Raw genomic sequence first — 115,763 nt, 5'->3', positions numbered from 1 at the left:
TGCTCCTCTTGAAACCCAACTTGCCTCCGTTCTTTAAGACACTATAAGTTCCTTTATTAGGCGAAGAGCACTGGATTTAAAGGCAAGAGTGTCTCTGTGCATGGGCAGAGTGCGCTTCATTCACGCCAGACATTGCAAGCATTTCCCTCATACTACTCTCATCAGGAAACAATCCTTTTTCAAGTGTTTTTAAATTAAATTAAAATTAATTAATTAAAAACCACACTCTCTCAGCCTCAGGGGAAGATAATAGCCAATCTCTGAACCAATCTTGTCAAGAAAATGACATGAAGGCACACAACACACAGCAGAAACAATCCACTTTAAGACTGCTTTAGCAGCCCTGGCTCAATGCTAGGGAATTCTGGGAAATGTAGTTTTTGAGACATTTAGCCTTCTCTGTCAGAGAGAGCTCTGGTGCCACAATAAACTACAGTTCCCAGGATTCCCTAGCACCGAGCCAGGGCAGTTAAAGCGGGCTCAAACTGGGTTATTCCTGCAGTGTGTCTTGGAACCCATATCAAAGGCATTTCTGAGGGGAAAAGGAAGGCACAGCTTCGGAAGCCCCGCTTCGGCTCTCTTCGGGAAGCCTCGGGAATCTTCGCCTCGGCGCTGACGAGAGTGCTTAGGTGGGTTGTTCGGGTGCTTTCGGCCATTTCCGTGAGCATCCCTGGAGTAGTTTATTTTTCGCCCATTCTCGTTTTGACTCCTCGGCTATTTCCGGTTCCGTTCGGGCAATTCCGGCTCCGCTCGGCCTCCGGGAAGCCGTCACAGCTGCAATCGGCAGGGAAGCCTTGGCAGTTGGCGCGGAATGGAAGGTAGGCGCGAACGCCCCCTCCCCTCTCCGCGGCGGCAGGAGGAGGGGCGGGGGCAGAGGAAGCCACGCCCCCGAGGCTCTGAGGGAGGGGGCTCTTGATGATGTCACGTAGGCTGGGCAAAGGTCAGAGGTCACGGCAAGGGTTAGGGTCTGGGTTGGAGTTCCATGACTGGGGTTTAGTGCTGGGAATCAGTCCATTGGGTGACCCTGGGCAAGAAGTCACACTCTCTCAGCCTCAGAGGGAGGCCATGGCAACCTCCTCTGAGCCACTCTTGCCAAGGAAAGCCCAGGATGTGCCCCATTGGAGGCACACAGCAACAGCAAGCATCGCCAGGGGTTACTCAGTGGAGGTTGAGCGGGTGGCAAGGGAGAGCTGAGCCGGTCCTGAGTTCAAATCTAGCTTCGTTCTGATTTAATGTCTTTGTTTTTCCACTCTTCCCAGAACTTGAGAAGGCGCTGTGTGTGTCCTGAATTCAAACCCAGTTTCATTCTGAGTCCTAGTCTTGATTATCCCGTTCTTCCCAGAACCAGAGAAGGCGCTGGGCATGAGTCCTGAGTTCAAATCCAGTTTCATTCTGAGTCTCTCTTTATTTATATTTTACTCTTCCCCAGAAGCGGAGAAGACGCTGGGTGAGGATCCAGAACTCCCCGCAAATGCAGACCCTGAAGAGACAATCCAAAGCCTGCGGGAGCAGTTGGCGGCTGCGTTGGCCGAGGTAGAGACGGTTCGAACTGTGGCCACCGTGAGCGAAGGCACGAAACACGAGGCTGTGGAGGCTGTCCAGCGCCAGTGGCAGGAGGAGGTGGCCTCTCTTCAGGCCATCTTAAAAGGTATGGCGGGGCCTGGCTCTCAGGCTGGAAACAGCCTGTGTAGAACTGCGATTTTAGGATAACAATGGAAGTATAGTATCTAGATCAAGGGAAGTGATAGTGCCACTCGATACTGCCTTAGTCAGGCCTTGCCTGAATACTGTGTCCAGTTCTGGGCACCACAATTCAAAAAGGATGTTGAGAAGCTGGAGCAGGTCCAAAGGAGGGCAAACAAAATGGTGAAGGGTCTGAAAAGAGGAACGACTCAGGAAGCTGGGTATGTTTAGCCTTGAGAAGAGAAGGTTAAGAGGTGATATGATAGCACTCTTTAAGTATTTGAAAAGATGTCATATTGAGGATGAAGCAAGCTTGTTTTCTGCTGCTCCAGAGAATAGGACCCAGAACAATGAATGCAAACTACAGGAAAAGAGATCCCCCCTAAATTTTAGGAGGAACTTCCTGACAATAAGAGCTGTTAAACAGTGGAACAAGTTGCCTATGAGTATGGTGGAGTCTCCTTCTTTGAAGGTTTCTAAGCAGAGGCTGGATGGCCATCTGTCGGGGGGGGGGGGGGGGGCTTTGATTGTGAGTTCTTGCATGGCAGGGTGTTGGACAGGATGGCCCTTGCGGTCTCTTCCAACTCTATGTTTCTATGTAGTTCCTAGAATTGGGAATTTCTAGGCTGGTCTCTTGTATGTGTTTCCTCAAGCCTTGACTTCCTCCACAGACACCATCTCCAGCTATGAGGCTCGCCTCTCAGCATTGGAGCGTAGCAGCCGGGAGAATGCTTGGAGCCGCCTGTTGCCAAGATCCAACCCCCTGGATTCCTTGGAGAAGCAGATGGAAAAGGTAACTGGTGGTGGTGGACAGCAAGTATCTTTTGGGAAGTGCCGAGTTCAGGTTTGCATCAAGACTCTTGTATTTTTTCCATAGGCCCAAGAGGACACTCAGCGGCTCCGGGCCATTGTGCTTCCAATGGAGCAGGAAATTGCTGAGCTAAAAGCAAAGCTAGCCCATGCTGAAGGGCTGGTTCAGGAGCTTCAGGGTGAGCAGGTAAGATGGGGAGAAGTGGAAAGGTGAGAGAAGAAGCTGAGGGAAAGTGATGGGCAGCTTAAAGCAGCTCAGAACAGAGTGAGAATGCAGGCTGCAGAACAAAAGGGAGGAATAGAAGAATCTCCCACAAAATGTGCCAGAGGGACATTTGGAGAAAAGAAATGAGACAGACTTGCTGTTTGTGACAGCAGCAATGTAGGGCTGCAAGTCTGTATCTGGTTGCATCAGGAGTCTTTCTGTGCCAGTAGATGGCTAGCACTGCAAATTTACAAATGAGACAAAGTTGAGTGACTGGGCTGGTAAGTGCCATTGAGCAAAGGCAAGATAAGCTAGATTTTACTGGATTGCTACATATCTTGCATGAGACACTGAAGGAAAGCAGTCGTCAGTTGCAAATTAGATGTTTTCTCTTAGCAAACTCAAAATTACATGGCCCAGACACCAACAGGTCTTTCCCTTAATTCTTGGTAACACCCGCCCATCCAACCCAGATGCCACATTTCCATCTGGTATAGGGTTTTGTCTCTGCAGTAGGTATTTTGCAGAACTTGGGAACATGAACTGCAGCTCCCAGAATTCCCCAGAATGGCTAGGCTAGCTTTAGAGATTCTGAGAGCTGTATTTCAAATAAGGAGTGGCCAAATAAGCTCTGCTGCTTGAGGACATCTTAACTCTGTAGGTTCATCCTTACACCTCCCTTCCTCTTCCTTCAGCATTCCTTACGTAGCTCATCTGAATCTCTGCTTGCTGATGCCGATGCTGCACCTTCTGATGCAACTGGAGATGACCATGTTACCTTGGAGGAAGGAGGAGTGGCTGAGAAATTTGCACGTAGCCTTGATAGTGTCTCTATCGCCTCTTTTTCTTCCTTGGCACCGAGCCCAGGGCCTCTAGTTCGACGCAGGCGTGCCCCCAGCCCTGAGACTACATCAATCGCTTCCTCCACTGGGACCCTGGTGCCAGAGACCATCTATCTGCCACCAGTTGGGTACCAGCTGGTGCCTGTGGCAGAATGGACACAACTGCATGAGCAGGTGTGTATGTTCATATGTGCAGGAATGGAGTGTACTGAATAGTGTGGCAAATGGTGCTTTAGCACATGAGAAGTGAGTCCCAGATTTTTGACCACTAATCAACCATTGATACATGACCTTCCTTCCAATTATTAGCTATTATCCTATGGGCCTTCACCAAGCAAAATGTGATAACATCTTTCTGCTGTAAAGATTTATTATTGTAAATAAACAGAGGGGATATTAAAAGACACCTACAGCTGTTCACTTTTTACTTCATGATGGCTGTGATTTGATCCAGTATTTGAGATCAGAAGTTATAAAGGGTTGGATATTCTAGCCACATTTGCAAATAGATGCCTAATTCACCAACAGTTAGTGCAACATTTTTAACCATTCTGACTAACATAAGATGAAGAATTCAAAGATATAGCCTTGTTAGAGATCTTGTAGCACCTTTGAGACTAACTGTAAGAAAGAAGTTGGCAGCATGAGCTTTCATAGACTTCAGTCTACTTTGTCAGATGCATATAGTGGAGTCACTCCACTGTATCATAGATTCATAGAATCATAGCGTTGGAAGATACCCCAAGGGCCATCCAGTCCAACCCCATTCTGCCATGCAGGAACTCTCAATCAAAGCATCCCCGACAGATGGCCATCCAGCCTCTGTTTGAAGACCTCCAAGGGAGGAGACTCCACCACTCTCCATTGAGGGTGTGTGTTCCACTGTGGAACAGCCCTTACTGTCAGGAACTTCCTCCTAATGTTGAGGTGGAATCTCTTTTCCTGTAGCTTGCATCTGAGGAAGTAGACTGAAGTCTATAAAAGCTCATGCTGCCAACTTCTTTATTACAGTTTGTCTCAAAGGTGCTACAAGATCTCTCTACATACTAACATAAGAGGAGTGAGATACCATTTATGATTAAGTTTAAGGATATTTTCCTTAGTAAAAGCAGGTCTTGGTCAAAAAGAGGAGAAAGACCAGATGTGAAACCAGCCAGCATCTGAAATTTTAATCTTGAAATCTGCTCCCCATCCCCTTTTAACACCAACACCATTCCCATATAGTGTATTAGTCAACTAACTATACATTTTTGCTGCATGTCTGGTAAACCCCAATCCACTCTATCAAAACCCTTCAACACATTGAGGGAAATGAAAGAAAGTGGGAGGTGAGATAGGGTGGGATGGTGTATGATGAATGGAGTTGGAGAGGCACCTGCCTGGCATAAAGCCAATCTAAACAGCCTAACTATAATTTCTAATGAAACTATTTATGTGAGTAGCAAAAATGGAAGTTAACTTTATGTCTTGATTGATTAAGGCTATTAGACAACATGGTGAAGTTTCTTGTATGTTGTCACCAAGTTTGGGAATAGCTACAGTCTGAGATGTTTTCCAGCTAAGCGGTGGAGTTTTACCATGCAACATTTCACTGTAAAGACTAATAAGATGTGGGAAGGCACACAACAACAGCAAATCAGATCTAATAACACAGACACCAGGGAGCTTTCTGGTTAGGAAATTCCAGATTTTGTCTCTTTTTTGAGTCTTTACATCGGGCTTTGCTACCATAAAAGTCTGCCCTTCTCTAAGACCTCTAACATGGAGTGCCCCTCACTTTGGACAGCTTCTGAAATTAGTGTTCTGTTGAATCACACATTCCAAGGTTTGGATAAGTCCAGTCCAGCTGTTCCTTTGCACCCCAGGCTAGAGGACCTTGGCTTTTTTGGGCTGGTGCCTGTTTGGCTGGCATGATGTGACAATTTTGCTGACTAAAGGTTTGGCTAGTCTTGGTGTCTCATCTTTTTGCAGTGTCTTGGGTGCTTTGATTTTGTTCTGAGACTTCTCTCTATGCCTTTATATCTGTGTCAGGGTCACCAACAAGTCTTGTGTTCAGCATCTGGTAAATTTGGCTAAACTACATTTTACCTTTGCACTATTTTGCCAGCTTCCTGATATAGCATTTCCCTTCACTTTAACTGTAGGACTCTCACTTCAGCATTTCTTTGAAGTATACGTATAGTAGGTTTTAGATACCTAATTTTTTTAGTTGCAGAGTTAGTTACCCATAGAATTGGAAGAGACTTCAAGGGCCACCCAGTCCAACCCCCTGCACTCTAACTCATTGGTTGCCAACCTCTGGCTCTCCATTTGGTTTGGATTTCAGCTTCCAGAAGCCCCAACCAACTTGGCTAATAGTAAGGAATTATGGGAGCTAAAGTTCTAATCAGTTGGAAGATCAAAGGTAGGGAACCACTGCACTGTGCTCCACTTCCCCTTCCCAATATTTTTTGACTGTACTTTTGGAATTATAGATAAAAAAGTACTGTATTTTCTGGCGTATCAGACTACTTTTTAACCCAAGAAAATCTTCTCAAAAGTCGGGGGTCGTCTTATAGGGCAGGTGCTGAAACCTCTGAGCTGGACTGGAGAATCTGCACTACCGTTCTGATAGTCTTGGAGACAGGAAGGGCTGGGCAGGCAGGGAGAGCTGACCAATCCAAGCAGGCTTTGTATACAACAAGTTTTTCTGCTAAGTAAGTGCATGTCATAAGCATTTGAATTAAAATTACCATATTGAAATCAAATCTGATGTTTTTAAAATGTTTATGTGGTGTGCGTTGAAAGAGGGGTAGTCTTATACGTCGGAAAAGGTAACTTTTCCAAGCTCCAGGATACCAGGGGGCTTCCAGCCTTCACTGTGTCCTTGGCTCTCTTCTCCCAGGTGCAGCAGCAACGTGAGGCTTTGGAAGCAGCAAGACGGGAAAAGACCAGTGTGGAGGAGGCCCTGAGACGTAGCAATGATGAATGTAGCAAGCAGGTGTGTTTTCTGTCTTTTCTGTGACCTGTGCTGGTTGGTGTTAGTAGAACAATAATATTAAGTTGTCTCTCCACCCCCTTTTATACTTGCAATGACTTTGGGAGATAAGTTAAGCTAAGACCACAAAGAGCAGCTAGTGGCCCTCCAGATGAGGTTGGACTACATCTTCTGTCAGCTGTATCCAAAGCAGTAAGACCTAACATCTGGAGGGCCACTTACTGCTCATTCCTGGGCTGAGAAAAAGAGAGAGCTACTGAACAAAGACTACCTATGAATTTCCATAACAGTGAGCAGGTATAAATGTCTCGCCACAGCTTTCTCACTCTGTGGACATGATCATGTAGACTGAATTTATGAAAGCTAATGCAACAATTGTTTTTCAGATAGTCTGAAATGTTCCATAAGATGCTGTTGTATACTGATACAGACGAACGGCTATTTCTTTGAAAATGAGTAGGGAGTTCAGTTTGGGTCTCTCTACTTTGTGGCTGTATCTGCACTGCAGAAATAATGCAGTTTGACACTACTTTAACTGCCATGGCTCAGTACTGTGGAATTCTGGGATTTGTAGTTTTGTGAAATATTTATCAGAGAGCTCTTGTGCCACAAAAAACTACAAATTCCAGTATTCCATAGGATGGAGCCATGAAAGTTAAAGTGGTGTCAAACTGCATTAATTCTGCAGTGTGCCAGCAGTATTCTGACTGGAATGGTGTTCTCCATTATCCACTATATGTTTGCTATGTGGTCTCTAGCGCCTCTCTTCCTTTCCAGAATTCAGCTTGGATCTCTGGGATTTCTGGATACACACACACACGTCCAGTCAGAACACTGTTGCCACACTGCAGAATTAATGGAGCTTGACACTGCTTTAACTGTCATGGCTCCATCATTATGGAATCTTTGGATTTGTAGTTTGTTGTGTTACCAGAGGTCTCTTGACAGAGACGGTTAAATATCTCACAAAACTAAAAATCCCAGAATTCCATAGGATGGAGCCATGACAGTTAAAGAAGTGGCAAACTGCATTAATTCTGTAGTGTGGCAGCAGTTTAGGTCTATGCTAGAACTAGGTATAGTTCCAGGCCTCCCCAAGAGTTCTTTGGTTGCTGAACACTGACATACATTACTGCTATAGTATAAGCTTTATTGGTGGTAAATGATACAGCAGATGGTACACAGGAGAGAAGCTGATAAGGTCCAGCAGACCTTTACTGCCAATGGTAGAACTGGGCTCCCAAACTAATTCTACCCAGGTCAACAATCAGATTCTCCAGCATTGGCTATATGGGGCACCTGGGTGTCTCAAGGAGTATAGAGCACAAACAGTGAAAACCAAAGCATGTATGGGTGACCCATTTTCTCCTTCATAGCTATGAGAACTGTACACAAAAGTGTCCAGTAAAGGAAAATTCACTCCCCCATTTCCTTCGCAGCCTCACATTGCCAAGCTAATGTAAAAAGTATCTTAGAAGGTTACTAATACAAATGAACTCTCTCTACACTGAACAGATGTAAACATTTGGCCATCATGCTAACAAGAGCTCCAAAACCCATCTACCTAGTGGCAGAGGCCTCACTCTCTATAGCCTAAAATCTTAATTGCTACACCAGGGGTAGGCGCAGTCCTCTTCAGCTCCTCTGGTCCCTCAGTGAGTTGTGCTGGACCACTCAGAGGTAACTAGAATGTATGTTTCAGCTGTTCAGTTTAGTGTTGATCACTTTCTGACGTGTATGTTTTACTGTTGGTGGGGGGGATACATATGGGGGCTAAAACGGTTTCTGTAGAGTTGGTTTTGCTTACACGCACACACACACACACCAATGAAAATATTTTCTGGAGAAAAATGAGTTTGATATGGTGATTCTGAATGGTGGGCAAGGGCTGTACAGGAACGCAACCAATTGCCTGATTCTCACCCCTGCACTTCACCATGTTCACTCTCATATAAAATATGACTTTCACCTTCTCTGAATCATTCATCCTTTCCCTGGTTTTTTTTAACAGGTTCAGGTTCTTTTAACTCAGGTCCAAAGCTCAGAGCATCTTCTCCAAGCCCTCCAAACTACGGTGAGCGAAACTCAACGCCAGACTCAGGAGCAGATGGTGAGTTGAGCTTATGCATGGCAGTATTAATGATCAGCCACAATGTAGCAAGAAGATGAGGCCACTTTCTCATTATACTCTTAATAGCAATTTGGTACCGCTTTAACATATATGACTTCAATCTATTGAATCTGTGGGTTTGTTGTTTTGTGAAGTATTTAGAATTCTCTGCCAGAGACTTCTAGTGCCTCACAAAATTGCAAAACTGTAAATTCCATAGGATGCAGTCACTGGATGCAGCCATTTTAATATTTTAAAATGGAATTTAAATTAATTGTGTAGCAAGAAAGTGATCCTGGAAGATCAGGAGCAGATTTCCTGGAAATTGGAAGTTAGCTTGGAAATGTGTCTTTTTCCCCAATTACATCACATTCTTCAACAGGCAGTGACATGCCTATCCAGACTGGAGGATTCTGGGAGCTGAAGTCCAAAAAAGGCACATTTCCAAAACATGCAGTAGAGTGAGTCTCAAATAAGGTTGGCCCACTATTGAAGATGGTTGCAGAGCCCATCCCAGGGGTGCAGGACTGTAGTTTAGAAAGGAGAAGTCAAGGTTGTAAGATGAAGGACAGTTTAAATCTTATAGCCCTAGTGTGGGAGTTGTTGGGAAACAGCTCTCTAAAGCAGCACTCAAATGTTACACTGATGGAAGACCTCTTATGTTATGCTTGGGCCAAATGAAGGTTCTTTGTGTCAATACTGAAGCATATCACTGAGGATGTAGTGGCCTTGGCTGTGTGGGACAAATGGTGCTCTGTGTTATTATATTGCAATCAGTTCCAACCCCATGTGCTGCGGATTATATATTATATTTTCTTACCACCATTGTGGAATGCTGGCTTGGAGACCTTGTAGTGCACATAGGGACAAAACACATCCCTCAATTATTGTTTTACATCCCCAACCAGCCTATCCAATGGGAAGTCATGCTGGCACTTGCAGTCTGACAACATCTGGAGCCTTGCTTTGCCCAGTCCTCTTGTCATGCAATTATATTGATGACTGGACTGGAAGCTTATTTGTTTTTTACTGATTACATTTAAATCCTATTTCTCAGCCAAGTTGGATTTCCCATGTTTTTTTAACCTGTCCAGCCCATGAAAAATATAGTATAAGTAGGGATAACTTGCTGTTGCAAGATTCAGAAACTTCCACGCAAAGGTATATGTATAAATTATCCTTTAAAACCATTGTTAGTAACCCCAATTAAAGGGTGAAAATATTCATTTTTCTCACATTCCACCTTCCTGCACACACAATCTCACCTTCCTCCCTGTCTTCCAGGCTGATCTGGCTGCATCTCACAAGCGCCTGAGCTATGAAGTGCAGCGTCTCAGTGCAGAGAATGAAGGACTACGTGGTGCTTGTTCTCAGGATCCCTGCCCGACTAAGGATGATGTTAGCAGTAGCTTGCCTAGTACTGTTCCGGTAATTCTGATCTGCCTTTTCCTTGTGTGGGGATGAGCTGTGAGACCAATGGATGTTGGGGTGAGGCTGGCCAAAATCATATCATTATACATACATAGGGCTGTTTCTCCCATGTTCCTTCAGGAGCTTCAGGCTTTGGTGCATCAGTTGAGGCAAGAGTCTGCTTCCCAGCTCCGGGCTGCAGAGCATCAGGCTGAGCGCCTGCGAATCGAGATTGTGTCCCTGAGAGAGCGGTTGGATGAAGAAGCAGCATCTCAGTCAAGACTGCAGGGGGCACTTGAAAAAGAGCAAGAGGACAGAGGTGGGCAGGAGAACAGTGGCCTTGTCTGTTGGGAGGGAAGGGAATAAACAGGAATTGGAACAGGCTGCCCTCCAATTGCCCTCCGAACCCTAGTAGTCTGTGCTTTTAGAACAAAGGTGGGGAGCCTCAACCTGTGGACTACATTCATTGTTAGAGAAGTTCTCAGCAGCTGTATTCCAGTGATGAACAGGACCAATGGCAAAGGAATGGGACCAAACACACCTTTTGAGCACCAACCCCTGCTATCAGTAACTAAACCTTAGAAGAGTCCTTTCAGAAGGGGAGAAAAGCCATACAGAAGTTGTGAGTCATGGCCTGGCTATCAGCGGAACCTGATGGCTAGATCGGGGCTCTAGCAATTCAGCTCTGGGGCCTGAGATTTCCCACAGTTGATTTAGAACAGTTATTCCCAACCTTTTATGCTCCAGGCGCTTTGGACTTCAACTGTCACAAGCCTTACCCATCTTGGCCAGCAGTCAGGAATACTGGGAGCTGAAGCCCCAAACATCTTAAGGAACAAAGTTTGGGAATCATCAGTTTAGAAGCTTGATATTGGAGATAAAAGATTTGAAATATCTTTCTAGTGTGTGAATGTAAATAATTTTATTTCTGTCTCTCTTTTTGTCTCTCCTTTCTCTCCTGCTTGTGGCTGGAAGAGCTTTTGCAGGGTAAGTTGTTCTCTGCTGTCCTGTTGGTGTATATTTTTACATTTGGAGGCTGAACACCACCATCAAAGACTGAGCCTCTTCTCCTTCTCAATTTCCAGCCTCCCTGAATAGTATCCAGAGTGAGATGGAGAGACTGCAGCAAAGCCAGGAAGGGACAGATAGAACCCAGGTTTGTTTGAGTTCCTCTTTGCTCCCCTCCACAGTGGCATCGCAGCAGGTTGCAGGGGGTGTGGAACGCACCAGGTGACACCCCAGAGGAGGGGTAACACCCAGTTGGACCTTCTCCCCCTTTGGAGCAGGCAGGGAAACACTCTCCCTTCCCAGCTGCTCCAACACCAGGCTTTCTCCCTGGGAAGGAAAAAGTTGCACTGTATGCTTTTTAACAAGTGAGTATACAAGCATTTCCCCAACATGGCACCCTCCAGATGTTTTTGACTGCCATTCCCATCAGTCACAGTCATCTTAGCCAATGGTCAGGGATGATGGGAGTTCAAAATATCCATAGGGCATCATATCAGGGGAAAATGAACTCTGTTGCCTCAGGAAAGGCCTGCTTTACAATTTGAGCTGTGCTTTGAGCAAGAGACATTTGGGGACTCTAGAATGACTCCCAAGAGATGGAGCTGAGTGGAAGATGGGAAGGAGGAATCATGCTGAATAAGAAAGTTCATATTTAGCTCAAGGAAGAGGTAAAGAGAAATGCCTCTAACTCAAACATTTTCAGAACCTGCAAAGATTTTTGGGTAACTTTGTCCAGCCTGTCAACACAAGACAGCTATACTGTTACCCTCAACTGTGGTTAGCAAAATTTGTCCTCAAGTGACCACAGCACATGTTCCTTAATCGCCTGAGTTCCTTAATTGCCTGGGCTATAATTCCACTGAAAACTGAAAAATCTGTATTACATTGTATGCTGCTCTGACTATAAAAGGGTTGTGTGTATTTGCTATTGCAATGAGGTATACAGAATCTAGCATCCTCAGAAACTCAGTTTAAAGTTTTTTAAAATTTCTTGCCCGTAAGTACAAGAAGCTGAGTTTGAAAGGGTGCAGGCAATGCCACTGAAATATGAATGCGTAATGACTTGGTGTAGGTCTACATCTCCTCAAAGCACCTCATTCTACCATGTAGTCCTACAACTATAGTCCTATATGGCTCACTGAAGTGGGAGAGGCACATCTTATTAATTCTGGTAATAAACATGATTGAAAGCATATAAGAGTTTAAAAGAATGGACAAAAGCCTGAGGGTTTTTTTGTTTTTGTTTTCTATAGGACAAGAGCAATGCTGTGATGTGATGCTTGTAACCCACTGTGGTGGGAGTTAGAAAGATGGGGATGGATTGGACTTTCTTGCTGTGGCTGAGGAGGGCGTGTGCTGCTCTTTCTAGATATGTGTTTTTGGTAGAGATTAATAAAGTTCCTTGGAGGTGGGTAATGTCTGGTCATGCTGGTTGGGGTTTTCTGGAAATTGTAGCCCACAAAGGAATTCTGCTAGTCTCTGGGATGTAGAAAAGAAAGATGATTTTATTCTTGAAAACAGCCCAGTGTGTTTTGCTCTGAAAATATTACGGCCTTTTTCAGGAGATTACAAATTTAAAATTAATCTTGAGGTATTCTAAAAAGAGTGTAGCCAACGCTTATGTGTGGCAACTCATAGGCATAAACTTTGGAGACACTCTCATTAAAATCTCTGCAGGTTGATTTTAAAATTGTAATCTGAAGAAGATAGTTAAAATATATATATTTTCAGGTTGAAATGCTTTCTCAATAATAAAATTATCTTTCTTTTCCACATCCTGAGACTTTTTCTGTTTTCTACACCACATCCATTGGATGTTTCCAATCCTTTTTGCACTCATGGGGGCTTAGAGATCACTGTAGACTCACTGTCCTTTGCCTCCTTCTTTGTACTACAGGCACAGACTGATGCTCCCTCTCTGGGAGAATGCAGCAACCTTCAGGAGAGGTCAGAAGCTTAGACTGAGAATGGGGAGGCTTGGCCTCTTTCCTCCCCACCCCAGCACTGTGGGAATCTCAGGGAAACTCTGGTCCGCCAGGCACCAAATGGGGTCATCTCTGTCCTGCAGGAGCCTCTACAGGCCCATCTACTCTGCTTGAGTTAGGAGAGCAATAAACTCTGGAGGTAGGATAACTGGACTCTCCCATTCCTCCTTCTTTTCTGTATACTGACTGACACTGGAGCTTCCAGAGCACAATAAAGGACATTTTTGTATTTTCTCTGTCTGTGTCTCCTTCTTTCTTGGGTTGAATAAATAGATGGCAAAGTGGTGTAGTAATTTTAGCATAAAGCTTCATTTCCTTGGTAAAAAAACCTTTCAAAGTGGTTATCAAGTTTAATTTTCTGCTTGTTTCCTGGATCGTAAAGAGATATCCCAGAGTTAGACTCATAAAAATGCTCATAAAACCACAGAGTTCTGGGTTGGTCTCCTTTCATATAGGTAAATAGAAAGGAGTGGGTGTGGGTGGGATACTTGAACTGATAAAAACAGAAAGCTGCTAATGGCTATGATATGTGCTGGGAGGCAATGGGTTTTGCTGTATTCCTTGGTTTATCTGTGGTGCACACTTTACACAGTGCAGTGGAAATCAGCAGTGGAGAATTGCTTAAAAAGAACAGCACAACTTGATGATTGCCACTGTCTTCTATTGGGGTAGCTGTGTTTGCAGCAAAAAGGACAAACAGCCCTGTAGCTGTTCCCTCTAGCTAAACAGGGATTTGAACCCTGGTCTCCAGAGTTGTAATCGAATGTCCAAACCACAACACCACACTGGCTCTCCCCAACTTGCTATATCATTCTTAAAATGATGCACACAGAACTGAACACAGTACTCAGATGAGGCCTGACTGGCACAGAATATAATGGGACTATTCCTTCCTTTGACATGGAAACTATGGATCTTTTAATGCAGGCTAAAATCCTGTTTGCATCCTTTCCTGCAGCATCACACGACTGGGTCACGTTCAGCAATAATCCCAAAGTCCTTTTCATGTGCATTACTGCTAAACCAGGTATTTCCTATCCTATTCATGTGCATTTTGCTTTTGTGTCCTAAATGTAAAATGCTGTCTTTGTTTCTGTTGAATTTCATTCTATCGTTTCAGCCCAATTTTCTAGTTTATCAAGATCCTTTTGAATCCTTAATCCTGTTCCTAATTGTCCAGTGTGTTAGCTATCCCTGCAAACTTGATAAGGATTTCCTTACCCCACCGTTTAAGTCACTGATAAAAATATGTAAGAATAATGACCCTAGGAAAGAACCAAGTGGCACTCTGCTTGAGACTTCATGTTTGAAGTGCAGCCATTGAACCGTCTTTTCAAATAATTATGGATCCATCTATAGTGTTTTCATTTATTCCACATTTCATCAACTTACTAATCACAATATCATGGGAGACTTCATCAAATGTTTCAAATGTTTTGTTGAAATCCAGACAAATGACATTTACATCATTCCCGCCATCTATTAAACTACTAAAAAAGATGTAAGATTATTTGGCAGGATTGTCCTTGACGAACTCAAGGTGGCTTTTTGTCAGGCAGATACTTGCAAATAGACCTCTATTTTAATATTTTCTCCTGGTATTGAGGTCAGGGTGATTGATCTGCAGTTCCCAGATTTTATTTTTTGTCCTTTTTGAAGAGAGGGACAGTGTTTGCTCTGCTACAATCATCACCTCAACCATTTCACATACTGTACTGTCTCTTTAAAAAAATGACAAGTAGCTCAGAGTAAATCAACATCTTCCTTCAGTATTTCAAGTCTGGCACTGCAGGTTTGAATGCCTTTACTATAGCTAGGTGTTTGCTAACTATCTCCTTATCAGCCTTGATTTGCAGTTCAGATCCCTCATCCAGGTCTCTGCAGGTGCATGGATGCACATAGTCCTCTTTTGGGAACTGAAGTAAAACAGGTATTGAGGAATTCTGCTTGTTTTTCTGATGTGTTGGCATTTTGCTATCCTTACTCAGCAGCAACCCATTTCTTTGATCATTCTCTTGCTTCAAAGTTCCTCCTCTGTTGCAATGCAAAAAACGCTTTTATTAAAGTGGGGGAACATTTCGGCTTCTCAGAACAGTCTTGTCAGTGACCTCAAAGTAGTCTCTTGTGGAGCAAATAGATTAGAATGAGTTACAGTATGTTAGCAAATTCCTGCTTTATCACCAAAAATTTGCATCCAGACAATAGATACGGCATAGTATTTTGTGGGTTTTTTGGGCTACGTGGCCCAAAATAAGAGCTTATTCCTGATGTTTCGCCAGCATCTGTGGCTGGCATCTTCAGAGAGATACAACATTGGTTGATTGGCGTATTTCATCATGCCAAGACGGCGATGTAATGACTGTTGGCACTGTGCCTCTGGGGACCAGGGTTCGATTCCCAGCTTGGCCAGGAAACCTTTTGGGTGCCCTTGGGCAAGAAGCCACTCTCTCTCAGCCTCAAGAGAAGGCAATGGCAAAAAACCTCCTCTGAGCAACTCTTGCCAAGAAAACCCCATGGAAGGTTTGCCTTAGAGTTGCTGTAAGTTGGAAACAACTAGGGCTGCATCCACACTGGAGAGATAACCTGGTTTGGTACCGCTTTAACTGCCCTAGCTCAAGGCTATGGAATTCTGGGAGTTAAAGTGGTCTCAAACTGGATTATTTCTGCAGTGTGTTTTGTTTTGGGCCGTGGTAGTTTGGTGAAAGACAGCTAGCAGGGTGCAGTTGTGGCTTAAGACAGCCTTGGCACATAGCAGCAGCCGCCATGTTGAGACAACAAGGCCCCAAACCAAAGGTGGCGCCTATTTCGAAGTTGACCGGAAGTCCGCTCTAGCCCGCCCCCTCCACTCTCTATGGCGGATATGGCCCGGAGGAGGGGGCATGGCGGCGTGAGGTCACTTCCGGGAGGAGCTAAGATGGCGAGCCGCGCGGTGCTGGTGGCCCGAGGCGGGCTGTACGGTGTCGTCGGTGGGTGATAGCGGCTGGGAGGGAGGCAGGGGCAGGGCGAGAGTGAGGGCAGGACGGGAGGCCAAAGAAAGCCCCAAGGCTTCTTCCTCCCAGCCTTTATGGCAGGCTCTGCACCTTGGAAGACTCTGCCCTTGACCCCTTTTGCGCTTCTATTCGGTTCATTACGGCGCTTTGTATGGGGAGGGCAAGAAGGAGCCCTTCACGGGGGGAGAGGGGGACCGAACCTGTGCGCATGCGCACTCTTTCTATCTCTCTGGCACGTGCTTCTCTGCAAGCCAGGAGACCTTTGCATCATCATCATCATCATCATCATCATCATCATCATCATCATCATCCCTCCAGTTCCATTGCAGTCTTGGGGCAGGGCACAATTTGTTGGTTAATTGGTTACACAGACACAGACACACACCTTGACCTCTTCCTGTTTCACACCACACAGCAGACCTGCACACAACTTGGCAATAGGAAGGGGCCAACATTAAAGCAGGTTAACTTATTTGGGCCATTGCAGGTAGGTCTTGATTAAATATTAATTAATAATTATTAATTAATATTTAATTAAAGCCTACCTGTGGCCCAAAGAAGTTGGGCCAGTCAGAGGGGGAGGAGGACGGAATTAGTATCAATAACGTTAACCATCATTAATTAATAACGGTTAACATGATTGACACTAATCCCGCCCTCCTCTCCCTCTGACTGGCCTTTTCCTCAAGAGAGAGTCAGGCAGCTGAGGGGCATTGCAAGGGTTCGCCCATCTTCATCCTCCACCTGGCTTTCATTTTTATTATAATGTGTTTTTACTGTTGTAACCCATCCGGATTCCTAGTGGTTGGGCTGGCTATAAATGGACGGGTTGCTTACCTGTAACAGTATACATTATTTATTATTATTAGCAGCAGAGGACCCTCGCAGGGCAAATATTTGCCCCTCTTCCTCCGCTGCTGCCACCCGGCCTCCTCCTCAGGAGAAAGCCAGATGGTGGAGGAGCCTTGCTTGCCCATCCCCCTTCCCTGATCCATGGCCTTCTTCTCAGGAGAAGGCTAAGCAGCAGAGGAGCCTCGAAGTCGTTCTACATCCTCATGGGCCACCCAAGAGCCTTTGGGGGGCTGCATGCGGCCCCTGGACCATGTTTTGTGCAGGGCTGCCATACAGAATAGCAATGCTTTTTTTTTGCACTACACTCATCCCTCCATATTTGTAGCTTTGATGTTTGCAGCTTTATTCACGGATTTGATTAATATATTCTCTCTAGGGATATCTAGGTCCTCCAGCGCAACTCTATGGTCAACTTTAACTAAAAGTTGCACCGAAAAACCTAGAGATTCCTAGACCCTTTACAGACAGGCCAAAATAAAGCTGCTTCAGGTCACTTTGGAGGTGTGATGTTTTAATGATGCATGTGTCCTAAGAGTCTGGAAGCTGCACCAAAGCTGCACTCCAGTCCTTAGGACTGGAGCGTGGTTTTGGTGCAGCTTCTGGATTCTTAGGACGCATGCATCATTGAAACACCATACCTCCAAAGTGACTCGAAGCAGCTTTATTTTGGCCTGTCTGTATAAGGCCCTAGAGACAATACTGTACCAGGCATTTGTAGCTCTTCCAGTGCAATTCTGTGGTCAGTGTCTGTTGGACATTGACCACAGAGTTGCACTGGAGGACCTAGAGATCCCTAGAGAGGTGTCCTCTCAGGTAAAAACATGGTGTTTTTGTTATTTGCAGTTTTTCCATATTCACGGGGGTCTGGTGCCCTAACCCTAGCAAATACAGAGGGACAAGTGTAATTAAAGAGATCTTGTAGCACCTTTGAGGCTCCCTTAAAGAAAGAAGTTGGCAGCATGAGCTTTCATAGACTTCAGGCTGCATCCACACTGAAGAGATAACCCGGTTTGAGAGCGTTTTAATTACCCTGGCTCAGTGCCAGGGAATTCTGGAAACTGCAGTTTTATCAGACATTGTCTGAAAGGTTTGGTGCCACAATAAACTACAGCTAAAGTGATCTCAAACAGTATGTTGCTTGTTGCTTTAATTGTTGCTTGCTTATTTTAACCAGTTCTATTTTATATTATTACCTGTTGTTTTATACGTATTTTTAGATTGTACGCCATTGGCAGGTTTTATTTTTATTCATTTGATCATTTGTATAACAGCGCTGTGTACATTTACAGCGCTTTAGAAATAAATAAATAAATAATATGTAGATCTCTCTACATACTAACATAAGAGGAGTGAGGTACCATTTATGATTAAGGATATTTTTCTTAGTAAAAGCAGCTCTGGATCGAAAAAGGGGGAAGACCAGATGTGAAACCAGCCAGCATCTGAAATTTTAATATTGAAATCTGCTTCCCCTTTTAACACCAACACCATCCCCATATAGTGTACTAGTCAACTAACTATAACTGCTGCATGTCTGGTAAATGAGTTACAAGTTTCTACACATAGTGTTGGAAATAGTGCCAGAGAACAAAGTGGATGAAATAGTGTCTTTATACAGTGAACTTTAGATATTAGATTTTTTTTAGCAAAAGTAATAACTTGTTCCAACAGAAGCCAATCTATACTTATCCCTTCAAGTTGTTTTTAATTACTTATCCCGAAGGTTAAAACACAGATAAGAGAGAGAAAGTGATAGAGGGCAGAAAGGGAGACTTGAATGTCCAAAAATAATGCACTTATTGCAAAGCACTGCACTTAACAAGTACAACATTGCAATGACAGAAGATTTCTGTCATGATGGTGATGGTCCATTTTGTTTGTGTGTTGCAGGCTTGCGTGGTTGTCGGTCTCGTCTGCTGCAAGGTGTTGTAGCCACGGTAAGAAGAACTCTGGTATGGAGTCTAGTATGGGATTAAAAGTTGTATTTTTGAAACAACCTGACAGACCCTAATGTCTCTGTTCTGTCTTCTGCAGCTGTCTCTGCCTTATTCAGCCTTCTATGGGCAAACTTTCTTAGTGCGAAGTTTTGCAGTTGAAGCAAAGAAGATATATGTACGGGACAAACCACATGTCAACGTTGGGACGATTGGGCACGTGGACCATGGCAAGACCACATTAACAGCAGCTATCACTAAAAGTGAGAGCTGGGGACAGTCTGGAATTTTACTTTGTTGTTTGGTTATTTGGGTAATAGAAGAAAACCAGAAGGAAAGAGGTAGAGAACTGATGTAGCTTTCTAACCACTCCCTGGTTTGATTCTCTAGGGCAGGGTTAGATAACTTTTCTTCCTATTATGGGCCTTGACCCAGATGGGAAAATGCAAAGTGGTTGGAGTTGCTAGTGGGTGGAATCCGGTTCAGATGTTAGTGGTGTTTGTTGCAGGTTTAAACATTGGCATTGAACATAGTTGCCATAACTTCTCACATCCTGGAGGTTGGGTTGTCCCATTACATGCTGTCAGTGGGACCCAAGGGCTCAAATCTCCTGTGCCTGGGTTTGGTGTCAGTCTGAGGACTCCAGCTTTCCCAGAACCAAGAGTTTTGACTTCCACCATCTTCACCGCCATTCAAAACTTCCAGACTATGGATAGGCAACTGGAGGCTGGGGCTCAAAAGGATCTCCATCTACATCACACCAATCTCTGACTCTACAGATGCTTTTCCTGCCTTTTCCTAAACTGGACACAGGCGAAGGATTCCTGAGTCCCACCCTTTTTAGTAGTTCGAACGGTAGAGGAGCTTTGGCAGTTCTCTTCTTGTGTCTTGCATCTCACCCTGAACCCTCTCTGCCTTACACAAGCCATAAGGAAATCATTTTAGGTGTCTAAACTATACAGCTTGGAAGAATTAGGTTTTTAAGAGTTCCCAGAATCTTTCCACCAGCTTGGATGATTATGTACCTATTCCAGGCTTGGTTAGGGAGGATTCTCTCAATGTCCTTGTTCAGATGGGTGAAAAGGTGTCCAGCAGTTGGTCCCTCAGCCCTTGCTCAGTCAAAAGTATGGCCACTGTTGCTTTTGATCATTGGTGCCAGATGAGGAGACATTAGAGCCAGCTTTCTTTCTTGAATACTCAAGAATTCTCCCTCCCCCTCTCTTCTTCTGTTCCTTCTAGTTCTCTCTGAAGCTGGAGGTGCCCGATTTAAGAAATATGAAGAAATTGATAATGCACCAGAAGAGAAGACACGTGGTATCACAATCAATGCCTCCCATGTTGAATATTCAACAGCCAATCGCCATTATGCCCACACAGATTGCCCTGGGCATGCTGATTATGTCAAGGTACGTATGAGATGGTGGGATCCCATAATATCCTTGAAAATCCTATATTCGTCATCTAAAATGCTTTTCAGAAGGGGTATGCTGAAAATACTTCCATATTGCATTTGAACCCATGCTGTTGCTGCCTCTTTCATGTTGCATATCAGTTGATCGAGAAATGTTGCAAAGCCTTTTTAAACACTTTCTTGTACTTGACATTTTCATGCAAGCCACTTCAAGTTAAGGAGCTGATTTTTCAAAGGAGTTCACATTTGCATGAAACCACAACCTGACATGTTCCTTTTGTGTTCTCCTTAGAACATGATTACAGGGACAGCACCACTGGATGGCTGTATCCTAGTGGTGGCAGCAACAGATGGCCAGATGCCACAGACAAGGGAGCACCTTCTGCTTGCTAAACAGGTGATGTGGGGCTGGGGTGAAGATTTATAGCATGTTTGAGACCTCATTCTGAGAACATAGGGATTATCTCTTTCAAGTACGGGAGTGGTAACTTGGAGAAAGGGATAGTGTAGAGGTAGGTCTCATCTTTCTTTTTTGCTGCACCAGATAGGAGTGAAGCACGTTGTGGTGTACATCAACAAAGCCGATGCAGTTGATGATTCAGAGATGTTGGAGTTGGTAGAGCTGGAGATTCGTGAGCTTCTCACAGAATTTGGCTACGATGGGGAGAAGACTCCTGTTATTGTAGGCTCTGCTCTGTGTGCTTTGGAGGTTAGTGGTGGATATAGTGTCTTGAACTTTGTTTTATGTGAAATCTTTCCTTTTTTTAATATGTTGTGTCATCTCTCTCCTTCCTGTTGTTCACAGCAACGAAATCCAGAGTTGGGCTTGAATTCTGTCATGAAGCTACTGGATGCAGTAGATACATACATCCCTCTGCCACAGCGTGAGCTTGACAAACCCTTCCTGCTTCCCATAGAGCACGTTTACTCTATACCAGGTACTAAGCCTCATAAGACAGTCACTCTATATACACAGTGTGCCAGTAGTTAGGGATCCAGAGTAGTTGGTGGATATTCTGTATCCGTTGCTTATTTTGGAAGCCACTCTGATTGCACGGTCAGTGTTACATGGGGATTTTGGAAATATCAGTTCTATTCTGCGCTGCATGAGATTTACTAAGTAACCATGGGCTAGTCACACAGAGCTTGCTATCTCATAAGGTGGTTGCAAGAAGAAGTGTGTGTGTGGATGTTCATAGAAGAAAGGTGGGATATGAATCAGGATGAAAGCTTGCATCCTCACACATAAGTGCAATGATGGGGTTCCTTCTTCATTACGTCTGACAGAGCTGCCTGTGATCTTGTAACTGCTGTACTCAACATATCCCTTGACCAGGAGAATGCTGAAGAATTCATTTTCCAGCTCATGATCTGCAACACTTTGGGAGACTAAGGTGTTGCAGAGCATGTGTTGGGAAATGAATTCTGCAATGTTCTCCTGGCTATCAGATGTGTTGGGAACAGGCAGCTGGAGAGACTATCAGGGTTCTGCTAATATTTCCTTGTCTCAATACCCTACCATCCCCTGGGAGAGCGCTGCAGCCATCATTTCCCAGTACCCTGATCTGAGTCACTTTAGAAACCCTTTCTTTGGACTGCTACCAGGCTCAAACGTTAGGTGTTTGGGGTCATGGTCAGTCAGTAACATAAATGTAAATCCCCAGCAGTTCCAAAATTAGAGATCCATTTTACAATCTCAGAACAACTGAACAGAATACCAGCGATAATTTAAAAATAGATACAGTAGCATCATTTAACTTGCCTGTTTTAGGGCGGGGAACTGTGGTAACAGGTACTCTTGAACGTGGCATTGTCAAGAAAGGAGAAGAATGTGAATTTTTGGGACATAATCGGAACGTGCGCTCTGTGGTGACTGGTAAGTCTTGTCCGTTTTCTGCAAGCCATCTTAACCTCCTTCTTCATTTCTCCATGATGTGAGTGGACCAATTATCTCAGAACCACTGTGGTGGTCCTTAAGTAAAAACATAACTGTAGCAAAAGCCAGAGCTGTGGCTTTTGTGGGCTGGGAGGGATGCAGCACTTTGTAGAGGGTAACAGCACTCTATTGACTTCAGGTGTAGAGATGTTCCACAAACAACTGGATCGGGCAGAGGCTGGTGACAATTTGGGTGCTTTGGTGCGAGGGCTAAAGCGAGAGGATATCCGGCGTGGGATGGTTATGTGCAAGCCAGGTTCTATCCAGCCACACCAGAAAGTTGAGGCTCAGGTAAGCAGATGTAGATGAATTGAGTAACTTACAAATTTTTTGCTGCAGAGGAATGGGGGGCAGAGAGCGGGTCACATAGTAGTGCATCATGGCAATTATTCATGTCTTACAGAGGAATATGGGTTATCTGACATGTGCAAGAGCTAGAGATTGTCCTGAAGGCTTTCTTGGGAGCACACAAGGACATTCATAGGCTTTTCTAATGCTGCTAGGCTGGCAGCATAAAAAGCATTGCTTTTCTCTGCTGTACTGTTTCAACCAAAGCAAACATGTCACTTTCTTTTCCTAGGTTTATGTCTTGAGTAAGGAGGAAGGGGGTCGTCACAAGCCTTTTGTGTCTAACTTCACGCCTGTCATGTTTTCTCTGACCTGGGACATGGCCTGTCGTATAGAATTGCCCACAGGGAAGGTGTGTACATATCTGTCTCTTTTCTTTTACCAACTCTTGCTTTCTACAGGCATTATGGAAGGGCTGTATTTACGGCAGGAGTGGGCAAAATATGGGCCCTCAGTTGTTTTTGCCACTCCCTGAAATCACTAAAATTCCATGTCCTTCGTCTACACCATACAGTAAAAATGTTGCATTGAAGTTAGCTTGCCCACCATTACTGACTCTACATGCTCTTATTTTTCTCTCCCCCACCCCAAGACATAGAATCATAGAATCTTGGGGTTGGAAGAGACTGCAAGGGCCATCCAGTCCAACCCCCTGCCATGCAGGAAATCTAAATCAAAGCATCCCTGACAGATGGCCATGCAGCCTCTGTTTGAAGACCTCCAAAGGAGACTGCACTACACTCCGAGGGAGTGTGTTCCACTGTTGAACGGCCCTTACTGTCAGGAGGTTCCTCCTAATGTTGAGGTGGGATCTCTTTTCCTGGAGCTTGCATCCATTGCTCCGGGTCCTAGTCTCTGCAGCAGCAGCAGAAAACAAGCTAGCTCCCTGAAATGATCACATTTAGTGAAGTGATTTTCCAATAAAACCCCATGATAAGTCTGAAATGACTTGAAGGCGCACCACAACTGAGAGCTTTGATTATTGGAGTAACAATCTGGAGACCAGGATTTATTCCCCACTCAGCCACGACAACCCACTGCGTGATCTTGGGCAAGTTGTACTGTCAAGGCAAACTCCCTGTCTTTGCCAAGAAAACCCCAATAAAGTGTGCCTTAGGGTAATCCTAAATCATACATGACTTCAAGGCACACAAGAGTACCCACCTTGTGTTAGCAGACTGCTGCTTCTGGAAACTTCCAACCAGTGAATACTTGTTTGGAATAGCATTTTTAATGAGTCCTACAAAAAAGGCAGGGACATCACGCATGCACATTCCTCCCAATGATACTTTAAAATTAGGATAGGAATTGTGCAGCCCTCCAGATTTCTTCATTCGTGCGATATTTCTTATAATTGTGAGTAGGCGTGATCCTGATTCTCATCTTTCCCTTCAGGAATTGGTGATGCCAGGTGAGGACACCTCTCTTATTCTGGTATTACGGCAGCCCATGGTGTTAGAGGAGGGACAGCGATTCACACTGAGAGATGGAAGCAAAACAATTGGCACTGGTGTGGTTACAAAAACACTTCCCCTAGCTCCAGGTGATGAAGAAAAGTGGGCAAATTAAAGCGTGTTGTGTTTGTGGCAGTTTCCATCAATCTGCCAGGTGGACTTTCAAAGTTGAGATTAAAAACTGTTGTGCAAAATACTGCAGCTTTGTCATGAACACCACTGCCCTTCTGAAATGGGATCTTTGCAAATGGTCAGCAATTCAGTGTTGCCACAAAGGAGAGAAGGCACTGCACGATGTAAAATGTGCTTCATTTGGTGGGTGGGGTAGGGTTTATTAAATAAAAGTCTGTAAAGCTGATTAGGAGTAATGTTATTTAAGGGGTAAGTAATAGCACATCACCACATATGGATGAGGGTTGGGCTGTAAAAAAAAGTGGAATAGAAAAAAATTGAGATACGGTGCTGGAGAAGAGTGCTGAGGATACTGTGGACAGCCAACAAGACAAACAAATGGGTCTAGCAGATGAAACTGTAACTCCCTGGAAGCCAAGATAATTATGCTGAGGCTCTTGCACTTTGTCTACATCATGAGAAGACATGTCTCACTTGAAAACCATGATGCCAGGAAAGGTGGAGGGTACTAGAAAGAGGGAAGACTGCACACCAGATGGCTAGATCTGGTTATGGGAAGGTCATGGACATGAACCTACAAGATTTAAGGAGAGCAGTGGAGAATAAGGGGGCCTGGAGAGGTCTCATCTGCAGGGATGCCAGGTGTCAGGGCCCACTCACAATAACGCTTTTTTCACATTTTCCCTCCAGAAAAGTCAAGGTTACACAATACAGTGTAGTGAGCAGATGCAGACTAGCTGACAGTGGTACTGGAGAGCCTTGCAGTTACTGTCATAGCTAAAAATTAAAGCCTTATAAGCAAGCCTAAACATGACACTAGACACCTCAGATGTTGAACAGCCCTGTGGATCTTGACTGATTAGAGGTGCACAGTAACAATGGAGGGCAAAATAAGTTACATCACTCCCAGAAGTGTTTCTCTAAAGAGTGCATTATGGGAACTGAAGCTAACATTTTGCTTTCTTTGTACATAGTGGTTTCATTTCTTGCTTCTGCACTGCCATGCTGATTTTGGAAGTGAGCAAAGTTTTGGCACAGTTGTATAAACATTAGCAATGTCTCTTCTTGCAGGAGCGTGTGGATCCTCATGCACTCCATCCTGAACTGCCAAGTGTAACTCTCAGTTTGACAACTAACATTTTAACGGTACAAGATTTTGTGGGCTACTGCTTCTGCACTGGTCCAAAGAAAATGAGTAGGAAAGGGAGGGGGCCTGTGGAAATGCGTAGAAAATAGTATCTCTGCAGACCCCAGCTGTAAGGATGAGCAACTGGTTTGTCTCAAAACATCATTTCTTGTGCCATGTGACAAATGGCAGTAAACAATAGTTTGGCCACATTTTTTAAAGAGAGGCTCTTACTAAAATGTGAGAACATTAATAAAGGAGTACTGCTGTTTACAAGTAGAGTCTGCTAGCACTGGTGCAACTCAGAATCTTGAAATTACTCCATTTCTTTTCAGTAAACTTCCTAGGCTTCCCACTCCAATAAAAGTCAGTAGTATTACACCTATATGCTTGTTGCACTCTGAATACTGCTAAATCAGCTTTATGGTATGAGGGCAGATGCTATTTAATTAGCCATTTTTAGATTCCAGTAGCCACCCCCCATCAAACTAAACACTTGCCATATTGCCTTCTTTGGAAAGATAAACATCCTGTCAACAAAAAAATTTAGTGCCAACCACTAGGGACAAAAGTGACAACAATCCAGAGGATGCAGATATATAGCACTTTACGGATATATTTGTCACTGCCACGCAGCTGTTTGAAACACATCCCAGAGTATCCTGGACATTGCAGACAAGACCTACTGGTATATCATGTCACATGTTCTGTCCCCCCATCCCCAATAGGTGCAAATGCTTTTTTATACTAAAGCTCATGTTTTGCACTGAGGGGACAAAAAAATTCTTAACTGTTCTTTCTATGCTGAAGAAACTATGCAGGCTGTGAACTCAACCAGAAATCTTACTAAATCCTCTCCAAGAGACTTCGGCATGTACTTTGAATACAAAGACAACTGTTATAAGCAAAGATTCCCTTGATGTTGATGTTTTAACCCTGTTAAAACTTTGGTTACAGAATACATTAATCTGACACTGGTTTTTGACCAAGGCCAACGCGTTCAGCCTAATTTTGCATGCCAGCCCGCTTCACAAATATGGTTGGTGGAGACAGAAGAGAAAAATGCTATCTTTATTTCAGTTCCCAAGAAGGTGTACACCTTGATTCTTTACTTTGCATTTTCATTTGAAACAGGACAGGAAGAACTGGTTCTCATGCTGTTTCCTTATCTGTGAGACTGAGTCCAAACTGCTTTTAGGCCTATTGGTTCTTGCACATCAGTGATAGATGCAGATTATGGCCATGGGGCTCTTATTGAAAAATCTCCTATGACATGTGTTAAAGGGTGAACTGCTGAACTTCAAGCAGCCTGCCACAATCAAGGTGAACTCCAGTTGAGTCCCAAGGCAGCTAAGAAAACCTCATGACTCATGTCATAAAATTGAACCTGCACTCTTTGTAAATCCTCACAGAAACCAACTGGTTAGATTCAAAAGTGGGATTTAATTGGCACAGTCTACAGCAAACAAGAAAAAATGCAGGGTTGTGTTTTTTTTAAACCAGGAATGTAAATTTTGTTCTCACAGGCAAGAATGAGCTGTTTACCACCTCACTGCTCAATGCAAGGAAGTAATTGAATACTGCAGTTTTTGAATATTTCAGTTTGGGATTTGTCCTATGCAAAAATAAATAAATAAATAAAATGAACATGGATTTTCAACACAGAAAACATCCTTTCTGTGTAGAAATATTATCCACACAGAAAATGCAGTTTTCAGTATAAAAAAACCACATGCATTCTTTACATAGAATAAATCCCAAATGGCAAAGATTCTAGCCTGCCTAGGATTCTCCTCTTTAGGGTTTACATTTGATAAAGCAATTTAAAAATATTTTCCCCAAGTCATTTTCTACATTTTCCTCCTTAACCACCTTTGCAAAAATAAAAGTGGAAACAGAGCCTCCAGCCAAGACTGTCCTGGGCAGAAGGGATTCAATATCACTGATGATAGTCAAAGTCCTTCCAACATAATAATTTGAATTGCAAAAATCAGTAGCCAACCTTCTATATCCACGGAGTCCTCATCCATGGACTCAACCACCTACAGTTTGAAAATATTCAAAAAATATAAATTCCAAAAACCCAATGTTGATTTTGTCAAATCCAAGAATTTTGGTATCCAGTGAGTGGGTGGTAGTGGTACTGGAACCAAACCTCAGTGAATATCAAGGGTCCACTATAATTAAAAATCTACTGTGCAGTTTAGAAAAAAACACTTCTGACCATGGGGTGCACCGATTTCAATTAAGTGGCTCCAGTACTTAGAACAACTGCTTTTAGGCTTCGTTACCCCAACTTGTACCTCACCTGGTGATTACTGTATATACTCGACCGCAAGTCGAGAGATTTTGGCAAAAATAAATTACCCTAAAAATCTGGGTTGACTTATCCATGGGTCAATGCTGGCCTGCCCATCTTAGGAGAAGAGGATCTGAGGCTGCCAATAAGGCCCTAGAGCTGCTTCTGCACACCTCAAGTTGAGAGTAGTCTGCAGTTGCTTTCTGGTGATTTGCTCCACCCCCCCACAAAGCAGCATGGACTCTCATCTAGAAAGATTGCTCCAGATCAGGCCTTGGGAGGTATGTGCACTCTCTACTTCTCAGTACTATAGAAGCACTAAGCCCATTTCCCAGGTTATAACAACTGCAGCATGGTTAGTTCTTAAACATAAAAACTAAATGGAAACTCCATGGGCAACAGCAGTATAGCAGTTAGTATTCAGACACAGGTACATATGACACAGAAGGATTGTTGCCATCTGTTCTGGCTTGTGAGCTTTCCAGGAGCATCTTTTGTTTCTCATGAAAACAAGGTGATAGACTGTTGTTCTGAGAAAGTGATGACTAGCTGGTCTTAAGACTTGCAGAACCAGTCAGCAAGTGAAAGACAGTGATGGAATGTACCAAACTCTGGGAAACAATGCGCATTTTCACTTGATGGTGAAAAGGAACCACTATTGCAGGTGAACATGAGAAAAGTGAAGCAAGGGGAGTATTTGAAATATACCTGCTTCCTACTAAGGAATCAGGGCAATTGAATAAGACATTTGTGCATGTTTGTCAACATTTCCAAGATTTTGATTAAAAACAGGCAAAATTATCTAATTAAATTTAAAGGCTGGAATAATTGATAATGCTGTTGCCATTTTCTTTGCTTCGTCCATTACATCCATGGCCCTACGTTTTACCCTTGACTTATTCACAAGTCATAGCAAATTCAGTAAAATTGGACCCAAAACCTGCCCTTGACTTAGAGTTGAGTATACACGGTAGCTAATTTCAGAAGGGTATGTATGAAGTGTCAAGCTCTAAATAGAGGATTTCAATTGCCCATCTGTGCAGAGTCTCTTGTATCTGGATGAGCTAACTCTGGGGAATGCTCAGAGCCTCCTGACCCAATAGAATTCTGCAAAATCACCAACAAAAATAAAACAAAATGTTGCCTATTAGAAACTGGCCCTCTTCCACACAGTCATCCCAAGCCCAACATTAGTTAGTTTAAAATTTTATTGGTTTTTTTTTTTTAACTTTTTAAATATTTTTACTTAATAAAAAGTCAAGGTTTGTCCATCTGGTCATGTCCTTGTCAAGTTAATGTGGGAAAGTGGCATTTGCTCTAAGAGCCCGAATGGAGTCATAAATAACAGAAAAGAAACCCTGCCTTTCTCCAGGCAAGGGGGAGGGGCCCTGCTCCGTCCCGCTGGCTGACAGCATCCCAAGTGGGCTTCACTAAACCAACGGAAAGGAAGGTGCTTGGCGAGGGGGGGCGGGCCAGGCCAGACTGCACCCCTCCAGGGGCCTCTACCATGGGCATGAGGGCTGGCCCAGGCTTTGGGCCAGCAACAGAGCCAAAGGCTGGCTGGGATCTCAGGTCACAGGGAGAAGCGTGGACATCAGTTCCCAGGGGTGTGGAACGGAAGCTGCTGGGAAGGATGAGACTGAACTGGAAAGAGAAGAAGAGAAAGGCAGTGAGGATAACAAAGGCACAGTCCAGGACCACCAAGCCACCCCTCATCTCACAAAGAAAAAAGGCCCAGCAAATTCGACAACTTGACCATCCTTGCTTGAGGCAACATGTCCTCAATCTCCCCCATGCTCTACATAGCACAGACTGCCTATCAGCAGTCCACTCTCCCATATTCCTGACTCACCTTGGTGGTGCCCTATATAAGTGTATGGGGAGGGTGTGGAAGCTGAGAGGGTGGGCACACCACTCTGGGGCACACCTCCTTGCGGGGGTCCACCATGGGTCTGCGAGGGATGCAGCAGCATGACCTGTGGAGCTCCAGGGTGAGGTGGTGGGGCAGCTGCAATTCCAGTCTGGACATGGGCCTGCGGATAAGACAGCAAGGATTTCAGCTCATTCACAACATGGCTTTTAAGAATGGATAATGTGGCATTTTACCAACTGATTTTTAAGACAGTATAGAAGCAGCTCGAAGTGTATGGAAACAAAATACATTTGTGCAACTGCTGCGATCTGGAGCAACAAACTACATTTGTGCAACTGCTCCAACCTGGAGTCTTCAGGAATTACTAGGTTGCTTTTACCAAATATGTGAAACGATTTCAGTATGAAAAGTTAATTAAAACCAAAAGAACCCAATAAGGAAAGTATTACATATGGGAAGACAGCAGCTACTATTGCTGTATAGAACTACAAGTGTCAGAACAAGGTTTAACAGATAATTATTTCTGAGGATTGGCAAGTAATCTATACTGCATCAGACAACATAATTTAACTGTTCGCAGGTGCTCAGTCCTGCACTTTCAAGAATATGTAAAAATAAGAAGGGCAAAAAAGGTATGTAGAGGACTAATAAATGTCATTCCTAAAACCTCAAGCTTTTAAGATTCTAACCTTTTAAAAAATCCAGTTACTAACAATGATAATGTGGGGCAACCCCTCTTCTCCTCAAAGGCAGAAAACGTTCTGCAAGTACTTGAAAAATACGAAAGTAGCATTCATGCAGCATCCAGTAATTTGAGACAGTACCAACTGTGGACTGTCAGAAATAAAGAACACTGTCCAAGTGTCACTCGGCAAGTTTCTGTAGGTTTACATCTCAATTGTATTTCCACCTCACATCACTGCGGGACTGTTTTTCCCACTGGATCTCCCTAGTAACCAAGCCATCAGCATAAGTTTCAGGTTATTTTTTTCGGGGGGGGGGGGGGAGAGGGGGGATAGACAGCAACAGCCTTGGCATCCAATCAGCTACTCACACAAGCAAAAAAACAAACAAATAGAACAGCCCCCCCCCCAAAAAAAAATCCCCCCAAAACTGCAGTCACTCCTAGTGTCAGACAGGTTATTCTTACTATGGTGACTAGAGTGCACATGCAACAAAAATGTTCTTGGTTCCTCATTCATTTCGGCCACCAGAAGAGTGGCGGAGGGAGTCAAAATGACTATATCTCTCTCTTGAAAAACCCTCCAAAGGAAGGATAAGACTTCACAGTAATTTGTTCCCAACAGATTGTTCACACCTGAGGGCTTGCCCATTCTGCTTAGAAATGTATACCAAGACTAAAGAAAGAGCTAGGCTGATGTTTCTAGGGCTGTATTAGCACAGTTAAAATGATTTTTATTCCTTACTTTCAATGTGACAGGTGATCTTTTACTGATGACCCTGAAACAACCCTTTTCTCAGGGACTTTTCTCGCTAGAGATGGAGCTTCTGCTCCAGCTTTCAGAACAGCATCTGTTACTACAGCATGCCTGCGCCATATGCGGTTTCTGGTTTACGTGGAAGCCGTGCTGCTATTAATTGAATGGTGCGCGGTGCTTTTGAACGGGGCTTGAGCTTATGCGGTATTTGCCTTACATGGGGCAAATTGAAATGAATGACTTCTGGAGGACGTTGACCATAGACAGTCTCATGCTCAAGGATCTAGATATTCCTCAAGACACCCTACAAGCTGAAGTAATAACTACTAAAAATAGAACTGTCCATACTAGAAATTTAAGATCTATAGAACACAATAATTCAGGGGGTGATTTCAATAATGCCAGCCAAACAATGTGCAATTCCCAAATAGGGAATACGTGAACTGGTAGCAGCCTTAACAAAGCCACTCCCTTCAATAGTCACATTACAGCATAACACCTGCATCTGTGGGACTGGTACCCATGATTTTGCTTACCCATGTCTGAAAAAATATGTTCTCTCTAGCTGTTTTCTAGGTCTTCCAGCAAGATTCTATGATATACTTCCAGCAAAAGTTGAACATAGAAACACACTGAAGGACCTAGAAATGCCTAGAGAGGTGTTCCTTCTAGGAATGGACTCTTGAGGAATAGCTAGATCCTTGAGCATGACTCTATCTATGGTCAACGTCATTTTCACCATTCTCAGACTGTTACCTTGACATCCTTCTGTATTGATCCTAAGTCACAAAAAGAAAGAGACTGGCATACATTGGTTTGTACAGCATCCCTCTATAGACTTAATTTTTTGTTTCCTTTTAGTTATCAACCCTGGGGAGGCACGTTTCCACATCATTCTTTTCTAGGAGGCATTGGCAGTGTACTGACACTTCCTATACAGCTCAGGCTCTGCTGTTGTTGTGGAGGAACGACATTTGACTAGGAGCGCAGCTATTTCAACCATGTTTAGAATAGCAACCCCCTTGACTGTGATTTGTAGGGTTACTTCTTGGGCACTGCCTGTCCTCTTCTTTTCTCCATCATTAGAAAATGATGTTTATTTCTACTAACGTAGACTCCGATAGCTGTTCTTCACAGTGTGGTGCATTCATAAAAGAGTTCAGGCAATTTTCCTTCCTGCTGTGACTGCTTTGGTAGTTAAAACCCTGTCTCTTGTGTGAGAGGGAGGAGCAAGACCTGGGATACACTCCCCATTACCGGAACCTTTCTGCTTCGATTCCAAGGCAGCACTCTACCAGTTCCCTAACAGAAAAGGTATCAAAATGCAGTGGCATCCTCATCCCTGGTGTCACCTGGTGCAGGGGGCTGCTGCAGCCAAAAGGGCATGTTCAGTCCTCTCCTTTGCCACAGTGGTGGAGGTCTCATTGTGAAGAGGCCTCCACCGCCACAGCAAAACTGGGAGGGGCACAGTAAGAGGAGGGCCCAACTGGGTGTCACCCCTCTTCTAGGGTATCACCCGGTGTGGCCCACACCCTCCACACACCTCTAGTGATGTAAAAATGATTGATATCATGGTCCTGCCTTCTAGAACAGTGAGAGTAACCCATATTATATTAATCTCCTCCATCACTGGAAAAGCTGGATTTTGGAGTTGCCAGTTTTAAACCAACTGATGCCCCACTAGACATCTGTTTACATCAGAGGTGAGCAATTTGTCATTTGGGTTTTACTGCTACATCTCTAACTGATTGCTCTGGAAGGAAGCAGAAGGTCCAGATACCAAAACATATTCCAGAATGAAGGTGTCTTATCTAGTAAGTTAAAATGCTTCTCAGCATAGTTTTGAAGAATATGGTCACAAAAGACACCATTGATCATAACATGCATTTTGGAGCAAATCCATGCACAATGCTATTGTACAATATGTTACACCTGCAGAAGGGGTTGCTCTGGACTTTAGTTCTGCTGAAGTACAGCTAATTCTTGTTTTTAACACTGATTAGCAAGAGGAGCAATCACACTTCCATCTGCCACATTGTTCATAATTTAATCCAAATACAAATCATGATTTAACACAGGTTGAGTAACAAATGTTAAAAGCCACAGTGGCTCCCCAAGGAACTCACCCAATTTTTTTGTTTGTTTGTTTGTTTTTTTGGAAAAACATTTCTCACCTCCATATCCTCTCCAATATCCTCTAAGAGACACGGGGAACAAAGTTAACACACTCTTTGGCGCTGTACAGACTGGTGAAAGCGCCAGCCAGCATACGTACTAGGGCTGTCTCTGGGCGCTGCTTATATATGCCCCGCAACCCTAGTATGTAATCTGTATGTCAAAATGGCGGCGCCCAGTACACATGGGTGCCGCCATTTTGACGTGGCGGACGCTTAGTGTCTGCATGTCTCGGCGCCATTGGGACGCTGCAAGTGCACCATTGGAGCATTGCAGCGTCACATAAAGAACCTGATTTTTAAAGGTTCTTTTTGCTCCACGGGGAAGCCTCAGCCTCCAGACTAGGGCGGTGGGAGACCGTCCGCTTTGGGCAGTCTGTATCCCACCAAAGAGAACATTCAGACCAAACAGGACCTAACAGGAAATGACCTGGATGTCAACTACTAGGTAATTTATTTTTGAATAAAAGGTTTCCTCTGGGTCTAAAACAGCTGAAGAAAAACAGGGCAGGGGAAAATATATCAAAATTGCCTCACATTGCTACCTAAGAGACTTTGGGGCAAAGAAAGAGGGGGGGGGGGAAGAGGAGGCGTTTTCCAAGCCACAAAGTTCTGAGGGCTGTAAGCAATCCATGGTGACCCATTTTCTACCCTTCCTTAACATGACATGCACACATGCCCTTTTGGCACTCTAAGGCAAATAACAAATTTATTATGGCATAAACGTTTTTACACTAGAGTCTACTTCATTAGGCACTGTCCCAAACTGGAAAGTACAAACATCTGCATACCAAAAATGTATATGTAAAGTACATTAAATTTAAAAAAATGCATTTGGTGACAATTACTATATATACTCACGTCTAGAAATTTTAGTCAAAAAATTGACCCAAAAAATCTGAGTTGACTTATCCAGGGGTCAAAAGAAGTATTGAACCTTAACTCTCATAAAAATAGAAACCATCCTCTGGTGAAACGCAAGTGACACTCCCTAGTGTTTTTCTAAACTACCTTCATTTCAACTTTGACTTTCCTTCCATTCCAATCACCCCAAAATTAGATTGCCTTAAGAACCTAACTGGGTACATTCATTTCCAGTTTTAAACGTTAATGTAAAACTGGGACACTTGTGAACAGTTACTCTGAAGTTGCTGACACAATGCATACCACAGCCTACCTCTTTACACAAGTGAGCACTCACCTGGGTGACATGGGCCATGTTGGTGTAGCCGTGCTGAAGTTGTTGGTGGGCATGAATGGCATAGACTGCCTGCTGGGGGAAACTGCTCTGTGGAGACTGAGCGCTGGGCCCTGGAGTTATGGATGGTGGTGTAGCTGTCAGAGTGGCTGTGTGGTACAGGTTCTGCTGCTGCTGGGCACTGGCCAAATGAGGTGGCTGTCCAGCTTGGTGCTGTGGCAGAAAGAAGAAAAGTCACCACAGAACATCCAGAACTTTGAATAACCTCTGCCCTTAAAGTCATGTTCTTTTTCCTTTTTTGGTACTGCCCCAGCACAAAGTTAAGACAGTCTCTGGAGATACAGACTAAAACTTTTGTAGTGTCTCTGTTCAACATGTTTGGCAGGAACAGGAATTGTTCTGCCTAAATAAATGAAACTGTAATTCTCACGTTACTGCTCTCTTTAAACTTTCTCACATATATTAGGTTTTATAGAGACTTCTTAATTATCTGTCTAATTGATTCATCACTTAAGAGAAGAACAGATTGCTCAGACTTTTAGCACCAAGTGCAGATTCTGTAAAATAAACAAATCTTGTTGGATATTGATTAACCAGAAGGCCATACCAAGATAACCAGAGCTAAAGCAGTTATGGATCCCATCTCATTCTCTTACAGCTACATCACCCTGCCTCTACTGTTCCTTCTCAGCCACAAAGACACTACTCGTGAACACATTGGTGCTTTTGTAGAAACTGCCTCCTGTATCAAGAGCCAAGTCAAAAATAACTGTAGGTACCATCTTGCCCCTCTGCTGTAAGATTTAATTCTCAAACAGATGGAACAGCAAGCAAGCATGCAGTCTATGCCTGACACTTCATTCTACAGACAGTAGCTCCAACAGGCAAGAGCAAAGGTGACAGCTAACATCATAAGTGGGATCCTGGAAGTCTCAAAAAGAAACACTTTTAAACTCTCCTCTCTCAACACCTTAACCAGATTCCCAGATCAGAGTCTGAAGGATCACATTAGCAACAGGGCCAATATCAAAACACACAACCAAACTGTGAAAGGTGCAAGAGCCAGTCAAGCATTAAGTGCACCCCTCAATAGTAGCCCACACCCTGTGCTCCCCCTTCCCCCATGGTACCTGCACAGGGCTGGGGGCGGCATGTTGCGCTTGCTGTTGGTTGCCCGTGGGTGTGGTAGCTGGTTGAGGCTGATGCGGATGTAGCTGTGTAGCATGGTGGGGATACGACTGATGCACTGTGGCTGGGGAGAGAAGCAGCAAGCAGCAGTCAACAATGCAAAGGAGGAGAGGGAAAGCTTAGGGTGGGTATGTTTTCTAACCAAATACAAACTCACCATAAAGAGTCTGAGGCGTAGGTTGTTCTGCTGGTTGATACTGGGGAGTAGATGATGAAACTATGGCCTGGGGGTGACTGCCAGACGTCATCATACGTGGGTTGCTCTGCAGCATAGGGGCGAAGACAGGCTGGAGAGAAGAACACAAGTGAGAAAATTGGGTACGCGTGCACCCATCCACCCACATATTCATCAGTGTGCACACTTCCTTCTCCTACTGAAGCAAATTTCAGACACACCTGCGAGGGGTAGTGTGCCATAGGTTGCATCATGGTGGGTTGTCCTGTGAACTGCTGGGGATTGTAGGAAATATATGAAGAATATGGAGTGGCAGCCACAAGAGGGGGCCCAGCAGCTGCTGCTGCCTGCATAATAGGAGGAGCTGAGGTTGGCTGGTGCTGGTCTGAACGCTGTGGGGGCAGAGAACCTGGAAAAGAAGAGAATGCAGTTAGGAAAAGTTGGTAGTGCACACACTTCCCTTTTCAGCGTTCCCTTTTCAAAGTTCCCAATGGCTCCTTCATCCTCCATCCACTAACCTTTAGCTCCTCGATATTTGCCTTGCTGTCCAGGCACAGAATTAGAAACAGGGTAAGGGTACATCTGGGGAGCCTGTAGAAAATGGGGACATGTCCATTACCTCTAGCACTACCCTGCCTCCACCAAAATTTGGAAGAATTATGGAGGTTATCATTGTGCCTAAAACCAGGACTATCCACATATACCCCACCACCACATTACTCACCTGCACAGCTGGGCTCATGTGAATCTGTGGGATATAAGAGATGTACTGCGTGCTATACATGCCACTTTGCCCTGGTGTAATTACTGGGATGGAGGGCGTAGAGTGAGTACGTGGTCCTGGTGATGTGGGCGTACTTGTTGACTTGTTCTAGACACAGAGAAGAAAAAGATATTGATTATTGAAGAAGCCACTGTAAAAATGACTATAGGGATTTCCAAAACTACTCTACTCTCCTGCAGAAGAACAGATATTGCACAAAGGCACATCTTGTTAGGCAGCCCCATTAACCCTTAACTCTCACTCTGGGGAAAAAGTGGCGTTTAAGTGAAATAAATAATAAAACTACAGACCTAGCATTGTGAAATAAATAAAACCAGAGAGTTAATCTCTCCCACACAATTACGCACCACAGACAGCAGGGTTTTTGAGGGGTTGAATTCCTTTGCATTAGGATTCAGTGTTGATTTTTTCACCTGCCTAGAGAAGAGTAAAATTGGAAAGAGATAAATACAAAAGATACATACACCAACAACTCCTCTTCTGCAGTCCCTGCTATAGACTCACTCTGAGACAGGGCCGTCCTCCTTTTCATCTGTGTCCCCTTTGCCCAGAGGGCTAGAGGTTTGAGTCTGGCGTTCCATGCCTTCACAGGATCCTTTCTCTTCCTTGCTGCTGCCTTCAGAGAGCTCTAGGCTGGGTTTGGGAGATTCATCAGGCACCTCACAAGTACCCCCTGCCCCAACCAATGCCTCTGGGGGCTTGTCCTTCACCTTCCCTTCGAGAGGCTCCTTGGCCCGGAAAGCATCAAGTGTGGCCTCTGGGGAGGAACTGGGCTGCAGCTTGGAGAAAACAAACAAACAAAAAGGATAAGCAACTGTAGCCAGGAACAAATGATGCCCATAATCCCCTTCCATATATGAAATGCACTAAGGAGAGATAAGAACAACCTCACCTTAAACTGGGCTCCAAATTTGCGCAGTTCCTCTAGCTGATTCCTCTTCTGCTCATTCTGAAGACCTAGAATAGTGTCAGGACAATTCTATAACCAAAGCCTTTGGGATCCTAACCCCATCTTGAAAACCACTTGCAGAATTAGCCAAAGTTCAAGCTTCACTGAGTAATTCCCATAAAATATTTCTTTTCTTACTAAGATTTAGATTGGTCTTGCTGAAAATAGCAAAGCAATCAGAAAGTGCATGCAGAATTTACACAAATAAAGGCTAGTTAAAGAGAATATGGAACTTTATTTTGGAAGGTCTGAAAAGGCAGAAAGTGCTGTGCTCCCCCACCCACCAAAATCACAGAAGGCACAAACCTTTGTTTGCCTGTTTGACCAAGTCTGAAGGTCCCATAACCTCCGAGGTCCTGCTGGGTTCTTTGGTGGCAGAGCTAGGCACCTCTTTAACTTAATATAGAAAGAAAGGAAAAATAACCTGTTACATCCCACGCCCAAGAAAAAAGGACAGAAATTAGTCTGAAGAATATGGTCTCCTCATAATAATTATGGATATTTACTCCACGTCTCAACCAAAGCTAATAGATTTTAGAAAGTGATCAAATCTAATATAGATTTTAGAAAGTGGCCTGCTTAATTAATGGAAGACCAATCCTCTAGAAAAGATCAATAATATGAAGATTTCAGTACCAAGTTCACTTTCTTCACACTGGTTAGTGAACCATACTACCTTTACCTTGTGTGAATTCTTACCCTCAACAGCAGCTACAGGAGCAGATGCTGGGACCTTGGGAGAAGGCGGGGTTGGGGAAGCACTAGATTCCATGGCAGGCCTTGACTCAGAGGGAGATGCAGGAGCAGCAGGGACAGCTGATCCAACTGGGGGATCCTGGGAACAGACTGGCACAGCTGAGGCAGATTTTGGAGAACGCGGAGTATATACACGGCCCACTGTGTGACAAAAGTACAGCCGTTAGATTTAAACACAGTAACACATAGCATAGTCCTTTGGAGAAGATCTGGGGAATGACATGTTAACTTAATTGCCTGCTGTACCTGTTGGAGAAGCAGCTGAAACTTCCATGGGGCGACTAGAAGGGGAAGACATACTCTTGGCCCCCCGAATAGGTCGCTGCGACTTTGGAGACATTCTGGATGGACCTAGAAAAAAACAGCCACAGACGCAAATAAATGAATGAAGGGTACATTAAATGTTGCTTTGTTATCTCCAGCTTTTACCTGAAAGAAAGCACCAGGAAAATCCATTATTAACCACAACCTAGGATCACTTTTGGAAATTCCAAAGTAGAAAGGTATAGTCAAAATTTTAAGAAGCCACTTTTTCTTCCTGAAAATCAACAAGGTAAGAAATGGCTGAGGCAGCTTAATTCAATTACTTATATAAAAGCATTTTGTCCCATGAAGTGAAAGCACCAGCCTAGTCAAATGCTTCAGTTTACAGGCCTCAAATGTTCAGACTCACTCACCTCCATTGATGCCTCGTTGTTCTGGAATAGAGCCAGAGTTGCTTTCTGAATGATGTGCACTTCCACGGGGTGGTAAGGAGCTCATGCCGGGCCTCCCGCCCCGAGAGCTGCTGCATCGTACCCCACCGCGTGAACCTTCTCTGACACGTTGGGGAAGTGGTATGTATTTGCCCTCTCTATAAAGACAGAAAAATTCAGTGTCCTCCTTAAGGTCAGAGCATTAAGGAAAATGTTATCAAGGGTTTTAACAACAGAATCAAGGGCATTTTTACTGTCAACTTATTGGTATGCAGCAGCAGTAAGGGATGAGCAAATTTTCAAGCACTGGTTTGCAAGGTGGATTTTGTCACTGTTCTTTTCTCCCCAAACAGGCACAATTAAACAAACAATAAGTGGAAGCTTGCCCTGCCTTAAGCTAGTGAAGGCCTATTGCTGCTTCACCAAAAGAAGTCTATATTGACAATCATACTGATGAACAGTGAACAAACAAACCATAAATACAACCATTAGAGAAAACAAATGTGAACCAGCACAAACATGCAAAAGCATAAAAGCAGTCACTGAGAACTAAAAATACTATCCGTCTGAAATAAACAGGCCTACATATGGTTACTGATATTAGAAAGCATTTTCCTGGTATGAAAAGACATCAATGTGGGCCTAGGCTAGCTACTCAAGTGTTTTATAACTGGAAGCTCACTCAGAAAAGAATCTCTATTAGCAATCTGAAGTTGTAGGTGGATGCATTTTTATCCTGCTCACCAATGCTACCAGCTCACCTGGATGCCAGACTAGGGCTGTCTCTTCCTGACACCTGTCTCTGCACAGAGCTGTGCTTCTCCTCTTCTGTGCGCCCATCATCATTTTCCATAGCAATACGTAATCGATATTGTGGGCTTGATTCAATCTCCCGAGCCAACTGCGCAGCCCTGGCCTCTCGCTGCCGGAATTCCTCTGAGTTGTCTTTCTCAAGAGGGACTCTGTCATGCAGATGGGACAGGAGAGAGGAATAAGGATGCAAGGCAATCACACAATACCAGCCCTCAGAGAAATGAACCTGTTGTACACATATGCGCATACACACATTCATAAAAATCCAACACCCTTCCACCCTCCACTCTGGAGAAAGACATTCTTCCTTCCAGCAGTCTGTGCCTCTGTCTGGTATACTAAGGAGGGTTTGTAAGCATGAAATACTACTAACCTAGCCTTGAACAACTATTTTCTGCATAATAAGCATGCATAACGAAATTAAATTAATCCATGAGGAGAAATTTTCTTCAACAAAAAGTGCTAGGAACACTACAAATGAAAGCAGTTATAACTTTCCTGGTTATGCTGGGATATCAACAAAGATTGAACTACTGCACAGCTGTCTGCATTTTAGAGACCAGGCTCCAAGCAACACAGCCCAAGACCATGACAGCTGTAAGTTTTGTTTGTGGTTTGATATGGAAAAAAGTCATTAAATATGTGACTGCTATCTATGTAATCCACAATCTACAGCATACAAACTGGGTAGTCAAAAGGAAGAGGACTTGGCACTTCTGTATAAGATGGTATAGGACTTGGAACAAACTAGATACCATCTGGTATAGCAGTCTTCCGGCCCAAGTTGCACAATACCGTGAATAGAGTAGGGACCAAAGAAAATCAACTCATTTGAGATGTGATGCTGGAGAAGAGTTCTGAGGATACAGTGGACAAGATGATCCAACTGAGGGTGTTATATTTTGGACACAGCATAAGAAGCCACGACTCATTAGAAAAGACAATAATGCTGGGAATGGTTGCAGGGAGTAGAGAGAGAGGAAAACCACACGTCAGATGGCTAGAAGCAATTAGGGAGGTCATGTGCATGAGTCTCCAGAATGTATGCAGAGCAGTGGAACACAAGGAATCTTGATGTCTCACCCACAGGGTCACTATGAGTTGAGGTTGGCTTGAGGACAGTTAACAACAACAAAAATCTCTCGAGTGATCACACCATGACATCCACAATATCCTGGAGCCTTGCCTTCAAATGCAGATATAAAAAGACCAGCAACTCTACTTCTCAGCGTGAAAGTCACATTTTAGCCAACCTCACCACTCTAGGGAGGGTGGCAACATTTTCAATTTATGTTAAGGACATTTAGGCATTTTACCCCGCCATGGTAAACAAAGATATGAAGTTTTATTATAGCTTCTGATTGATCCTCAGACCTTGTTAAATCTACAGACCAGCCATCAAGACCATTGTATGGTATTACCCACTGGGTGCACTCTAAATTCAGTCCACTATTTTTCTCCTGTCCCTTATGCATCACCTGCTCAATGCCTTGTATGAACCAGCAATGACTGTTCTCTCAGTGATGAAATGAAGAAAAGGACTAACTAGTTATTTTCACTTATTGTGAATTACTACTCTGCAACTTCCATTGTTTCCCATGCAGCCACATTATCATCATCATTTGATAAATAAAATCATTTGCACCCTGAAACAGACACAACTAAACTTTTAACTTACGTATATGAAGAAAGGCTGCTATCATAGGTGGTCTTCACACCATATGTTTCTTCATTGAATTTGAACATCTCATTTGGGTCCCAGCCATTAGACTGAAATAATAAATACATAGTCTTGTAACTGCAACATGCAAGCAATCCTCCCTCTGTGGCCTCAATAAAGATCAGGACACTTACCATGTCAGATTCTAAATCATAATCATCGCTGTTGCTATCTCCCCCTTCCCAGCGTTGTAGCACCTTCTCTTTGTGCTCTCCGTTCACCTTGGAATTCATGGCAATAGCAGAATCTGTGAATTTATCTAGAAAACAAAGCAAAGTAACAGTTCAGGGTGGAAAACATCTAGTCTCTACTCTAGTCCAGAACACACCACAGTTCACATCTGGTATCTTGAAACTGCATTACCTTTGGTGGCGTAATTAAAGTCAACATTGCGGAAGTGCACCAGCATGACATCAGCAGGCTTGAAAACCATAGTGTCCACAATATCCTCCCTCCTGGGTCCTACTGGTTGGTCAGGTACCTTCTTGTGCACAGCATCCACAGCTAGCTCAAACTATAAATAAATACAACCCTGTTAATATATACCAAATCTCCCTACCCATATAAAGCAGTCAAGAAGAGGAAGCACTGTCCTATATTACATCCCCTTCCTGATCAGGGTACTGAACAGGCATCTCTTTTGGGGAATCAACCTCTATCTAGTGTGGCAGATTTCATTTTAAATTTAAACCAGCAGACCAAAAATTTAAACAGAAAGCTTTCTATTCAGACGAGCAACTCCAAAACTCACCTTGGAGCTCAGGGTTTTAAAAATCCCCTCAAAGGTGTTTCCATTTTTTACTTTCACATCACATGTAGATCCCTGGAAGGGAATAAGAAGTAAATAACACTGAGAACGCATTTCAAATTCAAATTTGAACATCACATCCCTGCATCAGAGAGTAGTTTTTTTCTCTCTAGCTGCAGTACCAAAAAGAATGGGAAGAATATATATCAACAATGCATGAAGAGCAGAAATTCTAACCATCAATTTGAACTGTACGATCAAATTTGGACTAACAAACTGTGGGGTCTACATAGATTCTGCATTTTGTAAGTCATCCAGTCCCCACAACCACAAAAACATTGACCAGGAAGTGACCTTCATCCCCATGCATTTTAGTCTCTCAGAGCCAGATTTTCCTGAAGAATGCACAATATTGACATTATGATGTAGTGCCACCTTGTTGTTGCAGTGTGTCCTCAAGTTCTTTCTAAATTATAGTGGCCTAAGGTGACCCTATTATGAGGATTTCTTAGAAAGATTTGTTCAGAAAGTTTGCCTTTTCTCTGAGGCTAACTGAGTGACTTGCCCAAAATCACCTAGTAGATTTCAATGGCTGAGCTGGCATTTAAACCCTAATTTCCCAGAGTGCTAGCACTCAGACCATTACATCACACTGGCTCTTCACTGTCCCCTGAACAATGTAATGTCATCACATTTCAGTAAGTGTACATTAAAAAAAAGTGCTGGATAAAAGATGTCACAATGAATCTATTGCTTTTTACCACTAGATATTCTTTTTCTCCAAACCAATGTAATGAACAAGGACAAATAAAGTCTGTTCCAAGCTGCTTTCTGGCTGCATATGCAGAGAATCTGAATTTATGTACTCTAGAAATTAGCAGATTGAGCCAACTGGGGCAGAGGCAAACTTTCTGGAGTGTACTTATGAAAGTGTACATGAAAGCCTAACAAATGTTAATAATTGACCTCAATAAATTGCAATTCTCATCAGGATCAGAAAATACTCCACAGTTCATTCTGTGCAAGTTCTTTTTTTAAGCTGGTACATGACAGTTAAGCAAAACTAAGTAAAAGCAATGGAAAAGAAACACACAGTCAGCACTACACAATAACAATATAGCTGTCCAGATACTAATCCTGCCATAGGTGTTTATATACTCAAGAATTTATCCTGCAAGATGTCCTACATGTGACAAGACAGAAAGAAACTACAGCAGTACCACCCTGCAGTGCATATGCACCTGTCCTTCTTATCTATGGGAGACTCACCACAACTGCTGTCAGGAAATGCAGCATACGTGAATTGTTATAGACACCCTCAAAGACCTGGTGACAAATACAGAGGGGTAAAAAAGACAAGACCCATCAGAAAGTTTCTCAACATCTGCTGACTTTTACCACTCTTCTTGATCCAGAGAGGATGCTTTAGTGCTCAGAGTCTTAGCACTGTTATTAGTAGTCAGGAAAGCACTGTAGGGAATGAGATGCGAGACTGCTATTTTTATATCCATGTTGGTCAGAAATCATAAAGACAACACCAACTAGTCCCAACAAAAGTTGACTGAGTGAAACAAGTTCTGAACACTAAGTCAACATGTATGTAAATGCTACTGATTCAATAGGCCTTCTCTTCTTCAATTGGATTTAGGCCTCTTTCATAATGGGACAGAAATCACATATTTCATCAGTTTCTTTTTACTGTTGTTTCAGTTTCTATTTCAAAATCAAACTTGTCCTTTCCAGTAACATGACTGTAACAGCTATCTGTTGCTACCAAGTTATGAGCAGTTGCCTTTGCACCCAGATGATGATAATCCAGCATTTCTCAACAGCAATACAGCCGGACTAAAGAAAATGTGGCCTTCCTGATGCTGTTGAAACACAACTCCTATTAGCTGCAGCCAACATGGCTGATGGTAAAGCATGATGGGAGAGGGAGACCAAAAGTATCTGGTGAGTGAAAAAAGTTCAAATGCCAATTAAATAAGTCACGCAAGTCGTATATAATTCATATTTAAACACAAAAAAAATGGTGTTGAAGCTTAAGTTGGTGGTACTTACAGGAGACTGTGGTGGTCCTTTGCCTGTGCTCTGGCCCCTGAAAATGAATCAGGTGCAAGGAATAACTCACATGAAAGTAGTATTATCCCTCCACTGCATAATGTAAGCATTCTTTAAAACAAGCCATCTCTAAAACATTATATCATCACTGGAATTTACTTGTGTAGATTCTAACCACAAATGACCCTAAGCAGAATCCAGTTTTTAATATGCAGAGAATAAAGTAGGGTTTCTTTGATAAGCTAAGAAAACAGAAGTTTGTCCACAAAATAGGATGAGAAAAACTTCTAACCAGTATATTACCAAAAGTATAATCTCTGTTGGGTCTTTTTGTTTTAAATGTGCAGAGGACATACAAGAGTTCCTGATGGCTTTTACCAAACTCCTAGTCCGTAATATAGACCAAAAACTGCACATAATTTCAAAAACATCTTTCATGCCCACCAGCCCCGTGCTGACTAACTAAGGGCAAAACAGACAGCTTTAAAGGTGTGGCATGACGCCGCTCCTTTGAGCACTGGATCAGGACCATGGCAAACGCACACCGTAGCCCCACGCCGGCTATTTGATGGCTCAAAAGGGGGCGGCAAAATGCCACACCTTTTTGAGCTAGCAAAAGCACGCCCTTTCCACTACTGCAGCTTTGTGATGCTCTTGCAGCATGCAGTGTCAGAACACCGCCCGCCTTCTGGGCGGGTGGGTGGCATGATGCTGGCTAAGGGGCAGCATCGGGGCATGTGTCATCTACACACCACGCCCCCACGCTGCCTCCAAGCTGGCTCTTACTGCCGGTCTGTTCCAGCCCTTAAACAGAAAACATTGTGCCTGAAATAAGCAGAATAGGAGCACTCCATTCACCTTTAAATTTTCTCAAACCATTATCTGAAGCAAGGCCTCCATTTCAAGGTATATTTTAAAGAACTATAGGCTGCATCCATACTGTAGAAATAATCCAGTTTGACCTCACTTTAACTGCTATGGCTCCAGCCCATGGAATCCTGGGATTTATGGTTTGTTGTGACATCAGAACTGACAGAAAAGGCTAAATATCTCACAAAACTACAATTCTCAGAATTTCATAGCATTGAGCTATGGCACTTAAATTGGTATCAAATTGGATTATTTCTGCAGTGCAGATGAAGCCCTATAAAGCATACTTCCAAGTCAACAATCAATTTAATGGGATTTATTTCTGATAAAATACAGTGCAAATGCCCAGTTAAGAGTGGCACCCAATTGGGTATAAGCCCCCACTGGGTTTAATGCATGCAAGGAACTGCAACTTCGCCCACTGAGCAAGAAGGGGCCCAAAAGAGAGCAGCAGCATTTCGTGTTGTTGCTGTGCACACCTTCATGTCGTTTTCAACTTATGGAGACTTTAACATGAAGATATTTTAGGATTTTCCTGGTAAGTTTCTTCAGAGGGGGGCTGCCATTGCTATCCATTGCAGTTGAGAGAGGCTGACAATGGAGGGACTTGGAAGCTTCTCATACATAGGGTTGTCATGAGTAGAAGTTGACTTGACAGCAGTTAACAGCAAGAAGACCAATTATTTCTGAGAATTCCAGTTGCATCTGGTTTCTTTTTTAAAGAGGATACACCTTTACTTTCTTGTTGCTGTGTGCCTTCAAGCTGTTTCCAAATTATGGCAAACCTATGATGACCCTATCATAGGGTTTCCTTGTCAAGATTTGTCCATGCTCAAGGTCACCCAGTGGGATTTCAATGGCTGAGCCAGGATTCGTGCCCTGGTCTCTAGAGTCACAGGAGAATCTGAAAATCAATTCTATTTTAGTGGGAGAAGAGCCTGATGGGTTAAAGCCTAGAGTGTGTGGAGTTTCCATTGCCTAGCTGGGATTTGAACCCTGGTCTCCAGATTCATAGGAGATTCTGAGAATCAATGCAATTTTAGCAGGAGGAGAAGTGTGTGATAAACCCTAGGGAGAGCGAGACCTGCCCAAGGTGTCCCAGTGGGTTTTCCATGGCTGAGCGGGGATTTGAACCCTGGTCTCCAGAGTCCTAGCCCAATGCTCAAACCACACCATGCTAGCTCTTTATCATTTCTTCCATACCCCTACAAACCTATGCCATCCATCCCTCTTCTGAGAATCAATGCTATTTTAGCAGGCTATTTTAGCCTTTTTGAGAGGGTGACTGGCCCAGTGGGTTTCCATGGCTGAGTGGAGATTCAAACCCTGGTCTCCAGAGTCGCAGTCCAATGCTCAAACCATGACACTGTCTCTCGCTACCATTTCTTCCATCCCCATATAAACGTATCCTATCCATCCCTCTTCTGAGATTCTGAGTGGAAAACACTCCCTGGGTGTTTTCAAGTGGTAAGAGTCTTGTTTGGGGGTGTTTAAACAGAGGCTGGATATCAGGGGTGCCTTGATTGTGTATTTTTGCATGGCAGGGAGTTGGAGTGGATGGGACTTGGGGTCTCTTCCAACTCTATCACTAACTCCATAGATGAATAATTCCATCTACAGTCACCCCTCCTAACTCACGACCTCAAATATCTGCGGAGGGGTGACCTGCACTATTTCCAATGGCACGTTTACCTGGCACCCTGTTTAAGCCTATGAGGCTTGAATATGTGCAAGCCTCCATTTTCGCAGGGGTGGGTGGGCCCAGAAAGGATCCCCCATAAAAACGGAGGGCTAACTTGTATTCTCTAACAATAGATGAATAACTCCATCTATTCTATGAACGCTATTTTTGTCTTTTTGAGTGTGTGATAAAATTTATCGAGAGCGACCTGCCTATGGTCTCCTAGGAGTTTATCACACTGGGGCTAATTTCAGCATTAAATAGAGATTAAAGCACATTTAAAGCATCCTGCAAATAAAATGAATATGGCAAGTAATTACATAAATGATTATCACACACAATTGCGCAAATAAAGTGATATCGAAAATGCATTCTCACCGAAATCCCAAAAGTAAAAAGATGCACATTAATGCTTCTTTGGCCGGTTACACACCGGCACTTTAGTGCGTGACGAGCACGCACTAGGGTTACAAAAGGGCGGAGCTTCTGCACCGCCCTAACCCTAGTGCATGCTCGTCACGCACTAAACGGCGGCGGCCCTTCAATACGGCCGCCGTCGTGAGGACGTCACGGCCGCGCCGCCTCTAGACGGGGCGGTGCGGACGTGACGTCCTCAATCCGCGGCAGGGCGCCTAGGGTGCCCTTTCCGCAGACCAGGAAGGAGCTCCACCGCCGCGGGGTGTCCTTGGGGCTTGAAGCCCCAAGGACACCCCTTTTCAGGCTGCGGGGAAGCGGCGTTTTGCTGCTTCCCTGCAGCCTGAAAAGCAGCGGATCGGGGCCTCAGCGGCTGCCGGTGTGGCCACTGAAGCCCCGATACTCCGGGGAAAGGGGCGGGTCCAGACCGCCCCAAATAGGCGGTCTATAACCCGCCCTAGTGACCATTTTAATGGCGGGTTTTGTGCTACATCTTGTGAAATTGTTTCGCGTAATTACGTTATTTTTCTGGAATATTCAAGGGATAAACTTCTGATTTCCTTTGTGAGATAAACTGCCTAGTGGGGTTTCTATGGCTGAACGGGGGATTTGAATCATAGGCGGGTTACAGACCGCCATTAGGGACATCCTGAGGATGTCCCAGTTTGAAAAAGGGGCGTCTCTTCCAGACGCCCCTAACCCTATCACGGACAGAGTTTGTGACAAATGGCGGTGGCCGTTCCACATGGCCACCGCCATATTGACGTAGCAGATGCTGTGCGTCCGCACATCGTGCCCCGGAAGTGACGCCGCACGTGTGCGACTAGCACCTCGCGGCGTCTCTTCCAGGGCCCAGGAAGGAGCGCGATTTCCGCGCTCCTTCTTCAGAGCTTCCGGGAGCCGCACGGTTTGGCTGCTGCGGCTCCCAGACGCTGAAAGCAGAGGCGGAACCAGACCGCCGCAATCCGGCGGCCTGTAACGCGCCATAGTCTCCAGAGTGGCCGTCCAAACTTCAAACCATTACGCCATGCTGGCTCTTTACTATTTCTTCCATCCCCACAAAGGCCTATCCCATCCATCCATCCCTCTTCTGCGGTCCAAAACACACTGCAGAAATCGCCCAGTTTGACACCACTTTAACTGCTCTAGCTCAGTGCTAGGGAATCCTGGGAATTGTAGTTTATTGTGGCACCAGGGCTCTCTGACAGAGGCTAAATTTCTCACAAAAGTAGTTCCCAGAATTCCCTAGGATTGAGCCAGGGCAGTTAAAACAATCTCAAACTAGATTATTTCTGCAGCATGTTTTGGACCCGAGATTCTGAGAATTAATATTATTTTAGCAGGCTATTTTTGCCTCTTCAAGACTGTGACTTACCCAATGAGGTTTCTATGCCTGAGCGGGGGATTCGAACCCTGGTCTCCATAGTCTTAATCCAACACCCAAACAATGTTTCCATGGTGGCTCTTTACCATTTCTTCCATCCCCACACAAGCCTATCCCATTCAACCCTCTTCTGAGATTCTGCAAATCAATGCTATTTCAGCAGGAGAAGAGTCTGGTGGGATAAAGCCCAGGGAGAGTGTCACCTGCCCAAGGTCTCCTATTGGGGTTTCCATGGCTTGGGGGTCCAGAGTCCCAATCCAACATGCAGACCATTACACCAAACTGACTCTATCATACCCCCCCCCCCCAATCTTGACAGAAACTTATCCCATCCAGCCCTCTTCTGAGATTCTGAATAGAACACACTTCCTGGATATCAAGGGGGTGGGGTGGGGTTCTTTGACTGTGTATTCTTGCATGGAAGGGGATTGGCTTGGGTGGCTCTTGAGGTCTCTTCCAACAATCCTACGAAAGCTATTTTAGCAAGCTATCTTCATCTTTTTGAGTGTGTGACCTGCCCAAGGTCTCCTCTCAGTGGGGAGTTTCCACAGCTGGACCCTGGTCTCCAGAGTCCTAACCCCAACCCTCAAACCATGACTCTACGCTGGCTTCTTTACCATTTTAGCAGGCTATTCTTCGTCTTTTTGAGCGTGTAATAAACCTTAGCAAGAGAGTGACCTCCCCTCAGTGGTGAGTTTCCATGGCTGGACCCTGGTTTCCAGAGTCCTAACCCCAACCCTCAAACCACGACTCCAGGCTGGGTTCTTTACCATTTCTTCCATCCCCACTCAAACCTATCCCAACCATGGGATTCTGAGTGGAACGCACTCCCTGAGAGTGTGAGAGTCTCTTCCTTTGGAGGTGTTTAAACTTTAAATAGAGGCTGGATATCAGGGTGGGGGTGTTCTTTGACTGTATATTCTTGCACGGCAGGGGGTTGGTCTGGGTGGCTCTTGAAGTCTCTCCCAATGATCCTACGAATGCTATTTTAGCAGGCTCTCTTTGTCTTTATGAGTGCGGGACAAACCTTAGCGAGAGTGACCTTCCCTCAGTGGGGAGTTTCCACAGCTCAATCCTGATCTCCAGAGTCCTAAACCCAACCCTTAAACTACCATCTCCACGCTGGCTCTTTTCTTCCATTCCCGCTCAAACCTATCCCAACCATGAGATTCTGAACAGAACACGTTCTGTGAGTGTGTGGCAGTCTCTCCTTCTTTGGAAGTGTTTAAACGTAGGCTGGATATTTTTTTTTTTGGGGGGGGGGGTCTTTGACTGTGTATTCTTGTATGGCAGGCTGTTGGTCTGGGTGGCTCTTGAGGTCTCTTCCAACGATCCTACGAATGCTATTTTTCGTCTTTTTGAGTGTGTGACAAACCTTAACTAGTGAGTGTCCTGCCCAAGGTCTCCTCTCAGTGGGGAGTTTCCATGGCTCAAAGCTGGTATTCTGGAGTATCCTAACCCCAACCCTCAAACCATGACTCCACGCCGGCTTCTTAAGCAGTTTAGCAGGCTATTGCTTTTCGTAACCCACCTTGATCTGTAGGGAGAGGCGGGATACAAATACATTTTTTCCACAGCTGGAGCCTGGTCTTCCAGAGAGTCCTAACCCCCAGCCCTCAAACCACAACTCCACGCTGGCTTCTTTAGCAGGCTATTTGATCCATAGGGAGAGGCGGGATACAAATCAAAATTATTATTATTATTATTAGTCTTTTTGGAGTGTGTGATATAAACCTTAGGAAGTGACCTCCTCTCAGTGGGGAATTTCCACTGCTGGACCTTAGAATCATAGAATTGGAAGAGACCTCAAGGGCCATCCAGCCCAACCCTCTGCCATGCAGGAACCCAAAAGATGGGCATCCAGCCTCTGTCTGAAGACCTCTAAGGAGGGAGACTCCACCACTCTCCAAGGAAGGAGTGTGTTCCACTGTTGAACAGCCCTCACTGTCAGGAAGTTCCTCCTAATGTTGAGGTGGACTCTCTTTTCCTGCAGCTTGCCTCCATTGCTCCGGGTCCTAGTCTCTGGAGCAGCAGAAAACAAGCTTGCTCCATCCTCAACATGACATCCCTTCAACAGGGCTATCGTATCACCTCTTACCCTTCTCTTCTCCAGGCTGAACATCCCCAGCTCAATGAGTCGTTCCTCACAGCGCATGGTTTCCAGACCTTTCACCATTTTAGTCGCCCTCCTTTGGACGCATGGCTCCAGCTTCTCAATCTCCCTTTTGAGTCCTGGTGCCCAGAACTGGACTTCCAGAGAGCCCTAACCCCCACGGCTCCATGCCTCCCATCCCCACCCCAACCCTCCCTCTCTGTCCATCCATTTCCATACACCAGCATTGCATGCCTCCGACCCAAAGGCGAGCTGCGCCTCTCTTCCTCCCCCCCCGCCCTTCCTTCCCCATTTCCAAAGAAGCCACCCCATTGGCCAGAGCGGCGGCCAATCAGCGTCCGAGAAGCTTATCAGAGCCTCACTCGCTTTCGCCCTAGTGCCGAGTCCTCTTTTCAACCCCTCGCCGCGGGGGCGCGCACGGCGGGCGCGCTCACGTAACCCGCTTCTCCCTCACCCCCTTAATTCCCCGGATGTTCGCTTTTAAATATTGGAGGAATAATGTGGTTTCAGTGCCTTGGCTCAAGGCGGGGGAATTGTGGGAATTGTAGTTTGTTGTGGGGCCCCGAGCGGAGCTACAATTCCCACACTTCCCCCGCCTTGAGCCAAGGCACTGAAACCACATTATGTCTCCAAGTGTGGATACATCTATATTATATACCTGGTGCCGCTTCCTCCTGGAGTGCCTCCTCCTCCTCCGCCGCCGCCGCTCCCGGGAGGCGCCACCGTCGCGACTCTGGCTCCTCCAGCCGCCGCCCCGGGGCTCAAGCTGCCGTTGGGGCTGGCTGGCGGAGGGTTGGCTTTCCGCGAAGAGGAGGAGGAAGCCGCAGTGGCCGAGAGGGGTGTCGCCGCCGCCGCCGGGGTGGAGGCCGCCGCAACCGTCGCGGGTCCCGAAGCCGGAGAGCCTGGCTGAGGGGAGGGCGGCGGCAAGGGCTGCTTCAACATGGCGAAGGGGGCAAAAGGGGAGCCCTTCCGCCTCGTTTGCCTCAGAAGGCCGTTGAAGGGAGGGAAAAGAAGAAAGGAACGCGCCTTCTCTCTCTCTCTCTCTGACGCCTAAAATGGAGGCCGAGGGCACAAACCGAGCGCGGAGGGACTCGCGAGAGTAATGCCGCCTCTGGCCCGGAAGGGGAAGCTGCTCGGCAAAGCCGGCCGGCGGTCGCCGCGGAAATAACGATTGGTTTAAAAAAGCAGAAACGGAAAGGGCTTGAAAATGAGGGAGGGATCGAAGACCTCCGTCCCGGCCCTTCGAGCCTCGTTAGCCTCGGCCTCCCGCTCTCACTGTGCCTCTTTCCCGAGAGGCCTAAAGCCTCCTCTTCTTCCTCCTCGAGGCCCAGGAAGGGACGGTTCTCCCTCCTGTGGGCTGCCTGGCCCTCCTTTTCCCCTCTCGCAAAACGAAGGGGGGCAGTCTCAAGGCCCTCTCTCTCTCTCTCTTCCTCTCGGGCGCTTAAGCCAATCAAGAGGCGCCGCCGCCGCCGCCGGAGAGAGCGCCAGGAGGACACTCCGGATCCAGGAGGAGGAGGAGGAGGAGCAGGGCGCGAGAGCCCTGTGGCCGCGCCTGCGCAGTCGCGCGCGAAGAGAAAAGGGGAGGGGGCAGTGGTGATGTTGGCGTTGCGAAGAAGGCCTCCCCTTCCTCAAACGCGAACCCTGCCTTTTTTTCCGCCGCAGGACCCTTATCTTTTCCTTTCCCTCTCTTATCTGGAGCGTGCGGCGGAGAGAGAGAGAGAGGAATGCTGGGGGGAAAAAGGGAAGTAGGGATCGCGATGGCCCTGTCGCGCGCGGTCGAGAAGGAGTCAATCCGGTTGCTGCACAATGAGTCGCCCCCTCCTCCTCCTCGGTGGAAGGCGGGGCTTCGTAGTGCGCATGCGCAGAGGGCGTGCGCGCGCGCCCTCTCTCTATCCCTCTCTCCTCTCTTTCCCCCCTCCCTCCTGCTGCTGCCGTTCCCGGCCTCCGCGCGCATGCGCTCTGCGTGACCGCTCTCTCTCTCACCCTCACTCTTTCGACCAATGGGGAAACGAAAGAGGAGGAAGGGGAAGGCGTGTCTCCGGTAAGGGCCCCCAGTGCACATGCGTAAGAGGAAACAAAGACCTGGGCCTGCCTTGTTTTCACCCGGTCTTAGTGCGCATGTGCGAGAGGAGGAGAGCTAGAACGGGGGAATGTCGCGCATGCGCGTTGCAAAGCTGTGGCGGTGGGGAAGTCGAGTGTTCGTGTGGCTCACAGTGCGCATGGCGAAGGGGGCGTGGCCTCCCGCGAAGGAAACGCAAGGCCCCGGATGTCGCTTGGAGACGGTTGACCCCGAATGACCCCAGTTCCTCAATGTCAGGCAGGACTAGCCTTGGATGCCCTTTTGACACCTGCCTCTCCTTCTTAATTACAATTACAGTTATTAATTGCTATTTCAGATCCTGCCTGCCTCCTCCTCGCGTCTAGGAACTCCAGGCAGAGATAATAATTTAAATCATTTTTAGGTCTATAAATTAAAAACAAAACACAGAACGTTAACAATCCAGAGTTCAAAAAGCAGTTCATTTTGGAAGCTTGAAACGTCGTACGTTAAAATTTTAAATCAATATATTAAATGTTAATGTAGGCTTTTTTATTTTTAAGCAAACCTCCGTACCTCACACAGAAGCAGTTTCGCCGATAGAAAGATAAAACCCATAAGATACTATATTATTATTATTTTCTTAAGGAGTAAGATATTGTAAAATACAAGGAAATATCACAGCAGGACTGTATACGGAAGAAGGGAGAGAAGGGAGGATGGAGAAGGTCTTCGTGGGAATCGGACCCTGGTCTCCGGAGCCATAATCCAAGGCTCAAACCATAAGGTTTCCCTCACTTCAGATAAATCTATTGATCAGAACAGAGACTGCAGTCAAGAACTCAGAAGCGATGGAAAAACTAGGAAAGGTCCTAAGGAGTAAAGATATACAACTCAGCACTAAAGTCAGACCTGCCCAAGCCATGGTAGTCTTCCACATGGCCATGCGCAGAAGTGAGAGCTGGACAGAGAGGAAAGCAGATAGGAAGAAAATCAACTCATGTGAGCCGCGGTGCTGGAAAAGAGTGGTAAGGACACCATGGACAGCCAGAAAGACAAACAAATGGGTCCTTGGATAGATCAAGCCTGGGCTCCCCCTGGAAGACAAGGCGACCAAACTGAGCCATGCTTTCGCCACATCATAAGAAGGCATCGCTCACTAGAAAAGGCAATTTGAGACTTTATCACACGGGAGGAATTTCTCTTACTTTCCATTGAAAAGTGGAGCCAGAACACATTCATGTGAATTCACTAGTTCAGCAAATTTACGTGAATTCGAATTGCGTTTGAACTGGCTTCCCATTGTCCAAAAATAGCTTGCCATTGCCTGAATTTGTGTGTGGTAGTCTCTCACGCAATAAAGTGAAACCCCATGATTGTGTTCGGATTGCCATTGGATTATACTTCCAATTTCCCTTGCCTGATAAACGCCAATGCTAGGAAAGGTAGAAGGCAGTAGAAAGAGAGTAGACCCCGCACCGGATGGACAGACTCCATCAGAGAAGCCACAGGCCTAAGCCTGCAGAGACACTGAGAATAGGGAGATCTGGAAATGTCTCATCCACAGGGCAAGCATGAGTTGGGGTCAACTCGAATGAAGTTAACAACAAGAAAAGAAAGGGAAACCCTATTACCAATTAATATAATGACCACAGACCAGGGTGGCCAGATGTCATAATGGCAAAGGAGGAGAAGGCACTGCAAAATGTAAGGCATTCAGGAATAATGTAGGATATTACAACATAAAAAATAAAACACTAATATAAATTTATTTAATATAGTTTATTTACAACTACATTAAATATACTGTATCTTATTATCCATTTATTATTTTTATTATGTTTTATTTTTCCGTTCCCACTGCAAATAGGGGGGAATAGGCTAGACCCTTCTAAAGTTTTATCCCTCAGGAGCAGCAGCAAAGACTTGTTCCCAGAGCTTGGGGCACATTTGTTTCTCAGAGGGGGAAAAGGCACAAACATAGTATTACTCAATGGGTTTCTTAGTCATGCTCAAAATGGAGGACATTTTGGAACACTACTTGTACAGAAGGTTGAAATGTAGGACATGTCCTGGAAAAGGAGGAAATCTGCTCACTCTGACCACAGAGCTACTGAGTTGTGGTTATTTGAACATTGGACTAGGACTCTTGAGACCAAGGTTGGATGCCCTGTTTGGCCATAGAAACTCACTAGGTGACCTTGGGCAAGTAATACACTCTCAGCCCCAGAAAACCCCATGATAGGGTCTCCATAAGGTGGAAGCTTCTTGAAGGTACATAACAACAGACAGCTTACATCCGATTATGAAAACATTGAAATAGTTAAAGATTTTCCATACTTCGGCTCAGCCATTAATCAGAATGGAGGTTGCAGTCAAGAAATCAGAAGATAACTAGGGGTGCATATATACTGTAGACATAATGCAGTTTGACACCACTTTAAGTGCCGTAGCTCCATCCTATGGAATCCTGGGATCTGTAGTTTTACAAGGTCTTTAGCCTCCTCTGCAAAAGGGTGCTGGTGCCTCACAAAAGTACAAATCCCAAGATTCTGTAAGATGGAACCATAGCAGTTAAAGTGGTGTCAAATGCATTATTTCTACGGTGTAGATGCATCAAAGGACTTGGAAGGCAGGTATGGAGGAACTAGACAAGATACTGAAGTATAAAAATATATCATTCAATGCCGACGTTAGGACTGTACATGCCATTGTATTCCCCATTTCTGAGCTTGGTTTTGAAAGCTGGGCAGTGACAAAAGCAAGATAGGAAGAAAATCAGCTCATTTGAGATGTGCTGCAGAAAAGTCCTGCAGATACAGTGGACTGCTAAAAAGACAAATGAGTGCTTGAACAAATCAAGTCTAACTCTCCATAGAAGCCAATATTACTAAACTGAAGCTATTGTACTTTGGACATATCAAGAGAAGAGATGACTCACTAAAAAAAGACAGTGATGCTTGGCAAAGGTAAAAGGCAGCAGGAAAAGAGGAGGACCACATTCCAGATGGATGGACTTAATCAAGGAAGCCACAGCTTTGAGTCTGCAAGACCTGAGCAGCGCAGTTGATGATGGGGACTTGGAGGTTTCTCATTCATAAATTCTAGTTGCATCTGGTTTCCTTTTAAAAGAAGAAACACCTTTCCTCTCTTCTTCTTGTGTGTCTGCAAGTCATTTCTGACTCATGGAGACCTTAAGTGACTCTATCACAGGGTTTTCTTGTCAAGATTTGTTCAGAAGGAACCTTTTGCCCTTGCATTCCTGAGGCTGAGAGAGTGCACTTTGCCCAAGATCATCTAGTGGATTTCCATGGCCAAGCAGTGATTTGAACCCTGGTCTCTCCAGTGTCACAGTCCAATGATCAAACAACTACATCATGCTGGCTCTTTATTTCCTCCCTGTTCATACAAACATTGCTATTTTCTCCCCTGCAACTTCCTACAAATTAAAATTTAAAAATATACAGTATAGATAATTTCCAGACATCTTATTTATAACAGAAAGGTATTTTTTAAGAAGAGGCTAGAGCTATAATCCCATGTGTGCATACATGGGAACAAAGGCCACCAGAACTACAAACGTCTGTGTAAATATGTATCTGCTAAAGCTATGGATTATTGTTTACATTATCTCCAGAAATACAACTCACTGTTTATGTGCTGGGTACCTGTTCTGCTGCATGTGTTCAGGCTATGATTCTGCCAGGCAAAAGTGTTCATGAATGTTTGGTTAGTAGTGGTAAATGCTAGAAATGAACATCATTTATGCAGAGATGGAAATAATATTTCAAAATGATTGGAAATGGATTTATTGAGTTTTGGAAAAGAGAAACCTAGATGGATGAGAATCTCAGCAGTTCAGGACTTATTCTGCTCAAAAACACCTAAGTCCCAAATTGTGAATAGTCTTGGAAGACTGTGCAAGAGGAAGAAAAAATGGTAAAGCTATTCTTTCTTTCCTGTAAAAAGTAAATTTATGAAGTCTGACATCTCTGCTCTTTTGTGAGGAGAGACGTTGCTCCGCTTTGTTGGGTCATGTGAGGCTAAATATTCACATACAGTGTAGTAAAAAGATAAGGGAGGGCATGAAAGACAAGTCACAGCACCTATTTGCAGGAAGCGTTCTTATCCCTTATTTATGTACCTGAATTCAGTCCTGCCACATCTCACTCAATGGTGGCCCTGATGGTAGGCTGGCGGAGGAGTGAATCTGCTCCAAATTTACCCTTAAAGGAGCTATCCAGAGTGCTAGACCATACATTAAATTATTATTTAGTATTATAGTTTATTTTTATCGTGCTGTAAATGTACACAGCGCTGTACATACAAATGATAAAATCAGTAAAAATTAAACCTGCCAGTGCTATACAATCTACAAAATAGTATAAAACAATAGGTAATAATATAAATATAAAAGAAAAAAGTAGACTCAGAACCTTGGACAGTCCCTTTAAAGTTCAGATTAAAACCTGGAGTGAATTAAATTTGCCCACTAACATCAAAGCCACCAACAGCAGAGTGGAATTGGATATTTGTCCTGAGGTAGATAGGTTTTAGAATCCCTATCAACCTCATGGCTAAATGAATTTGCACACAGCAACCCTGCACTTTTTGTGTGGTCTGGTGGTGGGGTACATAAGCAATTGCAGCTGTTCTCCCGAAACTAGCCAGTGTATGAATGTGCGCACAGCAGCTGGCATTGGGAAGCAGTTGGTGGCTGTGATTGCTCATTCCCTCCTTTCCTCCCCAGAAGGCAGATTTTGGCAGTGCAGAAAACATCATGTGGCTATGGATTGCGAAAACACTATCATAGGGGGAAAGTGTAATAAAAAAGAATGCTAAATCTGTATGCTTCCATTCTTAAACTAGCACAATTGTGGTGGGACAGCAGGGGTGTGTGATAAAGTCCTAAATATCAACAACATGAAACCAGAAAAATATAGCCCCGTACCACGCATTCCATTATCTTAATTATGATCTCTTGGTGTACAGGTTATATGCTGCTCTTGGCATGCTGTTAATAGGTGTTGAATTACACCATATCCAGTGATGTGGGACATCATCTCATTTTCTCCCTGTCTTAGTGAATTAAATGGAAAGAAAATATTTTGTGCAAGTTCTGTCACTGATGGGTCTCACGACTTTGGACTGAATGGGCATAGGATATGCAAGTGTGTTTCCCCAGTCCATGACTCCACTTTTTTCAAGCCAATCTCCCAGTGTGGCATATTTTTAAGTGGAAAAACTTTATCAGCAGAGTGTATGTTGAGTAGTTCAAGCAGTCTATCTGTGACAGTATTGATATATCTTGTCATCTATTGCTGTCATAGTTTCCACCAAATCCTGCTGTTCCTCACCCTGTGGATCTCAAGAACATGGTTACTTTGCTTAAGAACCTGATATTGTGCACATGGAATTTGTCCGATTCTTGCTTGTGGTGAAACATTTTGCCGGCGTTTCAAACAATACAAGTCCCTGCAAAATGTATTTTACAGAGCAGAATTTGGGATGTAAAACCCCCACCCCAAAAGAAAACAAGAAGTGAAACAGTGAGCCCTCTTTCAAACCAGCTTCAAATTTCTAAAAACTCTATTGCCCATGCCAAGTCTTTGGTACTCTGGCATTTTGATAAATCTGTTTGTTTCTATGTGTGTTTATGTGGATGTAAGTCAAAAGAACATATGTTTTGCTGAATCAGACCAATGACCTAAGTTGTTCATTAACTAGTTTTTACTGTAGCCAACTAGATGTCAAGGAGGAACCCATAGGCAGGATATCAGCACAATAGCACACACCTGTTCATGCTCACCAGGAACTGATATTGGGAGGCATACAGCTAAGTCATCATGACGAGTGGCCACTGATAATCCTGTCCTCCATAAATGTGTCTAATACCTCTTCACAACCTGTCCAAGTTGGTAGCCATCACTATATCTGGTAGAAAATTTTACCCTTTAACTATGTAGGAATACCAGTATTTCTTCTATATAAGAGAAAGTATATCCTATTATCCGCATTGGACTACAACTCTGGAGACCAGGGTTTGAATCCCTATTTGGCCATGGAAACCCCACTGGGTGAGTTGGGCAAGTCACACTCTCTCAGCCTCAGAGGAAAGTAAAGGCAAATCCCCTCTGAACAAATCTTGCAAAGAAAACCTTGAGACAGAATCACATCAGGGTCCCATGAGTCAAATGACTTAAAGGCATGCAATAACAACTATCTGTCCTAAATCACCATTCAGTCACACTGAATGATGCTGGGTTCTAGTATTATGAGAAGGGGAGGGGGACTTCTGCCTTTCTATTTCCTCAATATTATGCACAATTTTTATATAACTTTAACATGCCCTCCTTCCTTTGCTCCTTCTCTTTTCCCTAAGCTAAAGAGTCCCAGGTATTGCAACCTTTCTTCATCCTATTTCTTACAAAACAAATGTGCATAGTTTGCTGCCTTATTGGGTCTTCATACCAATGCTGCTGATGTTGATATTCAAAAAGCAAGAGTTGCTGCTGTCTCATGTGAAAATTTTTGCTAGCAAAGGAACTTTATAGTTCTCCATTTGACAGGGATGAGGCATTATTTATCTTGCGATTTGCTGCCTGCCCTCCATTTCAAAGCTCATTCCAGTGGTTTAGGCCCATTAAAGGGCAGTAGTGATTTCTGATGTTGAAGATCATCTTTCAACATCAGAAAGCAAAAGGCAGATCTAAGAGTCAGCTCTATGTCTTGGTTTTTAAAAAATATTATTATTTAGGCTAATCCACAGTGCTTATTTAGAAATTGACCGACTACTTACACATTGCCAAAAAACAGCACTGAATAAGACATTGGTTTGCACAACTTTTGCATATACTAATTTAATGTGTAGATACACATTTAGAAATCATGTCTAAACAGAAATAAATCTCACCACATTAAGGAAGAATTACTGTATATACTCGACTATAAGTTGACCTCATGTATAAGACGAGGGCAAGTTTTGGGGTCAAAATTATGGATTTTGCTATGACCCATGGATAAGTTGAAGGTAACATTTAGGGGCATATAGCAAAGAGTCTAAAAGATGAAGCAAAGCAAAGCAATGTCAAAGAACTTACAAAAATCCAGCAGACATAACTCTGCTTAGTCTTAAGACTGGATGGATTAGAGAGTAGAAGGGGGTGAGTGCTTCACATATTATACTCTTGCTTTTCACTAGGAAATGGTTCCTTCTTTTAAGTTAAAATTAAGATACAATACTTAGATTGAACTATGGATAAGTCGAGTCAGGTTTTTGGGGTCAATTTTTTTAACCTAAGTTTCTAGACTTATACATAAGTATATACAGTAGTAGGCGATCTGTGAAACTATGCAGTCTGCTCTCCAAGTTCTCAGTGTGATAGGCAACCTGAAGGTCTCTACCTATCCTCTTATCGTGGATCTTTATTCTGAAACTGGACTTTGAGTGGACAACACTTGAAATGGAAGTTCTGGGACAGCCCTTTAAATGGAAGTGTGTCTTTTATGACGTAAGCTGCTTGGTCACCCTATTACAAGCAAATGTACCTAGTCCCTGATGTCTGACCCCATTCTGACATTCTGATTCTTGTGTAGTTCAAATAATGAATACCATCTGGCTTGGGAAAATGTCAGGGTCTGCAGGAATGCCCACAACTCAAAACAGTAAAATGTGGACAAAATTCACACAGTGTCTACAAAACACTGAATGTCAAGTGAGGGGAACTGAGTTAGAGAAGGAATGAAACATCCTGGAAAAGGATGTAGCTGCTATGTTTTCCAAACAGCAGTATTTTGTTGAAACTTTCTGCAAATTGTTTGTAGTAATTTTTACGGAGGATTCTTCAATTGTCATCAAGAGTAAGGAGTCAATATGCATATTGTACCTAATTCTACTACTCCTTTCCACCCCAATTCAAGGAGGCTGTCTTGGTCCTAAACCAGTGTTTGTCACCAGTAATGGTTAGGACTAACAAACGGAAACTTAATGCAGAGGTGCTCTTGATCAATTGAAATGCAGACCAGGGAATAGGAATTCAGCCTGTGTTAGATTGGGTTCCTCTCCCCCGAAGACACATGTTTGCAGTTTGGGTGTACTCCAATGGAGTCAGCTTCAAACCTGGAGGCAGTGACCAGGAGGGCTTTTGCACATTTAAAGTTCCAACTGCACCTCTTCCTTGAGATGTTGGATCTGGCCATGATAGTACATCCCTTTGTTACATCCCATTTGAACTACTGTAATGCACTTTACTTGGGGGTGCCTTTGAAGAGTGCTGGAAAATTTCAGCTGGTTCAAAGACCCGCAGCCAGACTATTAACTGGCACAGGTCACAGGGGAGTTTATCAGACAAGGGGAATTGGAAGTATAATCCGATGGCAATCTGAACGCAATCATGGGGATTAACGTTATTGCATGATAACCCACTATATGCAAATTTGGGCAATGGGAAGTCAGTCTGAACACAATCATGTGGTTTCACGTTATTGCATGATAGACTGCCACACACAAATTTGGGCAACAGCATGCTATTTTCGGGCAATGGGGAGCCAGTTCGAATGCAATGCATATTCACATAATTGCACGACTTTAAGTGAATGCGTTCTGGCCCCACTTTCTTTTCATTTGAATTTAAGAGAAATTCCTCCCGTCTGATAAACTCCAAAAACTATACTACACATAACTGGTTCCCAGTTTGTTTCAAAGTGCTGGTTATGACCTAGAAAGCCCTACATGGTTCAGGTACAGGCTTCCTGGTAGACCATATCCCACTGTCTGATCCTGCTTGGACCCTGAGCTCATCAGGAGAGGTACTTCTTTCAGTCCCACCACCATTGTAAGCACAGTTGGTACTTATGCAAGAGAGGGCCTTCTTGGTGGCTGCCCCTAGGCACTGAAACTCCCTTCCTGGAGAGGCCAGAACGCCCTCCTCTTTATTGTCCTTCCTGCGGCAGGCTAAAACCTTTTTATTCCGACAGGCTTTTAAAACAGAAATGTTTTAAAGAATGGGCTAGAGGGGTCTGTATTGTTTTAACTAAACTATTTTTAATTTTACCTTGTTTAATTGCATTTTATTCTCATAACTTGAGGTTTTAATTTCTTTAATATTGTGAATAATTTAATTCTGTTTTACTGTTCACTTTTGGCATGTTTTTCGATGTATTTTTTCTTTTAAATTATGAGATGCTCTAAGTCCCAATTTTGGGGGGAAAGTGGGATAGAAACATACTACTACTACTACTACTAATAATAATAATCTGAAAGCTGTCACAGATAATCAAAAACCAGTTCCAAGGAAACTCTCACGTGAAGCCTCTGTATTGGAAATCATACACAGATTTCTGCTAAATAGAAATTGGTAATTCACAGGAAGGAAGCGAACTGTCCCTGTGAGCACTTTGTGTACTGTAGCTCTGGCAGTTCATTACAAGTTGGAAGTAGGTCACACACCCACAAAACTTTTATCCTTTTGTTCAGATTTAGTTCTGCATAACAGTAGAATGCAGTCAGTTTCTTGTACTGCAGAGCTTTCAAGCCACACTTTTGCCTCTTTATTCTTTATATATATACTTTTATACATATACTTTTGGATAAACCAGGGCTGGCTCAAATTACTTTCCTACATCAAGTGAAGAAAGACATGGTAGCCCCTCTCCCAATCCACACACGAAAACTGAATAGCTATTTCAATGTCTATCTTACACACTTGAGAGTTCTGTAAGTCATCTGTGGTCATTATTTTATTAATGTTCAGTTGTAACCCTGTGCTGCTGCACTTCCTTCCTTACATTTCATCAACAGCCAATCTGAGTGTTTAATATTTTGTGGAAGTTATATGCTGGCATCTTCATTTCTTAAATTGTTGATGTCCTGTTCCCCTCAAATCTTCATGACTTCTTCACCTGGGTCTAATCCTGCTTTCCCTATGATATGTTCTGCATATACATTAAAGAAATATGGTGATAAAATGCAGCTTTGCCTGAATTTAATGAGAAACCATATTGTGTCCTGAGAGTGGGCTTTTGTCCAGAATATAGGTTATGCATCAGAGCAATCTGATGTTGTTCACACCCATTTCTTTTAGAGCTAAACATAATTTCTCATAATGTATACAATCAAAGGGTTTACTGTAATCTTTAAAGTACAGATTGATTTCCTTTTGAAATTTTTGATTGCGTTCCATTATCAAACATATGTTTGCAATATGATTCCTAGCGCCTCTTCCTTGCCTGAACCCAGCTTGGACATCTGGCATTTCTCACTCCGTATGTTGTCTTTCTTGTAAAATCTTGAGCAGCACTTTGCTCGCATGGGAGATGTGATTCTATGATGCTATGTGTGCAATGATTCAGTGGTTACAGTAATCCCTGGTATGGCCTTTTTTGGAGACTGTAATGTATATTGAATGTTTTCAATCTGTGGACTATTGTTTTGTTTTCCAAATTTATTGACAAATTTTAGTTAGAAATGGAATGGATTCTGTCTCTAGAGCTTAAAACCCCGCTACTGATATGCCATCTGTTTCTGGTTATTTGTTTTCATAAAGTACTTTGAGAGCCTTTCCACGTTACTTTCTAAGATTGTGGCCTCATCTTCAAGGAGGAATCTATCATGGTTTAATCTCTTTTGTACGGTGCCTCGGGATTTTGTCTCTGTCATTTAAGAGAGTCCATTCACAAAACAGCAGTTGGCAATACAAACCTTGTTGTATGTGAGATTAAAACCAACATATTTTTGCTCACTGCTCAAGCTAAAGAAAATACAGGTGAATTTTGTGATCAGGGCTGGGCAACTATGGTGGGTCCAGGGACCAAGCTTCTGCCCCTGAAATTCTGCAAGGTCTGCAGTGACTACCAAAACAAAACAAGGTGGAAGTGTCCAGAAAAAAGACTTCTGATTTTGAAAAATGAATGTTAAAAAAACAACAACCTTAAAACAGTGCAGCCGGGCAGAGTTGAAACCTTTTTGAAAGACAGATTGCTACTCCTGAAGGCTTCTGAGACAGGAAATTATCTTCCCCTCCCCCAGAAAAAGGGTAATCTGGATAATCTGCAGGGGCCAAGGGCCCCAAAAACAACCGTGGGTCCCCATGCACCCTCAGGGTCCCATTTGCTCTCAATGGATCCTTGTTCAGCTGTTTCCTGTTAAAATCTGTATTTGATGACTTGGAGCTGCCCATGGCCATATCCTCCAGGAGAGCTCAGATAGGGATAGGATCACACAGAATCTCTTTACCTCACCATAACTTTGTTTATACAGCTGGAACTGCTCATCTATTCTGCAAAACCTCCAGATATGCCAATGGAATCCTGCACAGACTCATCCATGCCGTGCTGCATCATATCTGAAGTTCCTTCATTGTGATGACATGCCCACAACAGTGAAGAAGCTTTATATCAGGACAAGGGCTGGTATATGTATTTTCCCCCTCCTATCACTATAAATTGTAATCAGCATTTATACCCCATTTTGCTTGCAACATGTATATTGTGCATTTTGGTTGGCCAATAAAGGTATCACTGTTTGGTAGATTTTTTTATTGGATTTACTATTTAGCCAACACGGCTACCCCTGGATGTTTTCTGTCTTAACACCTGTGAGCATCATCATCATCATCATCATCATCTGCTTTGATCATGGCCTGAAGATGCAGGTGGTGGGAAGATACTGCAACATCCAAGAAAGAAAGTGAGCCAACTCATGTAGAAACTGTAATCCTTCTGCCTTGGGGGTGGGTGGGCTTGAAGCACATATAGCAGTTAAAACTAAAACAGACACCACCCCCTCATTCCAAGGTTCATTTGTTTGCTAAATAAAAATGTTGAAAGTCCAATAGCTCCAATGTGAAGTCGAAGGCTTTCATGGTCGGCATCCATAGTTTTTTGTGGGTTTTTCGGGCTCTGTGGCCAGGTTCCAGAAGAGTTTCTTCCTGATGTTTCGCCAGCATCTGTGGCTGACATCTTCAGATAATGCTGCCTGGAAAAAGTGGGTATGTATATATACTGTGTGAGCCCGGGAATGCAGGAGTGATTTGCATGTGTATTGTTCTGTGCTGATGGCAGGCCTCAGGCTGGGAGGCTAATGTAAAAGAGGATTAGTGTCTGCTAATTGGTGACCATTATCTGCTGGGAAACCCCCTGACTCTGAGTGGTTTCCCATTTGCATTTGCTGAGTCCTCATTTTGCTATTCCTCAGGAAGAAGCCTCTAAAGATGCCAGCCACAGATGCTGGCGAAACGTTGGGAAGAAACTCTTCTAGAACACGGCCACAGAGCCCGAAAAATCCAATAGCTCCCTCAGGAACTTTCCTACCTTAAAATTGAGTTCCTATAATAAAGACCATAGTTTGCCCTCAAGCCATTGGAGAATCTTTGACCGCTGCACTGCACTAATTTTAATTATTAAGTACACCCCACAAGGGTCTGCACCTCCGTAGTGATGGCACTGCCTGGGTATAGGTTGTGTATTAAATATGTTCTCCTTGAGGAGAGCTTGGGAAGGGAACTTTTCTTGGATCACAGCTCCCAGAATCCCCTAGCCAGTATCCAGGATTTCAGACTGGTTTCCTTGATTTTTCCATCTGGCTGTGCAAATTAAATAGGGATATAATTCAACGAGCCAGGACTCAGGCTCAACTCAGGCTCACATCCTTCCAAGGTTGCTAAAATTAGTACCCAGTTTGTTGGGGGCAATTAGCTTACTGTTGTAAACCGCTTAGAGACTGCTTAAGTGGTATGAAGTGGTATATAAATGAAGCTGCTATTGCTTTGCTATAATCGATCTGAACGTAACTGCCCTTGTTACAAAAGAATCTTTCCAGAACGACCCTGTTTTCATCTTTCTTCTTCCAACACCCTTTCCTTATGAGTAATGTCATTCTTTACTTGGTTTCCTCAGCTACGCTCTCCTCATATTAATGGTTCGAGAGTGGTGCAAAACCTCAGCCTGCAAATTAATAATAATAACAAAAATAATCACAATAATCTGGAGAGTGATCTGCATTAAAGTGCACATGCTAATTTATATGTACAGTACAGGTGCAAAGTAAAAATGCTTTTCATAATTTCAATATAATTACAATACATCTCACCCAAATGGAGAACACTGATCCTGGGACATGTATTCCTGATGAAAGCTCTGGCCAAGTACTCACTGCAGAAGGCAGCTGCATGACCCTGAGATCACTCTCCTTTTGGTCCTTTATTTTTAGACCAGACATTGACTATTGTTATTTTTTTAATGGTATTTATACCCCACCCTTCAGCCCTAATGGCTATCACTAGACAGCCCTTAGAACAGATGGCTCATTAAAATAAAGAACTCTGTTCTGTAAAAGTGGCTATGTGGCCACATAGGTTAACAGTGTTTTTTTGGTTGTTAACTGATATCAAGTCCACTTTGATGTCTGGAGCAGTGTGTGTTACAGCATGCAGTCTCTTCCTGGTGATTTATTTCTCCCAATTGCCCTGGATGTAGCTTCCATGTCACTTTCTAAACCTGTAGGTTTGTCTTCAAATGGTTCTTCCTTGAATAAATCTGCCTTCCTTTCATCTCGTTTCTACAGTTTTTCAGTGAATTGTTTCCATCCTCTCTTTATTGCCGCATGGTCTTGTAAAGTGCTCACTTGCTGGTGGAAGAGCATCCTTACTCTTGGTTTAACTTTCTCTTTGATTTCCTGGATCTTGTGGAAGAGGCCAGTTGTCCTTCCTTTTTGGTTTTCACCTTCAATTTCTCAGGGGTGAGGAGAAAACACTTTGGCCATGCTCAGAAGTCTCACAAGAACACCGAAACCCTATAAGCACACTTTCCTGGAAATACTTCCCACCAAATAGACTTGGTTGTTGTTGTTTTTGTGTGCCTTCAAGTAGTTTCTGGTTTACGGCAACCCTAAGGGAACCTTATCATGGTGTAAAGCCTTCGACTTTACACTTATCATGGGGTTTTCTTGGCAAATTTCTTTAGAGGGGGGTTGCCAATGCCATCCTCCGAGGCTGAGAGAGTGTGATTTGCTCAAGGGCACTCGTTCCACGGCCGTGCCAGGATTTGAATATTGGTTTCCTGTCCACACTGCAAAAATAATCCAGCTTGACACCACTTTAACTGCTGTGGCTCAGTGCTATGGAATTCTGGGACCTGTAGTTTTGTGAGACATCCATCCTTCTCTGTCAGAGAGCTCTGGCGCCACAAACAAACTGCAATTCCCAGAGTTCCATATCACTGAGCTACGGCAGTTAAAGTGATGTCAAACTGGTTTATTTCTGCAGTGCGGATGGCCTCATATAGTCCGACACTCAAATCACAACACCACACTGGCTCCAAACTTGGATCCAACTCCAAGAAAATAAACTTAGGTCCGAAACACTCTGCAGAAATAATCCAGTTTGAGACCGCTTTAACTGCCCTGGTGACTCAATGCTAGGGAATTCTGGGAACTGTAGTATTATGAGACAGTTATCCTTCCCTGTCAGAAAGAGCTCTGGTGCCAGAATAAACTACAATTCCCAGGATTCGCCATAGCACTGAGCCAGGGCAGTTAAAGCGGTCTCACACTGGATTATTCCTGCAGTGTGTTTGGGACCATAGAGCAGTGGAAGGGGGAGGAGAGAGCGGCGCTATGGCGTCGTTGCCGGGGCAACGGGAAAGCCGCCCTATTCCCTCTGCGTCCCAGGGCGGACAGCGCCTACGTCACGCTGCCATGGCAACAGGGCTCTGACGCTTGAACCAATGGTTGACGCGGATTTCTCTCCCCGGCCTCTCTAGCCTTCTCTCTCTATGGTGAGCAGAGTCCCGCTGCTGCTGCTGTCGTTCGTTTCAACCTCCGCCTTGATGACGAAGGCGGAAGTGAAAGGAAAGAAAAACAACATCACGTGACTTAGGGAGCCCGGAAGCGGAAGTGGCGCGAGAGTGCGACAGGAGGAGGAGCAGCAGAGAGAGCGAGAGACGGAGAGGCAGAGGAGAGACGAACCCTTCCTCCTGGAAGGCACTCAAGGCCGGGATGGTAAGCGACACGCGGCGGAGAGGGACATGGCGACCCTCCCAAGGAGAGCGCTTCTTCCCCCGCCAGGCCCCGAAAGGGACGCCGACGCTGGACCCTGCCAGCTCCAGGAGGCCTGCTGGGGGTGATGGGGACCACCTTTCCTTCTACCGAGGCCCTTCTCGCTCCTGAGGCCCGCATTGTGTTTTGAGCGTCGGGCCAAGACTCTGGAGGGACCAGGGTTCGAGTCTCTCCACTCCTGCATCGAAACCCATGGAGGGGGTGACCTTGGGCAAGGAGTCACACTCTCTCAGCCTCAGAGGATAGCAATGGCAACCCTCTTATGAAGAAACCTGGGGAATAACCCAGTTTGGCACAGCTTTAACTCTGCTTACTGGCTCAAGGCTATGGAATTCTGGTTGTTGGAGTATGTTGTGGGCCTGGAGCGGAGTGGACATACTCCAACTCCCAGAATTCCATAGCCTTGAGCCAGGGCAGCTTATCTTATTCCGTGATACGCCTTTAGATGTAGGTTTCTTTGACCAAGAGCTTACTCAAACATGGGATTGTTTGTGTGGTAAAGTCCTTTTGTAGGATTTTATCTTCTCAGAATGCAGATAAGGCCATTGGTTTAAACATATGCCCTTAGGTTGAAAAGTCCTTCCTATAGAAAGCTTGAAGCCTTTCCCTGATGATGAGTAAATCCTTCATGTAGGGTACTAGCCCCCACCGTGGGCCTTCAGAGGCCATACTTTAAGAGGTGTTTATGGCATTGCGTGGGTTGGAGGGGACTTTTGTTCTCTTGGGTAAGTTAAGATGATACATATTTCTGGGCTTAATGCTGAACTTCTGTAAAAGCATTGATGAAACGTCTGTCTAAATATGAAAACAAAACTGTGGCCTTGTGATTTATTTCTACTTAGTGCTGTAGCCTGATCGCCCGACAGTTTCAGCATATCCAGTTGAATAACTTTATGCATTCAGAGTTTGTCTTCCTTTTGTACAGGATTTTTCAGCGCCATTTAGGACAATACAAGGCCAAGTGATATCTGTAGGGTCTTGTCATAGGTTTACCAGCTTGTGTGAAATGCTCAGAAACGTAATGATGTTGGTAAGCTATGGTTCTTCAGTTAAATATAAAACACACCATATTGGATAATGGTCCATTAAAAAGGTAGAAAACAAAATCTATCTAGAAAATTTTCTTGTTAGGGCAACTAAAAACGCATAACATTGTGGGCATGTTTGTGAGATTAGGTGATCTTTTAAGATCATTTTTGGTAGATCCTAATAAAGACAATTCCTGACTGTAGATTTTGGTATTATTGATGTCCATGCATACTTTAAAAAAAAAAGGATGTTGTTTCTTCCCTTTATCACAGACAGAAGGAGCAACCATATAACCAGGTCATTTTGTCCAGGTATTTTCATAATAGCCTCTCTGTTATTCCCTCTGTAGGTCACAAGACCATTGGTACCAGTAGGAGCCCAGTCCTGGCGCTGGATGTGTTGGCACTTGGCCCCACCTGGGCAGTCATGAACGGGAGTGCAGTGCCCCTGTCGCCAGTAGGGGGAGGGATGGTGGGTGAGCCTGCCTCTCTCCCCTCACCAGGTTGGCGGGAATTCTGTGAGGCGCATGCCCGTGCTGCCGCTGTGGACTTTGCCCGGCGATTCCGGGCCTTCTTGGGTGAGAACCCTCAGTTTGCAACACCAGGAGCCGAAGCAGCCTTCTCACGCCGCTTTGCTGAGCACTTCCTGGAACATTTTGAGGCAGAAGTGAGCCGGGCTTATGCCAGCGACTCACCGCCTCGTTGTGACATTGCCCCCTTCACTGGTTGTTCCTCAGCCCGTGACCTTTCTGAGACCTGCAGCGACTCATCAGTGGCCTCTCCTGTGGAGCCTCCCCTGGGACCGCCTTCTGGCCTATCCAGCAGCCAGTCCCGCAGCTCTGAGGATGTTTCTACAGTGGCAGCAGTGACTGCCACCAAACCAAAGCTGAAGAAGCGCTTCTCTTTGCGCAACGTGAGCCGCAGTGTCCGAGGGAGCGTCCGTGGAATCCTGCAGTGGAAGACATCAGCCGACTCATCTCCCGGGAGTGGAGATGGAGCAGTCACAGGAGCCAACAGTAATTCCAACTCTTCAGGGGGTGGTGACTCTGAGCGCTGGACTCACCGTTTTGAGCGGCTGCGGCTCAATAAAGCCTCCCCGGCTACGCTCCGAGTGGAACTGGCCAGTGTGCGGCGTGAGGGCTTACTGAACTACATTGTGGCTGACGATGGGTCAGGCGGGGGTAGTCGGACACGCTGGCAGAAATGCCGTCTTCTCCTGCGTAAAGCAGGGAAAGGGGAGGGAGAGGGGTACCTGTTGGAGTTCTACATCCCACCAAAGGTGAGCAGTGGGTCACAGGATGCATTGGGGCAGGGCAGAGAAATGGGCATAAACAATGGGAGGTGGTGAAAGGAGCCAAATACTTGGTGTTCCTGGGACTCCTTTTTTGAAAGTGGGGGGTATTATCACAATTCTGTCTCTCTCTCCCTTCCCCAACGTTTTTAACAACTAGGCATCAAAGCCGCGGGTCAGCATTGCCTGCTCCTGTGTAGTGGATGTGAGGACAACAACCCCCCTGGAAATGCCAGACAAGGAGAACACATTTGTGCTCAAGGTCAGAGAAAAAGATTGGATTGGGAACAGCATTAGTATCTCGGCTTCACAGAAGTCTGTTAAAACCTAATATATTTCAAGCAGGTACTAAAACTCATGCATCTTAAACCATGTGAAGGCAAGGTGGTGCTCTTCACATGTTTTTGGCAACAACTTTATTTCCTGGCCATTGGCATGCTGGCAGGGGCTTATGAATACATCAGTATTTAAGTACAGTACTGATGGAGGATACTATGTTGCCAATCTTGGTCGTAAGCCAATTCGGTAATAATTGGAACAATGGCAATTCTACATGAAATCACGTCACTCTTTGAACTAATTCACATATTAAGTGCTCAGCAAAGAGATCTGTGGAACAGAACCCCTTCCTCTGCCTATACTGGTTTCCACCAAAGGACAGTACAGGTGGTTATTGCTGAACTGTGCTTATAGCGATTGCTTTCTCATCTTGTTACCTCCTACCTTTGCTCAGGCAAGGTCTGCAGATGAACTCTTGTTCTGCTTTTGTCCTTCTCCAGCAGAACCTTGCTAATTTTGGTAAAGGCTGATCTTCCTTTGAGAGGAGAGGAGTTAAACCTTTTTCCTAAAGGGAGCTGAGTCTGAAAAGGCATTTTGTACATTTTATGTGAACTTGTAGCTAGGCAATAGTTAAGCTATAATATGATGGGCTGCATCTGCACTGCAAAAATAATCCAATTTGACATCACCAACTACCAGAAGTCAATGCTATGGAATGCTGGGAATTATAGTTTTGTGATACGTTTAGCATTTTCTGTTAGAGCTATAGTGCTACAACCAACAACAATTCCCAGAATTCTATAGCATTGAGCCGTGGCAGTTAAAGTGGTGTCAGACTGGATTATTTCTGCAGTGTGGATGCAGCTCTAGTTGCATTCCTAAAAAAGAGTCCACTTTATAGTAATTAGTGCTCTAAAAATAATAGGACTTTGGGGAAATATAGGATTAGGTATAGATCTCAAAATATTATATCTAAGATGTATATTTAATTTATCACAAATTTTAATCTGCTAAAAGTAAAATAAAATTGATTGAGCCTCTGCCAACATGGATATTTGTTTGCTGCTGCCGCCACCACTGTTCAAAACACACAACACTCACTAAGTTCAGAAGCAGTAGCAGCAGCAGCAGTAAAGATATACCTCCTCACATTGCAGGATTCAGTGTTTGCTTGGGGCACAGGGTGGATTAGAAAGTTAGGTGACGGGGCATGTGTGGAGAGGTGACAAGAATTTGCCACACCTGAGTAATTGCCTTATGGAAGGGCCAGCTAGCCAAAACTATGGGAGATGAGCTTGCGAGGTTCTTCCCTTTTGGCAACTGATGGTGCTGGAGTTGTTGATTTGACAGTTGACAGGTAACAAGTCGACTGGCTGTGGTCCTCAAGTCTCTCTCTGCTTGTCTTGTCCCCCCGCACCCCAAAGTTACAAAGTTCTTCTGTACACCTTTTCACATTCATGTGGCTGACAAGTTGAACAATTAAGATGAAGGAAAGCTGGGTTGCCACTTAGCAGCTGAGCTGTGGAGAGGTTCCAGTTCACCAGTTTTGAATGGTTGAGATGGGAATTGCACTATAGCTGATTAAAAGTTTGCATTTTACAAATAGTGTTCCTTTATTAATAATTGTGTTATTGCCAGTTTGTATCATATAACCATGTTATCACAGAACTTAGTGGATAATTCATTGAAGGGTGAAGGGTTGTATGGTGTAAGGTTAGTTTTTTTCTCACTAAATCAGTGAATGGAGAATTCAGCCTGTGAAGTACAGAAAGGAAAGGTGGATAGGAAAGGCTTGTGTGCATATGTGTCTTCAAGTCACCTGTTGACTTGTGATGATCCAATGAATTTCATAGAGTTTCCTTAGGCAAGAAATACTCAGAGGTATTTTTGATAGTTCCTTACTCTTAATATAGCCTACAGCATCTGGTATTCAGTGGCAGTCTAGCTTCCAAGTTCTAACCAGGGTTGGCCCTGCTTAACTTCCAAGAGCATACAGGATCTGGTGCCTTTAGAATATTAAGAGTTAGCCCCTGGTAAAAGTGCACTTCAGATACCAATGCTTGTGTTGATTTTCTTCTATCAAAGGCCAAAACATGTTGGAGGGGGAGGGTGCAAGAGCTAGATTCTCTTGTTATTGATTCCTTGTATTGCCATCTTAAAAGATTAGCATACAGATAATTTTTTTTAATTGCTGGAAAGCATGTTATTTACAGTGGCATGTGTAGATTCAGTAGTCTGATGTCTGTCTTACAGGGAACTGTTCCCTACCATCTACGGAAAGTCACAATCATTTGCTGTTCTTAGTGAGATATGCTTCATTTACTTGGCTGGACTTGGGAAATATGGGAGGAGATGTGGCATGAGAAGAGTGTAGGACTAAAAGGTCTCCCAAAGTATTATGTATTAATGATTTCCCTTCTCTTGTCCTTGCTCCCAACCCTCCAGCTGTCAAGCTCCTTGGAGTACATCCTTGAGACGGTTGACTCACTACAGATGCGCTCCTGGCTGGCAGACATTCAGGAGTGCATGGGCCTAGGGTATGTTGCACCACTCTGTGAGAGAGGGCCGTAGTTCAGTTCATACTCTTCACACAGACGATCCCACATTCAGTCCATAGCTTAAAAGTAGCTTACTACACACAGTTTGTTATGTGTAATAAATTACTTTTTGGAATAACAAAATCATTATCACTTTGAATTAAAAAGGGATAAGCTTGCTCCTTTTTGCAGTGTAAATGTTTAGTTACTTTCGTGCTTAATGTTATATGGCTTCCCTAAATGATGGAGGGACATCACTTGGTCCAAGATGATGTTGGACTGCAACTCGCAGCATTTCCCACCATTGGTTATGTTGGCTTGGCCTGATGACAACTGCAGCTCAACAACATCTGGAGGGCTGCACTTTGCCCACCAATGAAATACTGGCTAGTGAGGTGCCTCATACTGGTTATGAGTTTTATGGTAACAAAGTGACAGGTTGAAGAGAGTGTTCTGTAACATGTTGGTAGTACAGGTACATAGCTTTCAGTTTTTGTAAAAAAAAAAAAATGCAAAGGAACCCCTCCAGTTACTTATGAGAACTGGGAGAGTTAGGTTTTTTTTAAATGGTAACTAGTTTTTTGGAAAGCCCCTGTAACTATAACTGTAACTGATTGCTTGTTAAAAATAACTTTTCAAACTCAGAAAGGATTGCAAATGGTTAGGGAAGACCTTACTTTCCTGAACTCCCTGGCGAGCCACTGTCTGTCAGAGTAATGCAGTTGTGGGAACCTTTGACTCTCCTAATGTTGGTCTCCAGTGCCCATTGTGAAAGAGCCTTCCTCTATGTATCAGCCTGTCCTTGTTTTAAATTCCACCCAAGGTGTCTCCTCACTCTGTCTGTTCCATGTTACATGTCAACAAAGGAAAGAGCTTTGTCACCTAGACTGGAATGCACCATCTATAATACTGCGACTAGAGCCAATTTTGTTTTCCTTCAGTGCCAGTTAGAAATTATTATTTACCCAATCATTTTAGTTGGCTAGTCTGTCCCATGTTTCATGACATATAACTGAATTATTTTTATGATTATAATGTTTTATCCTAGAATACCTTTTTATCTACCCGATAAATATTTGATGGAAGATTTAAAATATTTTAATGAAATGAATCTTCTCTGCGGGTCAGGCTGGCTGGAGCTTGGAGTTGAAGGGGGTCTCAGGGGCCAGTTCTGGATCCTTCAAGGTTCTATAGACCACCACTCTGGCTTCCTCTAACACATCTTTTTATGAAAACCTCTAAGCAGATCAAAATGTGAATGAGCATAGACATAGTTTAAGATTCTTGCTCACTAATATATATATATACAATCAGACCAGAAGTCCAGCTTGATGAATACTTCTATTCCAAAGAGCAGGCAGATAGATACCTCTGGTGGGACTTTGAAAATTTAGTTATTAAGCTAGTGTTGCTAGAATTGCCCAGTCCCAAGCTAGCTGGGGAATTCTGGAAGTTATAGTCCAAAAATACTACCATTTTCAAGCTCAGCCTCTAGAAACAAAGCGAATGAATGTTGTCATGGTCCTCTTCTCTTTCTGCTCTCACCATGTGTTTTTTGTCCATAGCCCATGGTACTCAGAAATCTTTTTCTCCTGAACATAGAGGTTCAGTTTTGACTCTCAGGGCTAATAGAAATTACCTCTACAGAGAGAGCACCGATAGTCTGGAGCAGCCATGCATGAATCATTCGGAGAGTATGCCCAGCCGGGAGCTTCCCATGGTGCCGAGTGAAAGCAATGAACAGCTCAGCCAAGGTTTGTGTCTGTCTCTCACTCACTCACGCATACACACACACGTGAATACTTGTGCCTTCTCCTTTTGGCAGAACATGAGCTACTGCTTGAAGGTGAAACATCTCCCTTCTGACCAGACTTTGCTATGTCCAGTAATTTTCTTTGTATGCAGGAAATCTTTTGATATGTGAAAGAACCTTTATATCTGCTTGATCTCTTTTCTCTACCCAGTTAGGGTACAGGTATAGTACCATTTCTCCCCAGAATAGTAATTCCCAATAGGTTGTGCTGTATACTGTTTCTCAATTGGGGCAGCATCCTTAACAGGTACTCTTCCCTCACACATCCAAGATTTAAGAGTGAACTAGCAGGCCTGGAAATATGTGTAATCACCGCAGGGCAAGAACCTGTCATTTTCTGTTTTGTAAAGTTTCATTCATGTTATATTTAAAATTAAAATAATAATTTGAAACCCTTAGTCCTCAACTCTCTTTTTGATAAAAACAGACATGCTTCCAGCGAATCTCCATTCTTTGTAGCCAGTCAATACATACTCAAAAATGTCATATCTCTGACATAATTTAACAAGTAGGCTTGCATGTACCAATTGTCTACTTATTCGAACATCTGCCACCATTCTTCCTGACTGCATTAGAGAGAGAGGTGTGAAGGTAAACCCTGCACTCTTGTCTGGATAAGACCCAGAATTCCATCTGTGAGGAGAGGAAAGAATGGCTAATCTTATTTCAGGGCCTACTCCGTTGGCCTAGCTTGGACCAGTTGCCACTTGCCACGTCTTTTCCCAGATGTGTTTCTATCAGAAGCAGCCATTCTGCATGACTGTATCTGAGTGAGAGGCAGTGAATACCATTTGATTGGCCTGGCTGGGACCAAGAGCCACTTGGCACTCTCTTCTCTTCCTGAGAAGCAATAACAACCATTCTACTTGAGTCATTATAAAACTGAATTTCTTTATTGTATTCTTCCCCTCCCTTTGTTATCATGCTTGTTAAAACAGTGATTTCTGTATGTGGTGACAAAATGGCAGTATAAGTCTTTGTGGGTTTCTGAGACCTGGGATATTCCTGCCATGCAAATGAGGAATAAATCTCAGACATTGGTTTAGCGCAAGATGAGCAGATCACTTAGTGATCTGTTAGCTGTTTGCAAAACCTGCTGAAGATCAGGATGACTCTTCGCTCTTCCAGGCTTAATTCAGTCAAGAAAAGTTGCAAGCCCATATAATTTTTTTCTCGGTTATATACAGAAGGAAAAGCAAAACAAATACCGTGCACTTGTCTTCAGTTAACAAAAGCTTCCATTTGGATACCTGGAAGTGCTTCTTACCTGACCTATGCTTGACTTGACTGCTAATTAACAAGCGTGATAAAAGTAGTTAGTGCTAATGACTTTGGAGACTTGGCTGTAAATCCCCATTAATCCATGAGATGTATTGGGGTGACTTTAACACTTACTTTACCTCACAGGGTCACGTGCCTATAAAATGAAGAGGTAATTGTTATTATTTATATCTTGAATGCTTCTGTAGGAAATGGCCTGCCAGAAAATGCAGGATTACAAAATAAACATGAATGTATCTGTTTGTTTGTTTTGTTTAATTTATATGCTGCCTTTCTCCTGGAGTGGCCCCCAAGGTGGCTCATAGATAAAATTGGTTAAAAACCTAACCAATGCAATTTTAAATCAATTAAAATAATTTAATTTAAACAGTAGAAAATTGCAATAAAATACAAAAGTTAAAAATAAAGACAGCATGCTTCCCAGCATGCTTCCCAGCGAGAAGCCTCCTTGAGAGTGATATTTAAATATTAAAAGTCTTCTAGAACAAACAGGTCTTTGGCTGCATTCAAAAGGAAAGGGTTCTCCCCATATAGACCCAGATGGGTATTCCAGAGGTTGGGAACAACCATTGAAAAGATTCTCTCTTGTGTTCTCATCAAGTGAACTTATAATAGTGACAGGAATGAGAGAAAGCCTTCCCCGATTATTTTAAAGCAAGCCTGTATGGGGAGATACAGTCTTTCAGATATTCCAATCAAAGCAACAAAAACATCCTTCCTTGCTGCATGGGGACTGTATTAATAATAGAAATGGTGATAGTCCTAGTAGTAATAGTATTGTTATTGTTAACAGTGGCAGCCTAAGGACCACAGATAGCATTTAGGTAATCTGATTTAATGGCAGGAAATGACTGAGAATTGTTATCATACCAGAAATACCTGAATATCTTTATATGTATACTCTATATACTCATGTATACTGTAAGTCTGGAATTTTTGGTCCATTTATCCACTGGTCAAAGTAAATTCTGTACTTTAGTTCATATAAAAAAAGGAACCAGCCCCTTCTCTGAATAGCGTGGTGAAAGGCAAGGGCTCAGTTTGTCCTGGGAGAACCTAAAACAAGCACCAACCCCTTCTACTCTCTCTGCTGCAGTGCTGCTTCTGACCTTTTTGAATGCCTGGGTGGGAAAATGGTGGCAGTGGCAGCTCTTTGGTGCTCCCCCTGAAAAGAGTACCGAAAGGAATTGGGCTTTGAAGGATTTGAATGAGGCTTTTGTGTGTGTTTGTCATTTTTACTGTGTTAAAAATCACACAAAGTTGTAACATTAAAGTTAAAGGCCAGAATCTCTGGTAACATAGTTGCCATTTTCTTTGCCTTGCCTTTTCATCCTTTTTGACATGAGCATATTTTCTTAGCCCTCGTTGTACCTGATCACCTCCCCACACATTTGCACAGCCACCATTTACTATACAGTCGGCCCTTCTTATACACAGATTTTTTATACACGGATTCAAGCATCCATGGTTTGAAAATGTTCAAAAACATATAAATTTCACATATCAAACCTTGATTTTCCATTTTTTATAAGGGACACCATTTTGCTATGTCATTATATTTAATGGGACTTGAGCATACAAGGATTTTGTTATCCACGGGGGATCTTTGGAACCAAAGCCCAGCGCATAGCAAGGGTCAACTGTAGTTCCCTCTTCACCCATCCATCCTTTGAGTGAGCACAGTTATTCCTGCCAGAATATTGTAAGTTCTTTGGCATGATTTTCCTTTGCTTTGTCTTTTAGATCCTTTGTAAATGCCCATAAGTTTTACCCTCAACTTATTCCCAGATTATATCAAAATCCAGAATTTTGGCCCCAAAAGCTGCCCTCAATTTATACATGAGGTTGACTTATACACAAGGTAGCTTATAAAAAAACTGATGGACAATAAGAAATTGTATTCAGGAGTACAGTGGGATATACATAAAATAAAAACAAATAAAATTGTAAAAATAAAATGATTTTAAAACAACAACTATTGATGTAAAACTAGCTTTCCATCTCAGACAAGAACTGGACCACTTGATCAGTTCTATCCATATATGTGCAGTGACCACAAAAAGGATAGGTTGGATCTAGATTTAATAAATGACTAACTCAAGTCCCTTTTGGAATAGATTTACCTGTCCAAACCTGGATCTAATCTTTTCTTTTTGTTCATGGAAAAATGGGCCATTATTAGTATTTTAGGTTTTATTTCAAATTTGAAAACTATTCTTCATAAGCTGTATTGTCAACAAAATGTCCTGTGTGCTGTTGTCAACAAAATGTACTCTTGTGTCTTTGAACAGAAAGACACAGCATTTTTGCAAAATAGTTGTGTGCATGACCCATGACCTGGCTTCTCCATTCTGTCCTCAGGTGCCTACGGTGGACTGATGGATCGTCCTTCAGCGTCCATGTCCCCCAGTTCAGTCTCCATTGCTGCCTCGCACTTTGACTCTATGGAGTTGCTGCCTCCAGAGCTGCCGCCTCGGGTACCGATTGATGAAGGGCCATTTTCCACTGGCCTCCTCCATACAACTTTCCCCGAAACCCCAGATACCACAGGTAGTTGCCTGGAATGGGACCTGGAACTCCTCGGGTCTCTTCTTAAGTAATGTGAGAGGCCTAGTGGACTAGTGAGGGGTAGAAAACCTTTGTTGTTGTTGTTCTTAGGTAGCACTAGTGTAGAACAGTGCTTTTTAGATTTTCTTATGTGGAGGACCAGGATGTTTTTTCTTGATGTCTCAGGGAAGGTACCATATTGTGCCCATTGGCTATTTTCTTGCCAACTTGTTGCAGATTGGCATCAGTCCACGGATCACTGCTTTGGATAGCTCTAGTTTAGAAATATAGTTTGCCCTCCACATTTGTGGCTTTGACTTTCATTATTTTTTGGATTTGATTATTGACGGATTTGATTGTATGTTCTCTCTAGGAATCTTTAGGTTCTCCAGCACAAATCTATAGTCAGTTTTCACCAGAAGTCATACTGGAGGAGCTAGAGATTCCTAGAGAGGACACTTCTCTAGGCATTTTTAGGTCCTCCAGCACAAGTCTATGGTCAGCATCTGGATGATATTGGCAACAGAGTTGCTAGAAATGCCTAGAGAGGTGTTTTCTCACGTTAACTTTCACGGAGGTCCTGTGCCCCTAACCCTAGTGGATGTAGAGTGCCCATTGTAGTGTAAATAGCCTCAATCGTAAGGATTAATCTTCCCAGGATTGCATGTTACTGGAGGGTGGGATTAGAGCCAGCAGTTGGTGGAAGCACAGCCAAACTAGGTGGTTGGATTGGATTGCACCTTCTCTTCCTCCATGATACCCCTGAGTTTTACTTGTGACCATTTTACCGCAAACTCCTCACTGGGTGGGATGTGGTATAAAGTGTTGCAGAAGCAACAATGTAGAATTTACTGAATGGGTTTTGGGACTCTCCTGCTGCTTTTCTCTCTCACTCAGGTTCCTTCCTTTTCCAAGGGGAGCCTGACCCAGGCGGGGGAAGCCTTGGTGACACAGAGCATCCCCTCTCTGATTATCCTTGGTTCCATGGCACCTTGTCTCGTCTGAAAGCAGCCCAGCTAGTGTTAGCAGGAGGAGCCAGTAGTCACGGTGTTTTCCTAGTCCGTCAAAGTGAGACACGGCGTGGAGAATACGTCCTGACCTTCAACTTCCAGGGGAAAGCCAAGGTGAGTGCATCAGTGCTGATATCTCTTATTAAAGAGGGCGGGCTTGTCCAACAGGCCAATCCTGGACTCCAGTGGCTCGTGGGTGTTTCCTCACCCAGCCTTCTTTTCCAACCATTAGCATCTGCGCCTCTCCCTTAATGAGGATGGGCAATGCCGGGTTCAGCATCTCTGGTTCCAGACCATCTTCGACATGCTGGAGCATTTCCGGGTCCATCCCATCCCCCTTGAGTCAGGTGGTTCCAGCGACGTGACGCTCGTCAGCTATGTGGTGGCTTCACAACGGCTGCACGGTGAGCCTGGGAGGAGCAGGGTGCTGGGCTGGAAAGAGCATAGACACCGTTGCCAGTCCATGTCATGCTCCATCTCCCACCCATCTTTTTCCATTGTGGCTCCAAACATGCACCTCCCGTTTTCCGATCCAAGCCTTCTGCTCCAGACCTGTGAAGTATTCCATATGCCACGTGGGGTGGGGGAGAACACCGTCCCCTTCATGTCTGCTCCTCCTTCTCTTCTCCCCACCCCCAATCCCTATTTCTGATGTGGGCATCTCTGTCACAGGCCGGGACCGGGCTGGGAGCCGAGCGCCGGTGTCTGGGTTCAGTGGGGACCCCGACTCGCCCCCCAACCTCATCTCCATCCTTGCTGCCGCCTCAGCGGGTGACTGCGTGTAAGTGTGCAATAGCTACCACGGGGAAGAAGGCAGGGACCTGAGCGTGTGTGTGTGTTGTCACGGCCCTACACCATAGCCCATCGCTATATCCATGGGTCGCGTGAGTGTGCAGTGCCCACACCATTCACTGTGTTTGTGATGTCACGAGGCAGGGGAAGAGGTTTCAGAATTAAGATGATTCTGCCAGCATATCTGGATAGGGCAGGAAATGTTTCTTGCCTGAAACACTCCAAGGAACCACTGTCAGTCAGTGCGTAGAGTGAGGTAAGTTAGATTAGGAGTGGACAGACTACAGGCTACTGGAATTTCCCTTTTGAAATAGAACTGAAGCCCACTAATCACAGCTGGGTGTAAATTAGTAGGTCCTGAAGTTAGTTGCCTACTCTCCCTGCTCCGCCTGCCTCCCCCCTCCCCCAGCTTTATATTTTCATGTTCAGCTATAGACTTATAAGGGATTCTAGTCCAGAAACTCTAAAAGGAAACAGTTGAGCTGCACAAAGACCAGGCCAAAGGCATCCAATTAAAATTCATTATTTTATGGTTGAGGAACACAGGCTCAAGGAAGTAATTAGCACAAGATCAACCATAAGGGAGGGGGAAAAATTCAGTGCTTCTATTATAAAGCTACTGGGAATCAGCAGCTATTGCTGATATACCAGAGAGTACCTAGATCTCTACCATCAAATCCTGATTTATGTTCTATCTGCCCCTGAACAAGGTGGAGTAGTTGTTCAACATGGTGTAAGGCACTTTGCTGTTTGTCTGCTCCAGAACTAGAACCATGCTGGGACCAGGGGTAGCTTCAGAGGTTACTGGAAATGCTGCCAAACTGTTCTAGCTGGCAACATGTCCTTTAGCATACAAAGCCTCTCTGTGCCTCCTTGCAACCATAATTACAATTAACAGTATGGTTGTCCCCCCAGTACTATCTTACTGCTTTGAACACAGCATTGCTCTGCAGAATTGCTGTATTTGTCATGAGCTTATTGACTACACGTAATTAAAATCTGTCTGCTTTGGCCTAATGGAATGCAGTCTTCCTTCACTGTTCTCTCCTTACAGCTCCCCTCCTCATGATTTTATATTAAGTGGCTCAATCTTCCCCCAGTGTTCTAGTGCAGAGTCAAGGTACACTTTTAAGGAAGTGCATGACTGTGGGCTTTCAGATTTATTTTTATTTTTTTATTTTTTTATTTTTGCCTGTGAGGTTTGCCAGTCTAAGCCAAGATAGTTACTATGAGGGAATATGTGAGTTGTCATCCAAAAACATGAGGCAAGCCTGTGCTAAGACCACTTAGGGTTGAGGACACACTAAACAGAACACTTCCTGCCTTCCCTGATCTTCACAGTAGCCCTAACACTACATTGCAGTGAAACACTAAAAGAGCTTACAGAACTGAAAGGGCATTTGCCCACTAAGCATGCAAAGCATGAAAGCAAGTAGAGATGCTTGAAATTATGTTTGATCATCCAGTTATTGTTTATGGACAAGGAACTTGAGGGTGGTGCATGGCACAACTTTGAAACACGTGTAAGGTTTTAAACAAGCTTTAAACAAATTTTAGTAAAGGACACTCCATAGAAGCCTCTAGGAAAGCCAACTGTCAGTTTTTCACCACTTTGACATACTAAGTGGAAGCTTGAAGTAGAGCTGAAGGAATTGCTTTAGGACAGTGCTATCCAAACATGGGGCCCCATGTGATGTTGGATTTTGGCTCCCCCAAAACCAGTGGCCAGGCTTTTAGGAAACAGTAGTTCAACTAACATCTGGGGACCCGACTTTGGGACCCATTACTTTTGGAACACAGGAACAGTCAGCTGATTGAATGACTCCCCAGCTAAAGCAACTAACTTATATCAGAATGAGAGTATCTGGAGGTTCCACTGAAGTGCTGAATTTGGGTGTAGAGCTGGGGATCTTGGAAACCAAATCCTTGCTTTAGTAGAGGGTGGTATTTTGTTTAGTTTTTAAAAATTGACTTCAGAGATGAGTATGAATGTGTGGATAGTGCTGCAGTAAAGCCAAAGCATGGGGAAGTTACTTTTTCTACTATAAAATTCCCTCAGTGGCCATGCTGGCTATGGGAATTCTGGAAGTCCAAAAAAGAAACGTTTTCAAGTTCTGGAGTAGGAGTAAACTGGTCAAAATGTAGAACTTCATTATCCTGCACATCATATCTTGCATGTCTCCATGGTTAGCAGGATACATTTAGTATTTTTGAGTTGGATTGTATGTCAGAATGGTAACAAGTGTATCGACACCAAATAACAACACAATCTATAAAGTTGGTTTCACTTATGAGGCCTGTGACCAAGTATCCAAAGGAAAGAGCAAGAGCCCCATAGCAAGCACAAAGCTGAGTATAAGGACTGAAGTTGTTTAAGCCAGTTTTATGTTTGAAATTCATAGATTTCAGTGTAGATAGCAAAAAGTACATTAAATAGAACAGCTTTTCTTTTTTCAGCTTGTGCTTTAAATCTAATCATAATAAACATCAGTTTGAGATTCAATGTCTGGTCCAAAAACTCTTGATTTAAAAAGGCACAGTGATAAATCAGCCAACATATTTGGGGGAAGGAATATTTAATACAAGCACTTAGAACATATGGAGTGGGCTAACATCATCTTAGAGGAGACATCCATCCATCACTTTGTTTATATCCTGCCTTTCTCCCAGGTTGGGATTCAAGGCAGCTGACAAAAAGACAGAATACAACAAAACACATATAGACAAAAATGTACAAAATCAAGATTAAATAACAACAGAATTAAAATAATTAAATCCTTATTTTTAAAATAGATTAAAAACAGTATAGCACGATAAAAGTCATTTTTGTTAAAATCAGTTTTCTGGAAAAGAAAGATCTTAACTATCACCGAAAGGGAAAAAAAAAAAAGTATCCATTCTGATTTACCAAGAGAGGGATTTCCAAAGTGTGGGAGCAGCCACAGAGACGCCTTCTCCTGTGTTCCCACCAATTGGACCAGTTGAAGTTTCTGAACACTCTTCAAGGGGAGCCCCATGTAAAGTGCATTACAGCAATCCAATTGGGATGTAACTAAGGCATGTGTCACGGCCATATCAGACATCCTAAGGAATGGATGCAGCTAGTACATTAGTTTTAACTGTGCAAATACACTTCTGACCACCACAGAAACTTGATCTGTAGGAAGACATGCCTCTTCCCAAATTGTGCCTGCTTTTGCAAATGCGCTTTTTACTTCAGAGATACTTGTGCAGATTTATGCACACTTAGTCAGCTCAAGTGTATAAGGTTAACTGGCTAAGATCTACTAAAAGAATAAAATAGCAATAGCAAGTACATTTCTATACTGCATATCAGTGAACTGAGCACTCCCTAAGCTGTTTACACTGTATAAGCTAATTGTCTCCAACAAGCTGAGTACTAATTTTAGCAACCTATGGAAGGATGCAGGGCTGAGTGGACCTTGGAGACCCAGGGATCGAACTCACAACTCTGCAGTACAGGTATTTAATCACTGCACCACCAGGGCTCCCTAGAATAAAAGCCCTAGTGATTGTTATTACTTTAAAAAAATCCCACTGAGTAATAAATGTTAACCATGACAGATTTTTTGAACTCTATATTATCAGAAACAGAACATGTTATGTATTGTAAGCAAATGGATGCAACTGTGCAATTTTGCATAATGTTTATGTCACAGAAATCAGCCTTCATTGGCATACAATTTAGTTCACCTTTTTTTAACAGAGAGGATAAATACAGAATAATACCAAATCTGCCCCCACCATCATCACCACAGTAGTCACTGTGGGTTCCACTAAACCATTACCATGAAAGTGGAACAATAACTTATTTGTTAAAGCCATATTAAACAAGAATGCCATCTCAGGTCTCAATCCAATGTGACACGGCAGTGTTAATATTTCACCCTCTCCCCTGTAGTCTAATGTGCCAGAAACCTGATCCAGAGGTTTTTTTCAGCCTTCCAAATCAGATTTTCAAGGGAAGGGAGCTGCAGGAGGGAGGATGGTTCTACCTGAACCCCTAATGGAAAGAATGTCTGCCAGCAGAAACACCCATTTGGATACTGGCCTGAGTTCTGAAGCATTCAGTGCCCACTCCCAGGCAGTCTCCAGATGACTGGCATTTGAATTGCTACTGGATATAGATAAATTCATAGTTAAAGTGTTACCTTTAAAGAATTCTGGACAGAGCCCTCTGTTCTGGACTGTTCATGGTTGAACACTGGGGGCTTTCAGATGACTCATATCTCCATCCCTCTTCTTGTCTTAACCCCACACCATTCTGTCTCTTTGTCTGTCTGTCTCTTTCTGCTCTCTCCACAGAACCGAACACCTCTCGTAACCTGCCGCCGCCCCCACCTCCGCTTCCCCCTGCCCGGCCACCTCATGCGTCCCCTGACCATGGAATGCCCGAGGCTGATGGGCAAGTTGAGGAAGAGGGCCGAACAGTGCCAGAGGTGGACGAGGGAGCAGCTGTAAGAGGAGGGGGGCCCCTTCCCCTGCCGGAGGAGCCAGAAGGACGAGCCAGGGCTGTGAACAACCAGTACTCATTTGTCTGAGCCCCATGGATATGAGAAAGAGAGGGGGACAAGAGACTTTGCCCATCACCAGACAGTGTTCCTACCCTGGCTGTGGGTGCAAGATGGGATTGAATGCCCAGTAGATTTCTAGACTTTCCTCCAGTAACCTTTGAGGTTGGGACTGGCCTTACCCCTTCCCGTCTCGCCCTGCCTCTTCCCCTTGGGTACAGAGCAAACATCACTTTTGCGTGCCCCCAAAATATAGGTGCAAGCCCCCACCCCTTTCCTGATCCCAACTTGCAATAGCTCGGTACGCAGTACTTTTGCCCTGTTTTGGTTGGTAAGGTACAGGCCTGCTTTTCCTTCTCTCCTCTTTCATCCCTTCTCCTGGCCCAAACCTCTGCAACTGGGCAGGAGTAATAGCTCACTGTAAACACTACAGGAAGAGGTGGGAGTGGGTGGATCATTCCCCCCCCCCCCCCAATAAACTTTGACTCTAGACACAGTCTTTTATAACCCCACCCTTTTTGCTGAATGTATGGAGTTTCCGAATGTAACACCCTCTCCCCTACCTTTCTCCTCTCTTGGGGTAATGGGGGCAGGGAAGGTTAGCTTTCTCTTCCCATCCCAGAAATGTATTTATATTCTTTCATCGCTCCCCTCTCCATCCCTACAGTTTGGGACTGGGCACACATTATAAAGTCTACACCCACCCAGTTATTATTTTTAAATGAATATACACTTTCACAGATCCTGTTCCCCTTGCTCTTGTTCCTGCTATACCCCTCTTCACCTCCTTAAGATTTATTTTTCTACTGTGGACTAGTTGGACTGCTCAGGCCCTCTCTTATCTCTTCAAATTCTCTCATTTTTTTTAAAAAAAATTACTCCGAGGTACTGTTCATCTGTGTCTTTTTTGTTATGTTTATTTTTTTGGAGTTTGTATGAAAATAAAGGAAACATCATTTTACCTTTTAAAAGAAAAAGGACAATTAAGATGAAAAAGGAAAAAAAATAACCATCACCAAATGCCATAAGATGGGCCTAAACATATGGGAAGAGTCCTTTCCTCCTCATGCTTTTGGATGGAGTAAGCATTTGATAGCTGGCTTCCTGTTATGTCATTTTTATGCTCTGATGAAAATGTGTGGGATTTTTTGGTGATGATACTTCATGTTTTGTAAGCTCTTGGTAGACATCTGTGGTCACCCTCCAAGTGGTTATAGGCAAAATGGACAATGGTGAGAGAAGGGATCCTGGGAGTTGCAATTCAACATTATCTGAAAGGCCATCTGAATCTCATTTCTGATTTATTCTTTCATTCCTGCAAGTAGAAAACTAGCCAGTTAAGAAATAGATTGGCCTGGGACATTTCTGCTGAACTGCTACATCTAGTATGTGTTGTTGTACTGTACTCTGTTATGATTTTTTAAAAACGGTAGTGTTCAGAAATGGCAACTCGACCTACAGTCAGAAGAGGATATAGTCTACTTCAGGAGATGGCAAAGCATAGTCTAGTACAATGATTTCCAAACTCTGGTCCTCCAGGTGTTTTGGACTTCAGCTCCCAGAAGCTTTAGCCATCTTAGCCAACAGTCAGGGATTCTGGGAGTTGAAGTCCAAAACACCTGGAAGGCCAGAGTTTGGAAAGCACTGGTCTAGCAGATATAGTTGGTGTGCAACTCTCATCAGCCTTAGCCAGAGGTGAAGAATGCTATGAGTTGTAGTTCAACAACATGATGTTTGCCTTCAAGTTGTTTCTGACCCCTAGGTGAACCTGTCATAGGGTTTTCTTGACAAGTTTATTCAGAGGGTTTTTGCCATTGCCTTCCCCTAAGGCTGAGAGAGTGTGACTTACCCAAGGTCACCCAGGGTTTCCATGGCCAAGCTTGCCTCCTAGTCCTAGTCCAATGCTCAAACCATTACACTACGCTGGTCCTCTACAACATATGGTCGTACTTTTCCTACCCTGGGTTTACTGCTTCACTCAAGGTGCATGCAGATTCTAATTATGTACAACAGGCCTGTAAATAAGACCAGCAATACCCCTACATTGTGGCAGGGAATCAAGGTGGACAAAAATAATGGGAATGATGGAACAGGAACTTTCATCAGGCTCCTTAGTGTAGTCATGGCAGATCAGAACAAGGCACATGCTGGTTCCTAGCATGGCAAGTATGTAGGCTCTACAGCAGAATGAAACTGGGAATGTAGAGGAGCAGGACTGGCTTTGGGAAAGGAAGGGAAATTGGATTAGGCCAGCACTGGACAGCTGGGCAGGTGAGGAATACAATTCTGTGCCTTCCTGCAGCTGCCAGTTTTTTCTTGTGTGAGCTGTTACTGCAAGCCTGGGTTGGGTGGGATTTTCACAGTAAGGTGGAGAGGTGTTCTTGCCATTACTTTAAAGTGGGCAAGTTAAAGAATAAAATGCAATAGGCTTTAGAGCTAAGTTAAGTAAAGTGCAGCCTTCCGGTTGTGGTTAGACGACATCCCAGGATCCTTCATCTTTCTCTATGCTCACTGAAGCTGACGAGAGTTGTAGTCCTATAATATCTGCAAGGCTGCACTTTCTCCACTCCTGGGACTTTGGTAAAATATTATTTCTTGAGAATGGGCCTTTCAGCCTGTGCTGTGTAACATTTATATGCAAACCTTTCCAGAATGGGGCTTTAAATAGGGTTGGGACATTTGCTGCCTGTAGTGGCACATGAGATAGTGGTCTCACCCCAGCCAACTTACAAAGTACCTAAGGCAGGTTAAATTATTCTGGCCTCTAGGACAGAATCCCACAGGTCCTGCTCGTCTCCCTAACTGTACAAACCTGACAATAATTAAATGACTATTTTTTTCTTTTATGATGCCTAAAGTGGCTACCTCACCAGCTAATGCATTGATAGGAACTATCAGTCTATTTATGGAATATTGCTTGAGCCTTTCAACCCACCAGAGCCCCAAGGCAAAGTACAACAGGTAAAAACATTTAAAATATTACATTCATAAATGAAAACATTTTTTAAAAACAGACTTAACCTCCTGTTTAAAAGCAGTTGTAAAACTTCATGGCACTTGCAATATTTGGCACTTTAATGGCACTGACAACTTTGAACTTGGAACTTTCTGATTCAGTCTTTTAGTCAATACTTTACCATCTTTTTATTGTAAACATGAAAGATGTTAGGCATAAGAAAAGACAAGCCTTATCTAAGGCACCCTGCTGCTGCACTAATCTGAAACAGCCTTGGGTCACATTTCTTTTTTACAGCAATTTAAAAAATTTATTTAGCTACTCAGATCTTTGTTTTGTTTATCTTTTCAGCTGTTGGACGATCTAAACATACACTAACAAGAAACTCATTATTGACTTCCAGCCTAACTTAAAAACAACCTCATTGACACACAATAGGGAGACATCATCAGGTGTGTGAGGGAGAACCTGGAGATTTGTAGAAGAACAAAAGCTAGTAGAAAAATGCAACCCAATTAGTATAAAGCATGTTCAGTGGGCACAGAATACTTATGGCAGTGCTAGAGAGAGTAAGAAAGACTCAGGAAAGGTTATTGGCATGAAGTATCCTGAAAGAATGCATGACCAGCTGGCACTTTAAAGCAGAGCAGTGCACATTGTGTATGTGTGTATTGGGGGAATGACTTTAAAACGTACTTCTGTAAACAGGCATGTTGATATTCCCATTTTGTTTCTCTTGGCCCCATTTTGCTCCCCATTCTTCATAGTATTCATGAATATCTTCCACAGTATAAAATTATAGCACTTTGATACCAGTTTAACTGGCATGGTTCCATCCTTTGTAATTCTAGTTTGGTGAGGTGCTGTTGTTGTGTGCCCTCAAGTCTCTTCCAGCTTATGCCCATCCTAAGGCAAACCTGTCATGAAGTTTCATGGCAAGATTTGTCCAGATGGATCTTGCCATTGCCTTCCTCTAAGGTTGAGAGCATGTGATTTGCCCAAGATTACCCAGTGGTTTCCGTGGCGGGAGTTGGAATTCAAACCCTGATTTGGAGTCCTGGCCCAGCACTCAGACCACTCCATCCCACTGGCTTGATAAGGCACTAGAGTAGTAAATTTTAAATACCTCACAAATCTCAGGATTCCATAGGATGATGCTAAGCTAGTTAAAATAGTATCTGAACACTATAACGGTTTAGCGTCAGACACCACAAGCAAGTTCATTATTAGGAAGGGTCATGTTGTGCAAGGAAGGAGAGCAATACTAGCTAATTTAGCTAATTTAGTTTTCTTCTGATGACAGAACATGAGATTGTTGGCAGGTTTCTTTGTTTGTTTTAAAGAAAGAATCAGTTTCATTCGAGAGAGCATCTTGGCAGACCCCAAGTGCACCCAAAATGCTAGCTAACTCCAACTAGAGAATATTTTCTTTAAAATCTTCCTATTGACACAGGTTTCTCCCTGCTTGCTAGTGCTGCATGGAGTTTACGTCTCAGATTTTACAAAGGGAGAGTGTTTCTGCAATGGTTGTGGCAGGAGTGAGTAGAGAAATCTCAAGCTGGGATAAATGGTTGAATCTTACTTCTGCCAGAAGAGAGCACTGCTGCTCCTGGTAGATAGGGATTTCATTTCACTTTCCACATCTTCATTTCAGTTCCTTTCAGATTCAGGATGGGAAGAACTTCAGATCAGAAAAATATTAAGTGTGGAAGAATCTAAAATGTGACAGGTTTGTTCTTTTAGACCTAGGGGCCTTGGATGTTCTAGGCTTGAATGCTGTTGTATTTACCCGTATTAATGCTGAAAATTTGGGTTGCCAGTTTTTTTTTTTTCTGAGAAGCTCCTCATCTTTAACATCCATGGGGCAAGTAGCTACAACACAGGCCACTCTGTTTTGGGAATTGTTATATCAACTGATTTTGGCCAGTACAGTCAGCCCTTCTTATGCATGGATTTTTTAATACATGGATTCAAGCATTCACAGTTTGAAAATGTTCAAAAAAAGTATAAATTTCAAATATCAAACCTTGATTTTCCATTTTTTATAAGGACACCATTTTGCTATGTCATTATATTTAATGAGACTTGAGCATCCACGGATTTTGTTATCCATGGGGGATCTTGGAACCAAACCCCAGAGTATAACAAGGGTCCACTGTACAGCTGGGATACAATTTTGTTCGTTCCTGAAGAATTCAACTAACATTTTACTGATCTCTTCATACTCAAGATGAAAAGAATGTGAGGCTTTTAAAATTAGAAAAATGGGAGAAAGCTGAAATTGACAAAATACCCTTATTCTTAATGGTGGAAACACAATATACTTTTGTGAATGGCTGAAAATTTGAGAGCAATGGACTCCCTTCCACCACTGTTGCCAACCTACCTCTGCTCCCCTCTGTAATGTCAGAAGACAAAGGAAATTTCTAGTACAGTGGGTTCCAAGACTGCCATACTCCCCTGTGGATACCAAAATCCAAGGATGCTCATCCCATTATAGTATATACAATAGTGTAGTAAAATGGTGTCCCTTATACAAAATGGAAAAAATCAAGATTTACTTTTTGGAGATATATATATATATATATATATATATATATATTGTCAAGCTGTGGATGGTTGAATGGATTCGGAGGGTTGATTCTATGAAAGGCTCCAAAAAGAAAAAAAGAAAGAAAAAACTGAAGGCATTCCAACCCTATTTGGATTGGAAGTCCTGACACTCTGAATTGGAAACCACTTTTCCAGTTTTCTAGGAAGAACTGGAGCTTTGGATCAGCCTGTCAAACTCACATTTCAGTGCCAGCTTTTGAACTAAGGTGACCTGCCTGTTTGACCGTTTTGGATGTGTGAAATGAACTGAGCTTTCTCATGTGTCCTATTCCTCTCCCCCCCCCCCCCAATGGTTCCTGTGTGGCGACTGTCATTTCTGTGGTCCATTTCCTTTAGTTTTAATTCTGTCCAGTCATATGCCAGGCTTGGGCCTTAAGGCAGTTCATAGTGAAATTAGGATAGGCATGGGGCCCATCACATGTATCTTCCAACCCCAGCTTTCCCCAACCCTTATCTAGATAATCTGTCCATGCCCTCCCCCAATCTCATAGAATCATAGAGGTGGAATAGACCACTAGGGCCATCCAATCCAACCCCCTGTCTTGCAGGAATACCCATCAAAGTACTCCCATCAGATGGCTGCCTGGCCTCTGTTTAAAACCTCCAAAGAAGGAGAGTCCATCACATCTGAGGCACCGTGGTTCCACTGTCAAACAGCTCTTACTATCAAGAAGTTCTTCCTAATGTAATCTCACCTATTGCTGCAAAAAAACCCCATTGGGCAAAGCTGAGAGTGACTGACAACTCTCTCCACTTTATTCAGCCAGGTCTTAGTAACAGATAGCAAGTTGGTGTACTCATCCAAGATAAAGTCCAGATTACAGTGGTCCCTCCACATTTGCTGGGGTTAGGGATGAAGGACCCCGTGAATGTGGGAAAACAAAACACTTTTCTTTTTACCTGAGAGAACACTGTCTAAGAATCTCCAGGTCCTCCAGTGAAAATCTCTAGTCAACATCTGCCAGAAGTTGATCATAGAATCACGCTGGAGGATCGACAAATGCCTAGAGATGTATTTTCTCTAGGAACCTCTAGGATCCCCAGCACAACTGTATGGCCAGTTTATGGCAGAATTGAGCCTGAGGACGTAGAGATTCCTAGAGAGAACATATTAATCAAAATGGCAAATAATCAAATCCACAAAAGTCAAAGCTGCAAAGGGCCAACTGTATTATTGTTTTTATATTCATTTGCCTTACATTTAGCAGCAACATTTTCAGGTGCTTTCCTGATATCTTATAGGAAATGGCTTCTGCTTCTAAGTGGTATTCTTTCCCCACCGCCACCCCTCTGTCACTTCAGCCATGTTCTGTATCAGATGTTTCTCACTGAATAATGTTGTTGACCTGAATTGGCCTATTGGTTATTTAAGTAGTATATTTTAAAAATAGGCGTGCTTATGCATTTTGGTGTTTTGTAACATCTTTTTAGGCGATGAGCTTATCATTTGATATAAGGTCATATGGGTAGGAATGAGATACCTAGAAGCTGGAAAATGTTTACTGCACAGAACAAAAAGCAGCAAATGGTGAGTCACAGGGCATTGACCCTAGCGCTCAGCAGGGAGTAGGGTTGCAGGATCTCAGGGACGAGACCTGAGTTTCCAGGGTTTGTGGGTCATCTCCAGACGGGATGAGGGTGCAAATTCTAGATTTTGAAAGCTTAGCTTCAGACAGGAGGAAGGGCTGTGTGAAAATCTCCAGCTGAGCTAGGAGAGCAGCAGCTTGCTACAATTTTCAAGGCTTTATTTCTTGCTGCAACTGGTAAAGACTCTTCCAAGTGCAGTCTATATCTTCAGATAGCTTCTTGGCTTGAAAGACAACCCTTTTAGCAAAAAACTCTCTGCTTTAATTTCCAAAAGGGAAAATGCCTCCTCTCTCCTTCTCTTTCTCCCTCTGTTTGAATGACAAGTTATGAGAAACTGTAGTTGGTACATAATGCACAACACTCAAAAACATCAGCAGGGCTCATCTCCAGGCCTCATGTTTTGTCACAAAATCTCAGGGCCTAGGTCAGTTAGGATCTGGAGACAAAGTTAAGTTCAGGGCTAGTGAACTTGTCCCTCCACACAAATATTGTTGGACCTTAGATCCCTTCAGCCATAGCACAATAAACCAGAAGAGCAGCCCTGTCAGGGAGCATGTTGCACAGGATCCCTCTCAAATTTTGAGCAAGCCTTGAAACATATTTCAATCAAGTGTTTTTTAAAAAACTAGCACAAAAGATTCACTGAATGGAGCCGCCTACAAATTTAAGCACTCAGGGAATTCAAGAAGCTGTAAGCTAGAGATTTTGTTCAGAAAAACATACTGAATGTAGTTCATAGTTCTTTCTCTCAGAAATCCACTCTGGATTGCCAGCATTGCAACATGCACAACATGTTGCAATGTGGAATGCTCTTTTCACATTGCAAGCCAAGCAATCAGGACAGGATACTCCAGTCTATTCCCCCTGCATCCATGGTTTTCTTACCTTTGCTCCCAACAACCAACATTTAATGTCTGAGGCCATTGAGCATGTTCACTTTTAACCAATTGGATTTGGGGGTTCCTACCCCTTAGGTATTTTAAAACAGTTCTACTAACCTTAGGATTCCCCTAAGCTTGCCATAATATTCCTTTTGTGAATGGACGGCACTATTATGGGCTACACAAAGGTCCACACTCAGAAAATTATTTGCTAGTAGCAGAAATAATATAAATATATGTATGCGTGCGTGTGCGTACACACACACTTCACAGACGAAACCAGAGTGTGGTCAACATCAGAGTGTGGTCAAGATGACAAAAGTTATTACAGTGGGGCCTTGTTATCCACTGGGTTTGGTTCCAGGATCCCTCGTGGATAACGAAATCCATGGATGCTCACGTCCCATTAAATATAATGTTCTCTCTTATAAAAAAATAGAAAATCAAGGTTAGCTATTTGGAATGTATACTTTAAAAAATATTTTCAAGCCGTGGATGCTTGAATCTGTGGATAAAAAAATTTGTGGATAAGGAAGGCTGACTAATGAAGAAGGAGAGTTTTCCTTTTGCCTGAGCCTACTGAGAAAGGCAAGACACCACCCCTATTCTTCCCCCACTGAGTTGAGTGCAAACTGTTTTTTCACTTAATTCAGTTTGCAGCAACTGAAATAAACTGAGGATGGTTCACTTTTTTAGTCTGAAGACCCATGAAATCACATCCAACATTTCACAGATGAAAACCAAGACGCATGTAGCCAAGGAACATCAGTGTGTGGTCAAGATGGCGAAAGCTATTGCTGAAGAAGAGGCAAGCTAGGAGAGGATGTAGCAAGTTTCTTTTGCTTGAGTCTACTGGGAAGGGCAAAATTCTTTCCTCTTCTTTCCTTCCTTCCCTGCTGAATTAACTGAATATAAACTACTTTTGCACTTTGAAGTCAGGGGCCATTCAGACTACCTTTTAACCCGGATCAGGAATCGTTTCTTCCACGTGAAGTTCATATCCACCCTGAATCTGTCAAAATCCATTTTGAGGCATGCACAAGTGTTTCATAGCAAATGCCCCTTAGCGCAGGTCATTTAGAATCGGGGGGGGGGGGGGGGAGCCGTCTCTTTTGAAAAAACCTGGGTTTGACGAATATGAACTTGCCCCCAATCATGATCGGGTCAAGTTCAGGGGAGGGATTTAGGTCAGAGGGAGGGCAGAGGGCAAGCATTCCATTGGGGTGAAGGAGGAGGAGGAAGGAGCCAAAGGGTCCCAAGAGACAGAGGAGGATCAGGAGGAGGAGGAGGATGAAGGAGCCGGGGGAAAGCAGGGGGCCATGGAGGGCAATCAGGAGCAGGACCAGGAGGAGAAGAAAGGAGCCAAAGGGTGCCAGGAGAATCAGGGACGGAGGAGGACCAGGAGGAGGATGAGGAGGATGAAGAGCCAGGGGAAAGAAGGGGGCCATGGAGGGTAATCGGGTTAACGGAGCAAGAGGAGGTTCAGGGCAGGTCAGAGGGAAGGCACTGAATAGAGCAAGCCTCTGCTCTCCCACCAGGGAGCTTTCTCTTTTTAAAAATGTTTTTATTATTATTTTTTGCAGACTATGTGCATGGTTTTAGCTTCAGGTAGATATATAGATAGATAGAATGTTGTTGGCTGCCTGTTTCCCTTTCCCTTTCATTTTCACCTCCAGCAGCAAGGCACTTTGCAAAAGGCATTTGCAAAAGCCTTTTTTTCCTATGTGAATGCTACAATGCAAATGTTACAAAGGCTGCTCTTTCCAATTTGGCAAATTGATACAGAATGCTTTTGCTACTGTCTGTAAAGAATTCAGGGGTAACTGAGGTAAAGCAATGTGCATGGCATTTCTGACATTCCAAGGTGAGGATTATTATTATTATTATTATTATTATTATTATTATTATTACTATTATGAGGCATTCTGGGGTGGCAAGGAGAGAGGATGCAGGATGCAGAGATGGCATTAGATTGCATTTTGGGGCAAATGGGGCCAAGGGAAGATCCATGACCTGCAGTGACCCAAACCCCCACAGCACACACACACACAGAGGAGGTTTTTAAATTTGACAGCATCTGTGCATAGCATACCGGCGCCTGGTTCTTTCAAAAAAAAGGAGGGGGGAAGCACACTTCCGATTGGCCAATGAGTGCAGGAAACGATCGCGGAATTAAATTTGATTGACAGCCAGGCGCCTTCATTTTAAACCGGATTTCTCCAAGAGGGCATTCAGGGTTAAAATACCCTGATTGGTAGTCAGCACTTGCTTCTGGAGGGATCCGTGGAGAGAGAAACCGAAGTTCCCTCCAGCGCAAAAGTGCCAGTGAGAATGGGGCCTCAGTTTGCAGCAATTGAAATAAACTGAGGACCTAGGGGCAAAGTGGAAGGAAGACAGAAACCGGGACATTTTAAAAGCAGCTGAAAGATGGGACAGGAGAGAATTAACTGTGACTGTCCTTGCCAAAACATACAGTTGGAGAGTGTATGTGTTTATACTTACACACAAATATAAATGCTCTTATCTAAATAACCGTCCTTAACACGACTGAGTGTAGGGTGGGAGGAATCAGGGTCTCGCCCTGGAGGAACAGGGAGTTTTATATAGGTTTAAAAAGGACAGAGGATTTCTGACTTCTGAAGGGCTGAAAGCTGATCAGGATGCAAATAAAGACAAATAATATTCTCTATCTTGGGGTTTCTCCCTGGTATACTGATCTATACATCTATCAGTCTACTTCAAGCACTGGCATTCTTTTGACTTTCCAACTTTTAGGAACTGAAGATGAAAACCACAATGAAGCAAGATTGTTGAACTATATTAAAGCAATTGAAATTATACAGCAAGGAAATGCAAGTTTTGTGTATATACCTCAAAGTCTGAATGCTAACACTTTACACAGCATGTGTATTTTTCTTAACAGTTTTGTTGTTGTTGCTGCTATTTATAAGGAGAGGCACAGAAATAGCCATGGCACTGAAGGCTTCCCTCAGAGATACAAGAAAAACTGTTTCGCCAGCCATTGACTATACCCTTTATAGGTTACCTTTACAGCCATAAGAGCTAGAAACTTGTTTTTGAAGAATACAGATAAGTTGAGTTTCTTAGTAGGGTAAATTTATGTCCAATTCAGAATTTGGATTGAAGGGAGCTCCTTGGTTTGCTACACTTTGGCATCTATACTGCACTACAAATATTTGTGTTGGCTTTGGTACAATTGCATCATCGTGTCTTTCTCCAAAGAGTTTTGCAAATGAAGATGACTTCTAGTGCAGTGAATTCCATTATAGAAGAACTAACATTCCCAAGGGAAATGGTCTTATGCCAGATATGACAATTTCTCCGTCTAGCTGAAGACTGTCCACTCCGTCTGGCATGGGGCTTCTCTGCTGGGAGGTCTTTTCCATTCCCTGCTACCTGATCCTTTTAACTGCAGATGCCAAGGGTTAGAACTTTGGAGCTTCTGCATGCAAGACATGTGCTCTACCGCTGTGGTCCCTCCTGCCATAAATGAGCTTAGAGATGGTAATATAGAGACACCCTTGAAGCTTCAGATATCAGAGATGGGACAGAGTTGGCAGGACGATAGAACTGACCAAGACAGGCAGGCAGGAATATATTCTTAGGATGAGCAGCTACACCTTTAAATCATGCTCTTCAACTAGCGCTAGCTATCCCTATCCAAAATCCAACTCAGAAAAATATAGCTGCCAGCAGAAGTGACACAGATAGACCTCTCTTTCTACACTTGAATAGTCAGCAAATGTTGCTGATCTTTGCTTTTTAACAATAATATCCAAACTCTGTCAGCAGTCCCTCCAACTCAACCCTTTCTTTACCATCATACCACTCAGTCATGGACAAGGGCATCATGCTGAAGCTGGATTTGCCAGTCTTTTTTCCACGGGGATTCAGGCAGCCCCTCCTCTACAATTATTCAGTTGTGTTGAGCTACTACCAACCTTTTAATAAATACTCAGGGCTAGGGGGCTCCTAGATCTTGTCAGACCCAATAAAGATACCCAGTATGAAAGGCCAAGTGCTGCCTCACTGAACTGGAGCCTTAACCTTAAAACCAGACTGGTAGCAATGACCAGTTAGTAGACACCCTGGATTCAGCTCTACATTGAATTGAAAAAGATAGACAAACCAAAATAAGATTAAAAATTTATTTACCATAAAAAGGAGGGAAAATAGCCAGTATCTGACCAGAGAACTATGCAGATTTATATTCAGGCAGGCCTGAAGATAACAGTTTAGCTTAACTAGTATATTAACAGATATTGGACCAGATCCCAGAGTCAAGCATGTATACAGTACAATGCAATGACACCCATCATGCAGTATGTCTTGCAGCAATGCATAGAGAGGCTGATTTTAGACTAAGGCCTTTCTACATCTAACAACCAACCAAAGATCTCTGTGATGGAATCTTTGTGATGGATGTTTGAGGCACATGAATTTTGCTCAGCCAGAATCTTTTGGGCTGAGCAAAATTCACGCGCCATGCCCAGCTCAGGAATGGGTTAGGGTAAGCGATGGCATGGGGACGCCTTGAGGACAGTTTAGCATGTGATAAACTCCATTTTCACTCAGCACACGTGTTCCCTGCCCATGCCCAGAACGGATACAAAAGTGTGTGCTATAAGCTCCTTGATGACAAAGATCCTTTAAAAAGTTATGAATATAAAAAAGATGCAAGCATCAAAAGATTATATAAAACATCCATAAATCCACATGAAAATGAGAGAGAGGAGGGATATTACAATTAACATAGGAAATGAAAAGAAACCAGATATTGAAGAATTTATTTTACTGATCTGAGGAATAACTTTGTTCTCTACCTTGTGCTCTAAGTTTCTCCATAATGACTAAGGACCAAATTTTCTGTTTCCACTGACTTATGGATAGACTTTTACCTTCTCTGTTACTCTGGAGAGATTTTTGTTGACAAAAATAATACAAAGTCAAATGATAAAGTTAAACAACCAACTTCAATATGGACAGTACTGGGTAAATTTTTTAGTTTATGTATAATTCCTTATTCTAGTCCACTCCTGTTCAAGAGATGGAGGGCAAAATTGATGTGCAGCTTTTTAAAACCCCACTGTTGCAGAAACCCTGTGGGCATCATCTTTGCCTATGTTCCTACAAGGTTCCAAGACCTGAAGCCCAATTGCATAACCACAAGGACTAGAAACTTGCTTTATTCACACACACACACACACACACACACAGAGAGAGAGAGAGAGAGAGAGAAGAAAATGTCAACATCTGCATTTGGCACTAAACTCTGTGTTTGTGGAATTGCACTGAGTTCTGCTTAAATCCTGTTGGCTGGTTTTAATCTTTTGGGAGGAGTGAGAGACCCATCTCAGAATCTGGTGAAAGCTGTGACCCCCCCTTGTCAAAAAGGTGCATTTTCTCAAAAAACACAATTCTCAAAGTAACAGGAAGTGGGGGGGGGGGAAGGAAATATAATGTTGTTCCTAGTTCATGGACTCACTGAAGTTCATCCATGGATGCTTTAGGGCCCCATGGACCACACATTAAGAACCTCTGCTTTAAGGTGGCATAGGACTTTTGCTATGATAGCCACATGGTTGAGTGCTGGACTGCAACTCTGGAGCCTAGGATTTGATTCCCTGCCTAGCCATGAAACCTGTGGGGTGACCTCAAGCAAGTCACATACTCCCAGCCTCAGGAGATGACTATGGCAAACTTCCTCTTGCCAAGAAAACTCCATGATAGGTTTATCTTAGGGTCATCATAAGTTGGAAATGACTTGAAGGCACACCACCACCACCACCACCACAAAAACAATGGACTCTTGTTGTTCTTGCTGCAATACATAGCTACCTCTCTGAGATAAAAAGACCCTACATTTTTAATTTTAAAGGCTGCCTTCTTGGGAGAAGTGATGGTATTCTGGATACAAGAGTATATGTTTTATTTGGTAATTATAATGTGGGTATGTATGGAAGAGATCTGCCTATCCATTGACTTTTGTGCATCTCTGTTTGAATCCGGTCCAGTTAGCCCACTGATATTAGCCTATCTATCCGTTTGCCATAATGTGTCTCACTCCCCTAACCCCCCTTTCCCATCTTAGTTTCCCTTTCCCTCTGAAAGTCTTCTCTTGAGCTCTCTCTAATCCAGAGGCGGCAGCTGCATCTATTTTGAGCTCAAGGAGCTCCCAGCTGCTCCCCTTATAGGGTAAAAGCCGGTGCCCCAGCAGGGGACAGACATGGACACCACCTCCTTCAAGACGGATCTTGTGGCTGGGGAAGGAGTGGGGGGGGGTGATGGAGGAAAGGGGACCTGTCAATCATGGGGGGCAGGGAGGAGGAGAGTGATGCTGGGGTGAGGGACCTCAGCAAACTCTGTCCCTACCAGCACACGCACATGTGGTTGTGGCACCATGATCTTGGTTGTGCATCTTCCAAAACCCCCTCAAAACTCCCTTGTGCATAGAGAGGAGAGGGAAATACAGATATGCTTTTTAGCAGACAGGGTTGGTCGTACGATTAGGTAGAGTGAAGAGCCTACCTCAGGAAGCAGATTTTAAGTGTCAAGAAAGGGTCACTATTTTCTGGATATGTAATTTGTTCTTTTACTGACAAGGATGGCAAGAGCTGCTGGTGGAATTATCTGCCCCATTATCTGCCCATAGGATGTGACAGCTTTGGAGATAATAATGTGTCATCAATTGGATGGGAAGCTGGCATTTCCTGCTCTACCTTGGGCAAGAAGGGATCTTTGGCTAGCCCTGTTATAGCGTTTAACTGAATTCACTGGTGATGACACAAATAACAAAGTATAAGCTATCTACAGTATTGGATGTCTCAAGGCTCCCTACTTATTTCCCAGGAAGAAATTACAAAGAAGATGTTTTAGATGTATGATACTTCATATGAAGATAGATAAGAAGAGCTGGGAGGACAGGATCAGACCAAAGACATAGCAATCAAGCCTTGTTCTCCTTTGGGTACCCTGCCTAGAGCCTTGAGGAGAGGCAGGAAAGAAATTATTATTATTATGGAAATATTTATGATTAATTTATTATTAATAATTATTATTAATAAAATTTTCTTCCACTGCAAAATAATAATAATTTTGCCATTTGCCCCCTCCGTTCTTCTCCTTCCTCCTCTTTCTCTTCCCTCCCACATTCAGAGGGAGCAGAGGGCATTCACATGAGGCTAGCATTCACGTGAAAGTGGAACCAGGAAGTGGCCCCCTTCTTCATCCCAGGTTCATGATGTGTTCAGAGCCCCACTGAGCATGCACAAGGGTGCCAATTCGAATTGTCGAATCTGCATGGTATGTACTGGTGTGATAATTTATTTTGTACTCGCTCCACTTTGTCTCAGGAATGACCACAATTTCGCTGTTCACGTGTGATAATTCATCATGTGAATTGCCTTGGATTCGAATTGACTCTGCCTCCCTTTCCCTTCGAACTGGCTTTGGATTGGAGTTCCAATTTCACGTGTGATAAACTCCTTGGCAGAAAGAGCAGCTTTCAAGATAATTTGAAAGTCATGTGTGGAACCTGGTGATGGGAAAGCTGCTTCTAAAATATTCCTTTTCCCTAGGCTTGTGTCAAAAGTAAATAGTTCAAAATGGCATACAAAGGATTCCTCCGAGCTTTGTGCCAGGGGAATTCAGCTGAACAGAGATTTGAACCTATCCTAAATGCACCAGAACCCCTTTCATTTTGGAAACTAAGGGCCTGAACAGACAGGCCAAAATAAAGCTGCTTTGGGTCTCTTTGGAAGTATGCTGTTTAAATGATGCATGCGTCCTAAGAGGCCAGAAGCCGTGCCAAAGCCACTCTCCAGTCCTAAGGTCTAGAACACAGAGACCCAAAGCAGCTTTATTTTGGCCTGTCTGTTCAGGCCCTAAGTAGGGTCAGCCTTGGTTAGTACTTGGATGGGAGACTGCCACTAAATACTAGGGGCTGTAGGCTATATTTCTGAGGAAAGAACTGGCAAAACCTCCTCTGAGTATTCCTGGGCTAAGAATACACTATGAAATTCATGGGGGTCACCGTAAGTCAACAGATAAGTTGCAGTCACACATATATCCGTTATATGTCTTCTAATGCTCATTGTGCTCCCAATGTCAGTGAATTTATTTCAGCACTTTGGAGAGCACCTTGAGAAGATCCTGTAAGGCAGTGATTCCCAAACTCTGTTCCTCCAGGTGTTTTGGACCTCAACACCAAGAAGCTCCAATCACCGTGCCCCAAAGCCAAGAATCCTGGAAGCTGAAGTTGAAAACACTTGGAGGACCAATGTTTGGGAACCACTGCTGTATGGTTTGGACCAAAACTTGGAATAGATTCGCTGATCCTTGGAAGCCACTAGCTGCCACTGTTTCCCATGAAAAATAGAGACAGAAGAAAAAAACTTCATATGACTGCAATTATGAGGCAAAAGGGATTAATGGCCAGAAAAATGGGAGTTGTAACCTAGAAGTGAGCCATAAGCTGAGACAGTAGTACATCTTTGTGGCCTGAAAAGCTCAACCTGTTGAATTTCTTTAAGGGAAAGAAAAAGACATAAACTTTAAGCGATTCACCCGTTGGTCACCGCCTATGGCCTGGTTTATTTTTTATGCAGCTGTTGTTCATACACTTGAAGCAACAACTTGGCAGGTTGAATGGAGACACCCTGAAGTGACCTGCAAACTATTAAGGAATACGGTGCTAAACGTATAAACTTTCTGCCTTAAGCCTGAGGCTGGATCTGCACTGCAGAAGTAATCCAGTTTGACACCACTTTAACTGTCATGGCTCAGTGTTGTGGAATTCTGTAAACTATGGTTTTGTGAGACATTGTGCTTTCTCTGTCAGAGAGCTCTGGTGTCACAACAAACTACACTTCCCAGAATTCTATAGCATTGAGCCATGGCAGTTAAAGTGGTGTCAAGCTGGATTATTTCTGCAGTGTGGCTGGAGGCTGAGACTGATTTGGGATACTGGGAGCTGGAACAAATCAAAGGCTTAATTTGCAATCTGGTTCACCTAATATAGAGCCCTAGAACCTGTGGTTCGAGTTTTAATGAAGAAAGTGCCTCTCTGAGCACTTGGGAATGGAGAAGTACCTAACAACCAGCTTCAGCCTCACAGACAGATAGTATGCATTCCTTCCAGGTGGTCCTCACTAAGCCCTGGACTGGTCTTTTCTTAGAAATGAAGTACTAGGAAAGTTCTTTCGAGGGCTTTGGGACCTTCCAGCAAAAGGTTTGGGGACTTTATTTTCATGTGGAGAAGTTGGTGGAAGTGAGCCAGTTGGCTCCATGGAACCTTGGAGAAGAGAAGAAGGTGCACTGGAGTTATTCTTGCATCTCTGTGAGAGTATGGATTACTGACAGTCTTCATTGCTGAGTCTCTGAGAAACAAATTCAAACACCCTCAATTTGCAGATTTTAACATGTTACATCTGAAAGCAAGGATGGGGGTACCTGTTTGTTTTGGTTTGTCTCTTTTTTAAAAAACAAACTTGCATTTTTTTAAAAAAAGGAAGAAGAAAGTTCTCTTTCTCTGTTAGTAAAGTTAGTGTTTGTACCCTGCTCTTCTTCTAAAGAGCTCAGCAAAAATATTCCACTTTATCCCCTACAAGTACACTGTGATGTTGTTTAGGCTGTGAAGTAGTGACTGGCTCAAGATCACTCCGTACTTCAAAGCTGATCCCAGCCTCCCCTGGGACCAATCCAACTCTCTATCCATGACACACACTCCACACAGGCTTTCCTTAGATTTTCCTTCTGTCTCAAGGACTTCAAAGCTTCTTAGATGATGTGATGGTTTTTGTGAAGCACTAGACAGCTGTCAGATGTTTGGGTGCAAAGGACCTCCTTAATCCAGCAAAAGGAGGCAACTCATAACTGATTCCATTCATCATATTCCATAACTGGTTCTGGGCTGGGCAGTTGGCAAAACAAAAAAGATGCAGCACTTTTGTCTATATCTTGCCCCAACAATTTCACACTAGAGCAGGGAATAAGATGGTTCCATCTCCATTCCACCTCCAGAGCCTGATTGGACTTCCATTTGAGTCCCAATTCTATTCTAGCAATGAGACAGGATCTATCCGGTACAGGACAAATCAGCAGACACTGTGTTAGTGGTGTACATGTGACACCCAGTGTGGATCATTTTTAAATATCCCCATCCTCTCTTCAACAGCCTTTTCTGGGCTGGGCGGAGCTGTTGGCAGGGCAGGAAAGAGAGGAACTTGCTTTCCTGTCTGGCCAGCAAAGCCATCAGACTCAGAGGGCAGCTCCTTCCCACCAGTGGCCACTGGTGGGAAAGGGCTGCCACCACCACCCCACAGCCTTCACAGGTCTGGCATTGCTCCTGGGAAAACAGGAAAGGGATTCAATTTGCTTTTCCACCAGACTAGCCAGACCCAGAGGGCCCCTTCCCACCAGCAAACTAGGTGGCACCCCTTTTTGAAGTGTTACCCAGTGCTTTCCACACACCCCACTCACATCCCCAATGATGACCCTGCAGTGCTGACCTCAATGACAGGTGAATGAATGGCTGTGGGGCCTCAGATGGAAAGGCCAAGTAGTAGTAGTAGTAGTTGTTGCTGCTGCTGCTGCTGCCATCTCAACATCAGCTGCCTGAAGCTGTTGCTTCATTGCTGGATGCCAGGATTGGCCCTGCCTGAATGTATGTTTGTATTGGGATGTGGGATGGGGTGATCAATTGCTGGATTTCTAAGGAATCCTGTTTCCTTTGCCTTATATTCAGTGGATTTTGACTACTGCAAGGAGAAACTAAAAATGGAGAGAGTAGAGAAATGATAGGTAGTATTATGGAAGAGGATATGGCTGCAAGATTAAAACAGTGAACAGAGGTACTTGTCACTTCACTGTTCTAGTCAGGTGGCCATGCTGCAACATTTTGTTTTAGTAAGTCTTACTTGTGAAGGACTGTAATTTCCACAGTTACAATGCTCTGCCCTTATCGATGTTTCTGGAGTTTAAATTGTTGCTCATCAGAAATCCTTTCTGCTGCACTGCAAATCCTTTGTTGATCTATTAATAGATACTAATCTTTGTTATTGTTATGTGTCTTCCAGTTGACTCCAACTTATTGCAATCCCATCACAGAGTTTTCTTGGCAGGATTTATTCAGAGTGGCTTTGCCAATGCCTTCCTCTGAGGTTGAGAGAGTATGACTTGCGCAAGGTCACCCAGTAGATTTCCATGGCTGAGAGGAGATTCAAACCCTGGTCTCGTGGCATCCTAGTTCCACACCCAAACCTATATTATGTTGACTGTCTGAGATACCAGTCTCGATAGATAGCAATCTATCTTCTGCTGAACCCCGCAGAGTTCATAAATGTTTTGGACTACAGAATTCCCTAGCCAGCATGATCAGTGGGGGATTCTGGAATGTGTAGTCTAAAAAAAGGAACATTTCTAAGCTCTGCCTGATTTAAAGGATGTGTGGAGCATGCGTGATGAGCTGCGCCATTGTCTTCAGACAGCTCATGACCTTCAAGGGCATACCAGGGCCTCAGTGACAGTGAGGTCTCAATACCGCTGTTTGCAGGCTGTCCCTGCTCAGTTTTGGTCATTTCCTCAGTCGCCTATGGGACTTGCAACTTGGCCTGAGGTAACCCCATCCCTCTGCAAAGAGGCCCTGGGGAAGGGTGATAAGTCGAAGATGAGGTGGGGAAACTGACCCCACCAGCTGCAGCTCCTGGCACAGCAGGGTGAAGCAAGGACATGGTGGGGAACCCCAGGCCATGCGCTGAGCCAAAGCCCACATAGGCTGAAAGGTGGGTAGCATGTGCCTAATGGATAGGCAGTGTTGCTCACAGGAGGTAAAGGCTAATACGCTCCCTGCCATGACAAAACAAGGCTCATTCGTCATTGTTCCTCCTCTCACAAAACCGAATTGTTATAGGTGTCATGGGAGGATAATTCAAACGGGACACATACATCAGCTCAAATGCCCTCTAGTCTGCTTCCTGTCTTGCATTAGCAGTGCATGTCTGCGAGGACAAGGTAACAGGAGTGCAAATGTGCTTTTTTTTGGGTGTCATTTGAGAATATATTCCAAGAAAGAAGCAGGTTTGGACTTGGACAGTGGGACTGAGAGGCAGTCGTTCAAGGTACTTGAAAAGTGGCATTCATGCCAGAAGTGATGGGCTTTGCTCCTACACGTCATCACTTTCCCGCCATCTTTCTTTCCTTCTCACATCCTTATAGAGACTCAGAAAGTCATGGGTGTCACTATATATTGCTCCCATTGTCCTTATAGAGATTCTGAGAGCCGTGAATGTCACTATATATTGCTCCCATTGTGCACTGGCCTTGTTTCCCAAGGTTTCCCTCTCTTGGCCCTCAGGAATGTGAGCCCAAAGCCCCCACATCTCCCTCCTGCAGCCCCCGACTCCTCTCTTCTCCCCTCTCCCCCCTTGCCACCTTCCATTCTCTCTTGTGGCCGCTGACTTTGCCAATCCCAAAAGGTTGCAGCAGTAACCTGACCCTTGCGGGATGCAGCTGCTGGGCTCGTTATTGGGCCCAGGGAACTCAACACCCTCTCTTTGCTGCACATAAAATTCACGGGTTTCCCAGGCTGGCCGGTTGCATAACTTGACCCTGAGCCCTGTACAAATGGACTCCCTACTTGTTCCTGTTCTGAATGATCCAGCCTCAGAGGCCCTAGTGTCCTGCAGTTAAGCAATTATGGCCTGTTCTCTTGGGGTCACCTCGGGGACCGGAGTTTAGTCCATGGGGATGGGAGGCATGCATTCTGAACCACAGGACATTCTGAACCACAGCAAAACCACAAAGGGCTCCTTCATCAGAAGGGTGCACCACTGAGCAAAATTACAGGCACACCTCAGTTACTGATGTAGATGTGTTCCTGGGCAATACAGCTGGCCCCCACATTTGCAGCTTTGTCTTTGCTGGGTTTGATTATTTGTGGTTTTGATTAATATGTTCTCTTTAGAACTCTCTAAGTCCTCCAGCGCAGTTCTGCTGGACGTTGACGATAGAGTGGTGCTGAAGAACTTAGAAGTTCCTAGAGAAAACACTTCTCTGGCCATTTGTAGGTCCTCCAGCATGATTCCATGACCAACTTCTGGCAGAAGTTGACCATAGAGTTGCACTGGAGGACCTGCAGATTCCTAGGGTAAAAAGAATAGTTTTTTATCTGTGGTTTTTCCACATTCACAGTGGTCCTTCACCCCTAATCCCAGTGAATGTGGAGAGACCCCTGTACTTCTTTAGCAGACAATTAGGTACTAGCAGTAGCATCCCTGAGGTTGGTGTCACCCAGTGCCATGAGGATGCCTCACCCGCCCATCTAGCCACCCAGACTGCTGCTAAAAAGCTTTCAGAGTTTGCAGCTGCTACCATGCTGGACCCTGAAAGCACCGCTTCCCCATGAAGCTGCCACTACTGAGGGGGGTGGCACTGCGGCCTCTGGAGAGCCCATTTAGCGTCCAGTGTGGCTGCTGGATCCAGTTTGACTGTTGGGTGAGTGCCAGTCCCTCCAGATGTATAGCCCCACCATGGAAACTACTTCAAGGAACACAACAACAAATGGCTAACTTAAGTCCTATTGCAGAAAACATGCAGGGGTAGCTGTGTTTGCCATTTAACAAATACAACAAAAAAATCCATCAGTGATACCTTTATTGGCCAACTGAAATGCACAATAGACTTGTTGCAAGCTTTCAGAGCTCCATGGGCTTCTTCATCAGGAAAGATGTTACAAACATCTCCTGTTTTCTCTTGTTTGGTTTGTAACATCTTGCCTGATGAAGAAGCCCATGGAGCTTCGAAAGCTTTCAAGAAGTATATTGTGCATTTCTATTGGCCAATAAAGGTATCACTGATGGATTTTTGTTTGTATTAAGTCCCATTGATTTCAGTGGGTCTGCTCTAAGTACAACCAAGTCATAATTCAAGCCATTCCTCAACACTTTGTTTTGTGTTCACCTCTGCACCAGGCTTTGGTCTTATATCGTCTTGCTACTGAGTTGTGTCCATCCAAACTTCTTAAAATTGCTGTCATGTTTCAGAGAAGAAAAAAAACACAGGAGATTTATCACATGGGGAAAAGGACATCCTTGTCTCATCCTTTTCCCGTCCTTATCATGCGATTGTGTGAAGATTATCAGATGTCACGCTTATCCAGTCATTATCCCATCATTGAACTGTGATGGACCATGATTTTGAGAAAGACTTTCACATGATGTTGCTCTTAACCTTTCAATGTCCCATCACTGAAGTGGAATTGTCCTGTCATTTTATATTAACAGGAGTTCAAATTAATACAATTCCACTTCAATGATGAGACAAAGTGCAAAGTCTCTGAAATGCTTTCACATGATCAGGATAAGGATGGGATAAGGATGGGAGAGTGATCTGCTTTGTTCCCAACCTTGTTTTATCCCCGTGTGATAATCTCCACATCTGTGTGCTTCATGAGCAAAGTCAAAAGATCAGAGTTGAGTAATACTGTTTATTGGACCACTCAAATGTAATTTTTAAAAACTGAGTTTTGGACTCACAGACTCTTCAGTATATCAATCATTGCAGAAATTAGGATGAGGGTGAAAGAGAAAAGTCCCAAAATCATCATGACTAAATGATAATACCACAGGAACTGTAGTTAGAAAGTACCAAGATGGTTGCTGCAGACTTGAGCTTGAGGTATGATAGTATCAGGTTTTCCCCTCAAGGGACATAGACTAAATTGCCTTTCCCCATTTCTTTAGGCAAAAGGCTGCCAGTCATTCCTAACTAATCTTTAGACAAATTATATTGCTTTTGTGTTGGCTTGGAGTTATAAAGAAGGCAAAGGATGATGGGATACGCAGCAATAATAACAGGATAGACATGATGGATGGGAAGACAGGTCACGATAACAAAAGAACACATTAACGAATACGTGGAATACCTGAACGAATTCAAGTCAGCAGGGCAGGATGGCATACACCCAAAGGATCCCAAAGGAGACAGCTGGGTAAACCTTAGTGGTATTAACTATTATGTTTGAGAACTCATGGAGAACTGGCACAGTACCAGCTGCAAAAAGCACAAAGAGAGAAGGGAGGGAGGGAGCAGAAGAAGGAACAGTTGTGAATGTACAGACTGGGAGAGGAAAAGGTTTTCAAAGGCCTGTTACAGACTGCCAAAATAAAGCTGCTTTGGGTCTCTTTGGAGGTATGCTATTTAAATGATGCATGGGTCCTAAGAGTCCGGAGGTCGCGCCAAAGCCACACTCCATTCCTAAGCACTGGAGTGCAGCTTTGGTGCAGCTTCTGGATTCTTAGGGTGCATGCATCATTTAAACAGCATATCTCCAAAGAGACCCAAAGCAGCTTTATTTTGGCAGTCTGTAACAGGCCAAAGCTGTGTTAGTCTGCTAGGGCATAAGAAGGGAAAGGCAGGAGGGAAGGAATCTGGCACCATCTTTAAGACCTACTCAGTTCATTTATGTATTTCAACCTTCAGATGCATTGATGAAGTACAATATTAAAGCCGCAGGTATTTAAACAGTGGACTTTATCACATGAGGGAAAATTGGGGGATTCAAAAGGCATTATCCAGGGAAAGTCATGCAATCATGGCTAAGATTATCACACACACTGCACTCAGAGAGGGCTTATCTGGGAATAACCATGGAATAACCAGCAACAAATAATTCACAGGGAAATCCTGTGAATGATTTCTTCCTAGTTATTCCCTAGTTATTCCCAGATAATTCCTCTCTAATCACAGTTTTAGTGATAATCTTAGCCACGATCGCACTACTTTCCCTGGGTAATGCGTTTTGAATCCCCGATTTTCCCTTGTGTGATAAAGTCTACAGTTTGTTGTGAGGATGGGATGGGATTTAATAGGATACAGAAAGTTGCAAATTGTGACCCTGGCCATAAACCTTCAAAGACTTGTGTAAGGGCACATCCAGACTGATTGAAAAATATTAGATTTTGTTCCAGTTTCTTTCCAATTTTATATTGGGATAAAATAAACCAACCCGGGGAGCTGGTATTGTATTGGGAGCGGAGAGAAAATATTCTGAGAGAAACAGATTTAAAATGGATAACAGGGATAATATAAATTTACTTTTCAAGTGTAACTAAATGTGTGTCATTAAATTTACTTTTAATGTTGCAAGAAAATAACTGAATCTAGTTTCTTTCAAAAGCTAACATCTTAAGGATATTTTTAGGCACGTTAGCAGAAATTGTTTAAGCCTTGTCTATCAGTTTTAAGGAGCTGTTTCCTTAAAGTAACAAAAACCAACAGGCAGTGCAACACATTACTTTTAAACATTGTCATAATTGCATAATTACCTCAAAGGAACTGCTTTCTAAAATATTACAGTGAGCAATGGAAACAAATGGCTTCTTAAAAAAAAGTAGCTTTCCAAGTTTTGAGAAGGACACAACATCCTTTAGTAACTTGGTTTACTCAAATATTATGCCTGAAATGTTTTGGGGATCCAAAACTGTGAATGTAAACCTTGAGTCCAACAGTTGTTTGACAATCTTGCTGGGCTATACGCAAGATAAATATGAGGGACAGCTTTCAGAAATAGGCAGAGAACTCATCAGCAGGGGTGGACTCTGTGGGTAAAAATGTAATATGGTAATAGAATAGCTGTGAGAAGATGATGAATAGGATGTGATCCTGAATGATGTGCACAATATCAGAGGGGTCAAATGGGAGTGGAAAGCTAGAGCAGTGCCATTTTCCTCTCCCCTGGACACTTTTGCTCCTGCCTCACTGCACCCTACCCCTCAGCTGGTTGCCCCTACATGAACTCTTGATGGTGATTCCCTGTGGATATTTATGGCCTTGAGCTTTCAGAAAACCCCCTAAGAAGTGTCCCCTTTGTTCTCCCAGCAGGACATAGCTAGGATTTTAGGAAGGGGGGGGGGGTCCAGACTAAGTGCCACCATTATAATGGGGCTTGGGTGCGGCGGTGCAGCAGCACACACCATTCATTTTTCTAATGGAAGGGGGAGTCCGGACCCCAAGAACCCCCCCCCCTTGGTTACGTCCCTGCTCCCAGAGACTTTACCCCTTCCAGGACTGCTGTGAATGGGTTACACATGTGTGATACTCTAATAGGAAATTCTATGATCACATCTCCCTTGGTTTTTGTTGTTGTTGTTGAAATAGGAAGTGCCTATCCTCCAGTGTTTCACTAATGATGAAAATGAGGTCATTGTGACCAAGCAACATCACAGAGCAAGAGCTAAGGAAGATCAAGGAAGAAAGTGCAAAATCAGGGTTATTACTGAACGTAAAGAATTCCAAAATCCAAAATGTTCCTAAGACTTTAACTTTTTTCATGGGTGGCTCAGATAATGCCACCTTTGGAGTTTATCAGACAAGGGAAATTGGAAGTATAATCCAATGGCGATCCAAACTCAATCATGGGGTTTAATGTTTTTGCGTGATAGACTACCACACACAATTTCAGGCAATGGGAAGTCAGTCTGAATGTAATCATGGGGTATGACATTATTGCGTGATAGACTACCACAAGCAATTTCAGGCAATGGCAAGCTATTTTCGGGCAATGGGAAGTCAGTTCGAATGCAATTCAAATTCATGCAAATTCACTGAACTAACAAATTCACATGAATGTGTTCTGGCCCCACTTTCTTTTCATTTGAAATTAAGAGAAATTCCTCATGTGTGATAAAGTCCTTTGCTTTCTGAAGGTTCGTTGTCCACAGTTTCTTTAAAAATAATTTAAAATATTGTAAAAAATATTGTGTGCAGTCCACCCTTGCTATCACTCTCTTTATCTCCTCAGCACTAATGATAGTTGATTGTGTTACTTATAACTTAATTTCCAGCTTGCAGCAGGGTCCTTTGTACCCCGGCCTCCCTGCCTTTGCTTCAGCATTATGTAGTTAGGGACAACTATACACAAGATGGGTTGATTCATCTGGATCAGAAGTCATGTTTGAATTAATTTTCATGTAACTGATTCAGGTGATCAAGGAAGTGCATATAATGAGGGGCAGAGCCTGCTGCCAGACATCTTTCCACCACAGCACACACACCATATTTCCTTACTCTTTGTATGGTACATGTTAGAAAAGGGCTCTTGACATGCCCATATTTATACCACAAAGATCTGAGATTTAGCTGATGTGCACAGTCCCTCTATCTATGCATATCTCAACTAACCACCACACCAAGATGTAGAACCTAAGCACTATACCACACCAGCTGCCCATATGATTTTGAAATTTTCTTCTGAGCAGCTTGTAATAGCTCCACTCTGTTCTGCTTTAGTCAGACCTCATCTGGAATATTGTGTCCAATTCTGGGCCCCACAACTGAAGGAGGATGTTGACAAGCTGGAGTGTGTCCAAAGGAAGGTGACCAAAATGGTGACAGGTCTGGAAACCATGTCCTATGAAGAGCAGCTTAGTGAGCTGGGTATAACCTGGAGAAGAGGAAAGATAAGAGGTGACATGATAGCCATGTTGAAACATTTGAAGAGATGTCATGTTGGGGATGAGGCAAGCTTGTTTTCTGCTGCTCCAGAGGCTAGGAAATGATGCAATGTATTCAAACTACAGGAAAAGAGGTTTCACCTAGACATTATGAAGAATTTCTTGATGGTAAAAGCTGTTTGACAATGGAACACACTCCCTTGAAGTATGGCGGAGTCTCCTTCTTTGGAGGTTTTTAAGCAGAGGCTGGTTGGCAATCTGTCAGGGGTGCTTTGATTGTGTATTCTTGCATGGAAGAGGGTTGGACTGGATGGCTGTTGTGGCCTCTTCCAATTCTGTGATTCTATGGAGACTTTAAAAGCAGTCTGCTAACAACTATTGCTCTGTGAAGTAACAAATAACGAAATAACAGAGCCTATTGACAATGGCCCCAAACACATTGCAGAAATAAACCAGTTTGAGACCGCTTTAATTGTCCTGGCTAAGTGTTATGGAACTCTGTGAACTATAGTTTTGTGAAACATTTAGCCTTCTCTGTCAGAGAGCTCTGGTACCACAATAAACTATGATTCCCAGAATCGGAATCTCATACTGGATTATTTCTGCAGTGTGTTTGGGACCAGTGTCTCAGTAGGACTTCATCTGCAATACTAGGTGTTTGTGTATGAAAATGAGATCTGGGGTGTTCAGAGGCAAAGGGAAGGGAGATTCAGGGGCTGGGCTGACTGCTAGCAGGGCAAGAAGGATGCAGTGAAGGTTCAGCCTCAGGTTAAAGCAAAGAATGTCACCGCAGCAGCCGTCAAGTAACCTTATCTTCCTCTTAACTGCCCCCAAACCACTGCACACACAAGGATTTGGTGTCCGTGGGCCAGAGAGGATTTAATGTTCCCATCGGGGAGAGTCCTGAGGAATCACATGTCTTTTTTGGGTGCAGAGGAGGCAGCAGCAAAGAGAGGGGCCAGGGGGGTCAGGGTGAGGTGGTGCTAAAGGAAAGCTCATGATGTGACAAAAAACACTTGCTAATCGTTCCCAGTGGAAGAAGGGTGCAGCCGCAGAGGCTTGTCAGCCAGAAGGGGCTCCCTCCTCAGACCAGTTGTTTTGCAATTTTCCTGGATTGTGCCACTTCAGACTGCGAGTGCACAAGGGTGAGCCCCAGGATAGGTGCTTCCAAATGTTAGTGGACTTTCTTGTGGGCATTGGGATTGTGCAAATGTAATTTTAATTTCCTGTAAATGCATCTTGGAGAAGTAAATGCATCATGGTCTACAGCTCCCAGAATTTCCCAGCCACCATTCTGAGGATTTTGGGAACTGTGGTTTTTAAAAATTAAGTTTTCCAAGCTTGGCCCACAATGTCCCAGAGTGACAATGTGTTTGGGAACTTTGTCGGAAATTTAAATGGCAGCTGCCAGGTGCTGAATGGAATGCCAGTTCGAAAGGGCACTCCAGGGCATGTCGGGGATGGGGCCACATTAGCAGCCCAAAGGTGCCACATTCTTGAAACGGGCCTGCTGATGGATGCCATTTTTTGAACAAATGCACATATTTCCTGCAATTAGACAAAAATAACATTGAGAAAAGCAATGTGTTTCAGCCTCTTCTTGCTATCCTAGTTTTCTACTTGCAAGAAGATGCCATCACCTCCCAACCCTGTTAACAACAAAATTGGGGAAACATTCAGTAATGTAGTTTTTGTGGGTTTCTCGGGCTATGTGGCCGTGTTCTAGAAGAGTTTATTCCTGACGTTTTGCCTTCATCTGTGGCTGGCATCTTCAGAGAATGCATTCTCTGAAGATACCAGACACAGATGCAGGTGAAACATCAGGCATAAACTCTTCTAGAACATGGCCACATAGCCCGAAAAACCCACAAAAAACTATGGATGCTGGCTATGAAAGTCTTCAACTTCACATTCAGTACGGTGATCTCCCAAGTCCAGTCTGAAATAATGCAGTCTAATGAATCACCTCAGAACTTGGACAGGTCTTATTACTATCTACTACAAACTGCTTGTGTGGAACAGGTTTGAGATGACCGAGATGGTGGCATAACGCCTTGCTGACAAGTCCCGTTGTCGCAATCATCACACTCTTTATAACTTGTTTTACTTCTGGTTTGTCGTCTGGGTAAAATGAGGAAGATAAGGGACTGTAAGGGTGCAGTCCTAAGCACACCTACATGAGAATAAACTTCTTAGGGCTTTCCTCTGTGTAAGTGATACCCCATCTTGAGAAGAATCAAGTCAAGTGCAGTAACATAAGCATGCATAGGACTGGGTTACGAAAGCACAGTGTCAAAATCAATGTAGTAATAATTATTCTTTTCAGCAATAGCGCCTTTAGATATAATTCCCCACAATTTAGAAAATTTTGGGGAGTTTGTTGTTCTTGTGAGCCTTCAAATCATTTCTGACTTATGGAGACCCTAAGGCATAGGAGAGTGTGCTTGTCCAAGGCCCCACAGTGAGTTTCCACATCCAAGTAGAAAATCAGACCATGATCCCCAGAGTTGTGGTTCAGCGCTCAAACCACTACACCATACTGGCTACAAATCCTCAAATTCCACATCCTGTAGTCACGCTGACTAGGAATTCTGGTAGTTGAAGTTCAAACAACAATAACAACAACAACAACAAAGCTCATTCTTCTTGCATTTGGCATTGGGTTGGTGAGCAACCTTATCTCTGGATGAATGCAAGATCATATGCTGCTGTTCACTCAGCCCACATTATCAGCTTCTTGTTCTTGACTCCAGGGCTGTCCCTGGGAAAAGTTGCATTCTTAACTGCTGCTTAACTCACAACATGAACAGCTGCCATGCAAAAATCCAGTCATATTTTATAGGGAATCCTTTCCCTAGATAGCAACAGGGTTTTAAAAACAAACAAACACATTATGCTGATCTGTGATATGAGGTTTCAATTCCCCCCATTTATTCTACTGACCCCATGCTAGATTAAATTGCCTCAGAAGCCCATCTCTTGCTCCTCCTTCTCCCCTCCCCACAACAGGTCCTTAGAAATCTCCAGACACATTCATCACCTCTTTACTTGATGAGTTAAGGGAGCGCCTACTATCCATCACCCTTGAATTCAGGTACTTCTTGGAAAGAAGCTGTTACTATCATACAAATGTCAAATGGGGGTGGGTGGGAACCAAAACCAAAGATGCTTGTAATGCTCAAGGAATCTGTTTCCTACACCTCCATGCACTAACTTCATTCTTCCCATTTGCTTTCCTGGAAGTCAGACCAGAAGTGAGGAATTAATGAAAGGTATAGATAATTATTAAATTTAACACAGTGTGTTTCCCATAGTGGGGATACCTATGGCAAAGCAACCTAAATGCTTTTTAGGCTGCTGTTTGGTTGCTCACTATTAACTGGTGATGTAAACTCTCTTGTTTCCACCTTTTTATGGGTCTTTATCTTTTAGCCTGACTTGATTTAGACTCTGGACAGCCATTCAAATAGAAGGTATCTTCAAGTTAAAGACTGTCCTCTGAAATGCAGGAAACATAGGCACTCTATCCCACCAAATACAATATCCACATCATAAAGCCTTGACACAAAATTTTACATCACACATCTCACCATAACACTCTGTATACTCCAAAATTTTCAGTAAGTTGTTCACCATTCTGTATGGTACTTGGAAAGTGGGTACCCATATGATACCCAAAGATCACCAAGGAAATGCGGCTTCGCTCTTATTTCTTGGTTAGGGTTAGATTGTGGGCACATGTCTCCAAAATATCTGAAAAATATTTGCAACTATTTTTCAAAAATGTTAATTATCTTAATTTGAAGTTTTTGATTTGTTTCCAATTCTTAAATGTCTCATTTTTTAAATAAGAGTTAAGTAGTCATCTACACATTATTTGCTATATTTAACCAGCTCAACAACTTATTCAGACAAGTTGCTATCCGCACAAGAAGTGATAATCTCACCACATGGAAGGAGCTTTCTTTCAGGTGAAGGTTCATGCTCTTAGGAGATGTATCGATAAACTATTTTGGCAATGTGCGTGTTGAGCTATCATTTGATGAAAGCTTCAAACAACCAGTGATCATTTGACTCATGTGGCTGCCTAGCTTCATGCGTGGAAAGGGAAGGGAAATGGGCCAAATGAACCACTCAAGAAAGAGGAGACCATAGGCTGTAAAAAAGTTCAGAATGAAATACTGGGAAAGATCCCTGCAACCTGTGACTCTAGACAGCTGCAGTCAATCAGTGCTTATAATAATGATTACATGAACAAAGCCAATATAAGGCAGGTGAATATGTCTACATTCTGATCTATAAACTTCATATATTATATCTTAAAAGTCATTACCTGTATTTTCATGTTTGTTACTGACATTGAAAATGTAATTTAGTGAAAAATAATACAGATCTGACTGAAATCTGCTCTGGATGCCTATTTAGATCACAAATAACACTTTCCACATAGTTAGGTAAGGGAATGGTTATATACCAACTTTCCTAAGAGTAAGTTTTATTGAATCCAGT

The 115,763-nt window shown here is 43.7% G+C and overlaps 4 protein-coding genes across 9 annotated transcripts; 3 read left to right on the top strand and 1 right to left on the bottom strand.

The window, feature by feature from the left end:
- Positions 1-795: 795 nt before the first annotated feature.
- RABEP2 (rabaptin, RAB GTPase binding effector protein 2) lies at positions 796-13,262 on the top strand. Of its 2 annotated transcripts, XM_089480457.1 has the most exons (12): positions 796-818; positions 1,430-1,648; positions 2,355-2,476; positions 2,561-2,680; positions 3,394-3,714; positions 6,425-6,520; positions 8,529-8,627; positions 9,912-10,055; positions 10,179-10,356; positions 11,013-11,024; positions 11,123-11,193; positions 12,943-13,262. In XM_089480457.1, the coding sequence occupies exons 1-12, from the start codon at positions 812-814 to the stop codon at positions 13,003-13,005; spliced, it is 1,452 nt and encodes a 483-aa protein (XP_089336583.1). In that variant the 5' UTR covers positions 796-811; the 3' UTR covers positions 13,006-13,262. The 2 variants fall into 2 exon arrangements, with proteins under 2 accessions (XP_089336583.1, XP_089336582.1); XM_089480456.1 differs by lacking the exon at positions 796-818 and having other exon boundaries at positions 973-1,648.
- A 2,633-nt stretch (positions 13,263-15,895) lies between these two features.
- Positions 15,896-24,313, top strand: TUFM (Tu translation elongation factor, mitochondrial). The gene is made up of 11 exons (XM_089480320.1): positions 15,896-15,996; positions 18,763-18,809; positions 18,907-19,069; positions 20,046-20,212; positions 20,510-20,614; positions 20,762-20,926; positions 21,023-21,155; positions 21,989-22,093; positions 22,293-22,444; positions 22,734-22,853; positions 23,897-24,313. The coding sequence occupies exons 1-11, from the start codon at positions 15,945-15,947 to the stop codon at positions 24,068-24,070; spliced, it is 1,383 nt and encodes a 460-aa protein (XP_089336446.1). The 5' UTR covers positions 15,896-15,944; the 3' UTR covers positions 24,071-24,313.
- A 4,393-nt stretch (positions 24,314-28,706) lies between these two features.
- On the bottom strand, positions 28,707-52,385 carry ATXN2L (ataxin 2 like). 3 transcript variants are annotated; one of them, XM_089480523.1, is made up of 23 exons: positions 51,206-52,384; positions 44,086-44,122; positions 43,294-43,350; positions 42,028-42,099; positions 41,640-41,790; positions 41,411-41,535; positions 41,235-41,326; positions 39,505-39,705; positions 38,726-38,901; positions 38,295-38,399; positions 37,992-38,189; positions 37,599-37,688; positions 37,236-37,300; positions 36,848-37,122; positions 36,691-36,760; positions 36,284-36,430; positions 36,078-36,150; positions 35,781-35,968; positions 35,542-35,671; positions 35,327-35,448; positions 34,200-34,409; positions 29,365-29,545; positions 28,707-29,156 (listed from the first exon to the last, which is right to left on the bottom strand). In XM_089480523.1, the coding sequence occupies exons 1-23, from the start codon at positions 51,487-51,489 to the stop codon at positions 29,107-29,109; spliced, it is 3,099 nt and encodes a 1,032-aa protein (XP_089336649.1). In that variant the 5' UTR covers positions 51,490-52,384; the 3' UTR covers positions 28,707-29,106. The 3 variants fall into 3 exon arrangements, with proteins under 3 accessions (XP_089336649.1, XP_089336650.1, XP_089336648.1); XM_089480524.1 differs by lacking the exon at positions 51,206-52,384 and adding an exon at positions 50,533-50,571; XM_089480522.1 differs by having other exon boundaries at positions 41,235-41,535; positions 51,206-52,385.
- Positions 52,386-67,464: 15,079 nt separating this feature from the next.
- Positions 67,465-85,708, top strand: SH2B1 (SH2B adaptor protein 1). 3 transcript variants are annotated; one of them, XM_089481237.1, is made up of 10 exons: positions 67,465-67,580; positions 69,016-69,944; positions 70,117-70,218; positions 72,681-72,772; positions 74,420-74,526; positions 78,228-78,416; positions 79,311-79,537; positions 79,656-79,827; positions 80,096-80,204; positions 84,542-84,651. In XM_089481237.1, the coding sequence occupies exons 2-10, from the start codon at positions 69,093-69,095 to the stop codon at positions 84,558-84,560; spliced, it is 1,869 nt and encodes a 622-aa protein (XP_089337363.1). In that variant the 5' UTR covers positions 67,465-67,580; positions 69,016-69,092; the 3' UTR covers positions 84,561-84,651. The 3 variants fall into 3 exon arrangements, with proteins under 3 accessions (XP_089337363.1, XP_089337362.1, XP_089337360.1); XM_089481236.1 differs by lacking the exon at positions 80,096-80,204 and having other exon boundaries at positions 79,329-79,537; positions 84,542-85,708; XM_089481234.1 differs by lacking the exon at positions 80,096-80,204 and having other exon boundaries at positions 84,542-85,708.
- The last annotated feature ends 30,055 nt before the right edge of the window (positions 85,709-115,763 follow it).

The sequence above is a fragment of the Sceloporus occidentalis genome, unplaced genomic scaffold (genome assembly GCF_023333645.1).
Source record: "Sceloporus occidentalis isolate IW3139 unplaced genomic scaffold, rSceOcc1.0.p SCAF_14, whole genome shotgun sequence".
Lineage (NCBI taxonomy): Eukaryota > Metazoa > Chordata > Lepidosauria > Squamata > Phrynosomatidae > Sceloporus > Sceloporus occidentalis.
This window is presented reverse-complemented; position numbering and strand designations above follow the sequence as displayed.

Coding starts and splice junctions, on each gene's coding strand:
- TUFM (XM_089480320.1), top strand. CDS start 15,945: ATGGCGAGCCGCGCGGTGCTGGTGGCCCGAGGCGGGCTGTACGGTGTC. Junction 22,094..22,292: donor CGTGCGCTCTGTGGTGACTG/GTAAGTCTTGTC, acceptor TATTGACTTCAG/GTGTAGAGATGTTCCACAAA. Junction 22,445..22,733: donor ACCAGAAAGTTGAGGCTCAG/GTAAGCAGATGT, acceptor TTCTTTTCCTAG/GTTTATGTCTTGAGTAAGGA.
- RABEP2 (XM_089480456.1), top strand. CDS start 1,363: ATGAGTCCTGAGTTCAAATCCAGTTTCATTCTGAGTCTCTCTTTATTT. Junction 2,477..2,560: donor TGGAGAAGCAGATGGAAAAG/GTAACTGGTGGT, acceptor TTTTTTCCATAG/GCCCAAGAGGACACTCAGCG. Junction 6,521..8,528: donor ATGATGAATGTAGCAAGCAG/GTGTGTTTTCTG, acceptor TTTTTTTAACAG/GTTCAGGTTCTTTTAACTCA.
- ATXN2L (XM_089480522.1), bottom strand. CDS start 51,489: ATGTTGAAGCAGCCCTTGCCGCCGCCCTCCCCTCAGCCAGGCTCTCCG. Junction 41,791..42,027: donor TTAAAACCCTGAGCTCCAAG/GTGAGTTTTGGA, acceptor ATTTATTTATAG/TTTGAGCTAGCTGTGGATGC. Junction 34,410..35,326: donor CCGCCCCCAGCCCTGTGCAG/GTACCATGGGGG, acceptor TTTCTGCCACAG/CACCAAGCTGGACAGCCACC.
- SH2B1 (XM_089481234.1), top strand. CDS start 69,093: ATGAACGGGAGTGCAGTGCCCCTGTCGCCAGTAGGGGGAGGGATGGTG. Junction 69,945..70,116: donor AGTTCTACATCCCACCAAAG/GTGAGCAGTGGG, acceptor TTTAACAACTAG/GCATCAAAGCCGCGGGTCAG. Junction 72,773..74,419: donor CAGGAGTGCATGGGCCTAGG/GTATGTTGCACC, acceptor TTACCTCTACAG/AGAGAGCACCGATAGTCTGG.